At 43.4% G+C, this 144,179-nt stretch overlaps 3 protein-coding genes across 6 annotated transcripts; 2 read left to right on the top strand and 1 right to left on the bottom strand.

Annotated features, from left to right (window-relative positions):
- Window positions 1-13,292: 13,292 nt before the first annotated feature.
- On the top strand, window positions 13,293-20,343 carry LOC144501252 (interferon-induced very large GTPase 1-like). The gene has a single exon (XM_078224760.1). The coding sequence runs from the start codon at window positions 13,495-13,497 to the stop codon at window positions 20,341-20,343; it is 6,849 nt and encodes a 2,282-aa protein (XP_078080886.1). The 5' UTR covers window positions 13,293-13,494.
- A 24,135-nt stretch (window positions 20,344-44,478) lies between these two features.
- wdr54 (WD repeat domain 54) lies at window positions 44,479-115,599 on the bottom strand. 4 transcript variants are annotated; one of them, XM_078224774.1, is made up of 11 exons: window positions 115,554-115,599; window positions 89,272-89,505; window positions 85,632-85,857; window positions 80,203-80,265; window positions 78,442-78,508; window positions 76,097-76,153; window positions 64,652-64,779; window positions 59,951-60,051; window positions 51,588-51,750; window positions 51,389-51,463; window positions 44,479-46,246 (listed from the first exon to the last, which is right to left on the bottom strand). In XM_078224774.1, exons 2-11 carry the CDS (start codon window positions 89,439-89,441, stop codon window positions 46,115-46,117), a joined length of 1,182 nt encoding a protein of 393 aa, XP_078080900.1. In that variant the 5' UTR covers window positions 89,442-89,505; window positions 115,554-115,599; the 3' UTR covers window positions 44,479-46,114. The 4 variants fall into 4 exon arrangements, with proteins under 4 accessions (XP_078080900.1, XP_078080921.1, XP_078080909.1 ...); XM_078224795.1 differs by lacking the exon at window positions 80,203-80,265; XM_078224783.1 differs by lacking the exon at window positions 76,097-76,153.
- A 12,011-nt stretch (window positions 115,600-127,610) lies between these two features.
- On the top strand, window positions 127,611-142,002 carry LOC144501269 (uncharacterized). Its single transcript, XM_078224818.1, has 3 exons — window positions 127,611-128,345; window positions 131,784-131,969; window positions 141,004-142,002. The coding sequence occupies exons 1-3, from the start codon at window positions 128,121-128,123 to the stop codon at window positions 141,832-141,834; spliced, it is 1,242 nt and encodes a 413-aa protein (XP_078080944.1). The 5' UTR covers window positions 127,611-128,120; the 3' UTR covers window positions 141,835-142,002.
- The last annotated feature ends 2,177 nt before the right edge of the window (window positions 142,003-144,179 follow it).

Below are 144,179 nucleotides of genomic sequence, written 5' to 3' on the forward strand. Positions count from 1 at the left end.
GAAAGCGATAAAGAAAGGAAAGATAGATTATGAAACTAAACTAGCACAAAATATAAAAACTGATGGTAAAAGTTTTTACAAATATATAAAAAGGAAAAGAGTAGCTGAAGTAAATGTTGGACCCTTAGAAGACGAGAAGGGGGATTTAATAATGGTGAACGAGGAAATGGCCGAGGCCTTAAACAAGTTTTTTGTGTCGGTCTTCACGGTAGAGGACACGAATAGCTTACCGAAAATTAACGGTCGTGGGACTGTAGGGGGTGAGGTCCTTAAAACGATTACTATTATTAAAGAGGTAGTGCTTGGTAGGCTAATGGGACTAAAGAGGAAGTGTTAGGTTTGTTAGAGAATATAAAGACTGACAAATCCCCAGGGCCTGATGGAATCTATCCAAGGCTGCTCAGGGAGACGAGAGGTGAAATCGTTGGGCCTCTGACGCAAATCTTTGTCTCGTCACTGGACACAGGTGAGGTCCCAGAGGATTGGAGGATAGCCAATGTGGTCCCGTTATTTAAGAAGGGTAGGAAGGATAACCCGGGTAATTATAGGCCGGTGAGCTTGACGTCCGTGGTGGGGAAGTTGTTGGAGAAGATTCTTAAAGATAGGATGTATGCGCATTTAGAAAGGAATAAACTCATTAACGATAGTCAACATGGTTTTGTGAGAGGGAGGTCATGCCTCACTAACCTGGTGGTGTTTTTTGAAGAAGTGACCAAAATGGTTGACGGAGGAAGGGCCGTGGATGTTGTCTATATGGACTTTAGTAAAGCGTTTGACAAAGTCCCTCATGGTAGGCTAGTGAAAAAGGTTGGATCCCATGGGATAAAGGGGGAGGTGGCTAGATGGGTGGAGAACTGGCTTGGTCATAGAAGACAGAGGGTGGTAGTGGAAGGGTCTTTTTCCGGCTGGAGGCCTGTGACTAGTGGTGTTCCGCAGGGCTCTGTATTGGGACCTCTGCTGTTTGTGATTTACATAAATGATCTGGAAGAAGGAGTAACTGGGGTGATCAGTAAGTTTGCGGACGACACAAAACTGGCAGGACTTGCAGACAGTGAGGAACATAGTCAGAGGCTACAGAAGGATATAGATAGGCTGGAAATTTGGGCAAGGAAATGGCAGATGGAGTTCAATCCTGATAAATGCGAAGTGATGCATTTTGGTGGGAATAATGTAGGGAGGAGCTACACGATAAATGGAAGAACCATAAAGGGTGTAGAGACGCAGAGGGACCTGGGTGTGCAAGTCCACAGATCTTTGAAGGTGACGTCACAGGTGGAGAAGGTGGTGAAGAAGGCATATGGCATGCTTGCCTTTATAGGACGGGGCATAGAGTATAAAAGTTGGGGTCTGATGTTGCAGATGTATAGAACGTTGGTTCGGCCGCATTTGGAATACTGCGTCCAGTTCTGGTCGCCACACTACCAGAAGGACGTGGAGGCTTTGGAGAGAGTACAGAGGAGGTTTACCAGGATGTTGCCTGGTATGGAGGGGCTTGGTTATGAGGAGAGATTGGGGAAACTGGGTTTGTTCTCCTTGGAAAGACGGAGGATGAGGGGAGACTTAATAGAGGTGTATAAAATTATGAAAGGCATAGATAGGGTGAACGGTGGGAAGCTTTTCCCCGGGTCGGTGGTGACGTTCACGAGGGGTCATAGGTTCAAGGTGAAGGGGGGGAGGTTTAACACAGATATCAGAAGGACATATTTTACACAGAGGGTCGTGGGGGCCTGGAATGTGTTGCCGGGCAAGGTGGTGGAGGCGGACACACTGGGAACGTTTAAGACTTATCTAGACAGCTATATGAACGGAGTGGGAATGGAGGGATACAAAAGAGTGGTCTAGTTTGGACCAGGGAGCGGCGCGGGCTAATTGTTCCTTGTTTCTCGTTTTAAGGCTTCATTCTATGATGTTCGTGGAAGTGGAAATTACTAGGGTTGGGAAGCATTTTCCGATCAGGACCATTGTGATCTCCTGGACTCGTTTCGATCGCCTCAGGGGGTCGGAGAGGAATTTCCCAGATTTTTTTTCCCCATATTGGCCCTGGGGTTTTTCACTCTGGGTTTTCGCCTCTCCCTGGAGATCACATGGTCTGGAATGGGGGGGTGGGGGTGAGTTAATAGGTTGTAATGAACAAAGCATTGTAGCTGTGAGGGACAGCTCGGTGGATAGGATATTGGTATGTAGATAGGCTGGAAAATTGGGCGGGGATCCTGGATTCAGGATTCATTCCTGGACCGGGGAGCGGCGCGGGCTTGGAGGGCCGAAGGGCCTGTTCCTGTGCTGTATTGTTCTTTGTTCTTTGTTCTTTAAAGGTAGACAAGTCCCCGGGCCCGGATGGAATGCATCCCAGGGTACTGAAAGAAATGGCAGAAGTAATAGCAGATGCGTTAGTTGTAATTTATCAAAATTCGCTGGACTCTGTGGAAGTGCCGGCTGATTGGAAAACAGCTAATGTGACGCCACTGTTTAAAAAAGGAGGTAGACAAAAGGCGGGTAACTACAGGCCGGTTAGCTTAACGTCCATAGTTGGGAAATTGCTGGAATCCATCATTAAAGAAGAAACAGCAGGACACCTGGAAAAAAATGGTTCGATCAAGCAGACGCAGCATGGATTCATGAAGGGAAAGTCGTGTTTGACGAATTTACTGGATTTTTATGAAGATGTAACAAGTGCAGTTGACAGAGGGGAACCGGTGGATGTGGTGTTTTTAGATTTCCAGAAGGCGTTCACTAAGGTGCCTCACAAAAGGTTGCTGCAGAAGATTGGGGTACACGGAGTTGGGGGTAAAGTGTTAGCGTGGATTGAGGATTGGCTATCTAACAGGAGGCAGAGAGCATGAATAAATGGGTGCTTTTCTGGTTGGCAGTTGGTGACTAGTGGCGTGCCGCAGGGATCGGTGCTGGGGCCTCAACTGTTTACCATATACATAGACGATCTGGAGGAGGGGACCGAGTGTAGGGTAACAAAGTTTGCGGATGACATAAAGATGAGTGGGAAAGCGAATTGCGTGGAGGATGCGGAAAGTCTGCAGAGAGATTTGGATAGGCTAAGTGAGTGGGCGAGGATCTGGCAGATGGAGAATAACGTTGACAAGTCGCAAAAACTCAGTTTGCAGATGCAGCAGGTGATCAAGAAGGCAAATGGAATGTTGGCCTTTATCGCAAAGGGGATGGAGTATAAAAGCAGGGAGGTCTTGCTGCAATTGTACAAGGTACTGGTGAGGACGCAACTGGAGTACTGTGTGCAATTTTGGTCCCCTTATTTGCGGAAGGATATATTGGCCTTGGAGGAAGTACAGAGAAGGTTCACCAGGCTGATACCGGAGATGAGGGGGTTAGCTTATGAGGAGAGATTGAGTAGATTGGACCTGTACTCGTTGGAGTTTAGAAGGCTGAGGGGAGATCTTATAGAGACATATAAGATAATGAAGGGGCTAGACAGGGTAGAGGCAGAAAGATTCTTTCCACTTAGAAAGGAAACAAGAACTAGAGGACACAGCCTCAAAATAAGGGGGAGTCAGTTTAGAACAGAGTTGAGGAGGAACTCCTTCTCTCAGAGGGTAGTGAATCTCTGGAATTCTCTGCCCATTGAAGCTGTGGAGGCTACCTCGTTAAATATGTTTAAGTCACAGGTAGATAGATTTCTGATCAATAAGGGAATTAAGGGTTATGGGGAGCGGGCGGGTCAGTGGAACTAAACCACTATCAGATCAGCCATGATCTTATTGAATGGCGGGGCAGGCTCGAGGGGCTAGATGGCCGACTCCTGCTCCTATTTCTTATGTTCTTATGTGGCCCACCTCCACGCACCCCACCCCAACCAGAGAATGAACTAGCCCACCATCCCTCACCACCAGGTAGGATTCGAGAGCCGTGGATAACCAGGGAAATTGAGGATCTGATTAAAATGAAAAGGGAGGCGTACGTTAAGTCCAGGCAACTGAAAACAGATGGAGCTCTGGAGGAATACAGAGAGAGTAGGAAAGAACTCAAACGGGGAGTTAGAAGGGCAAAAAGAGGTCACGAGATGTTCTTGGCAGGCAGGATTAAGGAGAATCCTAGGCATTCTATTCATACGTTAGGAACAAAAGAGTTGTCAGGGAGAAAATCGGACCTCTCAGGGACAAAGGAGGGGAATTATGCTTAGAACCCAAGGGAATAGGGGAGATCCTAAATGAATACTTTGCATCGGTATTCACGAAGGAGAGGGGCGTGTTAACCGGGAGTGTCTCGGAGGGAGGTGTTGACCCGTTAGAGAAAATCTCCATTACAAGAGAGGAAGTGTTAGGTTGTTTAGGGAACATTAAAACTGACAAAGCCCCAGGGCCTGATGGCATCTATCCTCGACTGCTCAGGGAGACGAGAGATGAAATTGCTGGGCCTCTGACGGAAATCTTTGTCGCTTCTTTGGACACGGGTGAGGTCCCTGAGGATTGGAGGATAGCGAATGTGGTCCCGTTGTTTAAGAAGGGTAGCAGGGATAACCCAGGAAATTATAGGTCGGTGAGCTTGACGTCCGTGGTAGGGAAGTTGTTGGAGAGGATTCTTAGAGACAGGATGTATGTGCATTTAGAACGGAACAATCTCATTAGTGACAGACAGCATGGTTTTGTAAGAGGGAGGTCATGCCTTACAAATTTGGTGGAGTTCTTTGAGGAAGTGACAAAAACGGTTGATGAAGGAAGGGCCGTGGATATCGTCTATATGGATTTCAGTAAGGCATTTGACAAAGTCCTACATGGCAGGTTGGTTAAGAAGGTTAAGGCTCATGGGATACAAGGAGAAGTGGCTAGATGGGTGGAGAACTGGCTTGGCCATAGGAGACAGAGGGTAGTGGTCGAAGGGTCTTTTTCCGGCTGGAGGTCTGTGACCAGTGGTGTTCCGCAGGGCTCTGTACTGGGACCTCTGCTATTTGTGATATATATAAATGATTTGGAAGAAGGTGTAACTGGTGTAATCAGCAAGTTTGCGGATGACACGAAGATGGCTGGACTTGCGGATAGCGAAGAGCATTGTCGGGCAATACAGCAGGATATAAATAGGCTGGAAAATTGGGCGGAGAGGTGGCAGATGGAATTTAATCCGGATAAATGCGAAGTGATGCATTTTGGAAGAAATAATGTAGGGAGGAGTTATACAATAAATGGCAGCGTCATCAGGAGTATAGAAACACAGAGGGACCTAGGTGTGCAAGTCCACAAATCCTTGAAGGTGGCAACACAGGTGGAGAAGGTGGTGAAGAAGGCATATGGTATGCTTGCCTTTATAGGACGGGGTATAGAGTATAAAAGCTGGAGTCTGATGATGCAGCTGTATAGAACGCTGGTTAGGCCACATTTGGAGTACTGCGTCCAGTTCTGGTCGCCGCACTACCAGAAGGACGTGGAGGCGTTAGAGAGAGTGCAGAGAAGGTTTACCAGGATGTTGCCTGGTATGGAGGGTCTTAGCTATGAGGAGAGATTGGGTAGACTGGGGTTGTTCTCCTTGGAAAGACGGAGAATGAGGGGAGATCTAATAGAGGTGTACAAGATTATGAAGGGTATAGATAGGGTGAACAGTGGGAAGCTTTTTCCCAGGTCGGAGGTGACGATCACGAGGGGTCACGGGCTCAAGCTGAGAGGGGCGAAGTATAACTCAGATATCAGAGGGACGTTTTTTACACAGAGGGTGGTGGGGGCCTGGAATGCGCTGCCAAGTAGGGTGGTGGAGGCAGGCACGCTGACATCGTTTAAGACTTACCTGGATAGTCACATGAGCAGCCTGGGAATGGAGGGATACAAACGATTGGTCTAGTTGGACCGAGGAGCGGCACAGGCTTGGAGGGCCGAAGGTCCTGTTTCCTGTGCTGTACTGTTCTTTGTTCTTTGTTCACCACAGAATGATCTGGCCTCACGCCCCTGGCCCCCCAGCTCCAACCAGAGAATGATCTGCCCCACCTCCCACTGCCCCCCCACCCCCCAACCAGAGAATGATCTGGCCCTCCAACCCCCACCCCGGCAACCACAGAATGAACTTGCCTCACACCCCTGCCCTCCCCCGCTCCCACCAGAGAATGATCTGCCCCACCTCCCTGCACCCCTGCTCCCACCATAAGAACATAAGAACATAAGAAATAGGAGCAGGAGTAGGCCATCTAGCCCCTCGAGCCTGCCCCGCCATTCAATAAGATCATGGCTGATCTGACGTGGATCAGTACCACTTACCCGCCTGATCCCCATAACCCTTAATTCCCTTACCGATCAGGAATCCATCCATCCGCGCTTTAAACATATTCAGCGAGGTAGCCTCCACCACCTCAGTGGGCAGAGAATTCCAGAGATTCACCACCCTCTGGGAGAAGAAGTTCCTCCTCAACTCTGTCTTAAACCGACCCCCCTTTATTTTGAGGCTGTGTCCTCTAGTTTTAACTTCCTTACTAAGTGGAAAGAATCTCTCCGCCTCCACCCTATCCAGCCCCCGCATTATCTTATAAGTCTCCATAAGATCCCCCCTCATCCTTCTAAACTCCAACGAGTACAAACCCAATCTCCTCAGCCTCTCCTCATAATCCAAACCCCTCATCTCCGGTATCAACCTGGTGAACCTTCTCTGCACTCCCTCCAATGGCAATATATCCTTCCTCATATAAGGGGACCAATACTGCACACAGTATTCCAGCTGCGGCCTCACCAATGCCCTGTACAGGTGCATCAAGACATCCCTGCTTTTATATTCTATCCCCTTCGCAATATAGGCCAACATCCCATTTGCCTTCTTGATCACCTGTTGTACCTGCAGACTGGGCTTTTGCGTCTCATGCACAAGGACCCCCAGGTCCCTTTGCACGGTAGCATGTTTTAATTTGTTTCCATTGACATAGTAATCCCATTTGTTATTATTTCCTCCAAAGTGTATAACCTCGCATTTCTCAACGTTATACTCCATTTGCCATATCCTCGCCCACTCACTCAGCCTGTCCAAATCTCTCTGCAGATCTTCTCCGTCCTCCACACGATTCACTTTTCCACTTATCTTTGTGTCGTCTGCAAACTTCATTACCCTACACTCCGTCCCCTCCTCCAGATCATCTATATAAATGGTAAACAGTTGCGGCCCGAGTACCGATCCCTGCGGCACGCCACTAGTTACCTTCCTCCAACCGGAAAAACACCCGTTTATTCCGACTCTTTGCTTCCTGTCGGATAGCCAGTCCCCAATCCACTTTAACACACTACCCCCAACTCCGTGTGCCCTAATCTTCTTCAGCAGCCTTTTATGGGGCACCTTATCAAACGCCTTTTGGAAATCCAAAAACACCGCATCCACCGGTTCTCCTCCATCAACCGCCCTAGTCACATCTTCATAAAAATCCAACATGTTCGTCAAGCACGACTTTCCCCTCATGAATCCATGCTGCGTCTGATTGATCGAACCATTTCTATCCAGATGCCCTGCTATCTCCTCTTTAATAATGGATTCCAGCATTTTCCCTACTACAGACGTTAAGCTGATCGGCCTATAGTTACCCGCCTTTTGTCTCCTTCCTTTTTTAAACAGCGGCGTAACATTAGCCGTTTTCCAATCAACCGGCACTACCCCAGAATGCAACGAGTTTTGTTAAATAATCACTAACGCATCCACTATTACCTCTGACATTTCTTTCAATGCCCTGGGATGCATTCCATCCGGACCCGGGGACTTGTCCACCTTCAGTCCCATTAGTCTACCCAGCACTGCCTCTCTGATAACATTAATCGTATTAAGTATTTCTCCTGCTGCCAACCCTCTATCGTTAATATTTGGCACCGTGAAGACCGACACAAAAAACTTATTTAAAGACTCAGCCATATCCTCATTTCCCACTATTAACTCCCCCCTCTCGTCCTCCAAGGGTCCAACATTCACTCTAGCCACTCTATTCCTTTTTATATATTTATAAAAACTTTTACTATCATTTTTTATATTAATTGCTAGCCTAGCTTCATAGTCTATCCTTCCTTTCTTTATCGCTTTCTTAGTCTCTCTTTGTTGTTTCTTAAATTTTTCCCAATCACGTGTTTCTCCACTATTTTTGGCCACTCTGTACGCAGCTGTTTTTATTTTAATACTCTCCTTTATTTCCTTCGTTATCCACGGCTGGTTCTCCCTTTTCTTACAATCCTTGTTTTTTGCTGGAATATATTTTTGCTGAGAACTGAAAAGGATCTCCTTAAAAATCCTCCACTGTTCCTCAGCTATCCTACCTGCCAGCCTGCTCTCCCAGTCTACCTGAGCCAATTCATCCCTCATCCTATCATATTTCCCTCTGTTCAAACAGAGGACACTGGTTTGGGACCAAACTTTCTCCTCTTCCATCTGAATCAGAAATTCGACCATATTGTGGTCACTAGACCCAAGAGGGTCCTTCACAATAAGATCCTTAATTCTACCTACCTCGTTACACAATACCAGATCCAAAATAGCTCGTTCCCTCGTCGGTTCCGTAACATGCTGTTCAAGGAAACTATCCCGAGAATGATCTGGCCCACCAACCCCCACCCCCGCAACCACAGAATGATCTGGCCTCATGCCCCTGCCTTCCCCAGCCCCAACCAGAGAATGATCTGGCTCACCTTCCCCCCCCCCCCCCCCCGCCCCCCCCCCCCCCCCCCCACCCCAACCAGAGGATGATCTGGCCCACCTACCCCCGCAACCAGAGAATGATCTTGCTCACCTCTCTCCCACCCCCCAACCAGAGAATGATCGGGCTCACCTCCAGGTAAGACTTACCTGGATAGTCACATGAGCAGCCTGAGAATGGAGGGATACAAATGATTGGTCTAGTTGGACCAAGGAGCGGCACAGGCTTGGAGGGCCGAAGGGCCTGTTTCCTGTGCTGTACTGTTCTTTGTTCTTTGTTCTTTGTTCATGGATTTATTTTTGTTGTTCAAGCAATGCGGGCATCACTGGCTAGGCCAGCATTTGTTGCTAATCCCTAATTGCCTTTGAGAAGGTGGCAATGAGCTGCCTTTTTGAACTGCTGCAGTCGCTGTGGTGTAGGTACACCCATAGCGCTGACATGGAAGGACTTCCAGGATTTTCGCCCAGCGACAGTGAAAGAAAGGTGATATATTTCCAAGTCAGGATAATGAGTGGCTTGGGGGGGGAACTTCCAGGTGGTGGTGTTTCCACGTATCTGCTGCCCTTGCCCTACCAGATGGTATTGGGTTTGGAAGGTGCTGTCGAAGGAGCCTTGGTGAGTGCATGTTGTAGATGGTACACACTGCTGCCACTGTGCGTCAGTGGTGGAGGGAGTGAATGTTTGTGGATGTGGTGCCAATCAAGCGGGCTGCTTTGTCCTGGATGGTGTCAAGCTTCTTGACTGCTGTTTGATCTGCACCTAACCAGGCAAGTGGGGAGTATTCCATCACACTCCTGACTTGTTGCGACAGGATTTGGGGAGACGGTGGTGAGCTACTGGATTCCTAGCCTCTCATCTGCTCTTGTAGTTACAGTATTTATATGGTTAGTCCAGTTCAGTTACTGGTCAATGGTAATCCCCAGGATGTGTATAATGAGGGATGCAGCAATGGTACCATTGAATGTCGAGGGCCAATGGTTAGATTCTCTCTTGTTGGAGATGGTCATTGTCTGGCGCTTGTGTGGCATGAAGTTTACTTGCCCAATTATCAGCCCAAGCCTGGATATTGTCTAGGTCTTGCTGCATTTGGACCTGGATCATATCTGCACCTTTCTACAATAAGATGACCAGAACTGTACACAGTATTCCAAGTGTGGCCTTCCTAATGTCTTGTACAACTTCAACAAGACGTTTTGACCAATGAAACCAAGCATGCCGAATGCCTTCTTCAGCACTCTGTCCACCTGTGACTCCACTTTCAAGGAGTTATGAACCTGTACCCCAACGTCCTACCATTCATTGAGTGCTGCCGGGTTTGATCTACCAAGATGCATCACCTCACATTTATCTAAATTAAACTCCATCTGCCATTCATCAGCCCACTGGCCCAATTGATCAAGATTTCTTGCAATCCTAGATACCCTTTTTCATTGTCCATTATGCCACCAATCTTGGTGTCATCTGCAAACTTACTAATCATGCCTCCTAAAATCTCATCCAAACCATTAATATAAATGACAAATAACAGCGGACCCAGCACCGATCCCTGAGGCACACCGCTGGTCACAGGCCTCCAGTTTGAAAAACAATCTCCACATTCTGTCATCAAGCCAATTTTGTATCCATTTGGCTACTTCATCCTGGATCCCGTGAAATTTAATCTTATGCAACAACCTACCATGCGGTACCTTGTCAAAAGCCTTGCTAAAGTCCATGAAGACAACATCGACTGCACTGCCTTCATCTCCTTTCTTGGTTACCCCTTCAAAAAACTCGATCATATTTGTGAGACGTGGTTTTCCACTCACAATGATGGCAAAGCGGAGTGAGACCACAACCAGATTATCCATGATTTTATTGAATAACAGAGCAGCTTCGAAGGGCTGAATGTCTTACTCCTGCTCCTATGTCCTATCCGTTCCTAAATCTCAGATATGTCCTGTCCACAAAAAGCTGGACGAATGCAATCTGTCTAATTACGGCCCCATCAATCTACTTTCCATCATCAGCAGTGATGTAAAGAGGTTGTTGACAGTGCTATCAAGGATATTGTCCCAGCAATATCCTGCTCACTGACACTCATTTTGACCACTCAGCTCCTGATCCCATTACAGCTTTGATCCAAACATGGATAAAAGAGCTGAATGCAAAGGTTGAGTGGAGAGTGACTGCCCTTGATGTTAAAGCAGCATTTGACCGTGTGTAACATCAAGGAGCACCAGCAAAACTGAAGAGAATGGGAGTCATGGGGGACTCTACACTGGTAGGAGCCATACATAGAAACATGTGCTCAGACTGTGCTCAGTTCTGGTCGCCTCATTACAGGAAGGATGTGGAAACGATTGAAAGGGTGCAGAGGAGATTTACAAGGATGTTGCCTGGATTGAGTGGCATGCCTTATGAGGATAGGCTGAGGGACCTCGGTCTTTTCTCCTTGGAGAGACGTAGGATGAGAGGAGACCGAATAGAGGTATATAAGATGTTGAGAGGCGTAGATCGGGTGGACTCACAGAGGCTTTTTCCCAGGGTGGAAATGGCTGCTACGAGAGGACACAGGTTTAAGGTGCTGGGGGGTAGGTACAGGGGAAATGTTAGGGGGAAGCTTTTCACACAGAGGGTGGTGGGCGAGTGGAATCGGCTGCCATCAGTGGTGGTGGAGGCAAACTCAGTAGGGTCTTTTAAGAGACTCCTGGATGAGTACGTGGGACTTAATAGGATGGAGGGTTATAGGTCGGCCTAGGGGGTGGTGATATGTTCGGCACAACCTGTGGGGCCGAAGGGCCTGTTTGTGCTGTAGCTTTTCTATGTTTCTTCTATGTTTCTATTTGAATTGATTTGATTTATTATTGTCACATGTATTAGTATGCAGTGAAACGTATTGTTTCTTGCGCGCTATACAGACCAAGCATACCGTTCATAGAGAAGGAAAGGAGAGAGTGCAGAATGTAGTGTTACAGACATAGCTCGAGTGTGGAGAAAGATCAACTTAATGCGAGGTAGGTCCATTCAGAAGTCTGGCAGCAGCAGGGAAGAAGCTGTTCTTGAGTCGGTTGGTACGTGACCTCAGACCTATGTTTTTCCTGAAGGAAGATGGTGGAAGAGAGAATGTCCGAGATGTGTGGGGTCCTTAATTATGCTGGCTGATTTGCTGAGGCAGCGGAAAGCGTAGACAGAGTCCATGGATGGGAGGCTGGTTTGATTGATAGACTGGGCTTCGGTCACGACCTTTTGTAGTTGCTTGCGGTCTTGGGCAGAGCAGGAGCCAGACCAAGCTGTGATACAACCAGAAAGAATGCTTTCTATGATGCATCTGTAAAAGTTGGTGAGAGTCGTAGCTGACATGCGAAATTTTCTTAGTCTTCTGAGAAGGTAGAGGCATTGGTGGGCTTTCTTAACTATAGTGTCTTAATTACAGTGTTTCTTAACGATAGTGTATATAACCTCCTTCCTGAGGCTGCTAGTCTTTTGCTTCTGGCTGCCAGACATCCTGCATGGTCTTGTGAAGACAAGTAAGCTGGAGAGAGTGAGATGTGTGTATTGGAGTGGCATTTAAATATGGCATCCAGACCTACGAACCAACCAGCTCACAGCGGGCAGGCGAATCAGCTCCTGACAGATGATTCGGCTGATACTCACTTGTGCATAATTAATGAGATTGGCCATGAGTTGCTGCCATTCCAGCCAGTGGGTAGGGTGCCTGCTGGATCTGGTCTGCACCACACTTAGACAAAAACGGAGTGTTCCTCCAAGCTTTCTTTACTCTAGCTTTTCCTCCTGTTTAATCTTTTTTTCTCTTTGCTGTTCTTTATATTCTATCTAATCTTCTGACCTGCCCTCAGTCTTTGTACAATTATATCCTTTTTCTTTAATACTGCTGTAGCATTTTTAGTTCACCATGGATGGATCCATCCTCTCGGAATTTTTCTTTCTCATTGGAATGTATCAATTATATTTATTCTGAAATACTCAAATGTTTGCCACTACATCTCTATTGACTGATGCTGAACCTTATTTGCCAGTTCACTTCAGCTCATTGTCATTTCATGCCCTCATAATTTCCCTTATTTAAGTCTAAAATACTAGTGTTGGACCAACTCACCTCTCCCTCAAACTGAATGTAAAATTCAACCTTATTATGATCACTACTGCCTCGGGAAGTCATCCCCATGAGGTTATCACATCTTCCACGATCATCCTCAACACCGGTGCCCCTCTGCACAATGGAAACATGTTTTTGCTGTACTCAATGATCAAATTTGTTTATGTCAATTAGTGCAGCCATTTACATCTGATAACTTTGTTTTCAAATGTCCGCAGCTATTCCCACGCATTGAACACTGATTGCTGTCAATCCACTTGGTGAGAGGACAGGAGTGGCCTGCAAAGGACACAGAGGAACCTCAAACTTGCGAGCAACGTTAAACACCAGCCTGCCTTTCCAGTACATCACAGGACAGAAACCCGGGCCCTGGATAAATCACAGGACAGAAACCCGGGCCCTGGATAAATCACAGGACAGAAACCCGGGCCCTGGATAAATCACAGGACAGAAACCCGGGCCCTGGATAAATCACAGGACAGAAACCCGGGCCCTGGATAAATCACAGGACAGAAACCCGGGCCCTGGATACATCACAGGACAGAAACCCGGGCCCTGGATAAATCACAGGACAGAAACCCGGGCCCTGGATAAGTCACAGGACAGGAAACCTGGGCCCTGGATAAATCACAGGACAGAAACCTGGGCCCTGGATAAATCACAGGACAGAAACCTGGGCCCTGGATAAATCACAGGACAGAAACCTGGGCCCTGGATAAATCACAGGGCGGGATCATCGGTTTTCTAGAATTGAATTTCACAAATCACTGGATATTTTCAGATTTTCTTAAAGAAAATGGCAGGGTCTTTACAAGTTGAATGGTCCCAAACTGAGCTGTTGGAAAGGGCATCTGGAGGGCTTGCACTCAAAGGAATCTTTGTCAGTAAAGATATGAATGAAATGTTAAAGGAACGGGCAAGGCTGCTGAAAGTGCCGGAGAACTGCTCTCTATTGGGGGCATCCATGTCCCCTCGGGAACAGACAGAGAGATTTGTGTCACACATTCATGCTGTAAATTCTAAACAGTGTATGGAACAGCTGGGTCTCGGTATCGGAGGCATGCTCGAGTTTGGATCCTATGACTTTAAACTTGGTGTTAAGGGAGAGTATAATTCCTCCAGCAGTTGCTCTACCTCTACCAGCACAGAGGGCACATATGTCTCATTGTGTAAGATGGTGATTGTACCTATGGCCAGTGTTACATTGAACCGGAAGGATCTGACACTGTCAGAATCTGCTGTAAGGTTTCTGAAAGATGTGGAAATTCATTTGCGCTATCAGGAGTCAGAAGATATTAAAGACGCTCATTGTCAGAAATTCCTGGAAGAGTATGGGTCACACGTAAACTGCAGCAATATTCAGTTTGGGGGTATTTATTTAACAGAAGCATCAAGTGACAAATTGAAACACAAAGAGAAAGATCTTTTTCAAGAAGCCATGAAAGCATTGGTAAACATAGATTTACCCATTGGCACGTTAGGACCTGGCATTGCCAGTGTTTCAGTCTCTGCTGATTACTTTAAAGCTAACATTAATGATATCTGCAGCAAGGCTCTGTTGAAAAAAATATATGTTTCCATTACCAAGATTGGTGGTCCTGTTGACGCATCATCCCTCGCAGATTGGAAGGCAGGATTACAGGTTCAAAACAGCACCTGGAGAGTTATTGATCGTGGCTCTATTTACAACCTAGTCCCTGTCTGGAAAGTAATTTTACAGAACCACAGAAGAGACTTTGAAGATTGTCAGTTATTAACTGAGAGCTTGCAGAGATGCTGGGAGAGGATGACTGGGCTGAAGGCTGAAGCTGCAGAAATGTCAGCAGGGGTGGAAGTTTATACCAGTGTTCAGGATCTGGTACAGGAAGTAAACAAATGGATTACACTCTCAAAATCAGATTTTGTTACAAACTGTATGAGGAATGTTTCCCAGTGTGCAGCTATTAAATCCTCTCTGGGGAAGCATTTTACAATAGACTCGGACAGATTGTGGTACCAGGAATTTATTTGCAAGCACTCCATTCAGATATTCATCAGTAAAGTTTTACAGTGTGCCACAGGGAAATACACCATGGACGTAGATAAAGCGTACCTGAGAGTGCGAATATCAGACCTGCTGCAGCCTCAAGAAATGATACGGAGTCTGGATTTTCCAAGCATTTCATCAGTCTTGCAGCAGCTGAGTGACATCCCGAGCAATAAGGAAAAGTTAACCATCTCCAGTTTCGAAGAAGCAGAAGAACACATCAAGAAACTGAAGAGAAAATTGAAGGGGTTGGATGCTGGGACTGAAATCCAGAGCAATGTCTGCAGTGAGCTGGGAAAAGCATTGTTTAAACTGCAGCAGTTCTACAAACAAACTGGAGATCAATACACATCTATCCTCTTGACTGCACTTCTGCACCCAGTGTCCTATGAACCGAGTGGAATACTGAATCAACCTTTAACAGAGGATGACCGTAAATATCTGACCTCTCAGTTAGGTAAGATTGAAACCTACAGAAGTGAGATGAAGACAATGAATGTGATGCAACGTCAAGCCTTCCTGCTCTACACAGCACTGACTGCCAGAGTCACTGAGACACAAAATCAAGATCCCAGAACAGTATTGCAGACAATGTGTGCAGAAATTAACCAGGAGCTGACTCCACAAGTCCGTGAGGCAGTGATGACCCCAAGTGGAACCTTTTTATCAGACATGGAGCTTCTAAAAGTAACATTACAGAATTTATCAGCGGGCAAAGATTCACAGGAAGGAAAAGCACCATCTGAAGACAGAGAACCATTGGTGAGATTCAAATCCCTCAATCAAGAGGAGAACACGATCATCAAACACACAGATTATTCCAGAGATAGGACTGAGCAATCACACATATCTCATAATGATAGGCCACCCCAATTTGTTAATGACTTGGGATTACAAGATTATTATCCTCACAAATTGTCACTAAATTTCATGAGGGAGATTTGCAGGGATAAACTGAAGGATAATCAGCCAACTCAGCTGAAAGATGTCCCTTGGCATTTTCTCCAAAGAATCCTTTCTGCCAACTCAATGGCGAGGAATCCTGAATGGCCACTTGCTCAGCAATCAGAAGGTCAGACTGAAACTGAGGGAGATTTCAGTGGTTTCTTTGAAGAAAGGCAAACTGAGATTTTGGGGATTAATCCTCTTGATATCACTGCTGCAGTTTTCCTCTGTGCAGATGACTTGCTGCAACAGGAGCTGATGTTGAAGATGTCCCTGTGCCAGTTTGCATTACCTTTTCTGCAGCCAGATTGGAATAGTGCAGCAAAGGAGAGGGATGGATCTGGTGCCACTCTCCTCCTCTGGGCCATGCGGTCTATTATCAAAAAATGGTGCCCAAAATCCTTGATAAGCAGCAATAGCTTCCGGCAGGAGCCCATTGTAACTGCAGTCATGCCAACCATTTCCTTCATCAGACTTGGAAGGTGCACTATCTCCAAGTCCAAAATTCTCAACCTCACCTTGAGCCAGACACAGCTGCAGCAAAATATCTTCCTGCACTCCGAGATGGAATGTGGGAATGTTCCCCGTAGAATATCGGATGGACTAGCCGAGGTCTGCTGGTATCTTCCTTCTGGGAAAAGAAACCTGGACATATTCCCTGAGGCTGTTGCATTCATTAACCTCCGAGGCAGTGCTGAAATATACCACAGCAACACTCACTTTCTTGCTGAAGTCTCTGCTGCTCTCTTTATTTTCATTGATGTAATTGGTGAGACGGAAAGAAAGTTCCTCGCTTCTCTCACACAGTCACCAGCAACATTCTTTCTCATAATTAACTCCAATAGCAATCAGCAAAAAATAACCCCAGGACAGACAAAGAAACTATTCCAAGATCTAAAGCTAAAACCTCAACAATGCATTGTTCGGATAAATATGAATGATGCAAAACTTGTGGAAAATATTTGTTCCAGAATAAAACAAATGATTCAAACTCCTAAAGAAGAGCAGAGCTTCTGGAACCTGGAGCAAATGGCTACGATTGCGAGGAATAGTGGGATTGAGGTCGATGAACATGACCCTAAAATACAACGAGGCAAACAACAGGCTTCCAGTATATTGAGAGAACTTAACTCTGGAGTCATTGATCAATACAAAGGGAGAGTTTTACCCTTCCATGGGAAGCCTTGGCAAGATTGGTCTCAAGCTGAGAAGGAGAGGTCCCGCATGAAACTCCGTGGCGATAAGAGCACGGAAGAATATAAATATGAATTGGACAAAAAGAAGAAAATAATTCGAGAAGCTCAGCGCAAGCAGTGTCTGTCGGAGGAGCTGAGGGAATTCATTACAGTCCTAACATCAACTTGTGGAGAAGAGAGAGCTTTATTCCTACAGTGGTTGAAGTTGAATCTGGACAATAAATCAAGAGAATTAATGTCAAAGTTATGTAATCGTTATAAAAAGCTATGCAAAGATTCAAAGCAGAAGGTGAGTGAGCTGAAGGACTTGGATCAGGAGATGTCTGATAGTTCCCTTGGACTCGAGCACTTCATGAGGGAACTCGGCCAGGTTTATGAGATTTCAGTGACAACAGGCAAAGCAAACGGAGTGGTAGACCCGAACATCTTGAGGTTACCGTATGTTGCGGCTGAACTATTGCTGGATGGGTTCCCGTTGGAACTTGTTGATGGAGATGTTTCCAATATTCCTGTTCAATGGGTCACTGCGGTAATGAATGAATTGACGAAGAAGGTGGGAAATGCTTCCCGTCTGTTTGTGGTCACGGTGATTGGTGTCCAAAGTACAGGGAAGTCCACGCTCCTAAATACAATGTTTGGTTTGCAGTTTGCTGTGAGTAGTGGCAGATGTACACGAGGAGCTTTCATGCAGTTTATCAAAGTCACAGGGAGCCTGGCAACAGATCTGGGCTGTGATTTTGTCCTGGTAATTGACACTGAGGGGCTGAAAGCTCCAGAACTCGCAACTCTTACAGACAGTTACGAGCACGATAATGAACTGGCAACATTTGTAATTGGGTTAAGCAATTTAACTTTAGTAAATTTGGGAATGGAAAATCCCACACAGATGAAAGATGTTTTGCAGATTGTTGTCCATTCCTTAATTCGTATGAAACAAACAGGAAAAGGGCCAATCTGTCAGTTTGTCCACCAGAATGTTGGAGATGTGTGTGCACATGATCAGAATCTGAGGAGTCGTCAGAAACTGCTGGAACAATTGGATCAGATGACAAAGGCTGCAGCGAAACTGGAGAAGTTAGACCAAATAAAATTCTCTGATGTGATGGACTATGATCCTCATAAGAGCAACTGGTACATCCCTGGTCTCTGGCACGGCACTCCCCCCATGGCTGCAGTCAATTCTGGGTACTGTGAACATGTCTTTGAACTGAAGAAGTGTCTACTTCACTGTTTATCAAAACGTAGCCAATCTGACAGAGCTTTAACAATTCCAGACTTCATCAAATGGATGACTGGGCTTTGGGATCAGGTGAAAAATGAGAATTTCATTTTCAGTTTTCAGAATAGTCTGGTTGCTGAGGCTTATAACCAGCTCTCCGTGAAGTACAAAGACTGGGAATGGGAACTCCGCAAATTTGCATATTCATGGGCAACTGAAGCTGAAAACAGAATGAACAATGAGAAAGGTAATCTAAAGCAACTGCTCCCAACACTGGAATTGGAGATCAGGAAAGAGATTGACAGGAGAAAGCACAACACTCTTAATAAACTAAAAGTGCACTTTGAAAGTGGGGCTGATAATGTACAGCTGATGGAGAAATATAAGGAGCAATTTAAACTAAGCATTTCCACATTGTGTAGCCAGCTTCAGGACAATTCAATACAGAAATGTAAGGATACTCTCAATAGATGCGTGGGATTACAGGAAGTGGATGCTATTTGGAATGAATGTACTAAGCAAATTGAAAAACAAGTCAAGAACCTTTTACGACACTGCAAAGAAATTCAGCTGGAGTTGGGTGATGAGGAGTTGAAAACTGCATTTGAACACACGTGGCATGATACACTCTCCAAACTGAACTATCGGCCATGCACAGAAAAAAACATTGAAGTGGAGATTGAAAATCTTCTGAGAGAGGACACAGAAACACAAGGGAGAGTGATTAATGAAAAACTGGAAAATGAATCCCTCTCTAAGCTCGGGACCCAGAGCTTTCAGATTGTCGAGAAACACATCGATGTGTTTATAATGACCAAGGTTAAGAGATGGGCAATATCTGTCCAGCAATCAGAATTTGAACGAGCGAGACTAATATCAACGTCACTCGAGACTGAATGTAGGCAGCAAATTGATAAAATTACAAAACTGGACATGGATTATGATAATGAATATTGCATTGAATTTTTGAACTATATGGAGGAAAAAATCAACAAGATTTCAGATTCAAAGTTTAAAATGAGTGAGATTTTCAGGGCAGAGTTTAAGCTTCACATGTGTGGTTGTGCAGCACCAAGGTTCAGGGCCATGCAGACCAGGTTTATCAACAAACACGATCCACGGAAGAGACTGGAAAGCAAAAAAGATCAATACTTTGAACTTTTCATGGATAATTACAAAGAACAGGATCAGAATCAAAAACAAGCAGAACGATTTGCAAAGTCTTGTTTCATGCCAGCTGTCAGAGATGCCATACTGAAAAATCTCAGCCTGAAAATTGTGGATAATATGAGAAAGACAGACGCTGAGGGAAAGTACAAGCTTCGCAATAACTTCATTGTGGAACTTCTGGTGCATTTAAAACAAAAGAGCAGCTTTGAAGATTATTACAGCTATATCACTAACTTTGAGAATTTTGCAAAGAACTGGCTCCACGATCGGGTTATTGCACATTGCAAAGAACGAGGTAACAGAAAGATGAGGTTTACACATCTCGCGAATGAAATTCTCACAGAGATCACTAATCATACCAAAGAGGTTGTTAGGGATGCAGTGTCCCAAAATATTTCTGGAACTGCTCAGTGTTTCCTTGATTTGTTTGTTGACCAGTTAAAGACAAGAATCACAATGTCCAAAGATGAGATGAAACTCGTTCTATTCCAGACTGACAGCAATGCTAACAGATTTGCAGAAGCAGTTCTATCATTCATTGCAGAGGTCGAGAAGATTCTCCTCAATGAGATAACAACCTGGGATGTTGAAGAGAAGATTGAAACATTATCTGTAAAACCAAATGAGGAACTATTTAAAGGGTTATTCAGCTGCACACTGAAATGTCCTTTCTGTGGTGTTTTTTGTGAGTCAGAGACCATTGAGCACAAGTTGCATTTCAGTAAACAGCACAGACCAGCGGGACTCAACAGTTATCGATGGGTAGAAAGTAAGTTTCTTTCAACGGATATTTGTACAGCTTCAGTAGCGAGCAATGCAAGATTCAGAAATAAAGACACAAATAATGAGTGGGTATACTACAAAGATTACCAAACAGTCAATGATTACTACAAATCCTGGACTATTCAACGGGATCAAACTACAGAGGCAACATCCTATTGGAAAAAAGTTTTCCACACTTTCAATAAGGATTTTGCTGATAGATATGGAGCAAAACCTGCAAAGATTGGCACTGCCTGGGACATTGAGTGGGACGAAGTGAAGGAAGATTTGAACAAAACGTGTAACACAAACATTCAGTCTCTGTAAGATCCTTTTCAATGATGTCTAGTTGGACAATCTTCAATTCATTGGAAATTACAGAGTATGAGTGGAAACCAGGCTAAGATTTCATTACAGCAAAAATTCAAATACCATTATCCTAAATTAAAGATTAGAAGAAATGTTTTCAACGAAAGAATAATTAAATTGAGGAATATTATGGGGAAGAAAATATTATGGGGAAGAAAGGGAGGGGACATTGTAAACTGGCTCAAGAGAGAGTCAGATATGTTTCTGGTGAGAAGTCAGGGATGTGGTGAGAGGGATTGAGGAATTAGTGTGGGAATGTGGGATCTATAATCATATTCAATGTCTCAGGATGTAGTCATATAATGTATAATGAAGTCAGCCCATTAGAACATCAGATAAAAGAATGTGCAGGTAGCCACACAGAGTTTCTGAGCCAGTAATCAGAACTTTATTGTAGAGGTGTTGCTTGCTTGCAGTCCAGAATGGAGGAGAGGGAATATCTCCCAAATACTTCTGATGCACAATCATGTGACACACTACGCAGAGATGCATTGATTTACAGTCTCACCAATATTCAACCCATGGCCTAACAACTGATGCACCAATATTCCCACAGTGTAATGTGGGCCGGGCTCTCTGATACCACAGGAATCAGAGTAGTTAGTTTCAGATAAAGAACCAGTTCCTGTAGCCTTCTCCTCTGCTGTAATGTTGAGGATTCAATCAGTTGTGCCAGTTTTTCCTGTGATCTCTAATGTCATGGGAATGGTGACCAGAGTTAAAGGCAGGATCAGTAAAAAGTAAACTACCAGAGAAAGCACAACAGGGGCGGCACGGTGGCACAGTGGTTAGCACTGCTGCCTCACAGCGCCAGGGACCCGGGTTCAATTCCCAGCTTGGGTCACTGTCTGTGTGGAGCCCGCACGTTCTCCCCGTGTCTGCGTGGGTTTCCTCCGGGTGCCCTGGTTTCCTCCCACAGTTCAAAAGACATTGTGGTGGAAAAATAGGATTCAGAGACAGTCAGTCATGGATAGGAACAACGTTTATTTTACTCTGCAGAGGTCGCGTTCCTCCAGCCACTTCAGAGAGTGTGGGGGAAGGCGCGCCCGAGTACAGTCTTTATACCTATTCTACTAGCCTGCTACACAGACACACAGGCAGTAATGAGCTAATACAATATCAATACTTTTTCATTCTGTATTAGGGAGTTGTTTTTCTTCCTTTGCTGTATTTTCCTTATCTTTCTCATTCAGCTCGTTCTAATCAGTCTCCTCGCTTCTGCAGTTTCTCAACCGCCCCCTTGTACAGCTGCTCAACCTTGAGTTTTAATCATTTTAGTTCCTCCTTATTGAACTAGCCCAAGCTTGGCCATCCTGACCTGTGGTCTGCTTTATTCTTTATGTTAAAATTTTCCATTACAACATGCTGGTTAGGTGCATTGACCCGAACAGGTGCCAGACTGTGGCGGCTAGGGGAATTTCACAGTAACTTCATTGCAGTGTTAATGTAAGCCTTACTTGTGACTAATAAATAAACTTTAAAACCAACAGAGTAAACGGGGAAATGTGGGTCAGAGAGGATTCAGCACAAATCAGTGGAAAGTTTTTAACATTGATGAAATCATTTAATACAATTCCAAACCTTTTCCATAGTTTTATCATAGGATAGTGGATAAATTCCAGAGATAGTAGTTCATTCAGGATTACAATTCAAAAGAACTGGATCAATATCTGTGGAGAATGCCAATGATAATTAAAAAGGCATCAATACGTATATTTTGGATAAGCAAATCTTATGCATTGCATTGAAAATGACCAAATCATCAATAGGAACAGAGGACATCGAGCAGGGGTAAGCCATTCACCCCTTTGAGCCTGCTCTGACATGCAATAAGATCATGGCTGACCAAATTGTGGTCTCAACTCCATTTTCCTGCATGTGATTCCCACCCCTATCCCCAATCCTGCCACAGTCCTTGTCTCCCTTCAAAGAGTCATACAATCCGACAGAAGCAGAAGGAGGCTATTCAGCCCATCGAGTCTGCATCAACCACAATCCCACCTAGACCCGATCCCCATAACCCCATGTATTTACTCTAGCTAGTCCCCTGACAATAAGGGTCAATTTAGCGTGGCCAATCTATCTAACCCGCACATCCTTGGACTGTGGGAGGAAACTGGAGCACCCAGAAGAAACCCACGCAGACACGGGGAGAATGTGCAAACTCCGCACAAACAGTGACCCAAGCCAGGAATTGAACTCAGGTCCCTGGCGCTGGGAGGCAGCAGTGCTAAGCACTGTACCACTGTACCGCCTCTTCATGATCAACATCTATCGAATGCAGTCTTGTAAAAATTCAATGACCCAGAATTCGCTGCTTTCTGGAGAATTCCTCTGACAGAAATAATTCCTCCTCATCTCTATCTTTAAAGAGCAGGCCCTTATTTTTAACTGTGCCCCCCAGTTCGAGACACCCCACAGGAGGAAACATTTTCCCAGTATCCACTCTCAGGATCTTACATGTTTCAATAAGATTACTTCTCATTTTTGGAGGGTTTAAAAAGGGCTTACCTTGGAGGGTTCAGCCTCATTGTTCCACAGGAGCAGGCTGAGGGTAAGAGAGTTTGTTTCTGCATTTTATTTATTCATTTTTCAGTGCATTTTGTGTTAAAAATCGGAGGTTTTTTCCAAAACCGGAAGTAGGCCCAGGAGAAGCCTTGGAAGGTTTTTGGAGGGTTTAAAAGCAGGTCGCACTTTTGAGTGGGCAGCGTCGGGAGCGGGCAGTGGAGTGAGCAGGGAGCAGAGTGTGAGCTGTAAGGGCTTTGGCTCACAGGGCTTCGGTGGAGGCGAGGAAGGTTGTTTGCTTTTCTTCTGTTCCCCCCTTTTTTGTTTGATCTTCCAAAAACTAAAAAGGACATGGCTGGTATGAGTGGGAGGCCAGTATACTGCATTCGGTGTGGGATGTGGGAGTTCTTGGAGGTGACTTGCCTCCCGGAAGTCCATATCTGTGCCAGATGTGTGGAACTGCAACTCCTGAAGGATCGTGTAAGGGAGCTGGAGCTGCGGCTCGACTACCTCAGTTTGGTTAGCGAACATGAGAGACTAATAGATAGAAGTTATAGTCAGGCAGTGACACCAGGGTCTCGGAAGGAAGACACGTGGGTCACAGTTAGGAGGGGTAATAGTCAGAAGGGTGATGTGCCAGAAAGTACCCCAGTGGCAGTCTCCCATAAAAGAAAGGGATGGGCAACAGATGGGATAAGGGAAGGGAGTGAGCAGTCTGTGGAGGGATCCCCTGTGGTTGTCCCCCTCCAAAATAGGCATATTGTTTTGGATTCTGTGGAGGGGGATGACCCTCCAGGGGTAAGCCACGAGGACCAGATCACCTGCACGGAGACAGGCTCAGGGGTCCGGAAGGGAAAGAAGGGGTTTAGGAGAGCGATAGTGGTGGGGGACGCAATGGTTAGAGGCACGGACAGGTGGTTCTGTGGGAGCGAACAAGAATCCAGGATGGTAGTCTGCCTCCCTGGTGCCGGGGTACTGGATGTCTCCGAGAGGGTAGGAAGCATATTTAAAAAGGAAGGTAGTCAAACGGACGTAATTATATACATTGGTGAAAATGATGTAGGTAGGAAGAGCAGGGGGGTCATACGAGAGAAATTCAGGGAGATGGGTGCTAGGCTAAATAGGAAGGCCTCCAGGGTAGCAATCTCTGGACTACTCCCGGTGTCTAGCGCAAGTGAGGCCAAGAACAGGGAAATTCTACAGTTGAACGCATGGCTAAAGGACTGGTGCAAGAGGGAGGGTTTTAAATTCATAGATAACTGGGAAGTTTTCAAGTCAGGATGGCAACTGTACAGAAAGGATGGGTTACACCTTAACTGGAAGGGAGCAAATATCCTGGCTGGGAGTTTTGCTAGAGTGTTTCGGCAGGATTTAAACTAGTGTGGCAGGGGGGTGGGGAACAAAACAGTAGGTCAGTAAGTAGTGAGGCTGGGGTTGAGCTGGGGTCCAGGGCAAGGCTAGCTAAGAAGAGGAGCACTCTGGAGGAGGATGACCTGAGTGGGCCTGGAGGTCTGGAGTGCATCTGCTTCAATGCGAGGAGCGTAACGGGTAAGACAGACGAACTTAGGGCTTTAATGCTTATGCGGAATTTGGATGTGGTTGCGGTGACGGAGACTTGGTTAAAAGAAGGACAGGACTGGCAGCTGAATATTCCGGGGTTTAAGTGTTTTAGGTGAGACAGAGGAGGGGCTAAAAAAGGTGGGGGAGTAGCGATATTAGTTAGGGAGCATATTACCGCGGTGCAGAGGGTAGACAACTTAGAGGGGTCATGTACTGAGTCACTGTGGGTGGAACTCAGAAACAGGAAGGGTGCAGTCACTATGCTGGGGGTGTACTACAGACCACCCAACAGCCCACGGGAAGCGGAGGAAAGGATATGTCAGGAGATTCTGGATAGGTGCAGAAAAAATAGGGTTGTTGTAGTGGGGGACTTTAATTTCCCTGGTATAGACTGGAAAGTGCTTAGAGCTGGGGTTCCGGACGGAGAGGAATTTGTAAAATGCGTACTGGAAGGTTCTTTGGAACAGTATGTAGATAACCCGACTAGAGAGGGGGCGAAACTGGACCTAGTTCTGGGAAATGAGCCCGGTCAGGTCGTCAAAGTTTCGGTAGGGGAACATGTGGCAAATAGTGACCACAACTCTGTTAACTTTAGGATAGTAATGGACAAGGATGAGTGCTGTCCTACGGGCAGGGTGCTAAATTGGGGGAAGGCAAACTATAGCCGGATTAGGCAGGAATTGGTGGACGTTGATTGGGAGAGGATGTTCGAGGGTAAGTCCGCGTCTGGCATGTGGGAGTCTTTTAAGGAACAATTGATAAGGCTGCAGGATAGGCATGTGCCTGTAAAAAGGAAAGATAGGAAAGGTAGGATTCGAGAGCCGTGGATAACCAGGGAAATTGAGGATCTGATTAAAATGAAAAGAGAGGCGTACGTTAAGTCCAGGCAACTGAAAACAGATGGAGCTCTGGAGGAATACAGAGAGAGTAGGAAAGAACTCAAACAGGGAGTTAGAAGGGCAAAACGAGGTAGAACATAGAACATAGAACATAGAACAGTACAGCACAGAACAGGCCCTTCGGCCCACGATGTTGTGCCGAGCTTTATCTGAAACCAAGATCAAGCTATCCCACTCCCTATCATCCTGGTGTGCTCCATGTGCCTATCCAATAACCGCTTAAATGTTTCTAAAGTGTCTGACTCCACTATCACTGCAGGCAGTCCATTCCACACCCCAACCACTCTCTGCGTAAAGAACCTACCTCTGATATCCGTCCTGTATCTCCCACCACGAACCCTATAGTTATGCCCCCTTGTAATAGCTCCATCCACCCGAGGAAATAGTCTTTGAACGTTCACTCTATCTATCCCCTTCATCATTTTATACACCTCTATTAAGTCTCCCCTCAGCCTCCTCCGCTCCAGAGAGAAAAGCCCTAACTCCCTCAACCTTTCCTCATATGACCTACCCTCCAAACCAGGCAGCATCCTGGTAAATCTCCTCTGCACTCCTTCCAGCGCTTCCACATCCTTCCTATAGTGAGGTGACCAGAACTGCACACAATATTCCAAATGTGGTCTCACCAAGGTCCTGTACAGTTGCAGCATAACCCCACGGCTCTTAAACTCCAACCCCCTGTTAATAAAAGCTAACACACTATAGGCCTTCTTCACAGCTCTATCCACTTGACTGGCAACCTTTAGAGATCTGTGGATATGGACCCCAAGATCTCTCTGTTCCTCCACAGTCTTCAGAACCCTACCTTTGACCCTGTAATCCACATTTAAATTTGTCCTACCAAAATGAATCACCTCACATTTATCAGGGTTAAACTCCATTTGCCATTTTTCAGCCCAGCTTTGCATCCTATCTATGTCTCTTTGCAGCCTACAACAGCCCTCCACCTCATCCACTACTCCACCAATCTTGGTGTCATCAGCAAATTTACTGATCCACCCTTCAGCCCCCTCCTCTAAGTCATTAATAAAAATCACAAAGAGCAGAGGACCAAGCACTGATCCCTGCGGCACACCGCTAGCAACCTGCCTCCAATCCGAAAATTTTCCATCGACCACCACCCTCTGTCTTCGGTCAGACAGCCAGTTGCCTATCCAATCAGCCAACTTTCCCTCTATCCCACACCTCCTCACTTTCATCATAAGCCGACCATGGGGGACCTTATCAAACGCCTTACTAAAATCCATGTATATGACATCAACTGCCCTACCTTCATCAACACACTTAGTTACCTCCTCAAAAAATTCTATCAAATTTGTGAGGCACGACTTGCCCTTCACGAATCCGTGCTGACTATCTCGGATTAATCCGCATCTTTCTAAATGGTCGTAAATCCCATCCCTAAGGACCCTTTCCATCAATTTACCAACCACCGAAGTAAGACTAACCGGTCTATAATTACCAGGGTCATTTCTATTCCCTTTCTTAAACAGAGGAACAACATTCGCCATTCTCCAGTCCTCTGGCACCATCCCCGTGGACAGCGAGGACCCAAAGATCAACGCCAAAGGCTCTGCAATCTCATCCCTTGCCTCCCAAAGAATCCTAGGATACATTTCATCAGGCCCAGGGGACTTATCGACCTTCAGTTTATTCAAAACTGCCAAGACATCCTCCCTCCGAACATCTATTTCCTCCAACCTATTAGCCTGTAACACCTTCTCTTCCTCAAAAACATGGCCCCTCTCCTTGGTGAACACTGAAGAAAAGTATTCATTCATCACCTCGCCTATCTCTATTGACTCCATACACAAGAGGTCACGAGATGTTCTTGGCAGGCAGGATTAAGGAGAATCCTAAGGCATTCTATTCATACGTTAGGAACAAAAGAGTTGTCAGGGAGAAAATCGGACCTGTTGGGGACAAAGGAGGGGAATTATGCTTTGAATCGCAAGAAACTATTCCCAGTTGACTTTGGACAGATCCTGCCTTATTTTAATAAAATCTGCCTTCTTTAATCCAAAACTGTCTTTTTCGGGCAATCTTTCTCCTTGTCCATAACAAATTTAAACCCCACTGTGTTATCATAGATACATAGAGGTTTACAGCATGGAAACATGCCCTTTGGCCCAACTTGTCCATGCTGCCCCTTTTTTAACCCCAAAGGCTAGTCCCAATTGCCCACATTTGGCCATTATCCATCTTACCCATGTAACTGTCTAAATGCTTTATAAAAGACAAAATTGTATCTGTCTACACTATTACCTCTGGCAACTTGTTTCCAGACACTCAACACCCTCTGTGAAACAATTGCTGTTCTGGACCCTTTTGTATCTCTCCCCACTCTCCTTAAACTTATGCCCTCTAGTTTTAGACTCCCCTACCTTTGGGAAACGATATTGACTATCTAGCTGATCTACGCCCCTCATTATTTTATAGACCTCTATAAGATCATCCCTCAGCCTCCTATCTCCAGAGAAAAAAGTCCCAGTCTATCCAGCCTCTCCTCATAACTCAAACCATCAAGTCCCAGTAGCATTCTAGTAAATCTTTTCTGCTCTCTTTCTTGTTTAATAATATTCTTTCTATAATAGGGTAACCAGAACTGTACACAGTATTCCAAGTGTGGCCTGACCAATGTCTTGTACAACTTCAACAAGATATCCCAATTCCTGTATTCAATGTTCTGACCAATGAAACCAAGCGTGCCAAATGTCTTCTTCACCACTCTGCCCACCTGTGACTCCACTTTCAAGGAGCTATGAACCTGTACACCAAGATCTCTTTGTTCTATAATTCTCTACAACGCCCTACCATTAACTGAGTAAGTCCTGCCCTGCTTCGATCTACCAAAATGCATCACCTCGCATTTATCTAAATTAAACTCCATCTGCCATTCGTCAGCCCACTGGCCCAATTGATCAAGATCCCGTTGCAATCCTAGATAACTTTCTTCACTTTCCACTATGCCACCAATCTTGGTGTCATCTGCAAACTTACCAACCATGCATATTAAATTCTCATCCAAATCATTAATATAAATATGACAAATAACAGTGGACCCAGCACTGATCCCTGAGGCACACCACTGCTCACAGGCCTCCAGTTTAAAAAACAACTCTCTACAACCACCCTCTCTCCTCTGTCATCAAGCCAATTTTGTATTCAATTGGCTACCTCACCATGGATCCCGTGAGATTTAACCTTATGCAACAACCTACCATGCGGTACCTTGTCAAAGGCCTTGCTAAAGTCCATGTAGGCAACATGAACTGCAATGCCCTTGTCGAACTTCGTGGTTACCCCTTGCTGTGGTCATTCTCACTAAAATGCACCCTCACTGCCACAGTGAATGTGGCTTCATTCTCCAGAACCAGCTCCAGCATTGCTCCATCCCTTGCTGAGTCTTTCACTTGATACAAAAACCTCCCTGAGCACATTTCAAGAAATCTATCCCCTCTAAACTCTTTACACTCTGATTATCCCAGTTTATGTTGGGGAAGTTGAAATCCCCTGGTACAATTACTTGATTATTACTCTTACAATCCTCGGTGAACTGGCTACATATTTGATCCTCTCTTTCCCACTAACTCTTTGGGGGGCTGTAAATCACTCCCAGTAATGTGGCTGCCCCCTTTATATCCTAAGTTCTATCCAGAAAGCCTTGTTTAACAAACGTTCTAAGATATCATCTCTCCGGATTGCAGTAATCAACTCCTTAATTAATAGTGCTGCACCACCTCCCTTTTTACACTCTCTGTCTCGCCTAAAGATCCTAAACCCCGGAATGTTGAGTTGCCAGTCCTGCCCTTCCCTCAACCATGTTTCTGTGATGGCAACAATATTGCACTTCCATGAGTCAATCCACACCTTTAACTCAGTCTTCCCGATTACACTCCTAGCATTAAAGTAAAGACCATTCAGGCTTGCCTTGCTCTCTTGCCACTCAACATACATGAACCCATTCTGACTTGCTTCATTTACTGCAGCCTACTGTCTCAATATTCTGTGTCCCCTCCCCCTGCCAGACTATCAGATACTTCTGAAATTGCCAGCTCACATGTCATTCCATCTATTCATTCAAATTATGAAAGAACACTCCCTCTAAGCGTCATTTTGTGTGGTTGAGGATGTTCAGTTGAGGATCCAGCCCTACTTTGTATCCTCTGCTAATTACTGAGTACAAGAACAAAGAAAATGACAGCACAGGAACAGGCCCTTCGGTCCTCTAAGCCTACACCGACTATGCTGCCCATCTGAATTAAACCCTAACCTTCCGGGGACCATATCCCTCTATTCCCATCCCATTCATGTATTTGAAGAACTCCCCATCCTTGGAACAGCTCAGTGAGAACATGTAACTTCTAATTAAAGAGACACCTTCAGGACTATGTCGAAAAAAAAGATCATTTGGTTTAACATTTGTAGGGTGCATTTCTGGAGTTAATGGAGGTCCAACTTTTACCATCAATTAATGATTAATTAGATTTCTTGGAGTAAAATAGAATTTATGATAAGTTAAGCATTTTGAATTGGTTCAGTTTATGTTTAGTTTGCAGTAGAGTAGAATAATGCAAAGGTATAATCATGGTAAATGTTTGAAGAAGTCTAAGAAATGTTGATGTAACAGTGTAACTTGGTGCAAAATGTGAGCTGGAATGAAGGAATAGAGGAAGTAATATGCAATGTTTAAGATTTAATGAAGCCAAGGCACCTGAATCAATGCAGTGTACTGAGAGACTGGAATACCTAACGCTGTTACTTGGTCACAGTTTGAATGTGTTTATATCAACATTAACAAATAATTAAAAGTTGAAGACACGATCCATTCTGGTTACTTTGTTGTATAAACTAAAGGCTAACTCCTCAGCACACATACTCCAAGAATTCAGTGTTTACTGTGATTGTATGTTTGATTGGCTCCAGCTCCGTGATATATCAAGTTGACATATTGAACTATCATTGTATGAGTAGATGTCATTGAATAAAGTCGACTTTAGCAGTGACATGAATTGTGTCCTGTCCAGTGCTTCACTGACCTGAGCTCAGAATTCTCAGTTCCACACTCTCATTACAAAGGATGGGCTGCAGCTGAATCTTATTCCATGGACCAGTTTATGCAAATATTCATCATCACCAGAAGTCCCCAAAACCTGTTCATAATCTCCTTAAACCCTCCAGTCCACATCTGTAAAATCCAGCATCTGGATTTCCTGCCCGCTCCGACCTGTCACCCATTTTATGGGGCAATGAAGGCATCAGACAGACAGCCTGCCCTTGATCCATAAGACCATAAGACACAGGAGCAGAATTAGGCCACTCGGCCCATCGAGTCCGCTCCGCCATTCAATCATGGCTGATTTTTTTCTCATCCCCATTCTCCTGCCTTTTTCCCATAACCCTGACCCCCTTATTAATCAAGAACCTATTGAGGCTGCTTTAACGCCTCACCCTGCCACCATCACCAGCTGTGGGGAGGCCCACGCCAGGCAGTTAACTCAGCAGCTTTTACTGTGTTGGTAAGGGGGAAGAAGAAAGAACCTACTTCTGGGAGGTTTAAACTGATTCGGGGGGGGGGAGGGATCCTGAGTAGTGGGGCTGAAAGTGAGGGATGCATGGATGGGGACTGCAATGCACGGCATTGCAGAGGTGGGGTGGAGCAGGGTTTGAAATGTGTATACTTCAATGCCAGGAGTATTCGCAATAAAGTGGGTGAACTTGCAGCGTGGATCAGTACCTGGGACTTCGATGTTGTGGCTATTTCAGAGACATGGATAGAGCAGGGGCAGGAATGGATGCTGCAGGTCCCGGGGTTCAAATGTTTTAGTCGAAGTAGGGAAGGAGGTAGAAGAGGGGGAGGGGTAGCATTATTGGTCAGAGATTGTATCACAGTGTCAGAGAGGAGGTTTGATGAGGACTTATCTGTTGAGATAGTATGGGCGGAGATTAGAAATAGGAGAGGAGAGGTCACCCTGTTGGGAGTCTTTTATAGACCTCCTAAAAGTTCTAGAGAGGTTGAGGAAAGGATTGCGGAGTCAATCCTGCTTAGGAGTGAAAGTAATAGGGCAATTGTTATGGGGGATTTTAACTTGACTAATATTGACTGGAATTGTTATAGCTCTAGCTCGTTAGAGGGGTCAGTTTTTGTTCAAAGCGTGCAGGAAGGTTTTTTGACTCAGTATGTAGACAGGCCAACTAGAGGTGAGGCTATATTGGATCTGGTGCTGGGAAATGAGCCAGACCAGGTGCTAGACTTGGAAGTTGGTGTGCATTTTGGTGATAGTGACCACAATTCGGTTACGTTCACCTTAGTGATGGAAAGGGATAGGCATGAACCTCGGGCCAGTGGTTTTAGCTGGGGGAAGGGTAATTATGAGGCTATTAGGAGAGAATTAGGAAACATAGGTTGGACTAGGAGATTACAGGGACTGGGAACGTCCGACATGTGGAGTTTTTTCAAGGAGCAGCTACTGCGAGTCTGTGATAGGTATGTCCCTGTCAGGCAAGGAGGAATTGGTAGGGCTAGGGAACCGTGGTACACCAAAAAAGTTTCTTTGTTGGTTAAAAAGAAAAAGGAGGCTTATGTTCGGATGAGACGTGAGCACTCGGGTAGTGCACTAGAAAGCTTTAGATTGGCTAAGAGGGAGTTGAAGAGCGAGCTTAGAAGGGCTAAAAGGGGACATGAGAAGACTTTGGCGGATAGGGTTAAAGAGAATCCTAAGGCGTTCTATAGGTATGTCAAGAACAGAAGGTTGGTTAGGGCAAGTTTAGGGCCAGTTATAGATGGCAGAGGGAAGTTATGTGTGGAACCGGAGGAGATTGGTGAAGCATTGAACCAATATTTCTCTTCGGTGTTCACGCAAGGGGACATGAATATAGCTGAGGAGGACACTGGGTTGCAAGGGAGTAGAATAGACAGTATTACAGTTGATAAGGAGGATGTGCAGGATATTCTGGAGGGTCTGAAAATAGATAAATCCCCTGGTCCGGATGGGATTTATCCAAGGATTCTCTGGGAGGCAAGAGAAGTGATTGCAGAGCCTCTGGCTCTGATCTTCAGGTCGTCGTTGGCCTCTGGTATAGTACCAGAAGATTGGAGGTTAGCGAATGTTGTCCCATTGTTTAAGAAGGGGAACAGAGACTTCCCCGGGAATTATAGACCGGTGAGTCTCACTTCTGTTGTCGGCAAGATGTTGGAAAAAATTATAAGGGATAGGATTTATAGTTATTTGGAGAGTAATGAATTGATAGGTGATAGTCAGCATGGTTTTGTGGCAGGTAGGTCGTGCCTTACTAACCTTATTGAGTTTTTTGAGAAAGTGACCAAGGAGGTGGATGGGGGCAAGGCAGTGGACGTGGTATATATGGATTTTAGTAAGGCGTTTGATAAGGTTCACCATGGTAGGCTTCTGCAGAAAATGCAGATGTATGGGATTGGGGGTGATCTAGGAAATTGGATCAGGAATTGGCTAGCGGATAGGAAACAGAGGGTGGTGGTTGATAGTAAATATTCATCATGGAGTGCGGTTACAAGTGGTGTACCTCAGGGATCTGTTTTGGGGCCACTGCTGTTTGTAATATTTATTAATGATCTGGATGAGGGTATAGTTGGGTGGATTAGCAAATTTGCTGATGACACCAAAGTCGGTGGTGTGGTAGACAGTGAGGAAGGGTGTCGTAGTTTGCAGGAAGACTTAGACAGGTTGCAAAGTTGGGCCGAGAGGTGGCGGATGGAGTTTAATGCGGAGAAGTGTGAGGTAATTCACTTTGGTAGGAATAACAGATGTGTTGAGTATAGGGCTAACGGGAGGACTTTGAATAGTGTGGAGGAGCAGAGGGATCTAGGTGTATGTGTGCATAGATCCCTGAAAGTTGGGAATCAAGTAGATAAGGTTGTTAAGAAGGCATATGGTGTCTTGGCGTTTATTGGTAGGGGGATTGAATTTAGGAGTCGTAGCGTTATGTTGCAACTGTACACAACTCTGGTGCGGCCGCACTTGGAGTACTGTGTGCAGTTCTGGTCCCCACATTACAGGAAGGATGTGGAGGCTTTGGAGAGGGTGCAGAGGAGGTTTACCAGGATGTTGCCTGGTATGGAGGGGAGATCCTATGAGGAGAGGCTGAGGGATTTGGGATTGTTTTCGCTGGAAAGGCGGCGGCTAAGAGGGGATCTTATTGAAACATATAAGGTGATTAGAGGTTTAGATAGGGTGGATAGTGATAGCCTTTTTCCTCTGATGGAGAAATCCAGCACGAGGGGGCATGGCTTTAAATTGAGGGGGGGTAGTTATAGAACCGATGTCAGGGGTAGGTTCTTTACCCAGAGGGTGGTGAGGGATTGGAATGCCCTGCCAGCATCAGTAGTAAATGCGCCTAGTTTGGGGGCGTTTAAGAGATCCGTAGATAGGTTCATGGACGAAAAGAAATTGGTTTAGGTTGGAGGGTCACAGTTTTTTTTTTAACTGGTCGGCAACATCGTGGGCCGAAGGGCCTGTTCTGCGCTGTAATGTTCTATGTTCTATGTTCTATGGGGTCCCCGTGTCCATCAGAGGCTCCTTCCCCAACATCAAAATCCCTATAGCCATCTTGCCCCAGTCTCTCAAATACGGCCTCCAACATCCTCACACCAACAACCACCCCACTCTCCTCCCCCCCCTCCCCCGCCGGCAATTTGCTGGGGTCTGCCAGCCAGGCCCGTTGATACCCTGAACCCAGTCCAACGCCGGCATCTCCACATCATGACCCAGTCCAACGCCGGCATCTCCACATCATGACCCAGTCCAACGCCGGCATCTCCACATCATGACCCCAGTCCAACGCCGGCATCTCCACACCCTGAACTCACCCAGGTTCTGTAACCTTTGGGGACTGTCTGTAGTCCCAGCAGTGGCCACTGTTTAAACCTGGCGCTGCTGAGACTGCAGAGCTCATGACTGGCAGCTTTCGAAGGCAGTGGGCGGGCGAAGTGGTAGATTTCTGGCCAGTATTTCCCCTCCAGAAGTCAAACACTGAGCCAATTAACCCCCAAACCCAACTCCCAACCCCTGCGTCTAAAAACAGCTCCATGCAGATGTTTATTCATCTCCTTGAATACAGTTTTTCCCTAAAATGTTTAGTTTGGAAACCAAAGGTAGTTTTAAGGGATTTATATTTGTATGGATAAACATTAGAAATAAGGTACAGTTTTATGTGGGTTTAATTGAATGTTTCTGTGCCAGGAAGGAATCTATAGTTAGATTTCTTGCTGAACAAAACTATTTGAATGTGTGGTGCTTGGTTTCAATTCCAGCTGGGATTCTATTGTGTTTAGAGAGTTAGGGTGTGAAGAATAAATGTAGTTGCTTAGCAACTAGAGGCCCTTGTAGAATGAGAGGGAGGGCTTTGTTCTTTCGTTTGTAGCTGGAAGCTTGGGCAGTTGCAGATCGACAGTGGGAGTGGGAACATTCCACAGCAGTTAGAAAACTGAAAAGGGAACATCACTCTCAGCTTTGCTAGAAGAAAAGCCATACAATGGAGTAATGCACAAGAAAGCAAGTTCCAGAAGAAGTAATGGATGGTTCGGTCTGGAAGCCTGGAAATAGAACAGGACTGTTCATGGACCCCAGACAAAGCTGAGAAAGAATTGTTTGATCAGAATGCTAAAGTAATCCTCATGTTTAGAATGTCTTACTATCAGCTGTGAACACATTTTAAAGGAATTGGGAAGAAAATATTGGCTGGATTTCAGAATTCGTGTAACAGTGGAAGACAGTCAAGGCAAAGAAATCCTAAACGGGTTGGTACAAAATCCTGGAACAGACTCATTGTTAAAAGTGGAATGGAAGATTGTTTTAAAAAGTGTCATTTGGAACATCTGGACTGGAGTTTGAAATCTGAACCACGAAGTGAAAGAATTGCAATGAGCGAAGATTTCAAAACATGCTTTTGGGAGTGGGTTCTGGAAACTCTCAGATAACAATCATCGGGAGCGGGGTGGGGGGGGAGATTCTGAGGTGAAATACACACAACTTGTATTCAGACAGGAGTGTGTATTCGACAACAGCCATATTGTGTGCGTCAAAGGGATTTTGTGTGCCAATGAAACCAGTGTAGCTTCAAATGTACTGTGTCACCTGTGTTCACCAAGGAGAGGGGCCATGTTTTTGAGGAAGAGAAGGTGTTACAGGCTAATAGGCTGGAGGAAGTAGATGTTCGGAGGGAGGATGTACTAGCAGTTTTGAATAAATTGAAGGCCGATAAGTCCCCTGGGCCTGATGAAATATGAAAGCAAAGGCTTTCCTCCAATCACCATTGAATCCAGTTTGGCTCGGGCTCCTTGATGCCATACTCATACTGGTCGAGAGTGGGCTGATGGGGCGGTAATTGGCCGGGTTGGATTTGTCCTGCTTTTCATGGACAGGACATACTTGGGCATTTTCCACATTGTCGGGTAGAGGACAGCGTTGTAACTTTTTTTTCGGATAGGGGCATGGCAATTTCTGGAGCACAAGCCTTTAGTGCTATTAGGAGCTGATTAATTCAGACTGGTCCGTGATGCCAACAGCGTGGGTTCAATTCTGTACCGGCTGAGGTTAAGCATGAAGATCCCACCTTCTTAACTTGGCCCCACGCCTGATCCTCAAGTTAAATCTCCACCCTTCAGCTCTCCCCCTCAAAGGGGTGAACAGCCTATGGGACTATGGTGAGATATTTAATACTAATACTGGAACATTGTCAGGGCGCAGAGTCTTTGTAGTATCCAATGCCTTCAGCCAATTCTTGATATCACATGGAGTGAATCAAATTGGCTGGAGGCTGACATCTTTGATGCTGGGGACCACTGGAGGAGGCCGCGTTGGATCATCCACTTGGCACTTCTGGCTGAAGATCATTGCAAATACTTCAGCCTTATCTTTCGCATTGATGTGCTGGGCTCCTCCATCATTGAGGATGGGGATATTTGTGGAGCCTCCTCCAGAGCTGTTTTATTGTCCACCACCATTCACAACTGGATGTGGCAGGACTGCAGAGCTTAGATCTGATCCATTGGTTGTGGGATCACTTAGCTCGGTTTATCACTTGCTGCTTATGCTGTTTAGCACACTGTCCTGAAATTTCATCTTTGGATATGCCTGGCATGCCCTTCTACACTCATCATCTGATGACTCGCCTGATGAAGGGGTAGTGCTCCGAAAGCTCGTGCTACCTGTTGTTGTGAGACTTCTTCATTGAACCAGGGTTGATCCCCTGGCTTGATGGTAATGGTTGAGTGGGGGATATGCCGGGCCATGAGGTTGCAGATTGTGCTGGATTACAGTTCCCCTGCTGTTGATGGCCCACAGCACCTCATGGATGTCCAGTCTTGAGTTGCTAGATCGGTTCGAAGTCTGTCCCATTTAGCACGGTGATAGTGCCACACAACACAATGGAGGTTAGTCTCAATGTAAAGGCAGGACTTTGTCTCCACAAGGACTGCGCGGTGGTCACTCTTACCGATACTGTCATGGACAGATGCATCAGTGGCAGGCAAGTTGGTGAGGATGAGGTCAAGTATGTTTCTCCCCCTTGTTGGTCCCCTCACCACCTGCCGTAGTCCCAGTCTAGCAGTTATGTCCTTTAGGAGCTGGCCAGCTCGATGTGTGCTGGTACTTCCAAGTCTCTCTTGGTGATGGATATTGAGGTCCCCACCCAGAGTATATTCTGCACCTTGCCACCCTCAGTGCTTCCTTCAAGTGGTGTTCAACATGAAGGAGTGAGGTAATTCACTTTGGTAGGAATAACAGATGTGTTGAGTATAGGGCTAACGGGAGGACTTTGAATAGTGTGGAGGAGCAGAGGGATCTAGGTGTATGTGTGCATAGATCCCTGAAAGTTGGGAATCAAGTAGATAAGGTTGTTAAGAAGGCATATGGTGTCTTGGCGTTTATTGGTAGGGGGATTGAATTTAGGAGTCGTAGCGTTATGTTGCAACTGTACACAACTCTGGTGCGGCCGCACTTGGAGTACTGTGTGCAGTTCTGGTCCCCACATTACAGGAAGGATGTGGAGGCTTTGGAGAGGGTGCAGAGGAGGTTTACCAGGATGTTGCCTGGTATGGAGGGGAGATCCTATGAGGAGAGGCTGAGGGATTTGGGATTGTTTTCGCTGGAAAGGCGGCGGCTAAGAGGGGATCTTATTGAAACATATAAGATGATTAGAGGTTTAGATAGGGTGGATAGTGATAGCCTTTTTCCTCTGATGGAGAAATCCAGCACGAGGGGGCATGGCTTTAAATTGAGGGGGGGTAGTTATAGAACCGATGTCAGGGGTAGGTTCTTTACCCAGAGGGTGGTGAGGGATTGGAATGCCCTGCCAGCATCAGTAGTAAATGCGCCTAGTTTGGGGGCGTTTAAGAGATCCGTAGATAGGTTCATGGACGAAAAGAAATTGGTTTAGGTTGGAGGGTCACAGTTTTTTGTTTTTTTTTAACTGGTCGGTGCAACATCGTGGGCCGAAGGGCCTGTTCTGCGCTGTAATGTTCTATGTTCTATGTTCTATGAGTGTCTGGAACAAGCTGCCAGAGGTAGTAGCAGAGGCGGGTACAATTTTGTCTTTTAAAAAGCGTTTAGAGAGTTACATGGGTAAAATGGGTATAGAGGGATATGGGCCAAATGGGGGCAACTGGGATTAGCTTAGGGGTTATAAAAAGGGGCAGCATGGACAAGTTGGGTCGAAGAGCCTGTTTCCACGCTGTAAACCTCTATGACTCTACTGTGCTTAGTTTTGGTCACCTTCTTTGAGGAAGGATGTGGTGGCACTGGGGGCGGTTCAGAAGAGGTTCACTAGATTGATTCCAGGTTTGAAGGGGCTGTCGTATGAGGAGCGGTTTAGTAGCTTGGGCTTGAACTCGCTGGACTACAGACAAATGAGGGGAGATTTGATTGAGGTATAGAAAATACTCAATGGCATTGATAAAGTAAATGTTAACCAAATGTTCCCCCTTCTAGAACAGTCTAAGACAAGAGGTCATAACTATAGGGTTCGTGGTGGGAGATACAGGACGGATATCAGAGGTAGGTTCTTTACGCAGAGAGTGGTTGGGGTGTGGAATGGACTGCCTGCAGGGATAGTGGAGTCAGACACTTTAGGAACATTTAAGCGGTTATTGGATAGGCACATGGAGCACACCAGGATGATAGGGAGTGGGATAGCTTGATCTTGGTTTCAGATAAAGCTCGCACAACATCGTGGGCCGAAGGGCCTGTTCTGTGCTGTACTGTTCTATGTTCTATGTTCTATGTCATAGTTGTTGATTAAGAGTGGGGGAGGTTTAAGACTGAGACAAGGAGAAGCTACATCTCACAGGGGGTTGTGAATCTATAGAACTCACTGCCCCAGAGTGTAGAGGATGTAGAATCAATCAATGGATTCAAGAAAGAGATAGATAAATATTTGATCAAAAGCGGGATAAAGGGCCATGGGGAAAAGGCAGCAAAATGGGGTTAGCATGATATGGAGATCATATAGAATGGTGGAGCAGACTCAAAGGATTGAATTGCCCACTCTCGCTCCTAATTCCTATGTTATTATGTTCCTATCATTTTCAGCTGCTTCATAAATGACCTTTCTTCCAACACAAGGTCAGAAGTAGGGATGTTCTTTTTTTATTCATTCGTGGGACATGGGCGTCGCTGGCTGGCCAGCGTTTATTGCCCATCCCTAGTTGCCCTTTGAGGGCAGTTGAGAGTCAACCACATTGCTGTGGATCTGGAGTCACATATAGGCCAGACCAGGTAAGGACAGCAGATTTCCTTCCCTCAAGGACATTAGTGAACCAGATGTCTTTTTACGACAATCAGTAATGGTTTCATGGTCATCAGTAGATTCTTAATTCCTGATTTTTTAAAATTGAATTCAAATTCCACCATGTGACGTAGCAGGAATCGAACTCAGGTGCCCAGAACATTAGCTGAGTTTCTGGATTAATAGTCTAGCGATATATCACTAGGCCATCGCTTCCCCCGAAGATTGTACAATATTCAGCATCATTCGTGACTCCTCAGATACTGAAGCAGTCCATGTCCAATGCAACATGATCTGGACAATATCCAGACTTGGGCTGACAAGTGGCAAGTAACATTCATGCCACACAAGTGCAGACAATGGCCCTCCAGAACAAGAGAGGATCTAACCATCACCCCTTGACATTCAATGGCATCACCATCGCTACATCCCCAATATCATCATCTTGGGGTTTACAATTGACCAGAAACTGAACTGGACTAGCCATATAAATACTGTGGCAGCAAGAGTGAGTTTTTAAAAAAAAAGATTGCCCTCCCTAATTGCCTTTCAACTGAGTGGCTTGCTAGACCATTTCAAAGGGCATCTTAAGATGCATCTGTGGGTCTGAAGTCATATGTAGGCCAGACTGGGTAATGATGGCAGAGTTCTTTCCCTAAAGGGCATTAGTGAGTCAGGTGGTTTTTTTTAATGATAATTGACAATGGTTTCATGGTCATTTAATTCCAGATTTTTATTTCATTCACGTTTCATCATCTGCCATGGTGGGATTTGAACCCTGGTCCTCAGACCATTATCCTAGCTTCTGGATTATTAGCCGAGTGAAAATATCACTATGCCATCACCACTCCATCAGAGGCTGGGAATCCTGTGGTGAGTAACTCACCTCCTGACTCCCCAAATTGGCCAATTTCACATTTTCCCACATTATACTCCATTTGCCAGATCCTTGCCCACTCGCTTACATATATCGTTTTGTAACCTCCTTTTGACCTCTTCACAATTCACTTTTCCACCTATCCTTGCATCATCAGCAAACTTGGCAACCATCGCTTCAGTCCCCTCATCCCAGTCATTTATATAAATTGTAAAGGGTTGAGGTCTGAGCACTGACCCCTGTGGCACACCACTCGTCACACCCTGCCAACCTGAAAATGACCCATTTATGCCTACTCTCAGCTTCCTGTTAGCTCGCTAATCTTCAATCCATGTCAATATGTTACTCCCTACACCATGAGCTTTAATTTTCCACAATAACCTTTGATGTGGTATCTTATCAAATGCCTTCTGGAAATCTAAGTACAGTACATCCACCGGTTCCCCTTTCTCCACATCACAGGTTCTGAACAGCATTGACAAAGTAGACGCTGAAAGGAAGTTTCCTCTTGGAGGTCAGTCCAGAGCTTAAACTTTGGGGCAGAAATGAGGCAAATCCTTTTCTCTGAGGGTTGTGCGACTTTGGAACTCTGCCACAGAAGACGCTGGAAGCCGGATTACAGTATATTTTGAAGGTGAAGGTAGATAGATTCTTGTTGGGCAAGGGAATCGAAGTTTATTGGGGGAGATGGGAATGTGGAACTCAACACAAAAACAGCCATGATTTATTGAATGGTGGAGCAGGCTCAAGGGGCCGAATGGCTACTTTGTATGTTTGTATGCGTGTTGATAGTGCGGGATTCAGTGATGGTAATGTTGTTGAACATGAAACAGAGATCTTGGAGTGGGACACTGCCAGATAATTGCATGGCACTAGAATTACTTGGCACTTACCAATCCAAGCTTGAATTACCAGTTGCAAATGGTACTGAACATTGGGTAATCGGTAAACATTCCCACTTTTAACCTTATGATGGAGGTAATGACATTGATTAAGAGGCTAAAGATGGTTGGACTTGAAACATTATCCTGGGAAACTCCTGCAGCAATTTCTTGGGATAGAGGATTGACCTGCAACAACCATCTTCCTTTCTGCTAGGTATGGTGCGGCACGGTGGCACAATGGTTAGCACTTCTGCCTCGCGCACCAGTTCTGGCCTTGGGTCACTGTGCGGAGATTGCACTTTCCCCCCCTTGTCTGTGTGGGTTTCCTCTGGATGCTCTGGTTTCCTCCCACAGTCCAAAGATGTGCGGGTTGACCCTAGTGTCAGGGGGATTAGCAGAGTAAATGTGTGTTGTTACGGGAATAGGTCCTGGGTACGATGGGCTAAATGGCCTCCTTCCGTACTCTAGGGATCTATTCCATGATTCTGCCCAATGGAGAGTTTTAGCCAGATTCCCATTGCCTTCTGGGTGTCTCACTCAGTCAAGTGCTGACTTGATGTCAAGGGCAGTCAATCCCATTCAGTTCATGTTTAAGTCAGGACTGTAATGAGATCTGGAGCTGAGTAACATAGAACATAGAACATAGAACATTACAGCGCAGAACAGGCCCTTCGGCCCACGATGTTGCACCGACCAGTTAAAAAAAAACTGTGACCTTCCAACCTAAACCAATTTCTTTTCGTCCATGAACCTATCTACGGATCTCTTAAACGCCCCCAAACTAGGCGCATTTACTACTGATGCTGGCAGGGCATTCCAATCCCTCACCACCCTCTGGGTAAAGAACCTACCCCTGACATCGGTTCTATAACTACCCCCCCTCAATTTAAAGCCATGCCCCCTCGTGCTGGATTTCTCCATCAGAGGAAAAAGGCTATCACTATCCACCCTATCTAAACCTCTAATCATCTTATATGTTTCAATAAGATCCCCTCTTAGCCGCCGCCTTTCCAGCGAAAACAATCCCAAATCCCTCAGCCTCTCCTCATAGGATCTCCCCTCCATACCAGGCAACATCCTGGTAAACCTCCTCTGCACCCTCTCCAAAGCCTCCACATCCTTCCTGTAATGTGGGGACCAGAACTGCACACAGTACTCCAAGTGCGGCCGCACCAGAGTTGTGTACAGTTGCAACATAACGCTACGACTCCTAGATTCAATCCCCCTACCAATAAACGCCAAGACACCATATGCCTTCTTAACAACCTTATCTACTTGATTCCCAACTTTCAGGGATCTATGCACACATACACCTAGATCCCTCTGCTCCTCCACACTATTCAAAGTCCTCCCGTTAGCCCTATACTCAACACATCTGTTATTCCTACCAAAGTGAATTACCTCACACTTCTCCGCATTAAACTCCATCCGCCACCTCTCGGCCCAACTTTGCAACCTGTCTAAGTCTTCCTGCAAACTACGACACCCTTCCTCACTGTCTACCACACCACCGACTTTGGTGTCATCAGCAAATTTGCTAATCCACCCAACTATACCCTCATCCAGATCATTAATAAATATTACAAACAGCAGTGGCCCCAAAACAGATCCCTGAGGTACACCACTTGTAACCGCACTCCATGATGAATATTTACTATCAACCACCACCCTCTGTTTCCTATCCGCTAGCCAATTCCTGATCCAATTTCCTAGATCACCCCCAATCCCATACATCTGCATTTTCTGCAGAAGCCTACCATGGTGAACCTTATCAAACGCCTTACTAAAATCCATATATACCACGTCCACTGCCTTGCCCCCATCCACCTCCTTGGTCACTTTCTCAAAAAACTCAATAAGGTTAGTAAGGCACGACCTACCTGCCACAAAACCATGCTGACTATCACCTATCAATTCATTACTCTCCAAATAACTATAAATCCTATCCCTTATAATTTTTTCCAACATCTTGCGGTGGAACCCAAACTGAGCATGTGTGTGAGGTTACTGCTGTAAAAGTGTTACTCGATAGCACCTCCCTGATGATTGAGATTAGACCGAAAGCTTGTGTGGCTTTTGCTACCAAATAAACCTGTTGGACTTTAACATGGTGTTGTTAAACTTCTTACTGTGTTTATCCCAGTCCAACGCCGGCATCTCCACATCTTGTAGATATACCTGCAGTGCTGTTAGGGAGGGAGTTCCAGGATTTTGACCCAGTGACAGTGAAGGAACAGCGATATATTTCCAAGTCAAAATTGAGAGTGGTTTGGAGAGAAAGCTGAAGGTGGCGTGTTCCCATGTGTTTGCTGCCCTTGTCCTTCTAGGATTGTAATGGTCATGTGTTTGGAAGGTGTTGTCTCAAGACTTACTTTTCTACCTATCTTTGTGTCATCAGCAAATTTAGTAACCATCCCTTCAGTCCCCTCATCCAAGTCATTTATGTAATGCCTTGGTGAGTTGCTGCAGTGCATCTCGTAGATGGTACACACGGTTGCCACTGAGCATCGGTGGTGGAGGAATGAATACTACAGGTGGTGGATGTTGTAGTCAACCAAGCGGGGCTGCTTTGTCCTTGATGGTGTCAAGTTTCTTGAGTGTTGTTGGAGCTGCACCCATCCAGGCAAGTGCTCCTGACTTGTGCCTTCTGGATGGTGGACAGGCTTTAGAAGTCACGAGGTGAGTAACTCACCCCAGAATTCCTAGCCTCTGACCTGCTTTTGTAGGCACAGTATTGTTACAGCTGGTCTGAATAACTGGTCCAATGACATTGTCACAATCCTCCTGATTTCAAAGACAGATGCATCCACGACAGGTAGATTGAGGACGAGGTCCTCAAAAAAGGTTTTTCCTTCATTGGTTCCCTTACCATCTGGTGCAGGCCCAGTAAGAAGTCTCACAACACCAGGTTTATTTGGTAGCACAAGCCACTAGCTTTCGGAGCGCTGCTCCTTCCAGTCCAACGCCGGCATCTCCATATCAGATCCAATCAAGCAGCTATATCCTTTAGGACTCGGCCAACTCGGTCTGTGCTGGTGCTACGGAGCCACACTTGCTGATAGACATTATGTTCCCCTCCCAGAGTACATTTTGTATCCTTACCACCCTCCGTGCTTCCTCCAAGTGGTAACATGGAGGAGTATTGATTCATCAGCTGAAGGTGGGTGGTAATTGGGAATTGGTAATTGGATTATGTCCGACCTAATACCATGGGTTTTCATGGGGTCCAGAGTCAATGTTGCTGATAAGTAGCAAGTAATATTGGTGCCTCACCAGTGTTAGGCAGTGTCCATCTCCAACAAACTCTCCCCTTCACATTCAATAGCATTACCTATGCTGAATCAGCATGTTATTGGCCCCACAGTCATGATGCTTGATATTCTACTGAATGAATCAAAAAGCAAAAGATTAGAATCTGTGACGTTGGGGACCTCAGGAAGATGTAGAGCTGGATGATCCAATCGTCACTACTGGCTGAACTTCGACTTATCTAATGACCCAGCAACTAATTACATTTTGACTGTGGTTTTTAGAAACATTTGCATTTAAATTCTACAAATTGAGATGATTCATTCTCCAAGGACATAAATAAACTCTCACACTGATACGCACAGTATATACTTCATATTTAAAAACAATTTTGGAAGATCCATACGATTGGCAATTTACACTTGCTTATGCCAAGATAGGTTACATTTATTGAAAGCAGATAACTTACAAGTGCTGATGTTACATTGCCATCTCAACAAGGTCGCCTCGATATTCTTATTCACAATAGGAATCCAAAAAGAAATGAGCAAATGTTTTCTTTAATAAACACCAAGGAAGTATAACAATAAAATCTAATAATGAATATTTACAACTAAAAACTAAACAATTTTACAAGTTAAACACAACTTTCAACAGGACCTTCCCTTTTTAAGTAAGTTTTTATTTATTAGTGTCACAAGTAGGCTTACATTAACACTGCAATGAAATTACTATGAAAATCCCCCAGTTGCCACACTCCAGCGCCTGTTCGGGTACACTGAGGGAGAATTTACCATGGCCAATTCACCTAACCCGCACATCTTGGACTGTGGGAGGAAACCGGAGCACCCGGAGGAAACCCACGCAGACACGGGGAGAACATGCAGACTCCACACAGACAGTGACCCAAGCTGGAATCGAACCCAGGTGCTGAGGCAGCAGTGCTAATCACTGTGCCACCCCACGAATTCTCATGATATGGGTGTCACTGGCAAGGTTGGTATTATTTCCTCATGCCCAGTTGCCAAGGTGGTGGTAACCTAGCTTTTGAATCACTGTTAATGGTTTGGAGAAACTTCAGGTTATTTCTAGTGGCAGCTAAGAGCTACGTTGATGTGGTTCAGGAGTAACACAAAAAAGCAGGACAAATCCAACCAGACCACTGATCCTCCATCAGTCTGCTCTTGATCATCAGCAAAGGGACAGGAGGTTTTCTCAATAATGCTATCAAACAGCACTTATACAGCAGCAACCTCCTCACAGATACTAAGTTAGGCTTTTGTCAGGGCCACTTGGCTCCAACGTAGACAAAAGAACTGAATGAGAGTCACTGCTGCTGACATCAAGACAGCATTTGACCGAGTGTGGCATCAAGAAATTTAATAAAATTGAAGTCAATGGAAGCTGCCCAGAAGGAAAAAACAGTTCAGCCTGTATTCATATTTTCCCTGGTGTTCCAATTTAAAGTATACAAGACCAGTTCAGACCGGGTGCATACCCTTTTACTGTTTTTTTCCCTTCTGGGTGAGCTAAAACGCTCCAGAGACTGGAGTCAAATTGAGCACATAGGAAGGTGGCTGTGGTTATTGGAGTTCAATCATCCCAGTCCAGGGACCTTGTGGTGGGATTTTAACTCACCTGTTGTGTGTCCAATCTTTGGGATTACTCGAACAGTCACATAATCACTATCTTACCAGAGGAACGTACTAACATGAAGATCAATGATGAGTCACTATGAGAATCTATCTCTATTGGAGAAGCTGTAAAACACTGTTTTTCCACAGTGCAGAAGCAACAAATAAGGAAAGAAAACAAATTATTTCACAGTTTACAATGCCTGTGGCTAGGAACCTAATTACACAGCTGGATATGGGAGCCTTGCATGTAATGCAGTGACATGCAGAGGTTGCTGTTCCTGGTTGAATTCCCCAGGCTCTAGCTGCTTTCCTGCAGTCTCCCTCAGCACCTGGGCTTTCACTCCCATCCCTCAGAACTTACACCTGGACATAACGAATAATCTCACTCAGGTCGTAGCCCGTCACTGCAAAGGCAGTTCCTTCGGGGTCACAGAACTTGGCTCCGCAGATCTGAACATCGGTTACACATTCCGTGTGCTCGTGCTCCACCTGACAAGAAAAGATATCCGTTTATATCCTTGGAAAGTCACTAACTGGAGATAATAATTCTGGCTCAGTCTTTGCCGATGTATTTGATGGGCCTCAATTCTCATTTGCAGCATCACTGTTAGTTAGGCCTCAGTCGAAACAGCGTCTCCATTCTAGGCCTCAATCGAAACAGCCTCTCTATTCTAGGCCTCAATCGAAACAGCCCAGGACATACTATTCTGGACCTCAATCACAATCCAGGGCTTTCTATCTTTGGACCACAATCACAGCCCAGGCACACTATTCTGGACCTCAAGCAGAACCACAGGATACAGGTTTAAGTGCACTGGATATTGTTTTGAGTGCACTGGATATAGGTTTGAATGCATTCAACATAAGAACTAGGAGTAGGAGTAGGCCGTCTGGCCCCTCAAGCCTGCTCCGCCATTCAATAAGATCATGGCTAATCTTTTCGTGGACTCAGCTCCATGTACTCGCCCGCTTACCATAACCTTTAATTCCTTTATTGTTCAAAAATCGATCTATCTTTGCCTTAAAAACATTCAATGAGGTAGCCTCAACTGCTTCACGGGGTAGGGAATTCCACAGATTCACAACCCTTTGTCTGAAGAAGTTCCTCCTCAACTCAGTCCTAAATCTGCTCCCAAAGAACAAAGAAAATTACAGCGCAGGAACAGGCCCTTCGGCCCTCCAAGCCTGCACCGACCATGCTGCCCGACTTAACTAAAACCCCCAACCCTTCCAGGGACCATATCCCTCTATTCCAATCCTATTCATATATTTGTCCAGACGCCCCTTAAAAGTCACTATCATATCTGTTTCCACTACCTCTCCTGGCAACGAGTTCCAGGCACCCACCACCCCCTGTGTAAAAAATCTGCCTCGTACATCTCCATTAAACATTGCCCCTCGCATCTTAAACTTGTGCCCCCTAGTAATTGACTCTTCCACCCTGGGAAAAAGCTTCTGACTATCCACTCTGTCCATGCCTCTCATAATCTTGTAGACTTCTATCAGGTCACCCCTCAACCTCCATCGTTCCAGTGAGAACAAACCAAGTTTCTCCAACCTCTCCTAATGCCCTCCATACCAGGCAACATCCTGGTAAATCTTTTCTGTACACTCTCCAATGCCTCCACATCCTTCTGGTAGTGTGGCGACCAGAATTGAACACTATATTCCAAGTGCGGCCTAACTAAGGTTCTATAAAGCTGCAACATGACTTGCCAATTTTTAAACTCAATGCCCCAGCCGATGAAGGCAAGCATGCCGTATGCCTTCTTGACTACCTTCTCCACCTGCATTGCCACTTTCAGTGACCTGTGTACCTGTACACCCAGATCCCTTTGCCTATCAATACTCTTAAGAGTTCTGCCATTTACTGTATATTTCCTATTTGGATTAGACCTTCCAAAATGCATTACCTCACATTTGTCTGGATTAAATTCCATCTGCCATCTCTCCGCCCAAGTCTCCAGCTGATCTATATCCTGCTGATCCTCTGATGGTCCGCATCGCTATCCGCAAATCCACCAACCTTTGTCTTGTCCGCAAACTTACAATCAATCCAGTTACATTTTCCTCCAAATCATCTATATATATTACAAACAGCAAAGGTCCCAGCACTGATCCCTGAGGAACGCCACTTGTCACAGCCCTCCATTCAGAAACGCACCCTTCCACTGCTACCCTCTGTCTTCTTTGACCGAGCCAGTTTTGCATCCACCTTGCCAGTTCACCTCTGATCCCATGCGACTTCACCTTCTGCACCAGTCTGCCATGAGGGACCTTGTCAAAGGCCTTACTGAAGTCCATGTAGACATCATCCACTGCCCTACCCTCATCAATCATCTTCATCACTTCCTCAAAAAACTCGATCAAGTTAGTGAGACATGACCTCCCCTTCACAAAACCCTTATTTTGAGGCTATGCCCCCTAGTTCTAGTTTCACCTGCCAGTGGAAACAACCTCCCTGTTTCTACCTTATCTATTCCCTTCATACATTTATATGCTTCTATAAGATCCCCTCTCATTCTTCTGAATTCCAATGAGTATAGCCCCAGTCTATTCAGTCTCTCCTCATAAGTCAACCCTCTCAACTCCGGAATCAGCCTAGTGAATCTCCTCTGCACCCCCTCCAGTGCCAGTATATCCTTTCTCAAGTAAGGAGACCAAAACTGTACACAGTACTCCAGATGTGGCCTCACCAGCACCTTATACACTGCAACATAACCTCGCTGTTTTTAACTCCATCCCTCCAGCAATGAAGGACAAAATTCCATTTGCCTTCTTCATTACCTGCTGCACCTGCAAACCAACTCCTTGAGATTCCTGCACAAGGACACCCAGGTCCCTCTGCACAGCAGCATGCTGCAATTTTATATCATTTAAATAATAGTCCATTTTGCTGTTATGCCTACCAAAATGGATGACCTCACATTTACCAACATTGTACTCCATCTGCCAGACCCTCGCCCACTCACTTAGATTATCCCTTTGCAGACTTTCAGTGTCCTCTGCACACTTTGCTCTGCCACTCATAGAAATCATAGAAACCCTACAGTGCAGAAAGAGGCCATTTGGCCAATCAAGTCTGCACCGACCACAATCCCACCCAGGCCCTACCCCCATATCCCTACATATTTACCACTAATCCCTCTAACCTACGCATCTCAGGACACTAAGGGGCAATTTTTTAGCACGGCCAATCAACCTAACCCGCACATCTTTGGACTGTGGGAGGAAACCAGAGCACCCGGAGGAAACCCACACAGTCACGAGGAGAATGTGCAAACTCCACACAGACAGTGACCCAAGCCGGGAATCGAACCCAGGTCCCTGGAGCTGTGAAGCAGCAGTGCTAACCACTGTGCTACCGTGCCGCCCATCTTAGTGTCATCTGCAAATTTTGACACACTACACTTCGTCCTCAACTCCAAATCATCTATGTAAATCGTAAACAATTGCGGTCCCAACACTGATCCCTGAGGCACACCACTAGTCACTGATCGCCAACCAGAAAAACACCCATTTACCCCCACTCTGCTTTCTGTTAGTTAACCAATCCTCTACCCATGCTAATACATTACCCGTAACACTGTGCACCTTTATCTGATGCAGCAACCTTTTGTGCGGCACCTTGTCAAATGCCTTCTGGAAATCCAGATACACCACATCCACTGGTTCCCCATTGTCCACTACGCACGTAATGTCCTCAAAAAATTCCAGTTAATTAGTTAAACATGACCCTTCCCTTCATGAACCCATGCTGCTTCTTCCCAATGGGACAATTTGTTTCCAGAAGACTTGCTATTTCTTCCTTGATGATAGATTCAAGCATTTTCCCTACGACAGAAGTTAAGCTAACCGGCCTATAGTTACCTGCCTTTTGTCCACCTCCTTTTTTAAACAGTGGCGTCACATTTGCTGTTTTCCAATCTGCAGGAACCACCCCAGAGTCCAGCGAATTTTGTAAATTACCATTAGTGCATTTGCTATTTCTCCCGCCATCTCTTTTAGTACCCTGGGATGCATTCCATCAGGACCAGGAGACTTGTCTACCTTTAGCCCCAATAGTTTACCTAACACTACCTCTTTCATGATAATGATAGTTTCTAGGTCCTCACCTGCCATAGCCTTCCTGTCATCAATTTTTGTCATGTTATTTGTGTCTTCCACTGTGAAGACCGACACAAAATACCTGTTCAATGCCTCAGCCATTTTCTCATTTCGCGTTGTTACATCCCCCTTCTCATCCTCTAAAAGACCAATGTTTACCTTAGGGTGTAGGTTCGGGCGCCCTGGACAAAGGTTTGGGTAAATGGAGATGGGTTGGGGCGCAGCGGGTATGGGTTGGGGCGCAGCGGGTATGGGTTGGGGTGCAGCGGGTATGGGTTGGGGCGCAGCGGGTATGGGCGCAGCGGGCATGGGCGCACCGGGTATGGGCGCACCGGGTATGGGTTGGGGCGCACCGGGTATGGGTTGGGGCGCACCGGGTATGGGTTGGGGCGCACCGGATATGGGTTGGGGTGCACCGGATATGGGTTGGGGCGCACCGGATATAGGTTGGGGCGCACCGGATATAGGTTGGGACGCACCGGATATAGGTTGGGGCGCACCGGATATAGGTTGGGGCGCACCGGATATAGGTTGGGGCGCACCGGATATAGGTTGGGGCGCACCAGATATAGGTTGGGGCGCACCGGATATAGGTCGGGCACACCGGATATAGGTCGGGCACACCGGATATAGGCCGGGCACACCGGATATAGGTCGGGCACACCGGATATAGGTCGGGCACACCGGATATAGGTCGGGCACACCGGATATAGGTCGGGCACACCGGATATAGGTCGGGCACACCGGATATAGGTCGGGCACACCGGATATAGGTCGGGCACACCGGATATAGGTCGGGCGCACCGGATATAGGTCGGGCACACCGGATATAGGTTCAGGCACACCGGATATAGGTCAGGCACACCGGATATAGGTCAGGCACACCGGATATAGGTCAGGCACACCGGATATAGGTCAGGCACACCGGATATAGGTCAGGCACACCGGATATAGGTCAGGCACACCGGATATAGGTCAGGCACACCGGATATAGGTCAGGCACACCGGATATAGGTCAGGCACACCGGATATAGGTCAGGCACACCGGATATAGGTCAGGCACACCGGATATAGGTCAGGCACACCGGATATAGGTCAGGCACACCGGATATAGGTTCAGGCACACCGGATATAGGTCAGGCACACCGGATATAGGTCAGGCACACCGGATATAGGTCAGGCACACCGGATATAGGTTCAGGCACACCGGATATAGGTCGGACACACCGGATATAGGTTGGGCACACCGGATATAGGTCGGGCACACCGGATATAGGTTCAGGCACACCGGATATAGGTCGGGCACACCGGATATAGGTTCAGGCACACCGGATATAGGTCGGGCACACCGGATATAGGTTTGGGCACACCGGGATATAGGTTTGAGCTTTGAATGCGCTGTCAAATTTAATGTCAATTTCATTCCAAATTGGAGCTGAGATGTCAAATGAGAATCGAGAGCACCAAATACAACTGAAAGCAGAAGTGATTGTGAAGTTTTGAGCAACACCCAGTCCTACTAACCTCTACAGTGTTAGACTCTGGGTTGCGACAGATCCTCCAAATCCTGAGAAAAGAATCCTCCCCCCCCGACAGCAGCTGTGTGAGATAGAGATGTTATGATGTGATGTGAACCATCTAACTGCTTAAAGAAGCCACAAAGCAATGAGACAGAGCGGTCAGCGTCAGACAGAATGAGCAACAGAAAGCAGCTTGAGGATACCTTGCCACTTTCAGACGCAACGTCGAGTGTGCAGATCCAGCGTGCGTGAGCATTCACCACCACGTCTACTGTACCGGTTGCTGCATTGTAAATCAGGATCTGGCCACTCCCGTATCCGGCTGCGATGATCCCATTCCACATCTTCACAGATGAGCAAGTGCCCCTGGGCAACAATTAGCTGGTTAGTACTAATGGTTCAGCAGTGGGCACAGTCCCCTGGTACTAGAAGAGAACCAGGCAACTGTGCCAGTGTTTTGACCGCTATTCTTCCCTCTAAACACGTACAAAAAACCAACACAACTGAACAATTAACCGTTTATGGAATTCTGCTGCTGTAAAGTAGAAAGGTAGGGAGGTTTTGCTTCAGTTGTACAGGGCATTGGTGAGACCACATCTGGAATATTGTGCAGCGTACTGGTCTCCTGATTTAAGGAAAAATGTAAATGTGTTAGAGAAGGTTCACTAGACTAATACCAGGAATGGCACTAATTTCTTATGAGGAAAGGTTGGAGATGCTAGGTTTGTATCCACTAGAGTTTAGAAGAGTAAGATGTGACTTGTCAGAAACCTTTAAGATTCTGAGGGGTATTGAGAGAGTGGCTGTGGAGAGGATGCTGCCTCTTGTGGGAGAATATGGAACCAGGGTCACTGTTTAAAAACAAAGAGTTGCCCATTGAAGACAGAGATGAGAAGAAATGTTATCTCTCAGGGGGTCGTGAGTCTCTGGAATTCTTTTCCTCAAAAGGCAGCGGAAGCAGAGTCTTTGAATATTTTTAAGGCAGAGATAGATATTTGATTAACAAGGGGGTGAAAGGTTATTGGGGGTCGGCAGGAATGTGGGGTTGAGGTTATAATCAGATCAACCATGATCTTACTGAATGGTGGAGCAGGCTCGAGGGGCTGAGTGGCCTACTCCTGTTCTTAATCCATAAAACGATTGTCTAAAATGTTCGGAGCACAGGTTTAAGGTGAGGGGCAAGGTTTAAAGGAGCTGGACGAGGCAGGTTGTTGTTTTACATAGAGGGTGGTGGGTGCCTGGGACTCGTTGCCGGGGGAGGTAGTGGAAGCAGATACAATAGTGACTTTTAAGGGGTGTCTGGACAAATACATGAATAGGATGGGAATAGAGGGATATGGTCCCCGGAAGGGTAGGGGGTTTAGTTCAGTCGGGCAGCATGGTCGGTGCAGGCTTGGAGGGCCGAAGGGCCTGGTCCTGCGCTGTAATTTTCTTTGTTCTTTGTTCACTCCACATAAATGACATGCCAGGCACTTTGAGAGAGTTTGGTGTGATAAGCTGCTGCATAAATGTAAATCCCTATTATTGCACTGTGTGGGTTTATTGTATGGTTCCTGTTTACCTGGAGTGAGGGTCAGTGGAACACATTCTCTGGACAGATTATTTGCCCCCTGGTGCAAGTCACTTTGGGTCAATAATCCTGATCTTACTTTGCTTGCTCTATCTTTGAAGAACTCCAGCAAATGAGTCAAACACAATTTACCCTTCATAAAACCATATAAATAAAAACAAATTACTGCGGATGCTGGAATCTATCTAAATGCTTTTAAAAGACAAAATTGTACCCGCCTCGACTACTACCTCTGGCGGCTTGTTCCAGACACTCACCATCCTGTGTGTGAAAAAATTGCCCCTCTGGATACTTTTGTATCTCTCCCCTCACACCTTAAAACTATGCCCTCCAGTTTTAGACTCCCCTATCTTTGGGAAAAGATATTGACTATCTCGCTGATTTATGCCCCTCATTATTTTATAGACCTCTATAAGATCACCCCTCAGCCTTCTACGCTCCAGAGAAAAAAGTCCCAGTCTATCCAGCCTCTCAACAAAGAAAATTACAGCACAGGAACAGGCCCTTCGGCCCTCCAAGCCTGCACCGACCATGCTGCCCAACTTAACTAAAACCCCCTACTCTTCCAGGGACCATATCCCTCTATTCCCATCCTATTCACATACTTGTCAAGACACCCCTTAAAAGTCACTACCATATCTGCTTCCACTACCTCCCCCAACAACGCATTCCAGGCACCCAGTACTCTCTGTGTAAAAAACCTGCCTCGTACATCTCCTTTAAACCTTGCCCCTCGCACCTTAAACCTATGCCCCCTAGTAATTGACTCTTCCATCCTGGGAAAAAGCTTCTGACTATCCACTCTGTCCATGCCTCTCATAATCTTGTAGACTTCTATCAGGTCTCCCCTCAACCTCTGTCGCTCCAGTGAGAACAAACCAAGTTTCTCCAACCTCTCCTCATAGCTAATGCCCTCTATACCAGGCAACATCCTGGTAAATATTTTCTGTACCCTCTCCAAAGCCTCCACATCCTTCTGGTAGTGTGGCGATCAGAATTGAACACTATATTCCAAGTGCGGCCTAACTAAGGTTCTATAAAGCTGTAACATGACTTGCCAATTTTTAAACTCAATACCCTGGCCGATGAAGGCAAGCATGCGGTATGCCTTCTTGCCGACCTTCTCCACCTGCATTGCCACTTTCAGTGACCTGTGTACCTGTACACCCAGATCCCTTTGCCTATCAATACTCTTAAGGGTTCACCCATTTAGACCTTCCAAAATTAGACCTTCCTATCTGAATTTGATGTTCCTTACAAGTCAAACTATCAAGTCCAGGTAGCATCCGAGTAAATATTTTCTGCACTTTTTCTAGTTTAATAATATCCTTTCTATAATAGGGTGACCAGAACTGTGCACTTGGTATTCCAAGTGTGGCCTTACCAATGTCTTGTACAACTTCAACAAGACATCCCAACTCCTGTATTCAATGTTCTGACCAATGAAACCAAGCATGCTGAATGCCTTCTTCACCACTCTGTCCACCTGTGACTCCACTTTCAAGGAGCTATGAACATGTACCCCTAGATCTCTTTGTTCTGTAACTCTCCCCAGTGCCCTACCATTAACTGAGTAAGTCCTGCCCTGGTTCAATCTACCAAAATGCATCACCTCACATTAATCTAAATTAAACTCCATCTGCCATTCGTCAGCCCACTGGCCCAATTGATCAAGATCCCATTGCAATCGGAGATAACTTTCTTCACTGTCCACTATGCCACCAATCTTGGTGTCATCTGCAAACTTACTAACCATGCCTCCTAAATTCTCATCCAAATCATTAATATAAATGACAAATAACAGTGGACCCAGCACTGATCCCTGAGGCACACCGCTGGTCACAGGCTTCCAGTTTGAAAAACAACCCTCTACAACCACTCTCTGGCTTCTGTAAAGAAGCCAATTTTGTATCCATTTAGATACCTCACCCTGGATCCCGTGAGATTTAACCTTATGCAACAACCTACCATGCGGTACTTTGTCAAAGGCCTTGCTAAAGTCCATATAGACAACATCAACTGCACTGCCCTCATCTACCTTCTTGGTTACTCCTTCAAAAAACTCAATCAAATTTGTGAGACATGATTTTCCACTCACAAAGCCATGCTGACTGTCCCTAATCAGTCCTTACGTCTCTAAATGCCTGTAGATCCTGTCTCTCAAAATAGCTTCCAACAACGTACCCACCACAGGTGTGAGGCTCACTGGCCTGTAGTTCCCAGGCTTTTCCCTGCAGCCCTTTTTAAACAAAGGCACAACATTTGCCACCCTTAAGTCTTCAGGCACCTCACCCATGACTATCGATGATTCAAATATCTCTGCGAGGGGACCTGTCATTTCCTCCCTAGCCTCCCACAACATCCTGGGATACACTTCATCAGGTCCCGGAGATTTATCTACCTTGATGCGCTTTAAGACTTCCAGCACCTCCTTCTCTGTAATATTTACACTCCTCAAGACATCACTATTTATTTCCCCAAGTTCCCTAACATCCACGCTTTTCTCAACAGTAAATACTGATGAGAAATATTCATTTAGGAACTCACCCATCTCTTGTGGATCCGCACATAGATGACCGTGTTGATCCTTAAGAGGCCCTACTCTCTCCCTAGTTACTCTTTTGTCCTTTATGTATTTAGAACATAGAACAGTACAGTACAGAACAGGCCCTTCGGCCCACGATGTTGTGCCGAGCTTTATCTGAAACCAAGATCAAGCTATCCCACTCCCTATCATCCTGGTGTGCTCCATGTGCCTATCCAATAACCGCTTAAATGTTCCTAAAGTGTCTGACTCCACTATCACTGCAGGCAGTCCATTCCACACCCCAACCACTCTCTGCGTAAAGAACCTAACTCTGATATCCTTCCTATATCTCCCACCATGAACCCTATAGTAATGCCCCCTTGTAATAGCTCCATCCACCCGAGGAAATAGTCTTTGAACGTTCACTCTATCTATCCACTTCATCATTTTATAAACCTCTATTAAGTCTCCCCTCAGCCTCCTCCGCTCCAGAGAGAACAGCCCTAGCTCCCTCAACCTTTCCTCATAAAACCTACCCTCCAAACCAGGCAGCATCCTGGTAAATCTCCTCTGCACTCTTTCCAGCACTTCCACATCCTTCTTATAGTGAGGTGACCAGAACTGCACACAATATTCCAAATGTGGTCTCACCAAGGTCCTGTACAGTTGCAGCATAACCCCACGGCTCTTAAACTCCAACCCCCTGTTAATAAAAGCTAACACACTATAGGCCTTCTTCACAGCTCTATCCACTTGAGTGGCAACCTTTAGAGATCTGTGGATATGGACCCCAAGATCTCTCTGTTCCTCCACAGTCTTCAAAACCCTACCTTTGACCCTGTAATCCACATTTAAATTAGTCCTACCAAAATGAATCACCTCACATTTATCAGGGTTAAACTCCATTTGCCATTTTTCAGCCCAGCTTTGCATCTTATCTATGTCTCTTTGCAGCCTACAACAGCCCTCCACCTCATCCACTACTCCACCAATCTTGGTGTCATCAGCAAATTTACTGATCCACTCTTCAGCCCCCTCTTCTAAGTCATTAATAAAAATCACAAAGAGCAGAGGACCAAGCACTGATCCCTGTGGCACTCCGCTAGCAACCTGCCTCCAGTCCGAAAATTTTCCATCCACCACCACCCTCTGTCTTCGATCAGATATGATGTGGAGATGCCGGCGTTGGACTGGGGTAAGCACAGTAAGTAGTCTCACAACACCAGGTTAAAGTCCAACAGGTTTATTTGGTAGCAAATACCATAAGCTTTCGGAGCAATGCTCCTTCGTCAGATGGAGTGGATATCCACTTCATCATTTTATAAACCTCTATTAAGTCTCCCCTCAGCCTCCTCCGCTCCAGAGAGAACAGCCCTAGCTTTATAGGACCCTGGTTAGACCCCACTTGGAGTACTGCGCGCAGTTCTGGTCACCTCATTACAGGAAAGATGTTGAAGCCATTGAAAGGGTGCAGAGGAGATTTACAAGGATGTTGCCTGGATTGGGGGGCATGCCTTATGAGGATAGGTTGAGGGAGCTTGGTCTCTTCTCCCTGGAGAGACGAAGGATGAGAGGTGACCTGATAGAGGTTTACAAGATGTTGAGAGGTCTGGATAGGGTAGACTCTCAGAGGCTATTTCCAAGGGCTGAAATGGTTGCTACGAGAGGACACAGGTTTAAGGTGCTGGGGGGTAGGTACAGAGGAGATGTCAGGGGTAAGTTTTTCACTCAGAGGGTGGTGGGTGAGTGGAATCGGCTGACGTCGGTGGTGGTGGAGGCAAACTCGTTGGGGTCTTTTAAGAGACTTCTGGATGAGTACATGGGATTTAATGGGATTGAGGGCTATAGATAGGCCTCGAGGTAGGGATATGATCGGCGCAACTTGTGGGCCGAAGGGCCTGTTTGTGCTGTGGCTTTCTATGTTCTATGTACTCCATCATTGAGGATGGGGATATTTGTGGAGCCTCCTTCTCCAGCGAGTTGTTTAGTTGTCCATCACCAAGGGGACATTGCTTTGTGGATTCAGAACTGGCTTGCCCACAGAAGGCAAAGAGTGGTTGTAGATGGGTCTTTTTCAGCATGGAGGTCGGTCACCAGTGGAGTGCCCTAGGGACCTGTTCTGGGACCCTTGCTCTTTGTGATTTTTATAAATGACCTGGATGAGGAAGTGGAAGGATGGGTTGGCAAGTTTGCTGATGACACAAAGGTTGGTGGTGTTGTGGATAGTGTAGAGGGATGTCAGCAGTTGCAACGAGACATAGATAAGATGCAAGACTGGGCGGAGAAGTGGCAGATGGACTTCAACCCAGGTAAGTGTGTGGTGGTTCATTTTGGCAGGTCGAAGAGAATAAAAGAATATAATATTAAGGGTAAGACGCTTGGCAGTGTGGAAGATCAGAAGGATCTTGGGGTCCGGATTCATAGGATGCTCAAAGCAGCGTCGCAGGTGGAGGCTGTGGTTAAGAATACTGTGGAATGCTGGCCTTCATCAATAGAGGAATTGAGTTTAGGAGTTGTGAGATAATGCTGCAGCTGTATAGGACCCTGGTCAGACCCCACCTGGAGTACTGTGCCCAGTTCTGGTCGCCTCATTACAGAAAGGATGTGGAAGCCGTAGAAAGGGTGCAGAGGAGATTTACAAGGATGTTGCCTGGATTAGGTGGCATGCCTTATGAGGATAGGTTGAGAGAGCTAGGTCTTTTCTCCTTGGAGAGGCGAAGGATGAGGGGTGATCTGATAGAGGTGTATAAGATGTTGAGGGGTATTGATAGAGTGGATTCTCAGAGGCTTTTACCCAGGGCTGTAATGGTTGCCACAAGAGGTCACAGGTTTAGGGTGCTGGGGAGTAGGTACAGAGGAGATGTTAGGGGTAAGTTTTTCACTCAGAGGGTGGTGGGTGCGTGGAATCGGCTGCCGGTCGTGGTGGTGGAGGCGGATTCGATAGGGTCTTTTAAGAGACTTTTGCGTAAGTTCATGGAAGTTAGTAAGAGAGAGGGTTATAGGTAAGCCTAGGTAGGTAGGGACATGTTCGGCGCAGCTTGTGGGCCGAAGGGCCTGTTTGTGCTGCAGCTTTTCTATGTTCTATTCACGACTGGATGTGGCAGGACTGCAGAGCTTAGATCTAATCCACTGGTTGTGGAATTGCTTTGCTCTTGTCTATTGCTTGATGATTCAGCTGTTTGGCGCACAAGTAATCCTGTGTTGTAGCTTCACCAGGTTGACACCTCATCATTTTTAGATATATCTGGTGCTGCTCCTAGCATGCTCTCCTTGCACTCTCCATTGAACCAGGGTTGATCCCCTGACTTGGTGGTAATGGTTGAGTGGGGGATAGGCTGGGACATGAGGATACAAATGAGGTTGAATAGAATTCTGCCATTGATGATGCCCACAGTACCTAATGGACGCCCAGTCTTAAGTTGCTAGATCTGTTTGAAGTCTGTCCCATTTAGCACAGTGGTAGTGCTACACAACATGATGGAGGTCATTCTCAATGTGAAGACAGGACTTTGTCTTCACAAGTACTGTGTGGTGGTCACTCTTACCGATACTGTCATGGACAGATGCATCTTTGTTCTGGTGTGTGAGAATACGAGGTGATTAATGAAGACAGGCTTACATAAAAGACTCTAATTGCTCAGATGCACAAAATAAGCAAACAGATCAGCGAAAAACAAGGAGGCAAATGGACCAAAGGGCCTTTAGACTCTGCTTGTGAGCACTGCTCACAGGACTGTCACTTCAGATCGAGTAGGAATGATACTGTAGGTGTCCTGGCAAAGAAAAGGAAGGGATGGGAGGGAATTTATTCCCAGGATGTGGGTAATGCTGATAAGAACACATTTATTATCCCTCCGCAGCTCCCGATGTGCTTGTGTTGGAATGACTAGTTCAGAGATCACTAAGGTAATCACAGAGTGTGGGAACAGAGTTACATCCAGGCCGGACTAGTTAAGGCTATCACAGTGAACCAGCAGAGCTTGCCTCACAAAGCAAATTCCACCTTGATATCATGGAATCCCTACAGTGCAGAAGGAAGCCATTCGGCCCATCAAGTCTGCACCGACCACACTCCCACCCAGGCCCTAACCCCATGTATTTACCCTGCTAGTCCCCCTGACACTAAGGGGTAATTGAGCATGGCCAATCAACCTAACCGGCACATCTTTGGGCTGTGGGAGGAAACCGGGGCACCCGGAGGAAACCCACACAGACACGGGGAGAATGTGCAAACTCCACACAGACAGTGACCCAAGCTGGGAATTGAACCCGGGTCCCTGGTACTGTGAGGCAGCAGTGCTAACCACTGTGCCGTCCCCATGATATGTTGGCATTTGAACTCACAAGCTCTGGATTACTAATCCACTATTTGGAATGTTAAGTCCCCTTGACAGTCTCTGTAACAGCACAATCAATAATTATCAATACACTGACTGCTGGAGTGAGAGAAAAACTGGAGTATCACTTACCCATAAGCTGCAATCTTGTACATTAATTTAAAATCTTCCCCTGATTTCCAGATGCACAGGACCCCAGAGTCATCAGCTGTCACCAGATCCGCAACACACTCCTATTGATTCAATCAATAGGACATTGTATCATTGGAAACACAGGAACAACTGGGATATGGCAGAACACTGAATGGGGACTCACACAGAACCTGTGCCACAAGCCCTGCTTAAACAGCTCTACTGAACCTCCCATACAGTACATAATTCCAACTGATTGTAACTGGAGAACCTTTAACAATGGTTTCTCTTCCCAGAAAACAACTAGCATTTACAAACACACACACACACACACACACAGTTACCACTAAACTCCTCCATGGATCTACATTTACTCCCTCTTCTACCTAGGACAGCTAGGAGCTAAATTAAAAAGCAGAACCAAAAAGGTAATAATCTCTGGATTACTACCTGAGCCACGAGCGAATTGGCGCAGGGTCAATAAGATTAAGGAGGTAAATGCGTGACTCAAAGATTGGTGTGGGAGGAATGGGTTTGAATTCATGGGACATTGGCACCAGTATTGGGGAAGAGGGGACCTGTTCCGATGGGACGGTCTTCATCTGAATCGTGCTGGGACCAAAGTCCTGGTGAATCGTATAACTAGGGCTGTAAATAGGGCTTTAAACTAAATAGTGGGGGGGGAGAGTTCAGTTGTATGGAGAATTGGAAAATCAAAGTTAATGGAGCTGAGGGCTCAGGGGAGGTTAGTAAAGTTTCCAGACCATGTAATAGAACAGAGAGTATAGAAGGTGGCAGGAATCTAACCTCGGGCAGAGCAAAAAAGGTGACAAGTATGAGAAGGGAGGTGGTCAATGCGGGACTGAGGGTGTTGTACCTAAATGCGCGCAGTGTACGGAACACGGTTAATGAGCTTGTTGTGCACATTGAAATTGGCCGGTTTGATATTGTGGGCATCACAGAGACGTGGCTGCAAGGGGATCAGGACTGGGATCTAAATATCCAAGGATATGTGGCCTATCGAAAGGACAGATGGGCAAAGAGGGTGGGGTTGCATTGTTAGTAAGGAATTAAGTTAAATTGATAGCAAGAAGTGATATAGGATCAGAAGGCATAGAATCTCTGTGGGTAGAGTTGAGGAATCGCAAAGGTAAAAAGACCCCGATGGGAGTTATGTACAGGCCCCCTAGCAGTAGTCAGGATGTGGAGCAGAAAATAAATCAGGAGATAGAAAAGGGATATAAAAAAGGCAATACTACAATAATCATGGGGGACTTCAATATGCAGGGGACTGGGAAAATCAGGTCGGCAGTGGATCCCAAGCAAAGGAATTTGTGGAATGTCTAAGAGATGGGTTTTTTTGGAGCAGCTTGTGACAGCCTACTAGGGAACAGGCAATCCTGGATTTGGTGATGTGTAATGACAGTAACAGTATTAACAACACCAGGTTAAAGTCCAACAGGTTTATTTGGTAGCAAATACCATTAGCTTTCGGAGCGCTGCTCCTTCGTCAGATGGAGTGGATTGGACTTTAACCTGGTGTTGTTAAAACTGTTACTGTGTTTACCCCAGTCCAACGCCGGCATCTCAACATCATGATGTGTAATGAGGCAGACTTGATTAGGGAACTTAAGGTGAAGGGATCCTTAGGGAGCAGTGACCACAATATGATAGAATTTACCCTGCAGTTTGAGAGGGAGGAGCTGGAATCAGATGCAACAGTATTACAATTAAATTAAGGTAACTACAAAGACATGAGGGAGGAGCTGGCCAGAGTTGACTGGAAAGGGAGCCGAGCAGGGGAGACAGTGGAACAGCAAGGGCAGGAGTTTTTGAGAGTTATTCGGAAGGCACAACAGAAATTCATCCCAAGGAGGAGGAAACATGCTGAGGGGAGGACGAGGCATCCATGGCTGATGAGGGAAGTCAAGGACAGCATAAAAGCAAAAGAAAAAGCATACAAAGTGGCGAGGATTAGTGGGAAGCCAGAGGATTGGGAAGCCTTCAAAAGTGAGCTGAGAACAACGAAAAAAAACAACAAGGGGGGAGAAGGTGAAATATGAGTGTAAGCTAGCTAGTAATATAAAAGAGGATAGGAAGAGTTTGTTCCAATATATAAAAGGTAAGAGAGAGGCAAAAATAGCCATTGGACCACTGGAAAATGAGGCTGGAGAAGTAATAATAGGAAACAAAGCAATGGCAGAGGAACTGAATCGTTACTTTGCATCAGTCTTCACGGTGGAAGACACCAGTGGGATGCCAGAGCTCCAGGAGAGTCAGGTGCACAGGTGAGTGTAGTGGCCATCACTAAGGAGAAGGTTCTGGGGAAACTGAAAGTTCTGAAGGTGGATAAATCACCTGGACCGCATGGACTACACCCCAGGGCTCTTAAAAGAGATAGCTGAGGAAATGGTGGAGGCATTGGTGGTGATCTTTCAGGAATCACTGGAGGCAGGGAGGCTCCCAGAGGACTGGAAAGTAGCTAATGTAACACCGCTGTTTAAGAAGGGAGGGAGGCAGCAGACAGGAAATTATAGGCCGGTTAGCCTGACTTCAGTCAATGGCAAGATTTTAAAGTTCATTTTTAAAGATGAGATCGCAGAGTACTTGGAAGTGCATGATAAAATAGGACTGAGTCAGCATGGCTTTGTCAAGGAGAGGTCATGTCTGACAAATCTGTTAGAGTTCTTTGAGGAGGTAACAAGGAAGTTAGATAAAGGAGAACCAGCGGATGTGATTTATTTAGATTTCCAGAAGGCCTTGGACAAGATGCCACTTAGCAGACTGTTAAATAAGTGCCCATGGTGTTAAGGATAAGATCCTGGCATGGATAGAGGATTGGCTGACTGGCAGAAGGCAGAGAGTGGGGATAAAGCAGTCTTTCTCAGGATGGCAGCCGGTGACTAGTGGTGTGCCTCAGGGGTCAGTGCTGGGACCACAACTTTTCATAATATACATTAACGATTTGGAGGATGGAACTGAAGACACTGTTGCTAAGTTTGCAGATGATACAAAGATATGTAGAGGGACAGGTAGTATTGAGGAAGCAGCGGGGCTGCAGAAGGACTTGGACAGGTTAGGAGAGTGGGCAAAGAAGTGGCAGATGGAATACAATGTGGAAAAGTGTGAGGTTGCGCACTTTGGAAGGAGGAATGGAGGCATGGACTATTTTCTCAATGGGAAAATGCTTAGGAAATCAGAAACACAAAGGGACTTTGCGTTAACCTTAAGATTCTCTTAAGGTTAACGTGCAGGTTCAGTTGGCAGTTAGGAAGGCAAATGCAATGTTAGCATTCATGTCGAGAGCCCTAGAATACAAGAGCAGGGATGTACTTCTGAGGCTGTATAAGGCTCTGGTCAGACCCCATTTCGAGAACTGTCAGCAATTTTGGGCCCCATAATCTAAGGAAGGGTGTGCTGGCCTTGGAAAGGGTCCAGAGGAGGTTCACAAGAATGATCCCTGGAATGAAGAGCTTGTCGTATGAGGAACGGTTGAGGACTCTGGGTCTCTACTCGTTGAAGTTTAGAAGGATGAGGGGGGATCTTACTGAAACTTACAGGATACTGCGAGGCCTGGATAGAGTGGACATGGAGAGGATGTTTCCACTAGTAGGAAAAACTAGAACCAGAGGGCACAACCTCAGGCTGAAGGGACGATCTTTAAAACAGAGATGAGGAGGAATTTCTTCAGCCAGAGAGTGGTGAATCTGCGGAACTCTTTGCCGCAGAAGGCTATGGAGGCCAGGTCATTGAGTGTCTTTAAGACAGAGATAGATAGGTTCTTGATTAATAAGGGGATCAGGGGTTATGGGGAGAAGGCAGGAGAATGGGGATGAGAAAAATATCAGCTATGATTGAATGGCGGAGTGGACTCAAAGGGCCGAGTGGCCTAATTCTGCTCCTATGTCTTATGCTCTAATAGGTTAATCGAATGTTGGCCTTTATCTCAACAACGATTAGAATCCAAAGTGAGACTATACAGAGCTCTGGTCAAACGCCATGTGGAGTACTGCACTCAGTCTGGGCACTGCACCTCAGAAAGCATGTTCAGCTTTGGACAGAATGCAGTGTTGATTTGTCAGAATTACACTGGATTAAAGTTAAATTATGAGGAGAGGTTACATTAACAGAATTCCTTCCATTTTAGAGAGTTGAGGAGAGATGAGGTGTTCAATTGGCTGATATTTTAAGAATGAGTTCATTCAGAGGTCTCTGGCATCGTGAGCACGGCTCGCGTTTGTTCTTTGTCCCCGATTGCCCTTCAGAAGGTGCTGGAGGTGGTGAGCCACCTTCTAGGGCCACTGCAATCAATCTGGTGTAGCTGCACCCATCATGTTCACAGTTCTTTCACAAGGATTTTCACAGTAACTTCATTGCAGTGTTAATGTAAGCTTACTTGTGACACAAATAAATAAATTTTAAACATGTTGTTACGGAGGAAATTCCACAACTTCGATGCAGTGACTGTTAACTTTGTCCTAAATAATTGTTTTTAAAAGCTTGGCTGACCACCAAGGTCACACTGACTCTGATTTTATCTTTTCTGAACTAGGATGTAACATTTACAATTCTCCAGTCCTCTGGTACCACCGTGTCGAAGGAGGATCAGAAACCATGGCCAACAAGAGCATGCTTTCTACATAAACTTTTTTGAAAAACCACTAGTTCCTAAAGAGTTCACATCGATGATTGTACTGTCACCTTATCGTCAGAACAATCACACGCAATGTCAGTGATTGGGTCCCTGTGCTGCTCCAGCACTTCAGAAACGGTGATGTTTGTCCCTTTCGGGGGGATATTGAAGACGAGGATGGGTCCCGTTGAGGAGCCTGGAATGAGAGAAACAGACACTCATGTTACCTCAGGAAAGGAGGAGTTTGGGAAGACAGCACAAAATATTGCGGGTTGCAGACTGAGGCAAAACTGAAGTCATGTGGGGAACAGCAGCAGGTAAGGCAGTGAGTGAGGAGAGATTAGCTGCAGAGTTTATACATTCAGGGCATTAACTTGTTTGCTCGACACAGAAAATGTCTGACCCACTGAGTGTTTCCAACATTTTCTGTGCCTCAGGTTAGAGAGCACCAGTACAGTGGAACAAATTGGCAGACGCACAGAAGGTGGTAAGTGTACAAAGTATATTCAATATGGGAAACCTCAATGTCCATCATAAAGAGCAACTCAGAAACAAGTAAGAGGGAAACCTACTTGACCGTGTCCTCACCAATCTATCTGAGGCAGATCTATCTGTCCATGGCAGTAAAGGTAGGAGTGACCACCATGCAGTCTTTCTGAAGACACAGTCTCAGTGTGGCACTATCACCCTGATTGTGAACAGACTTAGCAGATCAAAGCTGAGCAGCCATGTGGCACTCTGATCCATCAGTAGGAACGGAATTATAATCTGTAACCACATGGCCTGGCATATCTCCCACTCTACCAATACCACATAGCCAGGGGATCAACCTGGTTCAATGAAGAGTGCAGGAATACAAGCCAGGAGCAATAGCAGACATACCTCAAGGTGAGCGGCAAACTTGGTGAAGATCCAACAAAGAATTACTTGCATGCTGAATAGCGAAAGCAGAATGTGGCTGACAGAATCAGCTGATCCTACAACCAGAACATCAAATCAAAGCTCCGCAGTCCAACCTCATCCAGTCTTGAATGGTGGTGGACAACTAAAGTGCCGAGTAGAAGATTCATCCTCGGCCTCCTCCAGAGGACCCCAGCATCACAGATACCACTCTGCAGCCAATTTGATTCACTCTATCTAATATCAAGAAACGGCTGAAGGCATTGGAAGCAGCAAAGGCTGCGGGCCCTGATAACATTCCTGGTTATGATACTGAAAGACTTGTGCTCCAGAACTAGCCATGCCCTAGCCAAGCTGTTCCATGACAGCTACAACACTGGCAGCAAACTGACAATGTGGAAAGTTACACAGGTATGTCCTGTACACAAATCCAACCCAACCAATTACTGCCCATCAGCCTATCACGAAAATCTGTGAAGTGATGGAAGGGGTCGTTAACGGTGCTATCAGATGGCACTTATTCAGCAATAACTTGCTCGCTGTTGCTCAGTTTGGGTTCTGCCAGAGTCATTCAGCTCCTGACCAGTTCTGCCAGAGTCCAGCTTGTCACTGAACGGTGGCAGGGTACCCTGAAGGGGGAGGGTGATAAGACAGAGGTCATGGTACATGTTGGTACCAATGACATAGATAGAAAGAGGGATGAGGTCTTGCATCAAGAATTCAGAGAGTTAGGCAGTAGACTAAAAAGCAGGACTTTTCGGGTTGTAATCTCAGGATAGTGTCATGAGCTAGCGAGCACAGAAATTGGAGAACAGCACAGTTGAATGCGTGGCTTAAGAGTTGGTGCAGGAGGGAGGGCTTTAGATTCCTGGATCACTGGGACCGTTTCTGGTAGTCGGTATACCACCCCCACCAATGTGTTTTGCCCCTTGGTGTTTCTTAACTCGACCCATACAGATATCATTATTGTGTTCACTGGAGCTTTGGAGGATGAGGAGAGACCTGATAGAGGTTTACAAGATTATGACAGGCTTGGAGAGAGTGGATAGTCAGTCTTTTTCCCAGGGTCAAAGGGTCAATTACTCAGGGGCATAGGTTGAGAGTGAGAGGGGGAAAGTTTAAAAGAGATGTAAGGGGCAAGTTTTTCACAGAGGGTGGTGAATGCCTGGACCGTGCTGCCGGAGGAGGTGGTGGAAGCAGATTCTATCGCAACGTTCAAGAGGCATCTGGATAGATATACGAATCGGCAGCGAATAGAGGGATATGGACCATGTAGAGGCAAGAGAATATTAGATTAGAGAGGCAGCTGTGTCGGCACAGATGTGGTGGGCTGAAGGGCCTGTTCTTGTGCTGTTCTTTGATCTTTGATCTTATTGTCTGTGCTAATAACTTTCCTCAATACCGTATCAATATCTTCTTTAATCAACAATGAAACTCCACCATTTTCTCCCTGTCTGTCTGTCCTTCCTAAACACGGAATAGCCCTCAATGTTTAGTTCCCATCCTTGGTCACCTTGGAGTCATGTCTCATAATGCCAACTATATCATACCTCTTTACATCTTTCTGTGCAACTAATTCATCCATTTTCGAATGCTCCAAGTGTTCAGGTACAAAACCTTAAGGCTAGTTCTTTTAACGTTCCTTGTCACTTTCCTACCATATTTTACTGTATCCTTATCTGACTCTCCCCCTTGATTTCTCTGCCTCTCACTTTTCTTATTCTCATTGCTGTCTTTTTCTCTTGTTCTCGACTTCCCCTGCTCTGAACCCTTACATTCAAACGCACAACAAAAAACAAAAATGCTGGAAAATCTCAACATGTGGAGAGAGAATAGAGTCAATGTTTTGAGTCTGGATGACTTCATCAGAGCTGGTTCCTATTCCCCTGCCATATTAATTTGAACCCTCCCCAATCACTCTAGCAAAGGACATTGGTCTCAATCCTGCCTAGTTTGTCCCACCTCTCCCAGCACAGGTCCCAACGCCCCAGGAATCTGAATCTCTCCCCGTCACACCAGATTTTCAGCCACATATTCATCCTATATATCCTGCGTTTCTACTCTGACTAGCATGTGGCACTGGTAGTAATCCTAAGCTAAGTACCGTTAAGGTCCTACTTTTCAACTTGCTTCCGAGCTCCCTATATTCCGTTTTTAGGACATTATCCATTTTTAAAATCTTTTTGTACCGATGTGCACCACAACAACAGGCTGTTCACCCTCCCCTTTCCTCGGAGATATCCTTAACCCTAGAGCAAGGGAGGCAACATACCATCCTGGTGTCTCTCTGCGGCCACACCAACCTTAATATAACTGACATTCCTCCACTGTCGTTGGAACAAAATCATGGCACTTCCCTCCTTGATGTGGAGATGCCGGCATTGGACTGGGTAAACACAGTAAGAAGTCTCACAACACCAGGTTAAAGTCCAACAGGTTTATTTGGTAGCACAAGCCACTAGCTTTCGGAGCGCTGCCCCTTCATCAGGTGAATGGGAGTTCTGTTCACAAACAGGGCATATAAAAACAAACTCAATTTACAAAATAATGGTTGGAATGCGAGTCTTCACAGGTAATCAAGTCTTAAAGGTACAGACAATGTGAGTGGAGAGAGGGTTAAGCACAGGTTAAAGAGATGTGTATTGTCTCCAGACAGGACAGTTAGTGAGATTTTGCAAGCCCAGGCAAGTCATGGGGGTGACAGATAGTATGACATGAACCCAAGATCCCGGTTGAGGCCGTCCTCATGTGCGGAACTTGGCTATCAGTCTCTGCTCAGCGACGTCGTGTGTCGTGAAGGCCGGCTTGGAGAGCGCTTACCTGAAGATCAGAGGCCGAATGCCCGTGACCGCTGAAGTGTTCCCGACTGGAAGGGAACACTCCTGCCTGGTGATTGTCGAGCGGTGTTCATTCACCCATTGTCATAGCGTCTGCATGATCTCCCCAACATACAATGCCTCGGGACATCCTTTCCTGCAGCGTATCAGGTCGACAACGTTGGCCGAGTTGCAAGAGTATGTACCGTGTACCTGGTGGATGGTGTTCTCACGTGAGATGATGGCATCCGTGTCGATGATCCAGCACGTCTTGTAGAGGTTGCTGTGTCAGGGTTGTGTGGTGTCATGGTCACTGTTCTCCTGAAGGCTGGGTAGTTTGCTGCGGACAATGGTCTGTTTGAGCTTGTGCGGTTGTTTGAAGGCAAGAAGTGGGGGTGTGGGGATGGCCTTGGCGAGATGTTCGTCTTCATCAATGACATGTTGAAGGCTCCGGAGAAGATGTCGTAGCTTCTCCACTCCGGGGAAGCACTGGACGACGAAGGGTACTCTGTCCGCTGTGTCCCGTGTTTGTCTTCTGAGGAGGTCCGTGCGGTTTTTCGTTGTGGCGCGTCGGAACTGTCGATCGATGAGTCGAGCACCATGTCCTGTTCTTATGAGAGCACCTTTCAGCGTCTGGAGGTGTCTGTTGCGATTCTCCTCATCTGAGCAGATCCTGTGTATATGGAGGGCTTGTCCATAGGGGATGGCTTCTTTAACGTGTTTAGGGTGGAAGCTGGAGAAGTGGAGCATCGTGAGGTTATCCGTGGGCTTGCGGTACAGTGAAGTGCTGAGGTGACCGTCCTTGATGGAGATGCGTGTCCAAGAATGCAATCGATTCCGGAGAGTAGTCCATGGTGAGTCTGACGGTGGGATGGAACTTGTTGATGTCATCATAGAGTTGTTTCAGTGATTGTTCACCATGACTCCAAAGGAAGAAAATGTCATCAGTGTATCTAGTGTATACATAGAACATAGAACAGTACAGCACAGAACAGGCCCTTCGGCCCACGATGTTGTGCCGAGCTTTATCTGAAACCAAGATCAAGCTATCCCACTCCCTGTCATCCTGGTGTGCTCCATGTGCCTATCCAATAACCGCTTAAATGTTTCTAAAGTGTCTGACTCCACTATCACTCCAGGCAGTCCATTCCACACCCCAACCACTCTCTGAGTAAAGAACCTACCTCGGACATCCTTCCTATATCTCCCACCATGAACCCTATAGTTATGCCCCCTAGTTACCGCTCCATTCACCCGAGGAAATAGTCTTTGAACGTTCACTCTATCTATCCCCCTCATCATCTTATAAACCTCTATTAAGTCTCCTCTCAACCTCCTCCGCTCCAAAGAGAAAAGCCCAAGTTCCCTCAACCTTTCCTCATAAGACCTACCCTCCAAACCAGGCAGCATCCTGGTAAATCTCCTCTGCACTCTTTCCAGCGCTTCCACATCCTTCTTATAGTGAGGTGACCAGAACTGCACACAATATTCCAAATGTGGTCTCACCAAGGTCCTGTACAGTTGCAGCATAACCCCACGGCTCTTAAACTCAAACCCCCTGTTAATGAACGCCAACACACTATAAGCCTTCTTCACGGCTCTATCCACTTGAGTGGCAACCTTCAGAGATCTATGGATATGGACCCCAAGATCTCTCTGTTCCTCCACATTCTTCAGAACCCTACCTTTGACCCTGTAATCCACATTTAAATTTGTCCTACGAAAATGAATCACCTCGCATTTGTCAGTGTTAAACTCCATTTGCCATTTTTCAGCCCAGCTCTGCATCCTATCTATATCTCTTTGCAGCCTACAACAGCCCTCCACCTCATCCACTACTCCACCAATCTTGGTGTCATCAGCAAATTTACTGATCCACCCTTCAGCCCCCTCCTCCAAGTCATGTATAAAAATTACAAATAGCAGAGGACCAAGCACTGATCCCTGTGGCACTCCGCTGGTAACCGGTTTCCAGTCCGAAAATTTTCCATCCACCACCACCCTCTGTCTTCTGTTAGATAGCCAGTTACCTATCCAATCGGCCAAACTTCCCTCTATCCCACACATCCTTACTTTCTTCATAAGCCGACCGTGGGGGACTTTATCAAACGCCTTACTAAAATCCATGTATATGACATCAACTGCACTACCTTCATCTACACACTTAGTTACCTGCAGATCTGCAGAGTCTCACTGGCTGTCCTGTCTGTGGACAATACACATCTCTTTAACCTGTCTTAATGCTCTCTCCACTCACGTTGCTTGTATCTTAAAGACTTGATTTGCTGTAAGTATTCGCATTCCAACTATTATTCTGTAAATTGAGTTTGTGTCTTTATATGCCCTGTTTGTGAACAGAATTCCCACTCACCTGAAGAAGGGGCTTAAGGCTCCGAAAGCTTGTGGCTTTTGGACTTTAACCTGGTGTTGTTAAACATCTTACTGTTTGAGGTTGTGCAGTTATTTGAAGGCAAGTAGTGGGGGTGTGGGGATGGCCTTGGCAAGATGTTCGTCTTCATTGATGACATGTTGAAGGCTCCAAAGATGATATTGTAAACACTCTGCTCCGGGGAAGCACTGGATGACAAAGGGTACTCTGTCTGCCGTGTTCCGTGTATGTCTTCTGAGGAGGTCTGTGCGATTCCGGAGAGTAGTCCATGGTGAGTCTGACGGTGGGATGGAACTTGTTGATGTCATCATAGAGTTGTTTCAGTGATTGTTCACCATGACTCCAAAGGAAGAAAATGTCATCGATGTATCTAGTGTATACATAGAACATAGAACAGTACAGCACAGAACAGGCCCTTCGGCCCACGATGTTGTGCCGAGCTTTATCTGAAACCAAGATCAAGCTATCCCACTCCCTATCATCCTGGTGTGCTCCATGTGCCTATCCAATAACCGCTTAAATGTTCCTAAAGTGTCTGACTCCACTATCACTGCAGGCAGTCCATTCCACACCCCAACCACTCTCTGAGTAAAGAACCTACCTCGGACATCCTTCCTATATCTCCCACCATGAACCCTATAGTTATGCCCCCTAGTTACCGCTCCATTCACTGTGGCGCGTCGGAACTGTTGATCAATGAGTTGAGCATCATATCCTGTTCTTACGAGGGCATCTTTCAGCGTCTGGAGGTGTCTGTTGCGATCCTCCTCATCCGAGCAGATCCTGTGTATACGGAGGGCTTGTCTGTTGGGGATGGCTTCGTTAATATACTTAAGGTGGAAGCTGGAGAAGTGGAGCATCGTGAGGTTATCCATGGGCTTGCGGTAGAGTAAAGTCCCGTCTTTGAAGGAGATGCCTGTGTCCAAGAACGCAACCAATTCTGGAGAGGAATCCATGGTGAGTCTGATGGTGGGATGGGACTTGTTGATGTCATCATGTTGTTGTTGTTTCAGTGATTCTTCGCCATGAGTCCAAAGGGAGAAAATGTCATTGACGTATCCAGTGTATAGCATTGGTTGAAGGTCCTGTGCAGTGAAGAGACCTCGTTCAAACATGTGCATGAAGGAGGATGACAGAGCAGCGTTCCGAAAGCTCATGATATCAAATAAACCTGTTGGACTTTAACCTGGTGTTGTGAGACTTCTTACTGTGCCCACCCCAGTCCAACACCGGTATCTCCACATCATCTCCTATAACCAAGCCAGTTCTGTATCCATCGAGACAGCCTACCCCGAATCCCTTGTGATTTTAGTTTTTGTACCAGTCTGCCATGTGGGACCTTGTCAAACGCCTTCGAAAGTCCATATAAACTATGTCCACAGCCCTTCCCTTAATTTTCTTTGTCACCTCTTCAAAAACCTCAATCAAGTTGGTGAGACATGACCTTCCCCGGACAAAACCACACTGCATGTCTCTAACTAATCCATTTGCTTCCAAATATGCATATATCCCGTCCCTCAGTATCTTCTCCAAAACCTTCCCCACCACTGATGTCAGGGTCACCGACCTATAATTTCCTGGATTATCCCTGCTTCCTTTCTGAAACAAGGGAAAAACATTGGCTATTCTCCAGTCCTCTGGAACGTTGCCTGTGGTCAAAGAGGATGTGAAGATATCAGTTAAGGCCCCAACTATTTCTCCCCTTGCCTCCCGCAGTAACCTGGGATCGATCCCATCCGGCCCCGGGGACTTGTCTACTTTAATGCAATTTAGGATACTCAACATTTCCTCCTTCGATATACTGACATTCTCTACAACATTCACACACCGATCCCTGACATCCGTCATGTCCTTCTCCTTGGTGAATACCAATACAAAGTACTCATTAAGGATCTCACCCACTTCCTGTGGCTCCACGCATAACTTCCCTTCATTATCCTTGAGGGGGTCTACTCTTTCTCTTGCTACTCTCTTGCTCCTAATAGATGCATAAAAAGTCTTGGGATTCTCCTTGACCCTATTTGCTAAAGACATTTCATGGCTCCTTTTATTCCTCCTAATTCCACATTTAAGTTCCTTCCTACTTTCTCTGTATTCAAGGGCTTTGTCAGTTTTAAGTTGCCTAGACCTATAAATGCTTCCTTTCTCCTTTTGACTAAGCTTACAATTTTCTTTGTCATCCATGGTTCCCAAATTCTGCCATTTCTATCTTTCATTTTTGCGGGGACATGCCAGTCCTGTACTTCAATCAACTGGCCTTTAAAAGCCTCCCAAATGTCAGATGTGGATTTGCCCTCAAATAGCCGCTCCCAATCCACATTCCCCAGTTCCTGTCTAATTTGGATGGAATTGGCTCTCGCCCAATTAAGCAGCCTCACCTGAAGACTGCTCGGCCTTATCCATGACTATCCGAAATCTTGTGGAATTATACTCGCGAAACCCAAAATGCTCCTCCCCTGAAACATCGATCACCTGGCCTGGCTAATTCCCCCAATATCAAGTCTAGTATGGCCCCTCCTTGGTTGAATTGTCAACAGACTGTATCAAAAAGCCCTCCTGGACACATCTGACAAATTGCTCTCCATCTGAGCCCCTGGTTCTAAGGGAGTCCCAGTCAACATGGGGGACGTTAGAATTACCCATCACAACAACCCTGCTTTTTTCACACCTTTTCAGTATCTGACTACACAACTGCTCCTCTGTCTCCTGCACTCCCAACATTGCGATCTCACCCTTCCTATTCCTGAGCTCCACCCATAATGCCTCAGTACAAGATCCCCTTCATGTCTCCTCCCTTAACACAGCTGTGGTCTACTCCCTAATCAGCAATGCAATTCCCCCACCCCTTTTGTCCCGTCTAAAACAACAATATCCCGGAATGTTAAGCTGCCATTCCTGTCCCTCCTTTAACCAAGTCTCTGTAATTGCAATATCATAATTCCATGCAGTAATCCAGGCTCTCGGTTCATTTGTTTTACCTGTTATACTTCTTGCATTGAAGCAAACACACTCCAGACCTCCCGTCCCACCGGGTCTGTGGCATCCCTCTGCCTGCTCTTACTCTGCACTGTGTTTAACTTAGTCTCACTTTCTTCCTCAGTCCCTACGCTGCTGTTCCGGTTCTCCTAGTTTCAACCTTCCCAAACAGCACTAGCAAACTTCCCACCCAGGATATTGGTGCCCCTCCAGTTCAGGTGCAACCCATCCTTCTTTACAGGTCCCACCTTCCCCAGAAGACATCCCAGTGATCTAAAGCTCTCCCTCCTACACCAGCTCTCTAGCCACCTGTTGAACTCTATCTATCTCTCTCTCTGTTCCAAGCCTCCCTAGCACAGAGAGTAATCTGAGATTACTACCCTAGAGGTCCTGCTTTTTAGCTCCCCAGCTAACTCCCTGAATTGTCTTCACAGGACCTCGTCCCTCTTCCTGCCTATGACATTGGTAGTCACGATGTGGAGATGCCGGCGTTGGACTGGGGTAAACACAGTAAGAAGTTTAACAACACCAGGTTAAAGTCCAACAGGTTTATTTGGTAGCAAAAGCCACGCAAGCTTTCGGAGCTGCAAGCCCCTTCTTCAGGTGAGTGGGAATTCTGTTCACAAACGGAGCATATAAAGACACAAACTCAATTTACATGAATAATGGTTGGAATGCGAATACTTACAACTAATCAAGTCTTTAAGAAACAAAACAATGTGAGTGGAGAGAGCATCAAGACAGGCTAAAAAGATGTGTATTGTCTCCAGACAAGACAGCCAGTGAAACTCTGTGGGGGTTACAAATAGTGTGACATGAACCCAATATCCCGGTCGAGGCCGTCCTCGTGTGTGCGGAACTTGGCTATCAGTTTCTGCTCAGCGACTCTGCGCCGTCGTGTGTCGCGAAGGCCGCCTTGGAGAACGCTTACCCGAATATCAGAGGCCGAATGACCGTGACCGCTGAAGTGCTCCCCAACAGGAAGAGAACAGTCTTGCCTGGTGATTGTCGAGCGGTGTTCATTCATCCGTTGTCGCAGCGTCTGCATGGTTTCCCCAATGTACCATGCCTCGGGACATCCTTTCTTGCAGCGTATCAGGTAGACAACGTTGGCCGAATTGCAAGAGTATGTACCGTGTACCTGGTGGATGGTGTTCTCACGTGAGATGATGGCATCTGTGTCGATGATCCGGCACGGCCTCAACCGGGATATTGGGTTCATGTCCCACTATTTGTAACCCCCACAGAGTTTCACTGGCTGTCTTGTCTGGAGACAATACACATCTTTTTAGCCTGTCTTGATGCTCTCTCCACTCATGCTGTTTTATTTCTTAAAGACTTGATTAGTTGTAAGTATTCGCATTCCAACCATTATTCATGTAAATTGAGTTTGTGTCTTTATATGCTCTGTTTGTGAACAGAATTCCCACTCACCTGAAGGGGCTTGCAGCTCCGAAAGCTTGTGTGGCTTTTGCTACCAAATAAACCTGTTGGACTTTAACCTGGTGTTGTTAAACTTCTTACTGTGACATTGGTGCCAATGTGGACAATAACATCTGCCTGTTTACCCTCCCATTTCAGGATGCCCTGTACCCGCTCAGAGACATTCCGGACCCTGGCATCAGGGAGGCAATACACCATCCTAGAGTCTCATTCGCAGCCGTGGAAATGCCCGTTTGCGCCCCTGACTATCGTGTCTCCTACTACTATCACTCGCTTGGACTTTGCCCGACCCTGCTCTACAGCAGAACCAGTTTGGCTGCTGCTGGTATTTTCGCCCTGAGAATCCATGAAAGAAATTTTAAAAATATAGATCAGGATTGAGATGGGAAAATGGATTCTGTACCACAGAAAAATCTATAAATCACGCAACATTAGCGGACATTTGGTCTCCCAATTCATGGTCCCAATACCTCCCAACTGCAAGACTGAACAGCAAAGGTATTTCAAATTTGATGGGGAGAGGTTAGAAAACATTTTGCACAGTGAGCAGCGAGAGTGCAGTTGGTCATGGAGGGATCGGAGCCCACGAGAGATAATCTAGCTGATTTACTAACTACTTGTAGACATTTGCTAGATCAATGTGCTCCACTTACACTAATACTGTGACAGGGTATATGAATTAGGACTGGCAAACTACAAAACTAAGGCCAACAAACCATTTCCAGTGATTGAGGGTATGGACTGAGGAGACTTAGATAGAAGTGCAAATGATTTTGGACAGAGAGTAGCAGAAATGTTTATTGACACAGACTCTGAAGGGCCCACTGGAGTTGGTGACTTCAGAGTGGGTTCGAAAGGTGGGCAAAGCAAAGGAATGTGGAACCACTGCTAACACATGCGATTTGGATTACTGTGGAAGATAAACACTAACACTGATGGTCCTTTTCCATTCTTGTAATTTGTGTGGAATTCTTAGCAACAGTACTCACCCACACAGATGTAGTGACTCCTTGTTGCTGCGATTCCTCGGGCAAACACTGCCTCTGCTGGGAATAGGAAAAGAAAGGGAAAATTGCAATTCTTCTCCATCAGGATTTATGGACAGGAATGAGTCACTATGACTGACAAAGCTGCCCCATTTGGGTTACTACATCTCCAACCTACTCAGTGAATGTAAACATTTCACCAGTTCAAAACCATTCCACCTAAACTTCAAACACCACCACTCTGAATGAGAATACTGAGTAAGAACTACAACTAAAGGCAGAAAAGATGGACTGGCATTTTGAGAGCACCATTCATACATCCCAGTAGTGGTGGGAGAGGTATGGTGTGTGTGTGCGTGTGGGCAGCGATAAGGGAACACTTCACTGTTTAGGTATAGTACTGAGGGAACAGTGCAGTGTGAGAGGGGTATTATTGAGGGAACAGTGCACTATCAGATAGATAGTGTTGTGCGAACACTGCACCAATCCCTGCCAGGATGTTCAGAGTGGGAGGATTCAGCAATAGTAAAGCTGTTGAATGTCAAGGGGTTGGGGGGCAGGGGGGGGTGGCGGTGGTTAGATCTTCCCGTGTTGGAGATGATCATTGCCTGCTGCTTATGCTCCTTTCCACCTCATAGGCAAAACCTGAACAGTGCCAAGGTCCTGCTGCATTCAGACACAGGCCGCATCTGCTCAGAGAAACATCGGCCAGCACACAGGATCTTCAACACCCAGCTCAGAGATAGCACCTCCAGAGTGCAGTTCTCCGTCCACACTCCCCCCCCATCAGAGCAGCTCTCCCACAATATTCCCTCCATCAGAGCACCTCTTGGGCGGCACAGTAGCACAGTGGTTAGCACTGCTGCTTCACAGCTCCAGGGACCTGGGTTCGATTCCCGGCTTGGGTCACTGTCTGTGTGGAGTTTGCACATTCTCCTCGTGTCTGCGTGGGTTTCCTCCGGGTACTCCGGTTTCCTCCCACAGTCCAAAGATGTGCGGGTTAGGTTGATTGGCCATGCTAAATTGCCCTTAGTGTCCTGGGATGCATAGGTTAGAGGGATTAGCGGGTAAATATGTAGGGATATGGGGATAGGGCCTGGGTGGGATTGTGGTCGGTGCAGACTCGATGGGCTGAATGGCCTCTTTCTGTGCTGCAGGGTTTCTATGGTTCTATGATTCTCTGTCAACACTCCTCACCCCACCCCCGTCAGAGCAGCTCTCCCTCAATACTCCCTCCATCAGAGCAGCACTCCCTCAATACTCGCTCCACAGTGCAGTCTTCCCTCAATACTCCCTCCATCAGAGCAGCTCTCCCTCAATACTCCCTTCCCCCTGCAGCACTCCCTCAATACTCCCTCCATCAGAGCAGCACTCCCTCAATACTCGCTCCACAGTGCAGTCTTCCCTCAATACTCCCCTCTGTCAGAGCGGCTTTCCCTCACTACTCCCCTGTCCGCAGTACAGTATTCGTTCAATACTCCCCCCCCCTCCCCATCGGAGCATCTCTCCCTCAATACTATCTCCACAGTGCAGCACTCTCTCAATACTCCCTCCACACTGCAGCTCTCCCTCACTACTCGCCTTAAATCCATAGAAATGTTACAGCATAAAAGGAGACCATTTGGCCCATCTTTCCATGCTGACCCAGAGACACCCAAGTACTCTCTCTAAACCCATCTTCCTGCACCCGACCCACAGCTCTGCAAATGACAGCACTTGAGGTGTAGATCCAGGTACTTTTTAAATTTGTTTAGGCTCTCTGCCTCCACCATCAACTGAGGCAGCGAATTCCAGCCACCCACCCACCCTCTGCCGAAAAATGTTTTTCCTCATGTCCTCTCTAACCTTTCTGCCCTCCATGTACTGACCGTTCTACAGGGTAGTATTTCCCTTTTATTCCCCCTCTATCAGGACGGCATTCCCCCAGCACTGCCCCTCAAACTGAACAGCCCTTCTTCTCTACTGTCCTCTGACAGGACAACCCTCCATCAGTCCTATGTCTTCAACAGAGCAGCCCTCCATCAATTCTGATCTACTGGCAGTGCAGCGCTCGCTCAGTGCTGCACTTGGAGCCTAGATTACGTGCTAAAGTTTCCATAGTGAGGACTGAAGCCAGAACCTTCTGTCTCCGAGTTGAAAGCTCTACCTAGGCCACAGCTGAGACATTGACGGGGTCAGCGATTTCAAGACTAGAACCACAGGGGGAGTGTTTTCACTTTATCTCAACACTCAGTGGGTCAAAATTAAAAGTGCTGTGGCCAAGAGGCTTTCTCCAGTGCTGTGAGACAACTGTATCACTGCATCAGCAATACTGTTAATAAAATCTTCCAGAACTTTTTCATTGATACCTGTTGGTGCTTCAGGGGTATCCATAGCGTGCCAATACACCATGATGGAGCCATCCGATTCATACATCTGTAAAGACACAAAGAGTAAGTGTGCTGGAAACAGTTACATATCCACTTCATTAACTAGTAGATTGTCACGGACCAATCCAGGAACAAAAATGCAAGATCACAGTCGCGGTGATCAGAATCATCGACTGACAGTAACTCATTATATTGGATGGCAACTTCAAGATCACTGAAGCACTGATTGCAAGCGAAATGGAATATATAAAAGCGGAGAAGTTTCAGGGTCTTGGTGAGATCACATCTGGAATACTGTGTACAGTTTTGGTCTCCTTATTTTAAAAAAAAATCACCATTTTAGAAGTAGTTCAGAGGAGGTTCACTCAACTCATTTTTGGAATAACAGGTTTGTCTTATGAAGAAAGGTTGAACAGATTGATATCCATTGGAGTTTAGAAGAATGAGAGGTGATCTTATTGAAAAGTACAAGATCCTGAAGGAATTCGATAGGTTTACTCAGAGGATGTTTCTCTTGTGGGGGACACTCAGATAGAGGACATTGTTGAAGAATAAGAGGTCTCCATTTTAAGACAGAGATGAGGGGGATGTTTTTATCAGAGTGTCATTATGGAATTTGCTGCCCTGGCAGGTAGCGAAGGCTGCGGCAGTACATTTATTCAGGGCTGAGTTAGATTTTTGATAGACAAGATAGTCAGGGATATTGGGGGAAGACAGGAAAGTGGAGCTGAGACCAGAAGCACATCAGCCATGGTCTTACTGAATGGTGGAGCAGGCTTGAAGGGCAGAATGGCCTACTCCTGCTTCTGAGTCCTATATCCTATAAGGAAGAAAATATCATGGCTAAATTAAGGGGGCAATAATTTTTGGAAACAACGAAATGGCTACTCCTCAAATTCTTCAACCCCTCCTCACTAATCACTCTCCTGACCAGAGCCTAATCTCACTGCTCCACGTAGCACACACAATAACCCTTCCACCTCTCTCCTCGTCCCATTTAACACACATCATCTTTTGCCAAATAGATGCAGTGTAGATATGAGCTGATTAAACTACATTGTGTTGAAGATTATTGACTGATATTCAGTTTTGCAGTCTCACAAACTGCAAGTCCTTTAATTATGTTGACAGCCTCAAAAACAAGCTAAAGGGATATTTTCTTCATCATAATGGTTTCATTTGCAAGCACCTCAGTGTATAACTGCAACAACAACAAATATTTATTCAGCACCTGTAACGGAATCAAACATTCCAAGGCACTGAATAGGAACTATGACACCGAGCTGTATAAGGAGATATTAGGTCAGATCACCAAAACCTTGGACAAAGGTAGAACAAAGAAGAAAAAGAACAAAGAACAGTACAGCACAGGAAACAGACCCTTCGGCCCTCCAAGCCTGTGCCGCTCATTGGTCCAACTAGACCATTCGTTTGTATCGGTTTTAAGGTGTGTCTTAGTGGAAGAGAACAATGTAGAGAGGTGTAATGAAGGAATTCCAGAGCTTAGAGCCTCAGCAATTGAAGGCACAGTCACCAATGGAGGAGCGATAAAATCAGGGCCACATGAGAGGCTCAAGTTAAAGGAGTATAGTTATTTTGCAGCGTTATGGAGCTAGAGTAGATTACAGAAGGAAGAGGGATTTGAAAACAAGGATGGAAATTTGAAAATGAGAATACATTGCAGAGATACTTGGTTGTGGATTCAGATTTACTCCAGCTCCAACCCTTCTCCTCCATTACCTGAATACCTTTCTGTGACGCCAGTACCAGGAGAATTCGAGAAGGCAAGACACACCATGAGGCCTGGAGAAAGGCAGAAGGGAACATATTCAGCAATGCTTTGTAGTTCAGCATCTAACTTTTCACAATGTGAGAGACATCGCAGCTGGGTAAACATCACTGGCTTCAAACACTCCTGCTCAGCTGCAACATAGGTTAGAACAGTAAGAAGTCTCACAACACCAGGTTAAAGTCCAACAAGTTTATTTGGTAGCAAATACCATAAGCTTTCGGAGCGCTGCCCCTTCGTCAGATGGAGTGAAAATCTGTTCTCCAACAGTGCACAGAGACACAACATCAAGTTACAGAATACTAATTAGAATGCAAATCTCTACAGCCAGCCAGGTCTTAAAGGTACAGATAATGTGGGTGGAGGTAACATTAAACACAGGTTAAAGAGATGTGTATTGTCTCCAGACAGAACAGCTAGTGAAATTCTGCAAGTCCAGGAGGCAAGCTGTGGGGGTTACTGATAATGTGACATAAATCCAACATCCCGGTTTAGGCCGTCCTCATGTGTGCGGAACTTGGCTATCAGTTTCTGCTCAGCGACTCTGCGCTGTCGTGTGTCGTGAAGGCCGCCTTGGAGAACGCTTACCTTTCATCAAGTCCGCACCGCCCTGTAACCCCACATATTTACCCTGCTAATCCCCTGACACTCAGGGTCAATTTAGTGGCCAATCAACCTAATCCACATATCTTTGGACTGTGGGAGGAAACCAGAGCACCCGGTAAAAACCCACACAGACATGGGGAGAATGTGCAAACTCCACACAGACAGTGACCCAAGGCCAGAATTGAACCCGGGTCCCTGGCACTGTGAGGCAGCTGTGCTAACCACTGTGCCACCCACAATACAAAGTAAAGCTCCCTCTACACTTTCCCTAAATAAATAAATATTCTAAAACTGCATAAAGATTGGCTTTAGTGCTATTCTTCATAACGTGCATGCTAGAATTAACAAACCACGTGACATTATGACCAGACATCAGTGTTAGGTTTGTTAGAGAATTTAAAGACTGACAAATCCCCAGGGCCTGATGGAATCTATCCAAGGCTGCTCAGGGAGACGAGAGATGAAATCGCTGGGCCTCTGCCGCAAATCTTTGTCTCATCACTGGACGCAGGTGAGGTCCCAGAGGGTTGGAGGATAGCTAATGTGGTCCCGTTATTTAAGAAGGGTGGGAAGGATAACCCGGGTAATTATAGGCCGGTGAGCTTGACGTCCGTGGTGGGGAAGTTGTTGGAGAAGATTCTTAGAGATAGGATGTACGCGCATTTAGAAAGGAATAAACTCATTAACGATAGTCAGCATGGTTTTGTGAGAGGGAGGTCATGCCTCACTAACCTGGTGGAGTTTTTTGAAGAAGTGACCAGAATGGTTGACGAGGGAAGGGCCGTGGATGTCGTCTATATGGACTTTAGTAAAGCGTTTGACAAAGTCCCTCATGGTAGGCTGGTGAAAAAGGTTGGATCTCATGGGATAAAGGGGGAGGTGGCTAGATGGGTGGAGAACTGGCTTGGTCACAGAAGACAGAGGGTGGTAGTGGAATGGTCTTTTTCCGGCTGGAGGCCTGTGACTAGTGGTGTTCCGCAGGGCTCTGTATTGGGACCTCTGCTGTTTGTGATTTATATAAACGATCTGGAAGAAGGTGTAACTGGGGTGATCAGTAAGTTTGCGGACGACACAAAATTGGCAAGACTTGCAGATAGTGAGGAGCATTGTCAGAAGCTACAGAAGGATATAGATAGGCTGGAAATTTGGGCAAAGAAATGGCAGATGGAGTTCAATCCTGATAAATGTGAAGTGATGCATTTTGGTAGAACTAATGTAGGGAGGAGCTATACGATAAATGGTAGAACCATAAGGGGTGTAGATACGCAGAGGGACCTGGGTGTGCAAGTCCACAGATCCTTGAAGGTGACGTCACAGGTGGAGAAGGTGGTGAAGAAGGCATATGGCATGCTTGCCTTTATAGGACGGGGCATAGAGTATAAAAGTTGGGGTCTGATGTTGCAGATGTATAGAACGTTGGTTCAGCCGCATTTGGAATACTGCGTCCAGTTCTGGTCGCCACACTACCAGAAGGACGTGGAGGCTTTGGAGAGAGTACAGAGGAGGTTTACCAGGATGTTGCCTGGTATGGAGGGGCTTAGTTATGAGGAGAGATTGGGTAAACTGGGATTGTTCTCCCTGGAAAGACGGAGGATGAGGGGAGGCTTAATAGAGGTGTATAAAATTATGAAAGGCATAGATAGGGTGAACGGTGGGAAGCTTTTCCCCAGGTCGGTGGTGACGTTCACGAGGGGTCGTAGGGTCAAGGTGAAGGGGGGGAGGTTTAACACAGATATCAGAAGGACATATTTTACACAGAGGGTGGTGGGGGCCTGGAATGCGCTGCCAGGCAAGGTGGTAGAGGTGGACACACTGGGAACATTTAAGACTTATCTAGACAGCCATATGAACGGAGTGGGAATGGAGGGATACAAAAGAATGGTCTAGTTTGGACCAGGGAGCAGCACGGGCTTGGAGGGCCGAAGGGCCTGTTCCTGTGCTGTATTGTTCTTATCATTGCAGGTGCTATAAGAGTCATAGAGTTTTACAACACAGAAAGAGACCCTTCAGCCCATCATGTCTGTGGCAGACATCAAACACCTATCTATTCTAATCCCAATTTCCAACACTTGGTCCATAGGTTTGTATGCGATGACGTTTCAAGTGCTCATTCATAAAATTTCATAGAATCATATAGTCCAGAAGGAGGCCATTTGGCCCATGGAGTCTGCACTGACCACAATCCCACCCATGCCCTATCCCCATAACCCCATACATTTGCCCTAGCTAGTCCCCCGACAGGAAGGGGCAATTTAGCAATCCGCCTAACCCGCACATCTTTGGACTGGGAGGAAACCGGAGCACCTGGAGGAAACCCACACAGACATGGGGAGAATGTGCAAACTCCACACAGACAGTGACCCGAGGCTGGGAATCAAACCCGGGTCCTTGGCGCTGTGAGGCAGCAGTGCTAACCACTGTGCCGCCCCTGTCTATATCATTCAAATGCTTCTTAAACATTGTGAGGGTTCCTGCCTCTATCACGCTTTAGGCAGTCAGTTCTAGATTCCCACCACCCTCTAGATGAAGAGATGTTTCCTCAAATCCCCTCTAAATCTCCTGCTCCTTACCTTAAATCTATGCCCCTGGTTATTGATCATTCTACTGTGGGGTAAGTTTCTTCCTATCTATTTTCCTCATAATTACGTACACCTCAATCAGGTCCCCCCTCAGCCCTCTCTGCTCGAGGGAAAACAAGCCCAGCCTAACCACATAGCTGAAATGCTCCAGCCCAGGCAACATCCTGGTAAATCTCCTCTTCATATCCTTCCTATAGTGTGCTGACTAGAACTGCACACAGTGCTCTAGCTATGGCCTAACAGGCATTTTATACAGCTCCATCATCACCTCCCTGCTCTTATAGTCAGTGCATCAGCTAATAAAGGCAAGTATCCAATTTGCCTTCTTAACCACCTTATCTACCTGTCCTGCCATCTTCAGGGATCTTTGGACATGCACCCCAAGGTCCATCTGGTCCTCTGTACTTCCTAGCATCTGATTGTTCATTGTGTATTCCCTTGCCTTGTTAGTCCTCCCAAAATGCATCACCTCTCACTTTCAGGGTTAAATTTCATTTTGCCACTGTTCTGTCCATCTGACCAGCCCGTCTATATCATTCTGTAATCTAAGCTTTCCACCTCACTATTCACCACACCACCAATTTTCACGTCATCTGTGAACTTACTGATCATACCCCCCCACTACATTCCCATCTAGATCACTAATGTACACTACAAACAGCAAGGGATCCCTGCGGTACACCACTGGACACAGGCTTCCAGCCACAAAACAACCTCCAACCATCACCCTCTGCCCCCTGCCACTAAGCCAATTTTGGATCCAATTTACCAAATTGACATGTATTCCGTGGGCTTTCATTTTCTTGATCAGTTTCCCATGCGGCAGTTTGTCAAAAGTCTTACTGAAGTCCAGGTAGGCTACATCAAATGCACTGCCCTCATCCACACACTTAGTCACCTCTTCAAAAACTTCAATCAAATTTGTTGGGCTCTCCCTGACAAAGCCATGCTGACTATCCTTGATTAATCCTTGCCTCCCGAGTGAAGATTAATTCTGTCCCTCAGAATTTTTTCGAATAATTTCCCTACCAACGGTGTTAGATTCACAGTTCTATGATTCACTGTTTTTTTTCTCTACTTCCATTCTTGAATAATAGTTCCACATTAGCTGTCCTCCAGTCCTCTGGCAACAACCTGTGATGTGGAGATGCCGGCGTTGGACTGGGGTAAACACAGTAAGAAGTTTAACAACACCAGGTTAAAGCCCAACAGGTTTATTTGGTAGCAAAAGCCACTAGCTTTCGGAGCCTTAAGCTCCTTCTTCAGGTGATACTCACCTGAAATACTCACCTGAAGAAGGAGCTTAAGGCTCCGAAAGCTTGTGTGGCTTTTGCTACCAAATAAACCTGTTGGACTTTAACCTGGTGTTGTTAAACTTCTTACTGTAACAACCTGTGGCCAGAGAGGATTTGAAAATTAGTGTCAGAGCCCCTGCAATCTCCCCCCTCGCCTCACACAGCAGTTTAAGATACATTTCATCTGGGCCTGGGGATTTATCCAATTTTAAGGCCACTAAAGCCATTAACACATCCTCTCTCCCAGTGTTAATTTGTTCAATTACATCACAGACCACCTCCCTGCTTTCTATACCTAGATCATCCTTCCTCATTGTGAATGCTGATGCAAAATACTCATTTAATTCCTCACCTATGTCTTTCGGCTCCACACACAGATTGCCACTTTGGTCCCTAATGGACCCTACTCTTTCCGGGTTTACTCTCTTGTCCTTAATATACTAAGAAAACACCTTGGGGTTTGCCTTGATTTTTCCCCCCAGTGTTTTTAATGCCTCCTCTTCGCTCTCCGAATTTCTTTTCTAAGTAGCACCCCCCTCCCCCTGCACTTTCTGTACACCTCTCGGGCATTCACTGCTTTGAGCCCCCTGAATCTGCCCTTAGCCTCCCATTTTTCCCTGATCCGGTGCTGTATGTATATTCCTTGGCATCCAGATTCTCTTTTGGTTCCACATATTGGCAATGTACTCTCTCTATCTCCTTTCTGAATGCCAAAAGTGTCAAGATCAAGGGTGAAGGGGGCACAGTGCTTCACCTGGGTGGTGCTGAGATACATGGAAGAAGTGAGTTCACGTCATCAAGCTGCCACTGTGGAGACCGAGAAGCTTCAGTTAGCCCTTAGCCCAGCCAACGTTTGGAGGACGAGGGGACATTTGAGCAATGGAAGCAGCGAGTCAATACCTGCATGATTAAAGAAGTGCCATGTACCATGCCTCCCTCCTTGGACTGCAGCTGCCGATGAGAGAGGTTGAGGCCGTCCGTGGAAGCACTAACCATGTTCACCACGCTGCCATGGATGACAGCGAAGTAGGTGAGGTTCTTATCAGTGATGGGCAGGATGCTGAGGTTGTTGTAGAAGGCTGAAGCACTGCTCTTAATCTGAATGCTCTTCTCCCTCTTGTACATACTGCAACAACAAACACACAATCTTCGTTAGGTTAAAACATACTTTCAAAGATGTAAATTGGACAAGGAAGCTATTAGGTTCATCTTATGACAACCAGCTTACCCACAACCCTGTCTAGACACACACTGAAAATGTGATCTAATCCCATCCACCCACATCGTCTCACTCTCTCTCTCTAAGAGTGGGTCAGTGTCAGTCTCTCTCTCTCTGTGAGTGGGTCAGTGTCAGTCTCTCTCTCTGTGAGTGGGTCAGTGTCAGTCTCTCTCTCTGTGAGTGGGTCAGTGTCAGTCTCTCTCTCTGTGAGTGGGTCAGTGTCAGTCTCTCTCTGAGTGGGTCAGTGTCTCTCGCTCTCTGTGAGTGGGTCAGTGTCTCTCTCTGTGAGTGGGTCAGTGTCACTTTCTCTCTGTGAGTGGGTCAGTGTCAGTCTCTCTCTGTGGGGCAGTGTCAGTATGTGTGTGTGGGGGAGTGTCAGTGTCTCTCTCTCTGTGAGTGGGTCAGTGTCAGTCTCTCTCTGTGAGTGGGTCAGTGTCAGTCTCTCTCTCTGTGAGTGGGTCAGTGTAAGTCTCTCTCTGTGGGGCAGGTCAGTATGTGTGTGTGGGGGAGTGTCAGTGTCTCTCTCTCTCTCTGTGAGTGGGTCAGTGTCAGTCTCTCTCTCTCTGTGAGTGGGTCAGTGTCAGTCTCTCTCTCTCTGTGAGTGGGTCAGTGACATAGAAATCATAGAAATCATAGAAACCCTACAGTGCAGAAGGAGGCCATTCGGCCCATCGAGTCTGCACCGACCACAATCCCACCCAGGCCCTACCCCCACATATTTTACCCGCTAATCCCTCTACCCTACACATCCCAGGACTCTAAGGGGCAATTTTTTAACCTGGCCAATCAACCTAACCCGCACATCTTTGGACTGTGGGAGGAAACCGGAGCACCCGGAGGAAACCCACGCAGACACGAGGAGAATGTGCAAACTCCACACAGACAGTGACCCGAGCCGGGAATCGAACCCGGGACCCTGGAGCTGTGAAGCAGCAGTGCTAACCACTGTGCTACCGTGCCGCCCTGCCGTGTCAGTCTCTCTCTCTGTGAGTGGGTCAGTGTCAGTCTCTCTCTGTGGGGCAGTGTCAGTATGCGTGAGTGGGTCAGTGTCAGTCTCTCTCTCTCTCTGTGAGTGGGTCAGTGTCAGTCTCTCTCTGTGAGTGGGTCAGTGTAAGTCTCTCTCTGTGTGGCAGTGTCAGTATGTGTGTGTGGGGGAGTGTCAGTCTCTCTCTCTCTCTCTGTGAGTGGGTCAGTGTCAGTCTCTCTCTCTCTCTCTGTGAGTGGGTCAGTGTCAGTCTCTCTCTCTCTCTGTGAGTGGGTCAGTGTCAGTCTCTCTCTGCGAGTGGGTCAGTGTAAGTCTCTCTCTGTGTGGCAGTGTCAGTATGTGTGTGTGGGGGAGTGTCAGTCTCTCTCTCTCTCTCTGTGAGTGGGTCAGTGTCAGTCTCTCTCTCTCTCTCTGTGAGTGGGTCAGTGTCAGTCTCTCTCTCTCTCTGTGAGTGGGTCAGTGTCAGTCTCTCTCTCTGTGAGTGGGTCAGTGTAAGTCTCTCTCTGTGGGGCAGTGTCAGTATGTGTGTGTGGGAGAGTGTCAGTCTCTCTCTCTCTCTCTGTGAGTGGGTCAGTGTCAGTCTCTCTCTCTCTCTCTGAGTGGGTCAGTCAGTCTCTCTCTCTCTCTGTGAGTGGGTCAGTGTCAGTCTCTCTCTCTCTGTGACTGGGTCAGTCTCAGTCTCTCTCTCTGTGAGTGGGTCAGTCTCAGTCTCTCTCTCTCTGTGACTGGGTCAGTCTCAGTCTCTCTCTGTGTGAGTGGGTCAGTCTCAGTCTCTCTCTCTCTGTGACTGGGTCAGTGTCAGTCTCTCTCTCTCTGTGAGTGGGTCAGTGTCAGTCTCTCTCTCTGTGAGTGGGGCAGTGTCAGTATGTGTGTGTGGGGTAGTGTCAGTATGTGTGTGTGGGGTAGTGTCAGTCTAGCTCTCTGTCTCTGTGAGTGTGTCAGTCAGTCTCTCTCTCTGTGAGTGGGTCAGTGTCAGTATGTGTGTGTGGGGTAGTGTCAGTCTCTCTCTCTCTCTCTCTGTGAGTGTGTCAGTCAGTCTCTCTCTCTCTCTCTCTCTGTGAGTGGGTCAGTGTCAGTCAGTCAGTCTCTCTCTCTGTGAGTGTGTCAGTCAGTCTCTCTCTCTCTCTGTGAGTGGGTCAGTGTCAGTCTCTCTCTCTCTCTCTGTGAGTGGGTCAGTGTCTCTCTCTCTCTCTGTGAGTGTGTCAGTCAGTCTCTCTCTCTGTGAGTGGGTCAGTGTCTCTCTCTCTCTCTGTGAGTGGGTCAGTGTCAGTCTCTCTCTCTCTCTGTGAGTGGGTCAGTGTCAGTCTCTCTCTCTCTCTGTGAGTGGGTCAGTGTCAGTCAGTCAGTCTCTCTCTCTGTGAGTGTGTCAGTCAGTCTCTCTCTCTCTCTGTGAGTGGGTCAGTGTCAGTCTCTCTCTCTCTCTCTGTGAGTGTGTCAGTCAGTCTCTCTCTCTCTCTGTGAGTGGGTCAGTGTCAGTCACTCTCTCTCTGTGAGTGGGTCAGTGTCAGTCAGTCAGTCTCTCTCTCTGTGAGTGGGTCAGTGTCAGTCACTCTCTCTCTGTGAGTGGGTCAGTGTCAGTCACTCTCTCTCTGTGAGTGGGTCAGTGTCAGTCAGTCAGTCTCTCTCTCTGTGAGTGGGTCAGTGTCAGTCTCCCTCTCTCTCTCTCTGTGAGTGGGTCAGTGTCAGTCACTCTCTCTCTGTGAGTGGGTCAGTGTCAGTCAGTCAGTCTCTCTCTCTGTGAGTGGGTCAGTGTCAGTCTCCCTCTCTCTCTCTCTGTGAGTGGGTCAGTGTCAGTCACTCTCTCTCTGTGAGTGGGTCAGTGTCAGGCTCTCTCTCTCTGTGAGTGGGTCAGTGTCAGTCACTCTCTCTCTGTGAGTGGGTCAGTGTCAGTCTCTCTCTCTCTGTGAGTGGGTCAGTGTCAGTCACTCTCTCTCTGTGAGTGGGTCAGTGTCAGTCTCTCTCTCACTCTCTGTGAGTGTGTCAGTCAGTCTCTCTCTCTCTCTCTCTGTGAGTGGGTCAGTGTCAGTCTCTCTCTCTCTGTGAGTGGGTCAGTGTCAGTCTCTCTCTCTCTCTGTGAGTGGGTCAGTGTCAGTCACTCTCTCTCTGTGAGTGGGTCAGTGTCAGTCTCTCTCTCACTCTCTGTGAGTGTGTCAGTCAGTCTCTCTCTCTCGCTCTCTCTGAGTGGGTCAGTGTCAGTCTCTCTCTCTCTGTGAGTGGGTCAGTGTCAGTCTCTCTCTCTCTCTGAGAGTGGGTCAGTGTCAGTCTCTCTCTCTGTGGGGCAGTGTCAGTATGTGTGTGTGGGGTAGTGTCAGTGTGTGTGTGTCAGTCACTCTGACCTGTTCCTGTTGTTGATCTCTCCCTCTCTCGGGGCAGTTTGCCCTCTCACTCTCTCTCTGTGTCCCGGGATGGGTTGATTCACTCTGCGGTGTCCAGTCTCTGTGTGTGTCAGGCTGCTCCGGACGCTAGGCCGCGGTAACCATGGGGACGGGAGCGGGGGGCGGGGCATGTTGCCGGGAAACGGAGCGAGTCCCGGAGCAGCAACAGCCGGAGAGAGGGTAAGAGACAGAGTTCTACACAAATATATATAAATATATCATAAATATACACAGAGACAGGGTTATACACAAATATATATAAATATATCATATAAATATACACAGAGACAGAGTTCTACACAAATATATATAAATATACACAGAGACAGAGTTATACACAAATATATATAAATATATCATATAAATATACACAGAGACAGAGTTATACACAAATATATATAAATATATCATATAAATATACACAGAGACAGAGTTATACACAAATATATATAAATATATCATATAAATATACACAGAGACAGAGTTATACACAAATATATATAAATATATCATATAAATATACACAGAGACAGAGTTATACACAAATATATATAAATATATCATATAAATATACACAGAGACAGAGTTCTACACAAATATATATAAATATATCATAAATATACACAGAGACAGAGTTCTACACAAATATATATAAATATACACAGAGACAGAGTTATACACAAATATATATAAATATATCATATAAATATACACAGAGACAGAGTTCTACACAAATATATATAAATATATCATAAATATACACAGAGACAGAGTTCTACACAAATATATATAAATATATCATAAATATACACAGAGACAGAGTTCTACACAAATATATATAAATATATCATAAATATACACAGAGACAGAGTTCTACACAAATATATATAAATATATCATATAAATATACACAGAGACAGAGTTCTACACAAATATATATAAATATATCATAAATATACACAGAGACAGAGTTCTACACAAATATATATAAATATATCATAAATATACACAGAGACAGAGTTCTACACAAATATATATAAATATATCATAAATATACACAGAGACAGAGTTCTACACAAATATATATAAATATATCATAAATATACACAGAGACAGAGTTCTACACAAATATATATAAATATATCATAAATATACACAGAGACAGAGTTCTACACAAATATATATAAATATATCATAAATATACACAGAGACAGAGTTCTACACAAATATATATAAATATATCATAAATATACACAGAGACATAGTTATACACAAATATATATAAATATATCATAAATATACACAGAGACAGAGTTCTACACAAATATATATAAATATATCATAAATATACACAGAGACAGAGTTCTACACAAATATATATAAATATATCATAAATATACACAGAGACAGAGTTCTACACAAATATATATAAATATATCATAAATATACACAGAGACAGAGTTCTACACAAATATATATAAATATATCAGAAATATACACAGAGACAGAGTTATACACACATATATATAAATATATCATAAATATACACAGAGACATAGTTATAGACACATATATATAAATATATCATAAATATACACAGAGACAGAGTTCTACACAAATATATATAAATATATCATAAATATACACAGAGACAGAGTTCTACACAAATATATATAAATATATCATAAATATACACAGAGACAGAGTTCTACCCAAATATATATAAATATATCATAAATATACACAGAGACAGAGTTCTACACAAATATATATAAATATATCATAAATATACACAGAGACAGAGTTCTACACAAATATATATAAATATATCATAAATATACACAGAGACAGAGTTCTACACAAATATATATAAATATATCATAAATATACACAGAGACAGAGTTATACACAAATATATATAAATATATCATATAAATATACACAGAGACAGAGTTATACACAAATATATATAAATATATCATATAAATATACACAGAGACAGAGTTATAGACAAATATATATAAATATATCATATAAATATACACAGAGACAGAGTTATACACAAATATATATAAATATATCATAAATATACACAGAGACAGAGTTATACACAAATATATATAAATATATCATATAAATATACACAGAGACAGAGTTATACACAAATATATATAAATATATCATATAAATATACACAGAGACAGAGTTATAGACAAATATATATAAATATACACAGAGACAGAGTTATACACAAATATATATAAATATATCATATAAATATACACAGAGACAGAGTTATACACAAATATATATAAATATATCATATAAATATACACAGAGACAGAGTTATACACAAATATATATAAATATATCATAAATATACACAGAGACAGAGTTATAGACAAATATATATAAATATATCATATAAATATACACAGAGACAGAGTTATACACAAATATATATAAATATATCATAAATATACACAGAGACAGAGTTATACACACATATATATAAATATACACAGAGACAGAGTTATACACAAATATATATAAATATATCATATAAATATACACAGAGACAGAGTTATAGACAAATATATATAAATATATCATATAAATATACACAGAGACAGAGTTATACACAAATATATATAAATATATCATAAATATACACAGAGACAGAGTTATAGACAAATATATATAAATATATCATATAAATATACACAGAGACAGAGTTATAGACAAATATATATAAATATATCATAAATATACACAGAGACTGAGTTATAGACAAATATATATAAATATATCATAAATATACACAGAGACAGAGTTATAGACAAATATATATAAATATATCATATAAATATACATAGAGACAGAGTTATACACAAATATATATAAATATATCATATAAATATACACAGAGACAGAGTTATACACAAATATATATAAATATATCATATAAATATACACAGAGACAGAGTTATACACAAATATATATAAATATATCATATAAATATATACAGAGACAGAGGTATACACAAATATATATAAATATATCATAAATATACACAGAGACAGAGTTATACACAAATATATATAAATATATCATATAAATATACACAGAGACAGAGTTATACACAAATATATATAAATATATCATATAAATATACACAGAGACAGAGTTATACACAAATATATATAAATATATCATAAATATACACAGAGACTGAGTTATAGACAAATATATATAAATATATCATATAAATATACACAGAGACAGAGTTATAGACAAATATATATAAATATATCATATAAATATACACAGAGACAGAGTTATACACAAATATATATAAATATATCATATAAATATACAGAGAGACAGAGTTATACACAAATATATATAAATATATCATATAAATATACAGAGACAGAGTTATACACAACTATATATAAATATACACAGAGACAGAGTTATACACAAATATATATAAATATACACAGAGACAGAGTTATACACAAATATATATAAATATATCATATAAATATACACAGACAGAGTTATACACAAATATATATAAATATACACAGAGACAGAGTTATACACAAATATATATAAATATATCATATAAATATACACAGAGACAGAGTTATACACAAATATATATAAATATATCATAAATATACACAGAGACTGAGTTATAGACAAATATATATAAATATATCATATAAATATACACAGAGACAGAGTTATAGACAAATATATATAAATATATCATATAAATATACACAGAGACAGAGTTATAGACAAATATATATAAATATATCATATAAATATACACAGAGACAGAGTTATACACAAATATATATAAATATATCATATAAATATACAGAGACAGAGTTATACACAACTATATATAAATATACACAGAGACAGAGTTATACACAAATATATATAAATATACACAGAGACAGAGTTATACACAAATATATATAAATATATCATATAAATATACACAGACAGAGTTATAGACAAATATATATAAATATATCATATAAATATACACAGAGACAGAGTTATACACAACTATATATAAATATATCATATAAATATACACAGAGACAGAGTTATAGACAAATATATATAAATATATCATATAAATATACACAGAGACAGAGTTATAGACAAATATATATAAATATATCATATAAATATACACAGAGACAGAGTTATACACAAATATATATAAATATATCATATAAATATACACAGAGACAGAGTTATAGACAAATATATATAAATATATCAAAGATACACAGAGACAGAGTTATACACAAATATATATAAATATATCAGATAAATATGCACAGAGACAGAGTTATACACAAATATATATAAATATATCATATAAATATACACAGAGACAGAGTTATAGACAAATATATATAAATATATCATATAAATATACACAGAGACAGAGTTATACACAACTATATATAAATATACACAGAGACAGAGTTATACACAAATATATATAAATATACACAGAGACAGAGTTACACACAAATATATATAAATATATCATATAAATATACACAGACAGAGTTATACACAAATATATATAAATATATCATATAAATATACACAGAGACAGAGTTATACACAACTATATATAAATATATCATATAAATATACACAGAGACAGAGTTATAGACAAATATATATAAATATATCATATAAATATACACAGAGACAGAGTTATAGACAAATATATATAAATATATCACATAAATATACACAGAGACAGAGTTATACACAAATATATATAAATATATCATATAAATATACACAGAGACAGAGTGAAAGACAAATATATATAAATATATCAAAGATACACAGAGACAGAGTTATACACAAATATATATAAATATATCAGATAAATATGCACAGAGACAGAGTTATACACAAATATATATAAATATATCATATAAATATACACAGAGACAGAGTTATACACAAATATATATAAATATACACAGAGACAGAGTTATACACAAATATATATAAATATATCATATAAATATACACAGAGACAGAGTTATACACAAATATATATAAATATGCACAGAGACAGAGTTATACACAAATATATATAAATATATCATATAAATATACACAGAGACAGAGTTATACACAAATATATATAAATATATCATAAATATACACAGAGACAGAGTTATACACACATATATATAAATATATCATATAAATATACACAGAGACAGAGTTATACACAAATATATATAAATATATCATATAAATATACACAGAGACAGAGTTATACACAAATATATATAAATATATCATAAATATACACAGAGACAGAGTTATACACACATATATATAAATATATCATATAAGTATACACAGAGACAGAGTTATAGACAAATATATATAAATATATCATATAAATATACACAGAGACAGAGTTATAGACAAATATATATAAATATATCAAAGATACACAGAGACAGAGTTATACACAAATATATATAAATATATCGGATAAATATGCACAGAGACAGAGTTATACACAACTATATATAAATATATCATATAAATATACACAGAGACAGAGTTATAGACAAATATATATAAATATATCAAAGATACACAGAGACAGAGTTATACACAAATATATATAAATATATCAGATAAATATGCACAGAGACAGAGTTATACACAAATATATATAAATATATCATAAATATACACAGAGACAGAGTTATACACAAATATATATAAATATATCATAAATATACACAGAGACAGAGTTATACACAAATATATATAAATATATCATATAAATATACACAGAGACAGAGTTATACACAAATATATATAAATATATCATAAATATACACAGAGACAGAGTTATACACAAATATATATAAATATATCATATAAATATACGCAGAGACAGTTATACACAAATATATAAAAATATATCATATAAATATACACAGAGACAGAGTTATACACAAATATATATAAATATATCATATAAATATACACAGAGACAGAGTTATACACAAATATATAGAAATATATCATAAATATACACAGAGACAGAATTATACACAAATATATATAAATATATCATATAAATATGAACAGAGAGAGTTATACACAAATATATATAAATATATATAAATATACACAGAGACAGAGTTATACACAAATATATATAAATATACACAGAGACAGAGTTATACACAAATATATATAAATATATCATATAAATATACACAGAGACAGAGTTATACACAAATATATATAAATATATCATATAAATACACACAGAGACAGAGTTATACACAAATATATATAAATATATCATATAAATGTACGCAGAGACAGTTATACACAAATATATAAAAATATATCATATAAATATACACAGAGACAGAGTTATACACAAATATATATAAATATATCATATAAATATACACAGAGACAGAGTTATACACAAATATATATAAATATATCATATAAATATACACAGAGACAGAATTATACACAAATATATATAAATATATCATATAAATATAAACAGAGAGAGTTATACACAAATATATATAAATATATATAAATATTCACAGAGACAGAGTTATACACAAATATATATAAATATATCATATAAATATACACAGAGACAGAGTTATACACAAATATATATAAATATACACAGAGACAGAGTTATACACAAGTATATATAAGTATACACAGAGACCGAGTTATACACAAATATATATAAATATATCATATAAATATACACAGAGACAGAGTTATACACAACTATATATAAATATACACAGAGACCGAGTTATACACAAATATATATAAATATATCATATAAATATACACAGAGACAGAGTTATACACAAATATATATAAATATATCATATAAATATACACAGAGACAGAGTTATACACAAATATATATAAATATATCATATAAATATACACAGAGACAGAGTTATACACAAATATATATAAATATATCATATAAATATACAGAGACAGAGTTATACACAAATATATATAAATATATCATATAAATATACACAGACAGAGTTATAGACAACTATATATAAATATATCATATAAATATACACAGAGACAGAGTTATACACAAATATATATAAATATATCATATAAATATACACAGAGACAGTTATACACAAATATATATAAATATATCATATACATATACACAGAGACAGAGTTATACACAAATATATATAAATATATCATATAGATATACACAGAGACAGAGTTATAGACAAATATATATAAATATATCATAAATATACACAGATACAGAGTTATACACAAATATATATAAATATATCATGTAAATATACACAGAGACAGGGTTATACACAAATATATATAAATATATCATATAAATATACACAGAGACAGAGTTATTCACAAATATCTATAAATATACACAGAGACAGAGTTATACACAAATATATATAAATATATCATATAAATATACACAGAGACAGGGTTATACACAAATATATATAAATATATCATGTAAACATACACAGAGACAGGGTTATACACAAATATATATAAATATACACAGAGACCGAGTTATACACAAATATATATAAATATGCACAGAGACAGAGTTATACACAAATATATATAAATATATCATGTAAATATACACAGAGACAGGGTTATACACAAATATATATAAATATATCATATAAATATACACAGAGACAGAGTTATACACATATATATAAATATATATAAATATACACAGAGACAGAGTTATACACAAATATATATAAATATATCATATAAATATACACAGAGACAGAGTTATACACAAATATATATAAATATATCATATAAATATACACAGAGACAGAGTTATACACAAATATATATAAATATATCATATAAATATACACAGAGACAGAGTTATAGACAAATATATATAAATATATCAAAGATACACAGAGACAGAGTTATACACAAATATATATAAATATATCATATAAATATACACAGACAGAGTTATACACAAATATATATAAATATATCATATAAATATACACAGAGACAGAGTTATACACAACTATATATAAATATATCATATAAATATACACAGAGACAGAGTTATAGACAAATATATATAAATATATCATATAAATATACACAGAGACAGAGTTATAGACAAATATATATAAATATATCACATAAATATACACAGAGACAGAGTTATACACAAATATATATAAATATATCATATAAATATACACAGAGACAGAGTTATAGACAAATATATATAAATATATCAAAGATACACAGAGACAGAGTTATACACAAATATATATAAATATATCAGATAAATATGCACAGAGACAGAGTTATACACAAATATATATAAATATATCATATAAATATACACAGAGACAGAGTTATACACAAATATATATAAATATACACAGAGACAGAGTTATACACAAATATATATAAATATATCATATAAATATACACAGAGACAGAGTTATACACAAATATATATAAATATGCACAGAGACAGAGTTATACACAAATATATATAAATATATCATATAAATATACACAGAGACAGAGTTATACACAAATATATATAAATATATCATAAATATACACAGAGACAGAGGTATACACACATATATATAAATATATCATATAAATATACACAGAGACAGAGTTATACACAAATATATATAAATATATCATATAAATATACACAGAGACAGAGTTATACACAAATATATATAAATATATCATAAATATACACAGAGACAGAGTTATACACACATATATATAAATATATCATATAAGTATACACAGAGACAGAGTTATAGACAAATATATATAAATATATCATATAAATATACACAGAGACAGAGTTATAGACAAATATATATAAATATATCAAAGATACACAGAGACAGAGTTATACACAAATATATATAAATATATCGGATAAATATGCACAGAGACAGAGTTATACACAACTATATATAAATATATCATATAAATATACACAGAGACAGAGTTATAGACAAATATATATAAATATATCAAAGATACACAGAGACAGAGTTATACACAAATATATATAAATATATCAGATAAATATGCACAGAGACAGAGTTATACACAAATATATATAAATATATCATAAATATACACAGAGACAGAGTTATACACAAATATATATAAATATATCATAAATATACACAGAGACAGAGTTATACACAAATATATATAAATATATCATATAAATATACACAGAGACAGAGTTATACACAAATATATATAAATATATCATAAATATACACAGAGACAGAGTTATACACAAATATATATAAATATATCATAAATATACACAGAGACAGAGTTATACACAAATATATATAAATATATCATAAATATACACAGAGACAGAGTTATACACAAATATATATAAATATATCATATAAATATACACAGAGACAGGGTTATAAACAAATATATAGAAATATATCGTATAAATATACACAGAGACAGAGTTATACACAAATATATATAAATATATCATATAAATATACGCAGAGACAGTTATACACAAATATATAAAAATATATCATATAAATATACACAGAGACAGAGTTATACACAAATATATATAAATATATCATATAAATATACACAGAGACAGAGTTATACACAAATATATATAAATATATCATATAAATATACACAGAGACAGAATTATACACAAATATATATAAATATATCATATAAATATGAACAGAGAGAGTTATACACAAATATATATAAATATATATAAATATACACAGAGACAGAGTTATACACAAATATATATAAATATACACAGAGACAGAGTTATACACAAATATATATAAATATATCATATAAATACACACAGAGACAGAGTTATACACAAATATATATAAATATATCATATAAATGTACGCAGAGACAGTTATACACAAATATATAAAAATATATCATATAAATATACACAGAGACAGAGTTATACACAAATATATATAAATATATCATATAAATATACACAGAGACAGAGTTATACACAAATATATATAAATATATCATATAAATATACACAGAGACAGAATTATACACAAATATATATAAATATATCATATAAATATAAACAGAGAGAGTTATACACAAATATATATAAATATATATAAATATTCACAGAGACAGAGTTATACACAAATATATATAAATATATCATATAAATATACACAGAGACAGAGTTATACACAAATATATATAAATATACACAGAGACAGAGTTATACACAAGTATATATAAGTATACACAGAGACCGAGTTATACACAAATATATATAAATATATCATATAAATATACACAGAGACAGAGTTATACACAACTATATATAAGTATACACAGAGACCGAGTTATACACAAATATATATAAATATATCATATAAATATACACAGAGACAGAGTTATACACAAATATATATAAATATATCATATAAATATACACAGAGACAGAGTTATACACAAATATATATAAATATATCATGTAAATATACACAGAGACAGAGTTATACACAAATATATATAAATATATCATATAAATATACAGAGACAGAGTTATACACAAATATATATAAATATATCATATAAATATACACAGACAGAGTTATAGACAACTATATATAAATATATCATATAAATATACACAGAGACAGAGTTATACACAAATATATATAAATATATCATATAAATATACACAGAGACAGTTATACACAAATATATATAAATATATCATATACATATACACAGAGACAGAGTTATACACAAATATATATAAATATATCATATAAATATACACAGAGACAGAGTTATAGACAAATATATATAAATATATCATAAATATACACAGATACAGAGTTATACACAAATATATATAAATATATCATGTAAATATACACAGAGACAGGGTTATACACAAATATATATAAATATATCATATAAATATACACAGAGACAGAGTTATTCACAAATATCTATAAATATACACAGAGACAGAGTTATACACAAATATATATAAATATATCATATAAATATACACAGAGACAGGGTTATACACAAATATATATAAATATATCATGTAAACATACACAGAGACAGGGTTATACACAAATATATATAAATATACACAGAGACCGAGTTATACACAAATATATATAAATATGCACAGAGACAGAGTTATACACAAATATATATAAATATATCATGTAAATATACACAGAGACAGGGTTATACACAAATATATATAAATATATCATATAAATATACACAGAGACAGAGTTATACACATATATATAAATATATATAAATATACACAGAGACAGAGTTATACACAAATATATATAAATATATCATATAAATATACACAGAGACAGAGTTATACACAAATATATATAAATATATCATATAAATATACACAGAGACAGAGTTATACACAAATATATATAAATATATCATATAAATATACACAGAGACAGAGTTATAGACAAATATATATAAATATATCAAAGATACACAGAGACAGAGTTATAGACAAATATATATAAATATATCAGATAAATATGCACAGAGACAGAGTTATACACAAATATATATAAATATATCATAAATATACACAGAGACAGGGTTATACACAAATATATATAAATATATCATAAATATACACAGAGACAGAGTTATACACAAATATATATAAATATATCATATAAATATACACAGAGACAGAGTTATACACAAATATATATAAATATATCATAAATATACACAGAGACAGAGTTATACACAAATATATATAAATATATCATAAATATACACAGAGACAGAGTTATACACAAATATATATAAATATATCATAAATATACACAGAGACAGAGTTATACACAAATATATATAAATATATCATATAAATATACACAGAGACAGGGTTATAAACAAATATATAGAAATATATCGTATAAATATACACAGAGACAGAGTTATACACAAATATATATAAATATATCATATAAATATACGCAGAGACAGTTATACACAAATATATAAAAATATATCATATAAATATACACAGAGACAGAGTTATACACAAATATATATAAATATATCATATAAATATACACAGAGACAGAGTTATACACAAATATATATAAATATATCATATAAATATACACAGAGACAGAATTATACACAAATATATATAAATATATCATATAAATATGAACAGAGAGAGTTATACACAAATATATATAAATATATATAAATATACACAGAGACAGAGTTATACACAAATATATATAAATATACACAGAGACAGAGTTATACACAAATATATATAAATATATCATATAAATATACACAGAGACAGAGTTATACACAAATATATATAAATATATCATATAAATACACACAGAGACAGAGTTATACACAAATATATATAAATATATCATATAAATGTACGCAGAGACAGTTATACACAAATATATAAAAATATATCATATAAATATACACAGAGACAGAGTTATACACAAATATATATAAATATATCATATAAATATACACAGAGACAGAGTTATACACAAATATATATAAATATATCATATAAATATACACAGAGACAGAATTATACACAAATATATATAAATATATCATATAAATATAAACAGAGAGAGTTATACACAAATATATATAAATATATATAAATATACACAGAGACAGAGTTATACACAAATATATATAAATATATCATATAAATATACACAGAGACAGAGTTATACACAAATATATATAAATATACACAGAGACAGAGTTATACACAAGTATATATAAGTATACACAGAGACCGAGTTATACACAAATATATATAAATATATCATATAAATATACACAGAGACAGAGTTATACACAACTATATATAAATATACACAGAGACCGAGTTATACACAAATATATATAAATATATCATATAAATAAACACAGAGACAGAGTTATACACAAATATATATAAATATATCATATAAATATACACAGAGACAGAGTTATACACAAATATATATAAATATATCATATAAATATACACAGAGACAGAGTTATACACAAATATATATAAATATATCATATAAATATACAGAGACAGAGTTATACACAAATATATATAAATATATCATATAAATATACACAGACAGAGTTATAGACAACTATATATAAATATATCATATAAATATACACAGAGACAGAGTTATACACAAATATATATAAATATATCATATAAATATACACAGACAGAGTTATAGACAACTATATATAAATATATCATATAAATATACACAGATACAGAGTTATACACAAATATATATAAATATATCATATAAATATACACAGAGACAGTTATACACAAATATATATAAATATATCATATACATATACACAGAGACAGAGTTATACACAAATATATATAAATATATCATATAAATATACACAGAGACAGAGTTATAGACAAATATATATAAATATATCATAAATATACACAGATACAGAGTTATACACAAATATATATAAATATATCATGTAAATATACACAGAGACAGGGTTATACACAAATATATATAAATATATCATATAAATATACACAGAGACAGAGTTATTCACAAATATCTATAAATATACACAGAGACAGAGTTATACACAAATATATATAAATATATCATATAAATATACACAGAGACAGGGTTATACACAAATATATATAAATATATCATGTAAATATACACAGAGACAGGGTTATACACAAATATATATAAATATGCACAGAGACAGAGTTATACACAAATATATATAAATATATCATGTAAATATACACAGAGACAGGGTTATACACAAATATATATAAATATATCATATAAATATACACAGAGACAGAGTTATACACATATATATCAATATATATAAATATACACAGAGACAGAGTTATACACAAATATATATAAATATATCATATAAATATACACAGAGACAGAGTTATACACAAATATATATAAATACCATATAAATATACACAGAGACAGAGTTATACACAAATATATATAAATATATCATATAAATATACACAGAGACAGAGTTATACACAAATATATATAAATATATCATATAAATATACACAGAGACAGAGTTATACACAAATATATATAAATATATATTTATATATACTCCGGGCTGCGGAGTGAGTGGGAAGCTGAGTGAAAGCTGTAAGGGCTTTGGCTCACAGGGCTTCGGGGACAGGGCGAGCAGGGGTGAGTATAATTCATTTTTGCTGTTTCTACCTGGTACTGGCAAGGTATCTAGAGGGGATGGGTGCGCAGGCAGTGCTATGTTCCTCTTGCACTCTGTTTGAGGTGGGGGACTCCGTCAGTGTCCCTGCTGATTACACCTGTGGGAAGTGCACCCATCTGCAGCTCCTCCAAAACCGTGTTAGGGAACTGGAGCTGGAGTTGGATGAACTTAGGTTCATTAGGGACGCAGAGGTGGCCATAGACAGAAGCTTTAGGAATACAGTTACTCCGAGGAATGAAAATAGATGGGGGACAGTGAGAGGGGCTGGGAGGAAGCAGCCCGTGCAGGGATCCCCTGTGGTCGTTCCCCTTAGCACCAAGTATTCCGCTTTGGATAAGGTTGAGGGGGATGACATACCAGTGGTGAGCCGCAGTGAGAGGATCTCCAGCACTGTGTCCGTCTCTGTGGCTCGGGAGGGTAAGGGGCAGAGCGGGAGGGCAATAGTTATTGGGGACTCGTTAGTTAGAGGGATAGATAGGAGGTTCTGTGGCAACAAAAGAGACCCACGGATGGTATGTTGCCTACCGGATGCCAAGGTCCGTGACGTCTCAGACCGTGTTTTCCGGATTCTGAAGGGGGAGGGGAAACAGTCACAAGTCGTGGTACACATTGGTACCAACAACATAGGTAAGAGAAGGGATGGGGATTTAAAACAGGAATTTCTGGAGCTGGGCTGGAAGCTGAGAGCCAAGACAAAACATGTGGTCATCTCTGGTACGTTGCCGGTGCCACGTGATAGTGAGTTGAGGAAAAGGGAGAGAGTGCAGTTAAACATGTGGTTGCAGGGATGGTGTAGGAGGGAGAGTTTCAGATACGTGGATAATTGGAACACATTCTGGGGAAGGTGGGACCTGTACAAACAGGACCGGGTGCACCTGAACCAGAGGGGCACCAATATCCAAGGAGGGAAATTTGATACGGCTCTTCAGGGGGGTTTAAACTAATTTGTCAGGGGAGTGGGAAAAGGAGTTGTAGTCCAGAAGTCAGTGTTGAGGGTGGTGAGGTATTGGGGAAAGTATCAGGGTCAAGGGTGGGTACCGGTAGACAGGAAGGTGGGTTGAAGTGTGTCTACTTCAATGCAAGGAGCATCCGGAACAAGGTAGATGAACTTGGGGCGTGGATTGGTACTTGGGACTACGATGTTGTGGCCATTACAGAGACGTGGGTAGAACAAGGACAGGAATGGTTGTTGGACGTTCCGGGGGTATAGATGTTTCACTAAGTGTAGGGAAGCTGGTAAAAGAGGTGGAGGAGTGGCATTGTTAATCAAGGATAGTTTAACGGCTGCGGAAAGGCACTTCGAGGGGGATCTACATACTGAGGTAATATGGGCTGAGGTTAGAAATAGGAAAGGAGCGGTCACGTTGTTAGGAGTTTACTATAGGCCCCCAAATAGTAATAGAGATGTGGAGGAAGAAATTGCTAAGCAGATTATGGATATGTGTGGGGGTCACAGGGTAGTTGTCATGGGGTCTTTAACTTTCCAAATATTGATTGGAACCTTTGTAGGTCAAATAGTTCGGATGGGGCAGTTTTTGTGCAGTGTGTGCAGGAAGGTTTCCTGACACAATATGTGGATAGGCCGACAAGAGGTGAGGCCACATTGGATTTGGTACTGGGAAATGAACCGGGCCAAGTGTTAGATTTGGTTGTGGGAGAGCACTTTGGAGATAGTGACCACAATTCGGTGTCTTTTGTTATTGCAATGGAGAGGGATAGGGCCGTACGGCAGGGCAAGGTTTACAATTGGGGGAGAGGGAATTATGATGCGATTAGGCAAGAATTAGGGGGCATAAGTTGGGAACAGAAACTGTTAGGGAAAGGAACTAATGAAAAGTGGAACTTTTTCAAGGAACAAATACTGGATGTCCTTGATAGGTATGTCCCTGTCAGGCAGGGAGGAACTGGCCGAGTGAGGGAACCATGGTTCACGAAAGAGGTGGAATGTCTTGTGAAAAGGAAGAGGGAAGCTTATGTAGGGATGAGGAAACAAGGTTCAGATGGCTCGATTGAGGGTTACAAGTTAGCAAGGAATGAGCTGAAAAAGGGGCTTAGGAGAGCTAGGAGGGGACATGAGAAGTCCTTGGCGGGTCGGATCAAGGAAAACCCCAAGGCTTTTTATTCTTATGTGAGGAATAAAAGAATGACCAGGGTGAGGTTAGGGCCGGTCAAGGACAGTAGTGGGAACTTGTGTATGGAGTCAGTAGAGATAGGCGAGGTGATGAATGAATACTTTTCTTCAGTGTTCACCAAGGAGAGGGGCCATGTTTTTGAGGAAGAGAAGGTGTTACAGGCTAATAGGCTGGAGGAAATAGATGTTCGGAGGGAGGATGTCCTGGCAGTTTTGAATAAACTGAAGGTCGATAAGTCCCCTAGGCCTGATGAAATGTATCCTAGGATTCTTTGGGAGGCAAGGGATGAGATTGCAGAGCCTTTGGCTTTGATCTTTGGGTCCTCACTGTCCACGGGGATAGTGCCAGAGGACTGGAGAATGGCGAATGTTGTTCCTCTGTTTAAGAAAGGGAATAGAAATGACCCTGGTAATTATAGACCGGTTAGTCTTACTTCGGTGGTTGGTAAATTGATGGAAAAGGTCCTTCGGGATGGGATTTACGACCATTTAGAAAGATGCGGATTAATCCGGGATAGTCAGCACGGATTCGTGAAGGGCAAGTCGTGCCTCACAAATTTGATTGAATTTTTTGAGGAGGTAACTAAGTGTGTTGATGAAGGTAGGGCAGTTGATGTCATATACATGGATTTTAGTAAGGCGTTTGATAAGGTCCCCCATGGTCGGCTTATGATGAAAGTGAGGAGGTGTGGGATAGAGGGAAAGTTGGCCGATTGGATAGGTAACTGGCTGTCTGATCGAAGACAGAGGGTGGTGGTGGATGGAAAATTTTCGGATTGGAGGCAGGTTGCTAGCTGAGTTGCACAGGGATCAGTGCTTGGTCCCCTGCTATTTGTGATTTTTATTAATGACTTAGAGGAGGGGGCTGAAGGGTGGATCAGTAAATTTGCTGATGACACCAAGATTGGTGGAGTAGTGGATGAGGTGGAGGGCTGTTGCAGGCTGCAAAGAGACATAGATAGGATGCAAAGCTGGGCTGAAAAATGGCAAATGGAGTTTAACCCTGATAAATGTGAGGTGATTCATTTTGGTAGGACTAATTTAAATGTGGATTACAGGGTCAAAGGTAGGGTTCTGAAGCCTGTGGAGGAACAGAGAGATCTTGGGGTCCATATCCACAGATCTCTAAAGGTTGCCACTCAAGTGGATAGAGCTGTGAAGAAGGCCTATAGTGTGTTAGCTTTAATTAACAGGGGGTTGGAGTTTAAGAGCCGTGGGGTTATGCTGCAACTGTACAGGACCTTGGTGAGACCACATTTGGAATATTGTGTACAGTTCTGGTCACCTCACCATAAGAAGGATGTGGAAGCGCTGGAAAGAGTGCAGAGGAGATTTACCAGGATGCTGCCTGGTTTGGAGGGTAGGTCTTATGAGGAAAGGTTGAGGGAACTAGGGCTGTTCTCTCTGGAGCGGAGGAGGCTGAGGGGAGACTTAATAGAGGTTTATAAAATGATGAAGGGGATAGATAGAGTGAACGTTCAAAGACTATTTCCTTGGGTGGATGGAGCTATTACGAGGGGGCATAACTATAGGGTTCATGGTGGGAGATATAGGAAGGATATCAGAGTTAGGTTCTTTACGCAGAGAGTGGTTGGTGTGTGGAATGGACTGCCTGCAGTGATAGTGGAGTCAGACACTTTAGGAACATTTAAGCGGTTATTGGATAGGTACATGGAGCACACCAGGATGATAGGGAGTGGGATAGCTTGATCTTGGTTTCAGATAAAGCTCGGCACAACATCGTGGGCCGAAGGGCCTGTTCTGTGCTGTACTGTTCTATGTTCTATGTTCTATACACAGAGACAGGGTTATACACAAATATATATAAATATACACAGAGACAGAGTTATACACAAATATATGTCAATATATCATATAAATATACACAGAGACAGAGTTATACACAAATATATATAAATATACACAGAGACAGGGTTATACACAAATATATATAAATATACACAGAGACAGGGTTATACAGAAATATATATAAATATACACAGAGACAGAGTGATACTCAAATATGTATCAATATATCATATAAATATACACAGAGACAGGGTTATACACAAATATATATAAATATACACAGAGACAGAGTGATACTCAAATATGTATCAATATATCATATAAATATACACAGAGACAGGGTTATACACAAATATATATAAATATACACAGAGACAGAGTTATACACAAATATATATAAATATATCATATAAATATACAGTGAGACAGAGTTATACACAAATATATATAAATATATCATATAAATATACACAGAGACAGAGTTATACACAAATATATATAAATATACACAGAGACAGAGTTATACACAAATATATGTCAATATATCATATAAATATACACAGAGACAGAGTTATACACAAATATATATAAATATACACAGAGACAGAGTTATACACAAATATATGTCAATATATCATATAAATATACACAGAGACAGAGTTATACACAAATATATATAAATATACACAGAGACAGGGTTATACACAAATATATATAAATATACACAGAGACAGGGTTATACAGAAATATATATAAATATACACAGAGACAGAGTGATACTCAAATATGTATCAATATATCATATAAATATACACAGAGACAGGGTTATACACAAATATATATAAATATACACAGAGACAGAGTTATACACAAATATATATAAATATATCATATAAATATACACAGAGACAGAGTTATACACAAATATATATAAATATATCATATACATATACACAGAGACAGAGTTATACACAAATATATATAAATATATCATATAAATATACACAGAGACAGAGTTATACACAAATATATATAAATATACACAGAGACAGAGTTATACACAAATATATATAAATATATCATCTAAATAAACACAGAGACAGAGTTATACACAAATATATATAAATATACACAGAGACAGAGTTATACACAAATATATATAAATATATCATATAAATATACACAGCGACTGAGTTATACACAAATATATATAAACATATCATATAAATATACACAGAGACAGAGTTATACACAAATATATATAAATATACACAGAGACAGAGTTATACACAAATATATAAAAATATATCATCTAAATATACACAGAGACAGAGTTATACACAAATTTATATAAATATACACAGAGACAGAGTTATACACAAATATATATAAATATATCATCTAAATATACACAGAGACAGAGTTATACACAAATATATATAAATATATCATATAAATATACACAGAGACAGAGTTATACACAAATATATATAAATATATCATCTACATATACACAGAGACAGAGTTATACACAAATATATATAAATATATCATCTAAATATACACAGAGACAGAGTTATACACAAATATATATAAATATATCATCTAAATATACACAGAGACAGAGTTATACACAAATATATATAAATATATCATCTAAATATACACAGAGACAGAGTTATACACAAATATATATAAATATACACAGAGACAGAGTTATACACAAATATATATAAATATACACAGAGACAGAGTTATACACATATATATAAATATATCATAAATATACACAGAGACAGAGTTATACACAAATATATATAAATATATCATATAAATATACACAGAGACAGAGTTATACACAAATATATATAAATATACACAGAGACAGAGTTATACACAAATATATGTCAATATATCATATAAATATACACAGAGACAGAGTTATACACAAATATATATAAATATACACAGAGACAGAGTTATACACAAATATATGTCAATATATCATATAAATATACACAGAGACAGAGTTATACACAAATATATATAAATATACACAGAGACAGGGTTATACACAAATATATATAAATATACACAGAGACAGGGTTATACAGAAATATATATAAATATACACAGAGACAGAGTGATACTCAAATATGTATCAATATATCATATAAATATACACAGAGACAGGGTTATACACAAATATATATAAATATACACAGAGACAGATTTATACACAAATATATATAAATATATCATATAAATATACACAGAGACAGAGTTATACACAAATATATATAAATATATCATATACATATACACAGAGACAGAGTTATACACAAATATATATAAATATATCATATAAATATACACAGAGACAGAGTTATACACAAATATATATAAATATACACAGAGACAGAGTTATACACAAATATATATAAATATATCATCTAAATAAACACAGAGACAGAGTTATACACAAATATATATAAATATACACAGAGACAGAGTTATACACAAATATATATAAATATATCATATAAATATACACAGCGACTGAGTTATACACAAATATATATAAATATATCATATAAATATACACAGAGACAGAGTTATACACAAATATATATAAATATACACAGAGACAGAGTTATACACAAATATATATAAATATATCATCTAAATATACACAGAGACAGAGTTATACACAAATTTATATAAATATACACAGAGACAGAGTTATACACAAATATATATAAATATATCATCTAAATATACACAGAGACAGAGTTATACACAAATATATATAAATATATCATATAAATATACACAGAGACAGAGTTATACACAAATATATATAAATATATCATCTAAATATACACAGAGACAGAGTTATACACAAATATATATAAATATATCATCTGAATATACACAGAGACAGAGTTATACACAAATATATATAAATATATCATCTAAATATACACAGAGACAGGGTTATACACAAATATATATAAATATACACAGAGACAGAGTTATACACAAATATATGTCAATATATCATATAAATATACACAGAGACAGAGTTATACACAAATATATATAAATATACACAGAGACAGGGTTATACACAAATATATATAAATATACACAGAGACAGGGTTATACAGAAATATATATAAATATACACAGAGACAGAGTGATACTCAAATATGTATCAATATATCATATAAATATACACAGAGACAGGGTTATACACAAATATATATAAATATACACAGAGACAGAGTGATACTCAAATATGTATCAATATATCATATAAATATACACAGAGACAGGGTTATACACAAATATATATAAATATACACAGAGACAGAGTTATACACAAATATATATAAATATATCATATAAATATACAGTGAGACAGAGTTATACACAAATATATATAAATATATCATATAAATATACACAGAGACAGAGTTATACACAAATATATATAAATATACACAGAGACAGAGTTATACACAAATATATGTCAATATATCATATAAATATACACAGAGACAGAGTTATACACAAATATATATAAATATACACAGAGACAGAGTTATACACAAATATATGTCAATATATCATATAAATATACACAGAGACAGAGTTATACACAAATATATATAAATATACACAGAGACAGGGTTATACACAAATATATATAAATATACACAGAGACAGGGTTATACAGAAATATATATAAATATACACAGAGACAGAGTGATACTCAAATATGTATCAATATATCATATAAATATACACAGAGACAGGGTTATACACAAATATATATAAATATACACAGAGACAGAGTTATACACAAATATATATAAATATATCATATAAATATACACAGAGACAGAGTTATACACAAATATATATAAATATATCATATACATATACACAGAGACAGAGTTATACACAAATATATATAAATATATCATATAAATATACACAGAGACAGAGTTATACACAAATATATATAAATATACACAGAGACAGAGTTATACACAAATATATATAAATATATCATCTAAATAAACACAGAGACAGAGTTATACACAAATATATATAAATATACACAGAGACAGAGTTATACACAAATATATATAAATATATCATATAAATATACACAGCGACTGAGTTATACACAAATATATATAAACATATCATATAAATATACACAGAGACAGAGTTATACACAAATATATATAAATATACACAGAGACAGAGTTATACACAAATATATAAAAATATATCATCTAAATATACACAGAGACAGAGTTATACACAAATTTATATAAATATACACAGAGACAGAGTTATACACAAATATATATAAATATATCATCTAAATATACACAGAGACAGAGTTATACACAAATATATATAAATATATCATATAAATATACACAGAGACAGAGTTATACACAAATATATATAAATATATCATCTAAATATACACAGAGACAGAGTTATACACAAATATATATAAATATATCATCTAAATATACACAGAGACAGAGTTATACACAAATATATATAAATATATCATCTAAATATACACAGAGACAGAGTTATACACAAATATATATAAATATATCATCTAAATATACACAGAGACAGAGTTATACACAAATATATATAAATATACACAGAGACAGAGTTATACACAAATATATATAAATATACACAGAGACAGAGTTATACACATATATATAAATATATCATAAATATACACAGAGACAGAGTTATACACAAATATATATAAATATATCATATAAATATACACAGAGACAGAGTTATACACAAATATATATAAATATACACAGAGACAGAGTTATACACAAATATATGTCAATATATCATATAAATATACACAGAGACAGAGTTATACACAAATATATATAAATATACACAGAGACAGAGGTATACACAAATATATGTCAATATATCATATAAATATACACAGAGACAGAGTTATACACAAATATATATAAATATACACAGAGACAGGGTTATACACAAATATATATAAATATACACAGAGACAGGGTTATACAGAAATATATATAAATATACACAGAGACAGAGTGATACTCAAATATGTATCAATATATCATATAAATATACACAGAGACAGGGTTATACACAAATATATATAAATATACACAGAGACAGAGTTATACACAAATATATATAAATATATCATATAAATATACACAGAGACAGAGTTATACACAAATATATATAAATATATCATATACATATACACAGAGACAGAGTTATACACAAATATATATAAATATATCATATAAATATACACAGAGACAGAGTTATACACAAATATATATAAATATACACAGAGACAGAGTTATACACAAATATATATAAATATATCATCTAAATAAACACAGAGACAGAGTTATACACAAATATATATAAATATACACAGAGACAGAGTTATACACAAATATATATAAATATATCATATAAATATACACAGCGACTGAGTTATACACAAATATATATAAATATATCATATAAATATACACAGAGACAGAGTTATACACAAATATATATAAATATACACAGAGACAGAGTTATACACAAATATATATAAATATATCATCTAAATATACACAGAGACAGAGTTATACACAAATTTATATAAATATACACAGAGACAGAGTTATACACAAATATATATAAATATATCATCTAAATATACACAGAGACAGAGTTATACACAAATATATATAAATATATCATATAAATATACACAGAGACGGAGTTATACACAAATATATATAAATATATCATCTAAATATACACAGAGACAGAGTTATACACAAATATATATAAATATATCATCTAAATATACACAGAGACAGAGTTATACACAAATATATATAAATATATCATCTAAATATACACAGAGACAGAGTTATACACAAATATATATAAATATATCATCTAAATATACACAGAGACAGAGTTATACACAAATATATATAAATATACACAGAGACAGAGTTATACACAAATATATATAAATATACACAGAGACAGAGTTATACACATATATACAAATATATCATAAATATACACAGAGACAGAGTTATACACAAATATATATAAATATATCATATAAATATACACAGAGACAGAGTTATACACAAATATATATAAATATATCATCTAAATATACACAGAGACAGAGTTATACACAAATATATATAAATATACACAGAGACAGAGTTATACACATATATATAAATATATCATAAATATACACAGAGACAGAGTTATACACAAATATATATAAATATATCGTATAAATATACACAGAGACTGAGTTATACACAAATATATATAAATGTATCATATAAATATACACAGAGACAGAGTTATACACAAATATATATAAATATATCATAAATATACACAGAGACAGAGTTATACACAAATATATATAAATATACACAGAGACAGAGTTATACACAAAGATATATAAATATATCATAAATATACACAGAGACAGAGTTATACACAAATATATATAAATATATCGTATAAATATACACAGAGACTGAGTTATACACAAATATATATAAATATATCATATAAATATACACAGAGACAGAGTTATACACAAATATATATAAATATATCGTATAAATATACACAGAGACTGAGTTATACACAAATATATATAAATATATCATAAATATACACAGAGACAGAGTTATACACAAATATATATAAATATATCAGATAAATATACATAGAGACAGAGTTATACACAAATATATATAAATATATCATATAAATATACACAGGGACAGAGTTATACACAAATATATATAAATATATCATATAAATATACACAGAGACAGAGTTATACACAGATATATATAAATATATCATAAATATACACAGCGACTGAGTTATACACAAATATATATAAATATATCATATAAATATACACAGAGACAGAGTTATCTACCTATCTTGATATTGCTCGCTAATTTGGCTGCAATACGTTTGGCTCCTTTACCTAGGTTAGTAAGATAGATCACACATAGTTGAGGCCTAACATTTATCCCTGTGGCACTCCAGTAGTTAGTTTGCTGACCTGAAAATGACCCATTCATCCCAACCCTTGTTTTCTGTTGTTAGTCAGTCCTATACATGCTTTCTAAAATTTTCCCAATCTTCTTGGCTCCCAGTAATCTTCGCGGCATTGTACTCCTGCTGTCTTTCAATTCTGTAGCACACTTCATTCGCCTTTTTTAAAGTTTATTTACTAGTGCCATTGTAGGCTTACATTAACACTGCAATAAAGTTATGGTACATCCTTCACATCAATCAATTCCTCAATGCAATATATCTTTCCTGGAATTATGAAATATCTCATTAAATGTCGGCCGCTGCATCTCCACTGTTTTAGTTTTTACCCAGTAAACCCTTTTGTCAACTCTCTCTTCATACCCTTGCAATTGCCTTTATATAACTTGAAGGCAGTAATAATGGACCCACATTTCTCACTTTCAAATGCAATGTGAAATTCATCTTGTTATGATTAATCTTGCCTATGTTATGATTACTCTTGCCTCGAGAAATATTTTACTATGAGTTCTTTAATTAATCCTGTCTAATTACACAATGTCAGGTCAAAAAAACCTGTTCCCTGGTAAGTTCCAGAATGGATGGTTCTGTAAAACTGCCACAAATACTCTATTAACTCACCTGCCAGGCGACTGCTGCCAATTTGATTTGTTCAATTGATGTGAAGATTAAAGTCACCAATGATTATTGCAAGCAAGTCTCTGTCTGAGGGTGCAGATAGTAACAAGGATTGTCAAAAGATACAACAGGACATAGATAGATTCCAGACTTGGGCAGAGAAATGGCAGATGGAGTTTAATCTAGACAAATGTGAGGTGATGCATTTTGGAAGATCAAATTCAGATGCGAATTATACAGTAAATGGCAGAATCCTTAGGAGCATCGACATAGAGAGGGATCTGGATGTGCTGGTCCACGGATCCCTGAAAGTGGCAACATAAATGGATAAGGTGTTCAAGAAGGCATACAGCATGCTAGCCTTCAATGGCCGGGGCATCAAGTACAAAAGTTGGCAAGTTATGTTCCAGCTGTCTAAAACTTCAGGTAGGCCGCATTTGGAATATCACATGTAGTTCTGGTCGCCACACTACCAGAAGGATGTGGATGCTTTTGAGAGAGTGCAAAGAAGTTTCACCAGGATGTTGCCTGGTGGGCTTGAGGTATGAGGAGAGATTGGATAAACTTGGATTGTTTGCACGGGAAAGACAGAGGCTGAGGTGTGACCTGATAGAAATCTACAGATAGAAATCTACAAAATTATGAGACGCATAAATTGGATGGATCGTCGGAGGCTTTTTTTCAGGGTGCAAGGGTTGACTACAAGAGGGCACAGGGTTAGGGTGGTGAGTGCCTGGAATGCACTGCTTGTGAAGGTGGTGGAAGCAGGCACGCTAGCAACCTTCAAGGTATTTCTTGATAGACACGTGAACGGGAGGCGAACAGAAGGATAGAAACTGCGTATTGGTGCAGGCTTGGTGGCCAAAGGGTCTGTTCCTGTGCAGCATTTTGTGATATATATAATGATTTGGACTGTTTGTGATATATATAAATGATTTGGAAGAAGATGTAGCTGGTCTGATTAGTAAGTTTGCGGACGACACAAAGATTGCTGAAGTTGCGGATAGTGATGAACATTGTCAGAGAATACAGCAGGATATAGATAGGCTGGAAAATTGGGCGGAGAAATGGCAGATGGAATTTAATCCAGATAAATGCGAAGTGATGCATTTTGGTAGATGCAGGGAGGAAGCTATACAATAAATAGAACAAAGAACAAATGGCAGAACCATCAGGAGTATAGACACACAGAGGGATCTGGGTGTGCAAGTCCACAGATCCTTAAAGGTGGAAAAGGTGGTGAAGAAGGTATATGGCATGCTTGCCTTTATTGGACGGGGCGTAGAGTATAAAAGTTGGCATATGATGTTGCAGTTGTATAAAACGTTGGTTCGGCCGCATTTGGAATACTGCATCCAGTTCTGGTCGCCACACTACCAGAAGGACGTGGAGGCTTTAGAGAGAGTGCAGAAAAGGTTTACCAGGATGTTGCCTGGTATGGAGGGTATTAGCTATGAGGAGAGATTGGGTAAACTGGGGTTGTTCTCCCTGGTAGTGACCAGGGATTATTACCGATGTGTTCTGCTTTTTAATTTAGTGCACACCTGCTCTTGCTTCCTGAGCAGAACCTCTCCCTTAGTTCTACCTGTGTTTTGGCACTGACATGGGCCACAACAACTGGATACTTCCTGCCCTACTCTCAAGTTCCTCTCCTGTCTTGAGGAGATGTCTTTAACCCTGATATCAGGCAGGCAACAAAGCCTTCAGGACTCCAACTACATGCCTTTTAACTCCTCCCACATGAATGGTGCTCTGCACCATGGTGCTGTGGTCAGTTTGTTCATCCTCCCTGTAGGCCTTGCTCTCATCCATACAAGCAGCAAGAACATTGAACCTTGGAGCTGACGCTCCTCCATTGCTACCTTCTGGAACTAAATGCCTGCCTCCCTTGCAGTCAGACCCCCCTGCCCCCGCCCATAGACCAAATTTAAAAGACTTACCCTAAGTGAGTGTGACTGCCTCTTAGAATAAAGTGTCCAGGTAATCTTCCACTTGCTTGATGCATTGCAATGCCAAAGTTCTGACTCTGACAGATGCCAGTCTCCAGCCAACTCGATTCACTCCAGATGACATAAAGAACAACTGAAGGGGCTGGATGCTGCAAAGGCTATGGGTCCTGACAACAATCTGGTAATAGTCATAGAGTCATAGAGGTTTATAGCATGGAAACAGGCCCTTCGGCCCAACTTGTCCATGCCGCCTTTTTTTTTAAAACGCCTAAGCTAATCCCAATTGCCCGCATTTGGCCCATATCCCTCTATATCCATCATACCCATGTAACTATCTAAATGCTTTTTAAAAGACAAAATTGTACCCATCTCTACTACTACCTCTGGCAGCTTGTTCCAGACACTCACCACCCTCTGTGTGAAAAGATTGCCCCTCTGGACACTTTTGTATCTCTCCCCTCTCACCTTAAACCTATGCCCTCTAGTTTTAGACTCCCCGACCTCTGGGAAAAGATATTGGGCCTGATTTTACCAAAACTTCGCGCCCGTTTTCGGACGCGAAATCGCGGTAAAGTTGGGCGTCGGGCCGATACCGCGGTGCGCACCCGATTCCTAGCAGATCGCGGCTTTACCGACACCCGATTCCCCCCGCCCGAATCGGGCGGCCCGATGATTTAAATGTATTTGCATGCATTTAAATTGACTCAATGAACCGCGCGCCCAACTCTACCGCCAAATCCCACTTTACCATCTTCTGGTCAGTTTCCCGTCCGCGCTCTAATCGACCTGCAGGAATAAAAATCCGAAGTCGCCGCTGCAGCCTCCGGAGAGCGGGTTCAGAGACTGCAACGGCTCTCTGACCCAGGCCATCCTCTCATCGGGGGGGGCGGCGGGACTCGGGTCATCCTCTGATCGGGGGGGAGGGGGGAGGGGGGGGTGGGGTGGGAGGAGGAGGGGCGGGACCCGGGTCATCCTCTGATCTGGTGGGGGGGGAGGGGGGGGGCGGTGGTGGGAGGAGGAGGGGGGAGGGACCCGGGTCATCCGCTGATCTGGGGGGGAGGGGGGGAGGGTTGGGAGGAGGAGGGGGCGGGACCCAGGTCATCCTCTGATCGGGGGGGTGGGGGTGGGAGGAGGAGGGGGCGGGACCCGGGTCATCCTCTGATCGGGGGGGGTGGGGGTGGGAGGAGGAGGGGGCGGGACCCGGGTCATCCTCTGATCGGGGGGTGGTGGGGGGGGGGGGGGGGGGGGGGGGTGGAGGAGGGGAGGGGGCGGGACCCAGGTCATCCTCTGATCGGGGGGGTGGGGGTGGGAGGAGGAGGGGGCGGGACCCGGGTCATCCTCTGATCGGGGGTGGTGGGGGTGGGAGGAGGAGGGGGCGGGACCCGGGTCATCCTCTGATCGTGGGGTGGGGGGGGTGGTGGGAGGAGGAGGGGGCGGGGACCCAGGTCATCCTCTGATCGTGGGGTGGGGGGGGGTGGTGGGAGGAGGAGGGGGGGCGGGACCCAGGTCATCCTCTGATCGGGGGGTTGGGGGGGGGGTGGTGGTGGGAGGATGGGGGGGGAGGGACCCGGGTCATCCTCTGATCGGGGTGGGGGGGGGGGTCTCACCGATCATCCCCTGGGGGGGTTCCCGCTGCCAGTCTACGGCCGATCGGTGGGGAGGGAGGGGGCAGGGGATTTCCGCTGTCAAATAACAGTCGTGGTGTTTGAAGTATGTGGCCACTCCGGAGAGGAGGGATTCGTTCCTCCGGTGAGGAGGAGGGATCGGCCGCAGAGTGGCAGCGGGAACCCCCTGCCCCCTCCCTCCCCACCGATCGGCCGCAGACTGGCAGTGGTCCCCCCCCAGGGGATGATCGGTCACACCCCCTCCCCTCCCAGCCTCCCGCCCCCCCCCCCCCGCCCCCCAGATCAGAGATGACCTGGGTCCCGCCCCCCCTCCTCCTCCCACCAACCCCCCCAACCAGAGGATGATGGTCAGAGAGCCGCTCTTTCTGCTTTTTCTTCTTTCGACCCGGGCACGCTGCTTCGGATTTTTTTCGAACTGCGTATGCGCAGTTCACAACTCGGATCAGTCCGCCAGCGCTAAGCACCGCCGACAGCGTGCATCGGGCTGGAGCCGGCAAAACGCGTATGGGCGCGCTGCAAAGAGGATTCCGGGCTCGGATCCGTATTACTCCCGGATCCCGCCCTCAGGCTCCGATTGCTAAAATCGGGCCCATTGACTATCTAGCTGATCTGTGCCCCTCATTATTTTATAGACCTCTCTATGATCACCCCTCAGCCTCCTGCGCTCCAGAGAAAAAAGTCCCAGTCGATCCAGCCTCTCCTTATAACTCAATCCATCAAGTTCCGGTAGCATCCTAGTAAATCTTTTCTGCACTCTCTCTAGTTTAATAATATCCTTTCTATAATAAGGTGACCAGAACTGCACACAGTATTCCAAGTGTGGCCTTACCAATGTCTTGTACAACTTCAACAAGACATTCCAACTCCTGTATTCAATGTTCTGACCAATGAAACCAAGCATGCCAAACGCCTTCTTCACCACTCTGTCCACCTGTGACTCCACTTTCAAGGAGCTATGAACATGTACCCCTAGATCTCTTTGTTCTGTAAGTCTCCCTAACACCCTACCATGAACTGAGTAAGTCCTGCTCTCGTTCAATCTACCAAAATGCATCACCTCGCATTTGTCTAAAGTAAACTCCATCTGCCATTCGTCAGCCCACTGGCCCAATTGACCAAGATCCCGTTGCAATTGGAGATAACTTTCTTCACTGTCCACTATGCCACCAATCTTGGTGTCATCTGCAAACTTACTAACAATGCCTCCTATATTCTCATCCAAATCATTAATATAAATGACAAATAGCAGTGGACCCAGCACTGATCCCTGAGGCACACCGCTGGTCACAGGCCTCCAGTTTGAAAAACAATTCTCGACAACCATCCTTTGGCTTCTGTCAAGAAGAGTTTTAACAGCACCAGGTTAAAGTCCAACAGGTTTATTTGGTAGCAAATACCATTAGCTTTCGGAGCGCTGCTCCTTCGTCAGATGGAGTGGAAATCCTCAGCAACTTCATCAATGACCTTCCCTCCGTCATATGATCAGAAATGGGGATGTGAAATTCATGCCCCTCAGATTCTGAGGCAGTTGGTGCTCGCATGCTTGCAGCAAGACCTGGACAACATTCAGGCTTGGGCTGATAAGGAACACTCATGCCACATAAACGCCTGATAATGATCATCTCCAACAAGAGAGCACATCTACATTTGATATACAATGGAATTATCATCACTCAAAACCCCAAACCAAAACCCTGAGTGTTACTGTTGACCAGAAACTGGACTGGTTTCAAGAGCAGATCAGAGGTGAGGAATCCTATGGCAAGTAACTCACCTCCTGACTCCCCAAAGCCTGTCCACCATCGACAAGGCACAAGTCAGGAGTGTAACGGAATACTCCCCACTTTCCTGGGTGAGTGCAGTTCCAACAACAATCAAGAAGCTTGATAACATCTAGGGTAAAGCATCCCACTTAATCAGCAACCCCATCTCCTTAAATATTACCTCCCTCCCTCCACAGCAATTTGCAACATCTACAAGAACAAAGAAAATTACAGCGCAGGAACAGTCCCTTCGGCCGGCCCTCCAAGCCTGCACCAACCATGCTACCCAACTTAACTAAAACCCCGGGGACCATAACTTCAGACACCCCTTAAAAATCACTATTGTATCTGCTTCCACTACCTCCCCGGCAATGAGTTCCAGGCACCCACTATCTGTGTAAAAAAATCTGCCTCGTATATCTCCTTTAAACCTTGCCCCTTGCACCTTTAACCTATGCCCCCTAGTAATTGACTCTTCCACCCTGCGAAAAAGCTTCTGACTATCCACTCTGTCCATGCCCCTCATAATCTTGTAGACTTCTATCAGGTCGCCCCTCAACCTCCGTCGTTCCAGTGAGAACAAACCAAGTTTCTCCAACCTCTCCTCATAGCTAATGCCCTACATACCAGGCAACATCCAGGTAAATCTTTTCTGTACCCTCTCCTAAGCCTCCACATCCTTCTGGTAGTGTGGCGACCAGAATTGAACACTATATTCTATGTGCGGCCTAACTAAGGTTCTATAAAGCTGCAACATGACTTGCCAATTTTTAAACTCAATGCCCTGGCCGATGAAGGCAAGCATGCCGTATGCCTTCTTGACTACCTTCTCCACCTGCATTGCCACTTTCAGTGACCTGTGTACCTGTACACCCAGATCCCTTTGCCTATCAATACTCTTAAGGGTTCTGCCATTTACTGTCTATTTCCTATCCATATTAGACCTTCCAAAATGTATTACCTCACATTTGTCCGTATTAAACTCCATCTGCCATCTCTCCGCCCAAGTCTCCAACTGATCTATATCCTGCTGTATCCTCTGATGGTCCTCATCGTTATCCGCAAATCCACCAACCTTTGTGTCGTCCGCAAACTTACTAATCAAACCAATTACATTTTCCTCCAAATTATTTATATATATTACAAACAGCAAAGGTCCCAGCACTGATCCCTGAGGAACGCTGCTTGTCACAGCCCTCCATTCAGAAACACACCCTTCCACTGCTATCCTCTGTCTTCTTTGACCGAGCCAGTTTTGTGTCCACCTTGCCAGCTCACCTCTGATCCCATGCGACTTCACCTTCTGTACCAGTCTGCCATGAGGGACCTTGTCAAAGGCCTTACTGAAGTCCATGTAGACAACATCCACTGCCCTGCCCTCATCAATCATCTTCCTCACTTCCTCGAAAAACTCGATCAAGTTCGTGAGAGACGACCTCCTCTTCACAAAACAAGATGCAGCAACTCACCAAACATGTTTCAACAGCACCTTCCCAAGACCTGACCTCTACCACTTAAGAGGAGAAGGGTAGCAGATGAATGGGACACCATCACCTGCAAGTTCCCATCCAGGCAACACACAATTCTTCACTGGGTCAAAATCCTGGAACACCTTTCGAACAGCACAGTGGGTGTGCCTACACCAGATAGAGTCATAGAGGTTTACAGCATGGAAACAGGCTCTTCGGCCCAACTTGTCCATGCCTCCATTTTTTTTAAGCCCCTAAGCTAATCCCAATTGCCCACATTTGGCCCATATCCCTCTATACCCATCATACCCATGTAACTATCTAAATGCTTTTGAAAAAACAAAATTGTACCCGCCTCTACTACTACCTCTGGCAGCTTGTTCCAGACACTCACCACCCTCTGTGTGAAAAAATTGCCCCTCTGGACACTTTTGTATCTCTCCCCTCTCACCTTAAACCTATGCCCACTAGTTTTAGACTCCCCTACCTTTGGGAAAAGATATTGACTATCTAACTGATCTGTGCCCCTCATTATTTTATAGACCTCTATAAGATCACCCCTCAGCATCCTACGCTCCAGAGAAAAAAGTCCCAGTCTATCCAGCCTCTCCTTATAACTCAAACTATCAAGTCCCGGTAGCATCCTAGTAAATCTTTTCTGCACTCTTTCTAGTTTAATAATATCCTTTCTATAATAGGGTGACCAGAACTGCACACAGTATTCCAAGTGTGGCCTTACTAATGTCTTGTACAACTTCAACAAGACATCCCAATTCCTGTATTCAATGTTCTGACCGATGAAACCAAGCATGCCGAATGCCTTCTTCACCACTCTGTCCACCTGTGACTCCACTTTTAAGGAGCTATGAACATGTCCCCCTAGATCTCTTTGTTCTGTAACTCTCCCCAACGCCCTACCATTAACTGAGTAAGTCCTGCCCTCGTTCAATCTACCAAAATGCATCACCTCGCATTTGTCTAAAGTAAACTCCATCTGCCATTCAACAGCCCACTGGCCAAATTGATCAAGATCCCATGGCAATTGGAGATAACTTTCTTCACTGTCCACTTTGCCACCAATGTTGGTGTCATCTGCAAACTTACTAACCATGCCTCCTATATTCTCATCCAAATCATTAATATAAATGACAAATAACAGTGGACCCAGCACTGATCCCTGAGGCACACTGCTGGTCACAGGCCTCCAGTTTGAAAAACAACCTCCTACAACCAGCCTCTGGCTTCTGTCAAGAAGCCAATTTTGTATCCATTTAGATACCTCACCCTGGATCCCGTGAGATTTAACTTTATGCAACAACCTACCATGCGGTACCTTGTCAAAGGCCTTGCTAAAGTCCATGTAAACAACATCAACTGCACTGCCCTCATCTACCTTCTTGGTTACCCCTTCAAAAAACTCAATCAAATTTGTGAGGCTTGATTTTCCACTCACAAAGCCATGCCGACTGTCCCTAATCAGTCCTTGCGTCCCTAAATGCCTGTAGATCCTGTCTCTCAAAATACCTTCCAACAACTTACCCATCACAGTTGTGAGGCTCACTGGCCTGTAGTTCCCAGACTTTTCCCTGCAGCCCTTTTTAAACAAAGGCACAACATTTGCCACTCTCCCATCTTCAGGCACCTCACCTGTGACTATCGATGATTCAAATATCTCGGCTAGGGGACCCGCAATTTCCTGCCTAGCCTCCCACAATGTCCTGGGATACACTTCATCAGGTCCCGGTCATTTATCTACCTTGATGCGCTTTAAGACTTCCAGCACCTCCTTCTCTGTAATATGTACACTCCTCAAGACATCACTATTTATTTCCCCATGTTTCCTAACACCCATGCTTTTCTCAATAGTAAATCCTGATGAGAAATATTCAATTAGGATCTCACCCATCTCTTGTGGATCTGCACGTAGATGACCTTGTTGATCCTTAAGAGGCCCTACTCTCTCCCTTGTTACTCTTTTGCCCTTTATGTATTTGTCGAAGCTCTTTGGATTCTCCTTTGCCTTATCTGCCAAAACAATCTCGTGTCCCCTTTTTGCCCTCCTGATTTCTTTCTTAACTCTACTCCTACACCCCCTATACTCTTCAAGGGATCCACTTGATCCCAGCTGCCTATGCATTTCATGTGCCTCTTTCCTCTTCTTGACCAGGGCCTCAATATCCCGAGTCATCCAGGGTTCCCTACTTCTGCCAGCCTTGCCCTTCACTCTAAGAGGAATGTGTTTACCTTGAACCCTGGTTAACACACTTTTGAAAGCGTGCCATTTACCAGACGTCCCTTTGCCTTCCCACAGACTCCCCCAATTAACTTTTGAAAGTTCCTGCCTGATGCCATCAAAAATGGCCTTCCCCCAATTTAGAATTTTAATTTTTTGCCAGATCTATCATTCTCCATAGCTATCTTAAAATGAATAGAATTATGGTCACTGGTCCCACATGGACTGCAGCGGTTCAAGAAGGTGGCTCACCACCCTGTTTTGAAGGGCAATTCGGGATGGTTGGTGTGCGTGTCCGTATCCGTGTCCATGTGCGTGTGCGTGTCCATGTGCGTGTGCGTGTCCGTGTGCGTGTCCGTGTGCGTGTCCGTGTGTAAAGGTTTGTCGATCTGATCTCTGTGATTTCTGACCATTGATGACAGGGAACAATGTCACGTTCTGCGGCACAAAGGTCTCGGCTCGAAAAAACTCGGATGGTTCCAGCACCAGTGAGCACCCCGCAGGTAGAAATTGTACCAGGTCGATTGACAGAAAGCGACTGGCAGTTGATGGTGGCCAATGAGGAAAATGAGATGAACATTGGGGACATCATCGATGACATTGTAAATCAGGCGCTGGATGCTTGTGACAGAGTTTACATTGAAAAGCAGGTAAAGGCAAGCACTAGGTCACCAACACAATGAGACATGGAGCGAGTGAGAGTCGTGTCACTGGGCCCATCAGAGGCCACGGACAGTTTCTGCGTTCAGTGGGGAGTGCGGGACGTTCCCTGCATCTGATTGGTGGGTTGGTGGGAGGATAGGACACTGTGCATGGTGGGGGGGGAGCTGCAGGGTGGCTTGTTCTGTTGGGTGGGGGGGGCACTGATGTTTGGGATGCTCTGTGTATTTGGGAGGGTGCGGGATGCTCTCTGTGTGTTTGGGGGGGGTGCGGGACTCTGGGTGTGTTCCTGGGGAGTGCCGTGCTCTCTGAGTGTTCCCGGGGAGTGCGGGACTCTCTGGGTGTGTTCTCAGGGAGTGCGGGACATTGGGTGTGTTCTCGGAGGCTGTGGGACTCTCTGGGTGTGTTCTCGGGGAGTGCGGGATTCTCTAGGTTTCTTCCCAGGGAGTGCGGGTCTCTGGGTGTATTTTCGGGGGGTGCGGGACACTCTGGGTGTGTGCTCAGTGAGTGCGGGACTCTGGGTGTGTTCTTAGAGAGTGCGGGACTCTCTGGGTGTGTTGCTAGGGAGTGCGGGACTCTGGGTGTGTTCTCAGGGAGTGCGGGACTCTCTGGGTGTGTTCCGCAGGAGTGTGGGACTCTCTGGGTGTGTTCCCGGGGAGTGCAGGACATTGGGTGTGTTCGCGGGGTCTGCGGGACTCTCTGGGTGTGTTTTCGGGGAGTGCAGGACTCTCTGGGTGTGTTGCTAGGGAGTGCAGGACTCTCTGGGTGTGTTCTTGGGTAGTGTGGGTATGTTCCCGGGGAGTGCGGGACTCTGGGTCTGTTCCCGGGAGTGCGGGATTCTCTGGGTGTGTTCCAGGGGAGTGCGGGACTCTTTTGGTGTGTTCCCAGGGTGTGTGGGACTCTCTGGGTGTGATCCCGGGGAATGCGGGACACTGGGTGTGTTCCCGGGGAGTGCAGAACTCTGGGTCTGTTCCCGGGAGTGCAGGATTCTCTGGGTGTGTTCCTGGGGAGTGTGGGACTCTGGGTGTGGTCCTGGGGAGTGCAGGACTCTCTGGGTCTGACAACGGGGTGTGCGCGACTCTCTGGGTGTATTCCTGGGGAGTGTGGGACTCTCTGGGTGTGTCCCCGGGGAATGCGGGATTCTCTGGGTGTGTTCCCGGGGAATGCGGGACTCTGGGTGTGTTCCTGGGGAGTGCGGGACTCTCTGGGTGTGTTCCCGGGGAGTGCGGGACTCTCTGGGTGTGTCCCCGGGGAATGCGGGACTCTGGGTGTATTCCTGGGGAGTGCAGGTCTCTCTCGGTGTGTTCCCAGGAAGTACGGGACTCTGGGTGTGTTCCCGGGGAGTGTGAGATTCTGGATGTGTTCCCAGGAAGTGCGAGACTCGGTGTGTTCCCGGGGAGTGCAAGACTCTGGATGTGTTCCCAGGGAGTGCGGGACTCTCGGGGAGTGCGGGACTCTGGGTGTGTTCTCGGGGAGTGCAGGATTCTCTGGGTGTGTTCCCGGGGAGTGTGAGATTTTGGATGTGTTCCCAGGAAGTGCGAGACTCGGTGTGTTCCCGGGGAGTGCAAGACTCTGGATGTGTTCCCAGGGAGTGCGGGACTCTCGGGGAGTGCGGGACTCTGGGTGTGTTCCCGGGGAGTGCAAGACTCTGGATGTGTTCCCAGGGAGTGCGGGACTCTCGGGGAGTGCGGGACTCTGGGTGTGTTCCCGGGGAGTGCAAGACTCTGGATGTGTTCCCAGGGAGTGCGGGACTCTCGGGGAGTGCAGGATTCTCTGGGTGTGTTCCCGGGGAGTGCAAGACTCTGGATGTGTTCCCAGGGAGTGCGGGACTCTCGGGGAGTGCGGGACTCTGGGTGTGTTCCCGGGGAGTGCAGGATTCTCTGGGATGTTCCTGTTGTGTGTGGGACTCTTTGGTTGTGTTCCCGGGGAGTGTGGGACTCTCGGGGAGTGCAGGATTCTCTGGGTGTGTTCTCGGGGAGTGCAGGACTCTCTGGGATGTTCCTGTTGTGTGTGGGACTCTTTGGTTGTGTTCCCAGGGAGTGTGGGACTCTGGGTGTGTTCCCGGTGAGTGCGGGACTCTCTGGGTGTGTTCCCGGGGAGTGCAGGACTCTCTGGGATGTTCCTGTTGTGTGTGGGACTCTGGGTGTGTTCTCGGGGAGTGCTGAACTCTCTGGGTGTATTTCCAGGGAGTGGGGGACTCTCTGGGTGTGTTCCCGGGGAGTGCAGGACTCTCTGGGATGTTCCTGTTGTGTGTGGGACTCTTTGGTTGTGTTCCCGGGGAGTGTGGGACTCTGGGTGTGTTCCCGGTGAGTGCGGGACTCTCTGGGTGTGTTCCCGGTGAGTGCGGGACTCTCTGGGTGTGTTCCCGGTGAGTGCGGGACTCTCTGCGTGTGTTCCCGGTGCGTGCGGGACTCTCTGGGCGTGTTCCCGGTGAGTGCGGGACTCTCTGGGTGTGTTCCCGGTGAGTGCGGGACTCTCTGGGTGTGTTCCCGGTGAGTGCGGGACTCTCTGGGTGTGTTCCCGGTGAGTGCGGGACTCTCTGGGTGTGTTCCCGGGGAGTGTGGGACTCTCTGGGTGTGTTCCCGGGGAGTGCGGGACTCTCTGGGTGCGTTCCCGGGGAGTGTGGGACTCTCTGCGTGTGTTCCCGGGGAGTTTGGGACTCTCTGGGTGTGTTCCCGGGGAGTGTGGGACTCTCTGGGTGTGTTCCCGGTGAGTGTGGGACTCTCTGGGTGTGTTCTCGGGGAGTGCGGGACTCTCTGGGTGCGTTCTTTGCGTTTTTTCTCCAGTGACATTTTGCTATTTGGCTAGAGTCTCACATCATAGTTCTCACTGTTACACTGACAGTTCACTGCATCATTTCTCTTTCATGGCATGTCTCTTCCTCAGCTGTTGCCATTCACCATCTCTCAAGCCAAGGATGCCATCCTGCAGATTATTGAATGGCAGTTCCTGACACAAGACTCCGGAGAGAGAAATGTTCATTTGGAGCCGTCCTGGCAGGCAGATGAGGAGCCCGTTTCCTGCATCACTGACTGCTGGTCCCAGGGCTCCGTTCCTTTGACAAGGAATCTATCAACACCACCCCTGGGGAAACAGGTAGAACAGACTTAGATATTGCTGCTTGATAACAGATCTGTAATAGGAATGTGACTGACCTAATAACCCAGAGATTATCAGTAAATCGCATGGAACCAGTGGGTTGGTTCATTAAAGTCCTTTAGGAAGGTAAATGTGCCTGAAATCTGGCCGGGATTTGTTGTGTCTGATTCCAGTCCCACAATAAAACTGTTGAATCCTAACTCTCTTTGGAAGTGATTGAGCTGGGACACTCATATCCAGGGCCAGTTAGGGACAGCAGCCATGTCAACAACACCCATATCCACAGTATGGCTTAAGAATGTCTCCCTGGGTTAAGTCAATGGCAGAATGATGAAAGTTGAGGTTGTGCAGAGGGCCAGGTTTGGACGGACACCATTGCAGGCCTGGGTCGAGGTTGTGCAGAGGGCCCGGTTTGGAGGGGCACCATTGCAGGCCTGGGTCGAGGTTGTGCAGAGGGCCAGGTTTGGAGGGGCACCATTGCAGGCCTGGGTCGAGGTTGTGCAGAGGGCCAGGTTTGGAGGGGCACCATTGCAGGCCTGGGTCGAGGTTGTGCAGAGGGCCAGGTTTGGAGGGGCACCATTGCAGGCCTGGGTCGAGGTTGTGCAGAGGGCCAGGTTTGGAGGGGCACCATTGCAGGCCTGGGTCAAGGTTGTGCAGAGGGCCAGTTTGGATGGGCACCATTGCAGGCCTTGGCCCCAGCTGCAGAATTTCCTTGCTTCGCTGCTGTGTCTCTCTCCAATGCCTGAGCTCCAACTTCCCTCGGCCAATTTGGAAATTGCTGGCTGGGGTTTGGCTGACTGCGCACACACTCACACATTGCTCCCCTGGGCAGAACATTCGATTGTCATGGATTTTTAAAGGAGTTGTCTACTCAAGGGTATGTTTAAAGATTCCTTAAAGTGCCCCATGAGCCAGGCTGCTCTTGCCCAGCTCCTCCTCCTCCTGTCCTGCAAGCATGTGCCTGCTGACCCTTGGCACCCCAAATCATTGTAAACTGGGACTTCTCCAGTGACACAGCGTGCTGACTGAGACATCCAGAGAGACACTCCAGCACCAGGCCCTCACTCAACATCCGACACATCACCCTCAGCAATTCCAACCCAAACCTCAGTGATACCGACCTACTCTTAGTGACTCCCCCACCCCACCCCACCCCCTGCCTCCATGCTCGGTAACCACCTGCAGTTCACCAAACGCCTGCCCCCCAGCACCGGGAGCCCATGGCTCCCATTCTCAGTAAAACCCTGCATGCTCCCACATTGAGGACCACGTTCCCCACCCAGACCTCCTCCTCCCCTCCATTCTGAGGGACCTGTTCTCTACCTCCACACCCTTCACCCTCAGAACCACAATATCCCCCCAACAATGTTCCCCCAACACCCATCACTGACACGTTGCTCTCAATCTGATGACAGTGACTGCTTTATTAGTCTGCAATTGAAGCAACCCATTTTCATATAGGAAATTCCACAATGAGCAGCAGCAGATGGGTGTTATTTTTGGACAAGGTCAACTCCACTAATCTTTTCAGCAGTGACCTGGAATCTTCAACGTTTGCCCCAGAGAGCAGAAGGTGCCTCGATTAAACATCTCATCCAACAGTGCAGCACTCCCCCAGTACTGACCTGCTGACAGTACAGCACTCCCCCAGTACTGACCTGCTGACAGTACAGCACTCCCCCAGTACTGACCTGCTGACAGTACAGCACTCCCCCAGTACTGACCTGCTGACAGTACAGCACTCCCCCAGTACTGACCTGCTGACAGTACAGCACTCCCCCAGTACTGACCTGCTGACAGTACAGCGCTCCCTCAGTACTGACCCTCTGACAGTGCAACACTCGCTCAGTACTGACCCTCTGACAGTGCGGCGCTCCCTCAGTACTGACCCTCTGACAGTGCAGCACTCCCTCAGTACTGACCCTCTGACAGTGCAGCACTCCCTCAGTACTGACCCTCTGACAGTGCAGCACTCCCTCAGTACTGACCCTCTGACAGTGCAGCACTCCCTCAGTACTGACCCTCTGACAGTGCAGCACTCCCTCAGTACTGACCCTCTGACAGTGCAGCACTCCCTCAGTACTGACCCTCTGACAGTGCAACACTCCATCCGTACTGACCCTATGACAGTACAGCACTCCCTCAGTACTGACCCTCTGACAGTGCAGCACTCCGTCAGTACTGACCCTCTGACAGTGCGGCACTCCCTCAGTACTGACCCTCTGACAGTGCGGCGCTCCCTCAGTACTGACCCTCTGACAGTGCAACACTCCATCCATACTGACCCTCTGACAGTGCAACACTCCATCCGTACTGACCCTATGACAGTACAGCACTCCCTCAGTACTGACCCTCTGACAGTGCAGCACTCCCTCAGTACTGACCCTCTGACAGTGCGGCACTCCCTCAGTACTGACCCTCTGACAGTGCAGCACTCCCTCAGTACTGACCCTCTGACAGTGCAGCACTCTCTCAGTACTGACCCTCTGACAGTGCAGCACTCCCTCAGTACTGACCCTCTGACAGTGCAGCACTCCCTCAGGACTGACCCTCTGACAGTGCAGCACTCCCTCTGTACTGACCTTCTGACAGTGCAGCACTCCCTCAGTACTGACCCTCTGACAGTGCAGCACGCCCTCAGTACTGACCCTCTGACAGTGTAGCACTCCCTCAGTGCTGACCCTCTGACAGTGCAGCACTCCCTCAGTACTGACCCTCTGACAGTGCAGCACACCCTCAGTACTGACCCTCTGACAGTGCAGCACTTCCTCCATACTGACCCTCTGACAGTGTGGCACTCCCTCAGAACTGACCCTCTGACAGTGCAGCAGTCCCTCAGTACTGACCCTCTGACAGTGCAGCACTCCCTCAGTACTGACCCTCTGACAGTGCAGCACTCCCTCAGTACTGACCCTCTGACAGTGCGGCACTCCCTCAGAACTGACCCTCTGACAGTGCGGCACTCCCTCAGAACTGACCCTCTGACAGTGCAGCAGTTCCTCAGAACTGACCCTCTGACAGTGCAGCAGTTCCTCAGTACTGACCCTCTGACAGTGCGGCAGTTCCTCAATACTGACCCGCTGACAGTGCAGCACTCCCTCAGTACTGACCCTCTGACAGTGCAGCAGTCCCTCAGTACTGACCCTCTGACAGTGCAGCAGTTCCTCAGTACGGACTCTCTGACAGTGCAGCACTCCCTCAGTACTGACCCTCTGACAGTGCAGCACTCCCTCAGTACTGACCCTCTGACAGTGCGGCAGTTCCTCAGTACTGGCAGTGAGAGTGTTGGCCTGTGCTTACATTTCTAGTGTGAGGCTTGAATCTCTGACTATCTAACTGTGGAGGTATAATGGTTACCAATGACATTTGCATAACCAGATGGGAATTGAGACTGTGAGAATGAAATTATTTTAACAATCACATGTTTTCAATTAGGAAACTCCCAAGGAGGCTTCTGCAGACAGCGTTTGTTTGGGAAGCGAGGATGAAGGCCAGACTGTAATCCCTGCTGGGGCCGAAGCCAGACCACAGTGTGGGAGTGATCAGCCCCAACACCGAGGGGTGCAGGCCATGTCTCCACTGTGCAAAGAGCTAATGGGCTACTACCTACATTCGGAAAAGGTAACAAAGAGTCCAAATAAAACTCTGAGCTAAGGAACAGTTTGTAATATATATAAATAATTTGGAGGAAAATGTAACTGGATTGATTAGTAAGTTTGCAGATGACACAAAGGTTGGTGGATTTGCGGATAGCGATGAGGACCATCAGAGGATACAGCAGGATATAGATCGGTTGGAGACTTGGGCAGAGAGATGGCAGATGGAGTTTAATCCAGACAAATGTGAGGTAATGCATTTTGGAAGATCTAATACAGATAGGAAACATACAATAAATGGCAGAACCCTTAAGAGTATTGATAGGCAAAGGGATCTGGGTGTACAGGTACACAGGTCACTGAAAGTGGCAACGCAGGTGGAGAAGGTAGTCAAGAAGGCATACGGCATGCTTGCCTTCATCGGCCGGGGTATTGAGTTTAAAAATTGGCAAGTCATGTTGACGCTTTATCGAACCTTAGTGAGGCCGCACTTGGAATATAGTGTTCAATTCTGGTCGCCACGCTACCAGAAGGATGTGGAGGCTTTGGAGAGAGTACAGAAAAGATTTACCAGGGTGTTGCCTGGTATGGAGGGCATTAGCTATGAGGAGAGGTTGGAGAAACTTGGTTTGTTCTCACTGGAGCAACGGAGGTTGAGGGGAGACCTGATAGAAGTCTACAAGATTATGAGAGGCATGAACAGAGTGGATGGTCAGAAGCTTTTTCCCAGGATGGAAGAGTCAATTACTAGAGGGCATAGGTTTAAGGTGCGAGGGGCAAGTTTTAAAAGAGATGTACAAGGCAGATCTTTTACACAGAGGGTAGTGGGTGCCTGGAACTCGTTGCCAGGGGAGGTAGTGGAAGCAGATATGATAGTGACTTTTAAGGGGCGTCTTGACAAGTACATGAATGAGATGGGAATAGAGGGATATGGTCCCTGGAAGCGTAGAGGGTTTTAGTTCAGTCGGGCAGCATGGTCGGTGCAGGCTTGGAGGGCCGACGGGCCTGTTCCTGTGCTGTAATTTTCTTTGTTCTTTGAACTGGTTATTCCAGGTGAAGTTTATTGGTGATTCAGACTGGGAGGACCTCTGCATCACTGCCTGAGCCAAACGTAAATTGACCAGAAAGTCAAAGAGCTTTGACTCATCGAGGACCAACAGCAGTACTGGGGAAAGAGGGGATTGTTCCCGTGGGATGGGCTGGAGCAGGGTCCTGGCCAATTGTATTTCTAAAGTTCCGGAGGGACATGAATTTTAACAATGTTGTGGCAGGCGAAGGGGAAGGCTTTCCAGTGAGTGAAAACTTGTGAATCTCAAGGTTGAAATCATAGAGTTGAGTGGCAGAGTAATGACCAGAGCTGGACAGAATGAGCAGAGCCGGACAGAGTGAGCAGAGCCGGACAGAGTGAGCAGAGCTGGACAGAATGAGCAGAGCTGGACAGAATGAGCAGAGCTGGACAGAATGAGCAGAGCTGGACAGAGTGAGCAGAGCTGGACAGAGTGAGCAGAGCTGGACAGAGTGAGCAGAGCTGGACAGAATGAGCAGAGCTGGACAGAATGAGCAGAGCTGGACAGAATGAGCAGAGCTGGACAGAATGAGCAGAGCTGGACAGAATGAGCAGAGCCGGACAGAATGAGCAGAGCCGGACAGAATGAGCAGAGCTGGACAGAATGAGCAGAGCTGGACAGAATGAGCAAAGCTGGACAGAACAGTTTAACAGTAATAACGAGTTAGTAAATATGATCAAATCAGAGACGATGGCAAATTCTTCAAATTCAAAGTGATTATCTGAATGCTGAAGTGTTCATAATAAGATTTGATTTAAAAACCGTTACAGATATATGAGTGCAAAGTAACCAAGACGCTAAGATCCATGATTTCTGATTTCCTGGGCATCGTACCTGGGTGATACCCCAGAGCTCTCCTGGGGAACCCATTCCAAAGCTTCCACGCCAGGACTTTGTGGGAGTCGCACAGAAAATTGAAACTTCTGATGGGGAAACTACTGTGCACTGGGAAACACCTACTCAGATTTAAATCAGAGTTTTCGATGATTCTGACTGTCTTGTCAGAACAGTTACCCAGGAAAGGTTAGAATAATTAAAACCACTTCTAACTCCTGGGTAACGATGGTACTGACAACCACAAACTCCCCCATCCCCCCACTCCCCCAACCCCCACCTCCCCCACAGGACCCCACACCCGCCAACTAGCGACCAGCCACACACACACCCAACTGCCCAAAATAACCCTTAATTAACCTCCACTGATCACCCCCCTCCCAAACTACCCAACCCCCCCCTCAAACCACCTCATCCCCAACCAGCCACCCCTCCCACCACTAATCACCCAAACCCCCAACCCAATATCCTGCCCACTAACCTCATACACCTACCCTCTCCCTGGCTTGTCAAAGTGGCTGGACTTTCAAATTTACCTGCAAGACAGCAGCTACCCTCAGGAATGGTGTCTTGAAGTTGAGATGACTGACCTCCAACAGCCACAACCATCTTCCTTTGAGTTAGTTATAACTCCAACCAGTGCACTGAATCCCTGCTGATTTCCATCAACTCCAGTTTTGCCAGGGCTTCTTGACACACTCGGTCAAATGGTGCCTTGATGTCAAGGGCAGTCATTCTCACCTCAGGAATTCAGCTCTTTTCAAACGAAGAACCAAGAACAGTACAGTATGAACAGGCCATTCAGCCCTCCAAGCCTGTGCTAATCACGTTTACCTATCTAGACCAACTGCTCATATCCCTCTATTCCCCGTTTGTTCATATGCCTATCAAGATAAGTCTTAAATGTGGCTAACGCAACTGCCTCAACCACCTCACTTGGCAGTGTGTTCCAGGCCCCATGTTTTGTCCCGGTTTGAACCAAAGCTGGTGTGAGGTCAGGAGCAGAGCGACCCTGACACAACCCAAACTGAACGGTCAGTAAATTATTGCTAAATAAGTACTGCTATCAGGAGAGACTTGGCTTGTTTTCACTTGAAAGTCAGGGAATGAGGGGTGACCTGATAGAAGTTTACAAAAATATGAGAGGCATGGATAGAACGGACAGTCAGAGTCTTTTTCCCCAGGGTAGAATTGTCAATTACTGGGGGACATAGGTTTAAGGTAAAAGGGGGAAAGTTTAAGGGAGATGTGAAAGACAAGTTTTTTTACACAGAGAGTGGTAAGTGGCTGGAACTCGTTGCCAGAGGAGGTGGTACCCTCAGATGGGCTGCTTTCTAGAACGAGGGTCTCTCCCTGATAGATTCTCTCTCTGATTGAGACCTCAGTTTCTGTTACAGAGAGGGGAGAGAAGCAAATTGAACTCCTTCATTTTCTCACCATCTCTCCATAAGTAGAAGTGTTTTAAGAGTTGAAATTGGCTGAGGCCTGTTTCCCCAAACCCAAAAGTGACTCGCAACAAACTGTCTGCCGGATGAAATCAGAAGTATTGTTTATTCATAGATTCATGCCACACGCACACTGCACCAAGAAAAGAGTTGTACAGCTCGGGATAAATTAAAACAAAAAGAAACAAGTTACGTGGGTCTGAATTTCCAGTGGGGCAGGAAGTGGACGTGAAATTCTCTCCCTCCTCTCATTGGCTTAAGAACATAGAACAGTACAACACAGAACAGGCCCTTCGGCCCACAATGTTGTGCCAAGCTTTATCTGAAACCAAGATCAAGCTATCCCACTCCCTGTCATCCTGGTGTGCTCCATGTGCCTATCCAATAACCGCTTAAATGTTCCTAAAGTGTCTGACTCCACTATCACTGCAGGCAGTCCATTCCACACACCAACCACTCTCTGCGTAAAGAACCTACCTCTGATATCCTTCCTATATCTCCCACCACGAACCCTATAGTAATGCCCCCTTGTAATAGCTCCATCCACCCGAGGAAATAGTCTTTGAACGTTCACTCTATCTATCCCCTTCATCATTTTATAAACCTCTATTAAGTCTCCCCTCAGCCTCCTCCGCTCCAGAGAGAACAGCCCTAGCTCCCTCAACCTTTTCCTCATAAGACCTACCCTCCAAACCAGGGAGAATCCTGGTAAATCTCCTCTGCACTCTTTCCAGCGCTTCCACATCCTTCTTATAGTGAGGTGACCAGAACTGCACACAATATTCCAAATGTGGTCTCACCAAGGTCCTGTACAGTTGCAGCATAACCCCACGGCTCTTAAACTCCAACCCCCTGTTAATAAAAGCTAACACACTATAGGCCTTCTTCACAGCTCTATCCACTTGAATGGCAACCTTTAGAGATCTGTGGATATGGACCCCAAGATCTCTCTGTTCCTCCACAGTTCAGAACCCTACCTTTGACCCTGTAATCCACATTTAAATTAGTCCTACCAAAATGAATCACCTCACATTTATCAGGGTTAAACTCCATTTGCCATTTTTCAGCCCAGCTTTGCATCCTACCTATGTCTCTTTGCAGCCTACAACAGCCCTCCACCTCATCCACTACTCCACCAATCTTGGTGTCATCAGCAAATTTACTGATCCACCCTTCAGCCCCCTCCTCTAAGTCATTAATAAAAATCACAAAGAGCAGAGGACCAAGCACTGATCCCTGCGGCACACCGCTAGCAACCTGCCTCCAATCCGAAAATTTTCCATCCTTCCAACAGGGGTTTTCACTGTGACTGACCAATGAGCTGGCAGCCAGCGTGAGGCATTCCGTATTGGGGGGAGGCAGGGGAGTGGGCAGCCGGGACCAGTGAGGGTGTGGGAGGGCGGTTTGAAACAAACTCCCTGAGAGCTGACATCTGCTGTGGAGCTGCCTCAAGGAGTGTTATTCAAAGGATATTTCCACACAAGAAACGCTACAAACTGTGTCTAATGTGACTACAAACTGATGGCAATACCGAACTCCTCAACCTTCAATCATGTTCTGGACATTTCATCCCATCCTGGGTCATGAATGATGCCAAAGTGCGAAGGACGATTGTCCCGTGTGCCAAACATCGCAGTGCGTGGGCCATTAAAAATCCCAATCGGTTGGGATTGAATTGGAACTTTAATTGTTGGTGGCTGTGTGTCTGACTCCTGCATCTGCCCGTTGACCTGATCTGACACAATATTGTTATGATGCTGAGACGCTCACCCCGACATTCTCATGCACTAGTTCAGATCAGCCATGCGCCCAATCACAGCACTTCGAATCCCACTCATGGATATTAATTCACATGAATGTCACACTCCAAGTAGGAATTAGTTCAGCGGGTTCAGCCAGCTGAAAGCAAGAGTTACAGAATTCCTTCAAAGTTGGTGATGGTGTAGTAAGTTGATGTTGGTTTACAGATACGTGGTCCACTCTACAGGCGAGGGCAGGAATCTTACAGGCCTCAAGGAAGTTTAAACTTGAGACAGGCTTTATTGTCAGCCTGGGTTCGGCTTTGGTGTTGACAGGCTGAATGCTTAACAGCAGACTGACTTGGGAGTCCAGGAATATAACGTTAAGACTTTCCAAAGGCCAAAAGACCTTAAATCCTGTGGGGTTGCCCATTGATGCGTCAATTTCAGGGTAACATTTGTTTCTATGTCTCTGGTCAAAATCCATTGTTCACCTTCGGAAATAGATGGTGGCCATTCGTGCCTTCACCGGTATAATGAATTTCAATGGCTACCTCTGTTATAAGATTAGTGGGGAGAGAGACTGTCTGTTGCTGCCTTGTTTTGTTGATGGTAACGTGTCCACGCAATGGTACAGTGGTTCGCACTGCTGCCTCACAGCGCAACGGACCTGGGTTTGATTCCCAGCTTGGGTCACTGTCTGTGCAGAGTCTGCATGTTCTCCCCGTGTCTGCGTGGGTTTCCTCTGGGTGCTCTGGTTTCGTCCCACAGTCCGAAAGTCGTGCTGATTAGGTGCATGGAGCATGCTAAATTCTTCCTCAGTGCACCTGAACAGGCGCTGGAGTGTGGCAACTAGGGGATTTTCACATTAACTTCATTAATGTAAGCCTACTTGTGACAATAATTAATAACACAGAAACTAGAAGCAGGAGTAGGCCATTTGGCCCTCCAAGCCTGCACCAACCATGCTGCCCGACTGAACTGAAACCCCCTACCTTTCCGGGGACCATATCCCTCTACTCCCACCCAATTCATATATTTGTCAAAACATCCCTTAAAAGTCAATGTTGTATCTGCTTCCATCACTTCCCCCAGCAGCGAGTTCCAGGCACCCACCACCCTCTGTGTAAAAAAACTTGCCTCGTATAACTCCTAAAACCTTGCCCCTCACATCTTAAACCTATTCAACCCAGTAATTGACTCTTCCACCCTGGGAAAAAGCTTCTGACTATCCACTCTGTCCATGCTCCTCATAATCTTGTAGGCTTCTAATAGGTCGCCCCTCAACCTCCGTCGTTCTGGTGAGAACAAACCAAGTTTCTCCAACCTCTCCTCATAGCTAATGCCCTCCATACCAGGCAACATCCTGGTAAATCTTTTCTGTACCCTCTCCAAAGCCTCCACATCCTTCTGGTAGTGTGGCGACCAGAATTGAACACTATATTCCAAGTGCGGCCTAACTAAGGTTCTATAAAGCTGCAACATGACTTGCCTTAAACTCAATGAAGGCAAGCATGCCGTATGCCTTCTTGACTACCTTCTCTACCTGCGTTGCCACTTTCAGTGACCTGTGTACCTGTACACCCAGATCCCTCTGCCTATCAATACTCTTAAGGGTTCTGCCATTTACTGTATATTTCCTATCTGTATTAGACCTTCCAAAATGCATTACCTCACATTTGTCCAGATTAAATTCCATCTGCGATCTCTCCATCCAAGTCTCCAACTGATCTATATCCTGCTGTATCCTCTGATGGTCCTCATCACTATCTGCAAATCCACCAACCTTTGTGTCATCCGCAAACTTACTAGTCAACCAGTTACATTTTTCACCAAATCATTTATATATATTACAAATAGCAAAGTTCCCAGCACTGATCCTGAGGAACGCCACTTGTCAGAGCCCTCCATTCAGAAACTCTCCCTTCCACTGCTACCCTCTGTCTTCCATCTTCTATGTTTCTATAAAGGTAGGTTAAATGAGTGGTCAAAAGATAACAGATTATGTGGGGAAATTCACTTTCGCAGGAAGAAAGACAACATTTTTAGAATGGTGCAAAATTAAATATTAGTGTTCAGAGGGATTTGTCCAAGGAACATAGAAAGTTAACATGCAGGTACAACAAGCAATTAGGAACATTAATGGTATTCGGCCTTTAATGTAAGAGGGTTAGAAGAGTAAGGAAATCTTGCTGTTTTGGTGAGTCTACAACTTGAGTACAGTTTTGGTCTCCTTGTTGAAGGAAGGTTGTACTTGCTTTAGAGAAGCTACAAAGCTACAACAAAGATTCATTAAATTGATCTATTTTCTGAGGTGAGTGGGTTGTCCTTTGAGAGAGGTTAACTCTCTGGACTCTCCAGGACAATTGAAACATAAGATTTTGAGAGGGCTTCAAAGGGTAGGTGCTCAGAGGCTGTTTCCCTTGGCTGGTGAGCCCAGAGCTGGAAGGCATTGCCTGAGAAGAAGGAATCAGACATTTCAGACCATAATATTTGGAATTCTCCACCCCAGATGTTGAATATACTCAAGGTTGTGACTGGTTGATTTTTGAAATCTTAAGGAAATGAAGGGATGTGGGAATCAGACAAGAAAGTGGAGTTGGGGCAAGGATCAGCTATGACCTTGTTGGATGGTGGGACAGACTTGAGAGGCTGATTGGCCTATTTCTTATGTTCTAATGAAATCTGATGGGCAGACCAAGGCTAGTCTGCTTCTTCCCAGGAGTGATCCAGTTAATGCCACTCCCCCACTCTTTCCCCAGATCCCTGCCATTTTATCTCATTTCCTTTTTGGAGTCAATCTGTTTTCACTCACATAACAAGGAGTGTATTGCAAATCCTAACCACTCTGATTTATAGTTTTTCCTTGTGTCACCTCTTGCCAGTCATCTTTAATCAGTGTCCTCTCGTTATTGACACTTTGGCAATTGGAAATTGCCTCCTCACTTACCCTCCCAATGTCCTGCACCGTATTAAACACCTAAGAACATAAGAACATAAGAAATAGGAGCAGGAGTAGGCCATCTAGCCCCTCAAGCCTTCTCCGCCATTCAATAAGATCATGGCTGATCTGATAGTGGGTTCAGTTCCACTTACCCGCCCGCTCCCCAACCCTTAATTCCCTTAATGGTTAAAAATCTATCTATCTGTGACTTAAACACATTTAACGAGGTAGCCTCTACTGCTTCATTGGGCAGAGAATTCCAAAGATTCACTACCCTCTGGGAGAAGAAGTTCCTCCTCAACTCTGTTCTAAATTGACTCCCCCGTATTTTGAGGCTATGCCCCCTAGTTCTTGTTTCCATTGTAAGTGGAAATAACCTCGCTGCTTCTACCTTGTCTAGCCCCTTCATTATCTTATATGTCTCTATAAGATCTCCCCTCAACCTTCTAAACTCCAATGAGTACAGGCCCAGTCTACTCATTCTCTCCTCACAAGCTAACCCCCTCATCTCCGGAATCAACCTGGTGAACCTTCTCTGTACCCTCTCCAAAGCTAATATATCCTTTCTTAAATAAGGGGACCAAAATTGTACACAGTACTCTAGGTGCGGCCTCACCAGTACCCTGTACAGTTGCAGCATGACCTCCCTGCTTTTATACTCCATCCCTCTCGCGATAAAGTCCAACATTCCATTTGCCTTCTTGATTACCTGCTGCACCTGCAAACTGAGTTTTTGTGATTCATGCACAAGGACCCCCAGGTCCCTCTGCACAGTAGCATGTCATATCTCTTGATTTTTCTGTGTTCAAAGGAGAGCCACATCAGTTTACCCACATAACTGTAACTCCTCATCCCTGGGAGCCATCCAGTAAATCTCTGCTGTACTCTCTCCCGAATCTTCAAATCCTTCCTAAATATGGTGTCCAGATTTGGACACAGTATTCCAGGATTGTGTAAATAATTAATCTATGAGGAAGGAATTTTCTTCTCCAGCACTGATAACCCTTTTGTCCTTGTGTTTTGACACCAGGAGGAGGCTGAGGAAGCTGATGAACCAGACAAACCACAAACACCCCCCATAGTCAAGAAGAAAATACAAAAGCGTAAGCCCCTTCGGGAAACTCTATATTCAGACAAGCGGAAGAACATTACCAAGTCTTTGGATAAGACAGAAAAGGAGTTGTTCCAACAAGAAGCCTTGGAACCCTGTACTCAAGAGCTTCCTATGCCTCCCTGTGAAGTCTATAGGATGACTTCCTATTTCCAGAACGTTCTAAAAATTCAGAAGAACCGATGGCCATTAAACAACAGCATAACGTTTGATGAGTTTGGAAATGTCACCGCAGTGCAGAGATTGAAGCCAAACCAACTCCCCAGGCAGCAAGTAAAGCCCGTCTTCCAGCTGATTGACGTGGATCTGGAGCCCGAGACTCACAGGCCACTTCTGAGAGAGGCTTTGAGACCATTGGTCTTCCGGAGTGGCAACTTTGGTAAAAGCTTCATCCCTGCCAGGTACAATATGAGGAGAGCTCTAAAGCAGGTTGCTGGGAACAGAGAGGGTGTGCGAGCTCTGGAACAGGTGGTGGATGGGGAGCCAGACCTTCACGGTGCTAACGCCGACAGGCTGCGTGTGAGACCAACCCCACCACAGTGGCCGAAGCTGAGTGGCTCCTGTACTGTCTCCACCTCGCCAGAATTTCTAGGATTCATTCCCGATGGGGCAAAGGACAGACACCATTCAAATTGTGGCCATTATCCAGAGTATGAAGAGGAACAGCAGAGCAGACTGAGACCCATCTGCAACAGCCTGTTCAGACCTCCCATCTTGGTGGAAAAACTAACCAGCAGTATTGTACCGTAAACCCCAGGCTATACCTGAACATAACCGCTTGCTGCTGTGACCATTCTACACTCAATATGTCCTCTTTTGTTGCCCCTCTGGTCAGTAGATTGACTCTGTTGCTTTAACATTTTGCCAGTTGTGACATAACATCTGTAACCCTAGCTAATAAAGGATCGAATTATCTGTAAGGTACATGAATCCTTCTTGGATAGGTACATTCCTTTTGTAAGGAATCAGCAAACAGTTAGCACATATTAAATAGCAACAATTTTAGCCACAACACCAGACTTGTTACCAATCCCTTACTGTTCATTCTCAACCCCAGCTAATTGCATTGATTGGTAAGTGAGCGCAGTTCTCCATCTTCCCCTTCTCTCAACTGAAGCTGCATTCCTGAAAACCTGAAGACAGTGGGAACGCTGGGACTCAAATCCCAGCCTCTCAGTAGTTCCCAGGTAAGAGCCCAGCCAGAGTCAGGAAGGTCGGACGAGACAGGCACTGAAGACGCTTTGCGTTGGTGAGCACAGAGTGACAATCTGACCCTGATTGCCACTTGCAGGAAGTTACAGCCCATTATTGAAAATGAACTCTCTCTTTATTGGCAAACTGTAACTAGCATTGTTGGAACCTCAACTATTACAATCTACATGAATGACTGGGAGAAACTGATTATATTGAAGTCAAATTTCTGACGATAGGGAAGAAAGCAGGGTGTGAGGAGGGTAGTCTGCAAAGGAACAGAGATTATGTGAGTGGACAAAAGATTTGGCAGATGGTGTACAATGTGGGAAATGGAGGCTGTTCAGTTGAAAAGCAGTATATTATTTAAATGGATAAAGATGCTAAAGTCTGCAGAGCAGAGGGATCTGGGTGTCTTTCTACATTTACGGGGAGGCAATGGCCCAGTGGTATTATCGCTAGACTATTAATCCAGAAACTCAGCAAATGTTATGGGAACCCGGGTTCAAATCCCGCCACGGCAGATGGTGGAATCTGAATTCAATAAAAAAAAACATTTGGAATTAAGAATCTACTGATGACCATGAAACCATTGTTGATTGTCGGAAAAACCCATCTGGTTCATTAATGTCCTTTAAGGAAGGAAATCTGCCGTCCTTACCCGGTCTGGCCTACATGTGACTTCAGAGCCACAGCAATGTGGTTGACTCTCAACTGCCCTCAGGCAACTAGGGATGGGCAATAAATGCTGGCCCAGCCAGCGACGCCCATGTCCCACAGATGAAAAAAAATCATGTAAAGTCAGCATGCACGCAAACAGTAAATCATTCAGATGGCAAATGGAACATCAGCATTTATTGCAAAAGGGTGGAATATAAAAGTAAGGACATCTTGGTACAACTGTGTAGCACAATAATGGGAGCACACCAGAGTTCTAAGTACAGGAGGGATATATGTAATTTTGGAAGCAACTCAGAGAAGGTTGACTTGGCTGATTCCTGGTGTGAGGGATTGTCTTCAGACAGCTTGGGCAGTTGGGCCTGCACTCATTAGAATTTGGAAGATTCTTATTGAAGATATCATAGAATCCCTGCAGTGCAGCAGGAGGCCATTCAGCCCATCGAGCCTGCACCAACAACAATCCCAAGCAGGCCTTATCCCCGTAACCCCATGTTTTTACCATGCTAATCCCCCTGACACTGAAGGGGCAACTTAGCATAGCCAATCAACCTAACCTGCACATCTTTGGAAAGGTGGGTACAGGATGCTTCCCCTTGTGAGTGAGACTAGAACCAGTGGACACAGTTTAAACTTTGGGGTCTGCTATTGAAGATGGAGATGTGATTGTTTTTCTCTCAGAGGGTTGGTATTCTGGGAAACCACCTCCCCGGAGAGCTGTGGAGGCTGGATCATTGAATATACTCAAGGCTGACTTAGAGCTTTGATCTAAAAGGAAGTCAAAAGCTATGGGCGACAGGCAGGAAAGTGGCTGCAGCCAATCAATCATGACCTTACTGAAGAGTGAAGCAGGCTCGACGGGCTGAATGGCCTACTCCTGCTCCCAGTTCTTGCTGTGAAATAAAACACTTTCTCGGGTACACAGCCTCAACTGCAGCATGGTTAGATAGGCAGTAAAACTCCCTGGATGCAGTCAAACTGATCCTCTGCTCATATCTCTTCACTTTTCTCTTCCATTTGCAGGAACCTTCCATTTTCAATGAGTAATATGATTAGGGGAGGGAATACATGGGATGGATTCCTGCTGCCTTGCTTGTGTGCTTAAAGGAGACACACGTCTGCTTGCCAAAGGTTCCTCCCTCCACCTGTAAACAGCAATTACCCCTCCAGGTTCTAACCCTCCAACTATCCACAGACAATTCCATTATTTATCTGGCGTGGGGTCT

This window comes from Mustelus asterias, chromosome 1 (genome assembly GCF_964213995.1).
Source record: "Mustelus asterias chromosome 1, sMusAst1.hap1.1, whole genome shotgun sequence".
Taxonomy (NCBI): Eukaryota; Metazoa; Chordata; class Chondrichthyes; order Carcharhiniformes; family Triakidae; genus Mustelus; species Mustelus asterias.

Coding starts and splice junctions, on each gene's coding strand:
- wdr54 (XM_078224774.1), bottom strand. CDS start 89,441: ATGCCCCGCCCCCCGCTCCCGTCCCCATGGTTACCGCGGCCTAGCGTC. Junction 78,509..80,202: donor CGTCACAGAAAGGTATTCAG/GTAATGGAGGAG, acceptor GTGTCTTTACAG/ATGTATGAATCGGATGGCTC. Junction 64,780..76,096: donor GAGTCACTACATCTGTGTGG/GTGAGTACTGTT, acceptor CTCTCATTCCAG/GCTCCTCAACGGGACCCATC.
- LOC144501269 (XM_078224818.1), top strand. CDS start 128,121: ATGTCTCTTCCTCAGCTGTTGCCATTCACCATCTCTCAAGCCAAGGAT. Junction 128,346..131,783: donor CACCACCCCTGGGGAAACAG/GTAGAACAGACT, acceptor GTTTTCAATTAG/GAAACTCCCAAGGAGGCTTC. Junction 131,970..141,003: donor ACTACCTACATTCGGAAAAG/GTAACAAAGAGT, acceptor TTTTGACACCAG/GAGGAGGCTGAGGAAGCTGA.
- LOC144501252 (XM_078224760.1), top strand. CDS start 13,495: ATGGCAGGGTCTTTACAAGTTGAATGGTCCCAAACTGAGCTGTTGGAA.